This window comes from Vicugna pacos, chromosome 10, assembly GCF_048564905.1.
Source record: "Vicugna pacos chromosome 10, VicPac4, whole genome shotgun sequence".
Classification (NCBI taxonomy): domain Eukaryota; kingdom Metazoa; phylum Chordata; class Mammalia; order Artiodactyla; family Camelidae; genus Vicugna; species Vicugna pacos.
The window spans coordinates 67,964,318-68,093,286 of NC_132996.1; the positions used below are offsets into that span (position 1 = coordinate 67,964,318).

The 128,969-nt window shown below is 48.1% G+C and overlaps 1 protein-coding gene, 2 long non-coding RNA genes and 1 other non-coding gene across 4 annotated transcripts; 1 reads left to right on the forward strand and 3 right to left on the reverse strand.

Annotated features, from left to right (window-relative positions):
• Positions 1-61,385: 61,385 nt before the first annotated feature.
• On the reverse strand, positions 61,386-61,458 carry TRNAA-AGC (transfer RNA alanine (anticodon AGC)). The gene has a single exon. It is a non-coding gene; the product is annotated as a tRNA-Ala (tRNA).
• A 7,873-nt stretch (positions 61,459-69,331) lies between these two features.
• LOC140699075 (uncharacterized) lies at positions 69,332-70,450 on the reverse strand. Its single transcript, XR_012077093.1, has 3 exons — positions 70,198-70,450; positions 69,791-69,902; positions 69,332-69,548 (listed from the first exon to the last, which is right to left on the reverse strand). It is a non-coding gene; the product is annotated as an uncharacterized lncRNA (long non-coding RNA).
• A 17,836-nt stretch (positions 70,451-88,286) lies between these two features.
• Positions 88,287-91,966, reverse strand: LOC140699076 (uncharacterized). The gene is made up of 2 exons (XR_012077094.1): positions 91,862-91,966; positions 88,287-89,983 (listed from the first exon to the last, which is right to left on the reverse strand). It is a non-coding gene; the product is annotated as an uncharacterized lncRNA (long non-coding RNA).
• A 14,496-nt stretch (positions 91,967-106,462) lies between these two features.
• On the forward strand, positions 106,463-121,608 carry SLC22A11 (solute carrier family 22 member 11). Its single transcript, XM_006216736.4, has 10 exons — positions 106,463-106,855; positions 108,234-108,337; positions 110,588-110,742; positions 110,841-111,009; positions 112,395-112,518; positions 113,744-113,859; positions 116,063-116,277; positions 117,385-117,493; positions 118,471-118,674; positions 119,877-121,608. The coding sequence occupies exons 1-10, from the start codon at positions 106,463-106,465 to the stop codon at positions 119,938-119,940; spliced, it is 1,653 nt and encodes a 550-aa protein (XP_006216798.3). The 3' UTR covers positions 119,941-121,608.
• Positions 121,609-128,969: the final 7,361 nt, after the last annotated feature.

A 128,969-nucleotide genomic window follows, 5' to 3' on the forward strand; every position in this document is an offset into this window, starting at 1 on the left:
CACCTATGCCTGGTCTATAGAGACATTTTTTGGTGGGGGAGGGGCAGATGCTTATGTTTTAAAATGAGAAAATGCATATGAAAGCCTGGATATTTAACTATTATTGACAAATTAGAAGGGCTGGCAGCCCTTCCTGCATGGCCTAACCAGCTGGAGCAGAATCCTGTTGCCACATAGAGAAGGCCCCTGCTTTCTGGTTTGCCACAGTCCTCACCACTCCCTATTACACCAGCTCTGTCCCTCATTTATCTTCCTGACCCCTCTAGGGACCTGCATATTCAACTCTGATATCAGTAGTCTCCTTCCACATTCACTGCTGCACAAAAATGAGGTTTGTGAAATGTTAAAGATGCCCCTTAAATCCTTTTTGTTTCAAAAATTTAATTTGTATTTGTAAAAAGATATAAAATCATATAATGCAAAATTCAAAGGTTACAATAGATTACACAGTGAAAATAATTTTCATTCACATGTCCTGGCCCTTAGCCACCAACCTTTTGTCACCAGGTGCCAAAGTGACCAGTTGTTGTGTGAAGACTTCAGGAATATTTTCATGTACAATATAACAATAATATGTACACATGATTGAAAAAAATTCACCTTCGTTTAATGTTAGCTTTAGAAAAACAATCAGAAAATACAGAAGGGAAAAATGAAAACTCATTGGTGGCATTACTCTCCATAGATAATCTGTGTTAGTTAACATTTTGGTGCATTCACTTCCTGATTTTTCTTTATTAATAGAGGTTTTTCTTGGACAAGGTAGTAAAATAAGCTGTGAGAGTTTATAGCCTGTTTTAAACTCAGAAATAGATTGTGAATATCTATGTCAGTAATTACATGAAACTTTTTTTGGTAGTCACATAATATTCTGTTATATGGATATATTGTGATTTATTTACACTTCTCTATTTTTGACTACTTGGCCTTTTTTTTTTTAAATGAAGGTATTGGGGATCACATCCGGGCCACTTGCATGCTAAGCATGCACTCTACTGCTGAGCTATACCCTCTGCCCTGCTTGGCAGTCTTCAATTCCTTCCTGTTTTAAAGAGTGCTGCAATGAACATCCTTGTGCCTACATCTTTGCTCACCTGTCCAAATATTTCCTTAGGATACATTTCCTAGAAGTGGAAGCTCGGGCTAAAGGATGTGCCCGAGCATGCACATTTTAAAGCTTTTCCATGTATATGATCAAACTGCCCTTCACAAAGATCCTATCATTTTATATGACTTGCAGCAGCATGGGCACCATCCAAGACAGGCTGTCTCCTTGAAAATGAAACGACTCGTCTCACCAGCCGAGTGTGTCCTTGCCTGCCTGCCCATCGGCGTTTTTCTTGGCAGAGCTCCTGAAGGTCTCCAGGGGGCCCTTCTCTCCCCTACTTGAATTCCGGCTGGGCCTTGACTGTGGGGGGTGTGAGGCCCTTGAGCGGAATGGTGGGAAGCCGCTCGCTGTCTCCTGTCTATGCAGGGATGAGCCAGGGGGCGTCTGTGTGGAGGAGGTGGCAATGACCCCATGGAGTCCCAGGGAGTTGCTGTGTGCTGAGGGCAGGTGGGGCAGAGTTGGGAGCCCTGGAGCTGAGCCATGCAATTGTCCAGTCACTAGGGCCGGGTCTCCACCACCACTTGAGTGGAGCAGGTTAGAGCAGCACCCAGCTTGGAGAGCCACAGGATGTCCACCAGGGCCTCAGGCAAGGCACTGGGCACACTAAATACTCCACAAATGACAGCTTAACTGAAAAAAAATTAAGAGAACCAAGGGAAAATCAGGATTGGCTCAGGCATGCCCATGACAGGAACCCATGTCCTGGCAAGATAGTGGGGACGCTCCTCCCACCCTCCAGTCTCTATATCCCCTGCCTGGCCACCTGCAGGGTCCTCCTTCCAGCTTCTGCTGGAGCTGACAGTGTTCCCATCCCCCCGTGTTGTGTGGACCAGCAGGCATTCCTTCCCTGCTGCTCTCACCATTCAGTGTGAGTGTGAGTCCTTCACTCAGCCTTCCTGACTGACTGAGAACAAACTGCCCAGCTGGGAGCGGGTGGCGGTTGGGAACACACCCATGTGTGTGAGTACACACGTGCGCGTGCATGTGAGTGAACGTGTGTGTGTGTAAGGATGTGTGAGCACACGAGCGTGTGAGGGTGCATATATGTGACTGTGTGCATGTGAGGATGTGTGTGCCTGGAGAGCCTGTGAATGTGTGCAAGTGTGTCAACACAGGTGTATGAGTGTGAACAAAGCATGTGTGTTGGATGTGTGAGAGTGTGCACATATATGAGTGTGTGTGTGTGAGTGTGCTGTCACAGGCTCTTTGGGGAGGCACAGAGCTATCAAGATAGAAGCTTTGCAGCAAATACCTTATTCTTCTGGTTTGTTCCATCCGCCCCAGGTTCCCAGATGTGCTTTATTACCAACAAGGATGTCTGGGATTCAGATCCTGACCGAGATGGGTGGACTCATGGCCCTGGGCGGGGCCGGCCCGCCTCCAGGCTGCAGAGCTGAGCTGGAAGACATGACGGTCTCAGAGCTCAGCCTCTGGGAGCCTCACTGCCTGAGTGCAAAGCCTGGTCCCACCAATTCTTAGCTGGATCACCTTGGACCAATTACTGAACCTCTCTGTGTCTCAGGAACCATATCTGTGAAATGGGGACAATGATACTGGCTACCTTATGGGGTTATTGTGGATTAGATGGGGTGAAACATGCAAAGCACATGGAACACCTCCCAGGTGTCACTAAATGCTGGTGATTGGAGCAGAGCAGGGGTTCGGGAGGTGGCAGAGGGCAGAAGGGTCCCTGCAGCGGAGGCAGGGAGGTTGCTGCCATCCAAGCTGGCCCACCCAGGATGGCTCCCGCAGGACAGTATGTACCTGCCTGTGAGTGTGGGATTGCTTGAAAGAGTGTGATCTTCTTGAAAGACATCTTTTGCTTCCTTGCTTAAAGGGCACTTGCAGTCCAGACGGCTGTTCCTTTCAGATTTCTGAAAACCTCAAAGGTAAGGACTTTTCAGCAGGAAAGGCAAGGAGGCCAATTTCCATAAGGTGCATCTCCCATCAGCTGCCCTGCTGGTGCCAGGAAGGTGGGTAAGTGGTATCCAGCCAGGCTGTGCAGGTTCGGTGTGGGTAGTGTGTAGGCAGCTGCCGTCAGGTTGGGGCCTCTGGGACCCCCTGCCTTCCATCTGCTTCCCTCTGGGACCCTCCACTCCCTCTGACTCTCCCAGGAGACAGTCATGCTCATAGTGAGACTCTGGGATGCATGAAACTGCCAGTTGAGTGGCAGTCAGAGATGTCTCTGTCCCCTGGGAGGAGGCTGGGGTGGCTTCCTGGGTCCTCTGTATCCCATTGAACCTGAATTTCTGGGGTAGGGGTCTTGGAATCTGCTTTTGCAACAAGCTTCCCTGATGCATGTTCAGCATTTAGAGCCATGGATCTCCTCAGGTTCCTGAACTTTCCTGATGGGGAGACCCAGGCACACGGAAGGGAAGGGAGACAGCCACAGTCACGGGGCTGTAGAAGGGCAAAGCCAGGTCTCCTAATGCTCCCAGCTTGAGTTTTCCACCTCATTGGGCCATGTGTTCTGTAATGTGGAATTTTCCGTGGGGACACAGATCCAATTTTACGGCAGGAGTGCCCAGAAACAGGCATCCTCTGCCAGAAATTCAGGCCATCACGGCTCTACTGGAAGGAGAGTATTCTGTGGACTAGGGGGGTCTGCATGCCCCCTCCGTCCTCATCCCCAGATCCTCTCTGTGTTACTTTCCTGCCCAGCGGGGGGGCCAACAGGGCCTGCTGGTCAACAGATGTCCCCGAAAACCTGCCACAAGGCAAGCTTCTGAGAGAATGCTGGACACGGAAGGCAGTCAGAGGAGGGAAGCTGCCTGTGAGCCCGTGAACCCAGATGGGCCTGCCAGTCGGTGGGGAGGGAGTCTCAGACGCCAAGTGTACTCTGCAGCTCCGAGCCCTTCGTAAGGGGGCTTTTATGCTCTGCTTCTCCTCTGCCCGTGGAGGCTCACACTGGAAGGTTCTTGTTGGAGAGAACCAGATCCAGGGGCGGTGTCTGTCGCTGCCCGTGGAAAGAGGAAACCCTTTCTGGATAGCCCCTTCATCACCAGCAAGGATAATAATGATGTTGAACCCAGTTATCGAGTCTTACGTGCCAGGCCCTGTGCTCATACCTCCCGTGCCGCACAGAACAAGTCAGTACCTTAATTATCACTATTGCTCTTAGGCAAATAATAGTAACTGCTGATGTCTTTTGGGCATTTGCCCTTGAGGAGCCAGGCACTGAGCCAAATGCTACGCACAGATGATTTCATTTCATGAAGAGGTTCTACATTATTTTTATTCGTTATTGTTCCACTTCATGGATGAGGAAAATGAGGCTCAGAGAGGTAAACTGTCCAAGGTCACACGATCACATCCAGGGGTGCCGGACGTGGAACCTGGGTCTTTCTCCTCCTGACCCCTGAGCTCTTAATCACTATGTGAAGCTGTCTCCCAAAGATATCTCTTAACTTTAAGACATTCCTCCGTAACAGATGAGTGGTTGGTTATTTGCTCCCCGCTGCTGTAAGTTTTAGCTTTCTTTGCCCCTCGGGTCTGGTTCATGCCTTGACTTGCAGAGCCAGAATTGCCTTCAATGTCAGTTCTGGCTTTATTGGAGGTTGCTCACAAAGGCCAACATGTCAGCGCCCTTTTAAAAATAAATCATGCAGCCATCACGTGACCTGGTGGTGTCCCTCATCTTAGCTCAGCTTTCCATTCCCATCAGCAACTTGGTACCACAATGTGATGACTGTGGTCCGGAAAGACTAGAAAGAGTGTTCCAGAGTGAATTGTTTCGAGAAAAGCCAACGACACAGACAAAAGATGGATGAGGAAGAACAAATTCTGTGACAACTCAGGAAACAAAGACCCTGAGGTCCTAGTAGACCAGCAGCTGAGCATTAGTAAGTTAGCTGCTGTTTTAAATACCTACTTAAGCAGTGGAGTGTGACAGAGGAATTGTTAAGGTGAGCACCACAAAACTGTCCCATCTCAGGTTGGGCTGGAACACTTGACACTGCCTCTTTGTGATGCCAGAATCATTGCTGATGGGCTGGTATTATTCTCGTCTTGTGCCCTGCCCCTCCCAAGGAAACCAGGTGAGAAATTAGTTTGAAGCTCTATTCCTTTACTTTCATTTAGCTCTCCAGAAAGCATGTCCAAGGCTGCTATTTGCTTATCCAAAATCCACACCCCTGTCTTCCTTAGCAACAGAAAGCTTATAGTGTTGGGTCTGTCAATAGGGTCTTTATAATACATTTCCTAGCTTCTCAGAAAGAGGCCAATAAGATGTAAGCAAAAGTTATTGGGTGAGGTTTCTCGGAATGCTCTTCAAAGGAGGATGACTTAGTTGGGAGGCATGCCCTTTTGCTCTTGTCCCTTTCTACTCCCTGCTGCCTGGAATGTGGATGTGATGTCAGGAGCTACAGTAACTATTTTGGGATCAGGAGGTGACTTCCAGAGTGGGGAGCCTCATGTGAATGATGGCAGACAGCAAGATAGAGGAGCCTGGGTCATTGATGGCTATAGAGCTGCTGGACTGGCTGCCTCTAAACTTCTTTTTACATGAGAGAAAAATTTAACCTCTATCTTATTCTAGCCACTATTATTTTGGTTCTCTGTTACTTGTAGCCAGGTGCAATTCTTAACTGATAGCAATGGCTTTTGTGCACAATGAGTCACTTCCCACCTCTTCTCATGCATAAAAAGGAGTTTGATGGTCATGTAGAAGGGCGTCCCTCAGGTGTGTATCCTGGGAGGCAGAGCCTGCCATTTGCAGGCCTGGGGTCTTGTGTTGGCCTAGTCCTCTTTGTAGGAGCGGACACCCATGGTGGTTTCATCTCTTAGGACTGGAAGGGGAGAATGAGGGTGTTTGGTGCAGAAACGCCCAGGGAGAGGAGTGTGGGATGAGGAGGGGAGGGCATGGGGCTAGAGACCTGTGGAGATGTTTCTGTGAGATGTGGTGAGCCTCTGGGCCCAGGCAGTGTCCCCTCCAGGCCTGGGTGGCAAAGGACAGCACGGTTATGGCGAGGGCACGGAGCCTTGCCCTTCTGCCCCCACCCCAGCCTGACCTGACTCTCAGCAACCTTGAACACAGAAGTGGCGGAGGGCAGCCCTGATGGCCGGGAGTGGGAGGCTGCTTTCCTGGAGGGAGGGTCAGCAGAGGCAGGGGACGCAGAGTGGATGAGGCCAGGGAGGAAGAGGGGTTTGGGCTGGTACCTGGGTGCACGTGAAACACCTGAGAAGTTGCTAGGTGGGCCGTGGCCCAGTGGGAATGCAGCTGGGTGCTAAGATGCTTGGCCATTTAGACGTGGGTATGGACGAGACTTCATTTATAGCCTCAGGCAGCTGAGTGGGTTGTACAGGGAGTTGGAATCTGATGAACTTAATTAACATCATAAATCCTGCTGGGCTCCCAATGTGAGAGCTTTCTTATGACCTGGTGGAGACTTATCCCTTCGCAAAGCTGGTTTCAGCAACTGTTCCACAAGCATCCTTGAAGTTCACAGCCCTCTTTGCTGTCTTGGAGCTCACAGCAAATTTTCTCAGTTTGATCTATATTTGCGTATTGAATCAGCCATTCAACTGAATAGATTTAAAGGTACAGGCAACTTTTACAGCAAAAACTTCGACCTCAGTCTAAGCAGCTCTACCTGGCCTACCATTTGCCAAAGGACTCCATTCTCAGAAACATCCCTTGGCCAATTGATGCTCATAATAAGGTCTGCAACACGTAGCAAGGGTCAGAAGCGTAGCAGCCAACATCTCTGCAGTTTATCAAGCCTGGTCTCCTCTGAGTTATTTTATCCCTTGTTTTACAGATGGAGAATCTAAGGTGGAGTCTTGTTTGTGATGATGCAAGCAGTCATTTGTCTCCTCCAATTCAAAGAAATCCAGGGCTTAAAAAAATTTTTTTTATCATATTCTGCCACTCTCCAGACTATTAGCATCAAAGGAAGATAGGCTCACTGTTAGCCAACATATTTCTTTAAACAGAATACAAATGCTACTGATCTATGAGCATCAAACCTCAGTCGAGCCCAACACCAAATACCTTCGATACAAGATTTCATTTAACATTCAACACTTACTTAGCATCCTTCCCTTTCACTTCCACTTTCTTTAAAAAAAAATCCCAATTTTCTTGCAGGTGTCCCCTCTGTCCCTCCACTGCACAAGCACATTCTAGGTCACACCTTGGCCAAAGTCACCATGCGTGGAATACACACTCCCTTGTTTCCACCGGCTGTAGACAAGGAAGCACAGAGCCCCAGCGCTGTCTATAGCCCGTAGACAACGTTTTGTCAGTTAACAAGAAGTCCCACCTGGGCAGATGTGTGTAGCTGGCAGAGGGAGTGGCCAGAGGTTCCAAGGAAGCCTGGCCCAGCAGTGGGATGGGACGTGGGCACTGGCCAGCAGAGAGCTGATGGAGGGGAGGTGCTGTATTCCTTCCACTGTGCCCCGCCCATCCTCAGATGTGATGAGCAGGTCTCTGAAAGGTGGTGGGACTTCTGAAGGGGCTGAGGTTCTTCACTGACCAGCCTTCAGTGGGTGCTGCTGAGGGACTTTCCTGTGACCTGCAGGGGGCAGAGCAAGGATGGGAGAGAAAACTTGGCTGGGGGCAGGGGGAATGTGGGTGGGTGGTCATGGAGCCTGGGGCTCTGTGCCTCGGTGGCCTAGCTGGAGCTGAGGGGATGAAGGAGTGGGGCCCCTGGGGAGGAGGCCGAGGCCAGTTCACACCCCAGGTCTGCACTTCGGCTCAGCAGGCTCAGAAATTTCATGTCATGAAGTGAGTCCCACCGCAGGGACAGCAGGCTGACTCCCCACTGCTCCCAGCAGGAGGTGGGACCTCAGTGTCCTCAGCTGGAAAGTAATGGGGAACTGCCCTAAATGGGCGCTTTACACACTGTGTTCTTATAACGCCAGGTGTTTGTAAGAAATAATGGATACTCTGTAAAGCCTTTTGTGACCATCTGTCTACTTTGCCCTCTCTTGGAAAGTCATAAAGTTCATTAGTGTATTCAAGGCTCTGAGAAGTCCTGCATCACAATGCCTGTTGGACCCAGGGCTTCCCACCCCACACCGAGGAGCACCTGTGGAGCACCAGGGTTCCCTGGAATGTGGTTTGGGCAACTGAACTGGATGCTCAGGCCCCACTTCAGGCACCTGTGACGTATCCATCTGGGGTGGGAGTCAGGGAGGAGAGCCAGCCAGCGTCTTCATAAAGCTCTCGGACGACTGTAGCAGCTGGGATTGGGAACTGGGGCTTTTCAGGTGAGGTTTTTAACATAAAAACCCATCTTGGTTCAGAGGGGCTTCAAGATGGTGGAATAGAAGAGCGCGGAGCTCACCCTCTCCCACGAATACATCAGAAGTACACCTGCAGGTGGAACCAGTCTGGCACATGCCTGCTGAACTTGGGCGGAAGATCTTGTACAATCAGAACTACAAGGAAAATCTTCCATGAAACTGGATAAACACCAAGGTCCTACTGTATAACACAGGGAACTACATTCAATATCTTGTAATATCCTATAATGAAAAAGAATATGAAAAAGAATATATATATATATGTATAACTGAATCACTATGCTGTACATGAGAAACCAACACAGCGTTGTAAGCTGACTATATTTCAATAAAAAACAAAACAAAACAAAATAAAAAACCCATCTTGGTTCTTTCTTTTTCTTCTATACATGCTCTTACACTTTGGCTGTGTTATGTAGCCTTTCTATCTTTCTTTTTAAAAAAAAAGAAAAAAAATCTTTTATTACAGATCACTAGTTAAAGTAGGTCAAGGGATAAATGGAGTTTTGGCCCGAGTTACAATCTCGGTGGGCCCAGGGGGTTGGCGGGTTCTTCTCGTGGTTATTTCCCTGGCTCCCGAACATCCATTTAGCATAGATGTTCTTGGGGGCAGGCGGACTCTCCACCTTGGCCCTCTGACCTGTGATGGAAGAGCTGTGAGGATGGGGGGAGGAGTGGCGTGGCTATGTGGGCGTCTCTGGAGCCTCCCCTCCCTCTGGAATAGTAAATCAGATCAGTGCCAGAGCCCCGGGCAGCTTATCAAGATCAAAGGCTTGCTGGTCGCAGGGGAGGTGATTCGTAGCCCGTCCCCCTTTACCCTGTCTGCGCAGCACGTGGGTGGATCTTGGAGACTCACTGGTTGCGACAGTAAACTTCATCAGGTGGGGACCCCAACTGCAGTGGCTGTTCTAGACTCGGTCTCTTCACGGAACAAAACAGCACATACCTGGCACCTGGCATGCCCCCCTCCACCTGCCCAATGCATTTTTTTCTCTATACCGATTTCCAAGGCTCCCTCGGAGCAGTTTGCTCTTCCTTGTCCTTCTCCCTGTCTTGCTCCAGGGCCACACCAACCCTCTTGCTTTCTGCCACAGTGTGGTCAGCAGAGATCTCCATCTCTGACAACCTGCAGAACATCACACTGGTCTACTACCTGGGTGGCGGCATGCTGACTGAGCCTGGGGAGCGAGCCCTTTCCAGGTTAGTAAGATATATGCAAATGAGATGGCGACCAACCCTATAAAAATTCAGGGGCCAGCTGCCTCCATGAGGTTTCTGGGCATCCCAGGATCTGGAGCACGTCAAGATATCCCCTCCACGGGGAAAGACAAGTTGCTGTACCTGGTGCCACCTACCACAAAGAGGATGGAGATTCTCTTGGTTGAATCTGGAGGCAACATGTAACACATTTGAGTATTACTCCAATTCGTTTACCAAGTAAGCCAGAAGGTGCCAGTTTTGAGTGGTGACCAGATCAAGAGAAGACTCTGCGGCAAGTCTAGACTACACTGCAAGCTGCTCTCCCTCTGGGCCTTAAGACCCAGCCAACCAAGGGCGCTCGTAGTCGGGGGTGGGGGGATCAGGATGCAGCCTGGAGGGGCTGGCAGATGTAGGCGGGAGAGCCATGGGTGCAGACCTTGAGGACTTGGGAGCAAAGCCACACCCTCTTCTGCAACTCACTGTTCTCCTTTTGAGAAACACCCCCAGACTGACTGTGGGCCTGGCAGAGGCTGAGCACTGGGCTTCAAGTGACCATGTGGCCTGAGCTTCTGTCTCAGCCTGGGGGTCCCTGAAATCGACTCTGGAATGGAGATTTGTGGGCAAGAGGTTTCTTGGGGAGTACTCTTGGAAATAACACCTGTAAGAGAGTGAAGAAGAGGGAATTGGGTGCTATGAGGAAGCTGCACCAGAGGGCTCAGCCAGTCCCAGGGGAGCTCTGGAGCTGGGTTAGCCCTTCAGTGAGGTCCCATATTGATGCAGAGGAGCCGGGCCATTGTCCCCCCTCCCTTTGCCTGGCCATCAGTTGCAGGCTTCCTCCAAGGTGGTGTCACATCCTGGGGTGGAGGCAGCTCTCTGCTGCTAAGGGCCAGTCCCAGAGTGACTCAGCTGTGAGCCGCCAGCCAGCACTGTCCCTGTGGCTGGGGAGTGAAGGTATCAGTCCCGGGCGTGGGGACCTTGCTGCACAGCTCAGCATCCTCTAGTGCATCCGGTCAGAGACCGGGTGTCATTGGACCCCCTGAACCAGGAGGCAGCATGTGCAGTGGCACCTACCTGCCCTTGAGCAGGGATGTGCTCCGGCACAAGGCTCCTTCCACACTGACCCTGGATGCCATCTCCCAGGATCTGCACCTGCAGCCTTACGAACATTTGATGGGGGAGAAAACACTGTGGGCCTGGTTTACAGCTGATTCTTCTTACTAGCCTGGCATCTACCAGAAGTGGATGCCTGCAGCCTTGCTGCCCGCTCCGGGGTTGCCCTAAAGAGCATCATAAAGGAAAATCCTTCCAGGGAGCAGACTTCCAAAAAAAACATTGGGTTTTCCACTTTGGATGGATGGAAAACCAGAACTCCAAATCTCCACTAATTCACGGGCAGCTGCTCCTAATCTGGCCCGCATCTGATTTTGTAAATCAGGTTTTATTGGTGCGTAGCCACACCCGTTTGTTTGCTCACTGTCTTTGCTTTTACGTCACAACTTCACAGCTGAGTAGTGGTGACAGAGGACACATGGCCCACAAAGCTGGCAAGATTTATAACTTGGTAGAAAAAGCCCGCTGACCCCTGGCTCAGCTGAATGGTCAGAGGTTTGGAAGGAACAGAACTAGGAGACGGGTGATAAGGAGTTGAGGGTAAGAAATTAGTGGCGGGAGTTCTCAGCAAGGGCATGGATGCAAAAGGGTTTGATTGCGCCTTGACGACTCGCAAGGAACATCCCTGCTGCAGACGAGGCTCTTGGCAACCAGGGGGATGAAATGATGAGGGAGTGAAGGAAAGGAATTTCTCTGTGGATGTCAGCTGGCCTCTTTCCCCAGCCAGCCTGGTGCTTGCTCACAGAGTCCACGTTCACCATGGCCATGGCAGCAAAGGTGGCGGTGCTATAGGGGCTCACCAGCCGTGTTGTTCCTTCACCAAGGCGCACCTGGGATAGATAAGGCTGCTGCCAAGTGCCTGGCCTGCCAAGAGCAGAGACCAACTCTGAGCCCCTGATGCAGTGCCTCCAGGGATCAAGACACTTGGCAGCAGGTTGAAGGCTTGGACCCCTTTTATTACGGGAGATGGAGATCTGTTTTCACTGGAAGAGATACACAATCTAGAGATGGATTTGCTTTCCCTGGTCATCCTGCTTCTGCTGGCACTGCCATCCTTGGACTCTGCAGGAGCTTCATTCACTGCCGTGGCACAGGATTGCTTCTGATCAAGGAGTTCATTTCACAGCAAAAGAAGCACTTCTGGGAGTCTCTGGTCTTAGCAAATATGTCACCACCCAGAAGCAGCTGCCTAATGGGATGGTGCAATAGACTCAGACAACACCCTGAGAGGATGGAGTTCTTCCTCACAGGGTACAGTGTCTGCTTGAACCCGGAACTGATTTATGGGATTGCTTCTCCATGGCTGGAATACGTGGTCCAGGAACCAAAGGGTGGAGTGAGAGTGGCTTCCCTCATCACACCTAATATCCCACTCAGGGATTTTTTTGCTTCTCCTCCCAGCAACTTTGAACCCTGCTGGTTTGGAGGGTTTAGTTCCCAAGGAGGGACTGCTTCCTCCAGGGCACATGATTAGTTACTGAACTGAGCTGGCCCTATAGCGTTCTTCACCTGCTAACCAGCTGGCAAAGAAGGGGGTCACTACTCCTGGGGTTACTGATCCCAGTCACCAAGGGGAGACTGGCTTCCTGCTCTGTGATGCACGCCTTCTTCTTTCTTCTCTCTTCTCCTTTCTCCGATTTTATCATTATTTCATACAAGCTGGAGGTTAACTTTACAATTTAGGTAGCACAGTCTTCTGATGGGATGGTGAGTCCTCCAGGTGTAGTTAGCAGGTCCTAGACAGAGTGTGTGCTGGCCTCCCTGGGTGGGCACAGTGACTGCTGGGACTGTCATCTTCCCAATTTGGGGAGAGGGTGAGATTGTCTTTGTATGAAGGATCGTTTCATCTGGTTATGCAACCACAGAGTTATTTTTGTCGTGGTTCAACAACAAAATTTCAAATGTGTGCAGAGTGTGTACATGGATGACGAGGAAGCAGAGAGTGGACTTTGTCCATCATCCAGTTAGCATCTTTCAGCTGCAAATCCACCCTTCTGTAATCTTCTATCCTGTGACTCTTGAGCTGGGACTCTGCGAACTGGATTTCTGGTCCCGCTGGGCTCCAACAATAGGGGGTGTTAGAGGAAGCCACTGCGAGGCTGGAGGAGGATGAAGGGTCATGCTCCCTCCTGTGAACGTCACCCCCACAAAACTAGTTCACCCCAGCAGCAGCAGTTCCTTCCTGCAGTAGCTGCTGGCCCAAGTTTGTGGTTTTTCTACCAGGCAAAGCCCACTCTACCACCCGCCCTTGGAGATGCCAGCCCCAGCCTCAGTGTCTGCTCCCCAGAGGTCTGCTTCCCAGGCCCCTGGGCCCTTCCTCCAAGCTCCGGGTCTAATCATCCCTACCCTTACCTGTCCCCTAAGCCTAGTGTTGCGTCTGTTTCCTGAACTGCTAACTCCTATATACCTTAGACTTCTCCCTTCTGCCTTTTCAGTCCTCCAGTGCCTAGTTAGTAATTTCCACATTAAATTTCCTGTTAAAATCACATGTGGTTTCCATCTCCCAATGGAACTCTAACTGTTATAGACCTGGGACACTGTATATCCTGCCTTATGGAGTCCCCAGAATGAGAGAGATGAAATCACTGGTATCTGATATTCTCAAAAGTATCTGTTGTTTGGAGGGGAGGGTACACCTCAGTGGCAGAGCACGTGCTTAGCATTCACGAGGTCCTGGGTTCCATCCCCGTACCTCCATTGAAAAGAGTATCTGTTGTTTCGACATTTCCCCCCACCCCCACCCTGCCAGCCCAACACCTCCACTTTGTCCAAGGTCAAAGCCAGTGGGGAATCCATTCATTCCTGCCCTGCCTGCCTCTGGACTCCCAGCTCCAAGTACATTGCCCCAGGGCTCAGGCCACGCTGGTTTCCCCACCTGCAGACACAGGGTCACGGTGATCCTAAAGGGTCAGGTCCTGTTCTTTCTGGCCTCCTCTCACATTGTTTTCTGTAACCATTCCTGGGGCCTCCAGCTCCTTGCAGGGGCTCCCTGACTCCAGCGTCAGGAGGTGGAAACCTCTCCTTGGTCACCCGCTCTGGCCTCTCCTGGGTGGGCATCTCCAGCGGACTCTGGAGGTCATCCTAGTCACTGTCATGAGGCTTCTCATCTTGAAGTCACCTCCCCATGCAGTGACAATAAAAGAAGTGCCTCTTCTAGTCTCATCTGTTGGAGGACTTAGCAGCGCCCTTGGCATTGGCCTCCCCTGGCCTCTCAGGCCTCCACCGCTCACCTGAGGAAATCTTCTCTCCCTCCAGTCAGCTGGTGCCTTCCCTTAATTCCCTGTCACTTTCTCACCGTCCTGTTTTGGCCAGAAGACCTGTCCCACTTCTCCTTGAGTCTGGATGCAGAGCTGGCAGCTAGTGACAGAGTCCTGCAGGAGCTGCTCTTCCTTCTTAGCTTTTGGGTTGATCATAATCCCGTTCACTCGTCTCTCAAGAGGCAGTAATAGGTGGCGGTGAAGAGGCAGACCCCGGAGCCAGGCAGCCTGGGGTAAAACTCCCGCCCCTTCCACTGTCCAGCGTGGACTTTGGGCACATCCATGGTTCAAGCTCTCTGTGTCTCAGTTTCCCCATCTGCCAAGGCACGTATGACCCTATCTCAGAGGGACAGTGTGAGAATCAGGTGGACTGATACCTGAGAAGCAAAGAACCATTCTGAGCACAAAGTGAGCACCTGTGAAGTGCTAACTTGTTTTTATTTTTTATTTCACCCGAGGAAGCGGATTCACTCCTTGGAGGGGAGTTAAATCAAATGTGCACTTAGCTTGTGCAAATTATATTAAGTGTACTTGGCCAAAAGGGGAGAATGAATAATTCACACATTGCTGAGGTCCTGTGGGAGGTGGTTCCCCTCGGTGGGCACAAGAGGCCCCTCTGGGGGTGTGGTTCGGGGCTGATGTTGCACCAGCTGAGTGCAGTCTCGGGCTGCACGAGCTAGATGCAGCCCGGCTGTGCAGGATGCCCTGAAAGATGAGGTTCCAAGATAGCACCTTTCAGAAGGGTTTTCAAGGTAACAAATCATGTATGATTTTTGCCTCACTCTTTGGAATCTAACTCCATGTAATTCCACCAAGAAAGCAGGGACCCTGTGCAGTAAAGGCTGAACTCAGCAGAGAAGGGGGAAACGGGCTGCTCTAAGCCTGCTCAGGCCAAAGAGAAGACTGGCCTGGACCGGCTCCTGGGAGCTAACCTCCCAGCCCTTGGAACATCCTTCGTAATGGAGTGTCTTGCTTCCCCTGGGGCCTGGGGTCCCATCACTCGTTTATGGCAGCAGCGTGATTTTGCTGAATACCTGCTTTAGTTCACCTGGGGTCCTGGCCGCGCGTTATCAGTCTGACCTGTGGGGAGGCTGTGAATGAGGAGTTAAGATCAGCCACGTGGGTGCCATGTGCCTATAAGACTGACCCCCTGGAAAACTCCGGACACCGAGTCTTGGTGAGCTCCCCTGGTTGGCAGCACCTTAGGTGTCACACGTTGTTACTGGGAGAATTCCACACTGGCCCTTCCCAGTTCTTGGCCCATTAAACTGTCCCCTGGGAGCGGACGACCGGAAGCTCTTGCCTGGTCTCTCCTGGACTTTGCCCTACGTGCCTTTTTCCTTTGATGATTTTAATCTATTTCTCCACCTCACCTCCAGACCTTAGCGATCTGCTCACACTTCTGCCTTCTTTTTCTAAAGAATGCTCCCAGCCCCATATTGAATGAGGTTTGGGTACCACAAAATCTAGCACCACTGGAGCCCCTCCCTGGCCTTCAGAAGGGGCCGCTCAAGGAAGGGACCCGTTGGCTTCAGGGTGAATCCTGCCCCTGTTCCAGGCCAGAGTCGTCCCCCTGGGGTTGTGCAATTAACATTCCAGTTTTGCTGAGCTGGCTTAAAAATGAGTAAAGAGGGAAAAGAAACAGACAAACATGCAAGTGAAACTCTACTTTATTCCAGTGGCCTCCTGGGCCAAGTGCTCCATAAAACTTTGCCCCTTCGAGGTCAGCTGCTATTTGTCCAAGCCTGAGCTCCGCCTTAGCCCAGGGTCCTGTCTGTGCTTGTGGAATCCGTGGGCCAGTCTTGACCTGTCCTAAGATGAAACCCTTCCCCTAAGTGTGGTTTTTTCTCCGTCCTAAATCCTTCCTTGTACTGCCTGACTTTATCTGCTGTGGCACACCCTTCCACATCAGCAGTGGCCGTAATAAATGCCAGTCACATCCTGCGCAGTCTCAAGGGCTGCGGGTGGCCAGAAACACGGGTCCTTCCATGTGGTGCCCGTGCCTGGGATGCCAGTCTCGAGTGTCATTGTGCCGAGGTGGAGGTCGTAGGTGATCACTCATTTTCTCCTCCTCCCTGAGAACAGGTTCAGGGACCCAAGTGAGGGTTGTAGCTTGTTAATGGAAACTTGGTAGCTTCTGGACTGTGGGGTCTAGGACCCCTGCCAGCCCCTCTGAATTGAGCACTCCTGTCCACAGGCAAATGGGGCAGAGTGATTTCCTGGAGTTCAGGTGGGTCCAAGAGGGGTGAGAGCAGACCCCGGCCTTTCAGTGCTCAGTACTGGCCCTGGGGAACGAGGCCCTGAGCAGCCTGACTCGCCAGTTTGCCTGGTTGGGAAGCCAGGCCTTAGCGGTCCCTCAGAGACTTTGTGAGAGGGGAGGTGGGGAGTGGGTAGTTGAGACATCAACTTCCCCCACTGCTTCTCTCCTTCCCCACTGCTTACTCCCAGGGCTCTCCCTCTCTCACTGTTCCTTTGCACACCCAAGTCCTTCAGCCAAGAGGGCCCCTCCTCCAGTCCTTGGCCTGTTAAACTCCTGCTGAACCTTCAATAGTCCGCTGGGGATCCGCCTCCTCCAGGAAGCCTTCCCCTACTTCCAGGCTGGCTAGGTGTCTCCCTCTCTGTTCTTATGCCCCCTCCCCCTTCTCTGGTTCATGCCATGTAGTTCCCACTTATTTTCTTTTCTATCACTGCCTTTTCCAGTTGATGTTCTCTTGCTGCAGTTTATTTACCTTCATTAGCCACCTCAAATTCCACCTGGAACGAGGCAAGATGGGGCCAGATGTGGATGCTCTCTGACCGCTGAGCTTCATATAAGATGCCTGTAGCCCGTGTCTACGGACTGGCAGAGCTGACAATGAGCTCTCCAGGCTCCACACACGCCTGACCTCTGAAGGCTTGGTGGTAGGGGGAGAGGAGGACCAGCTGCCTGAGAAACGTGAGCTCCTCAGGTGGCTGCTGTGAAACATCTGTCCATAAAGACATCTTTTATGGGAAGTCGTGCTGTGGTTGAGAAATGAAACTGACACCTTAGTGTGACTCACAGGTATAGCCCCCTTGGGAACTGGCCAAAAGGAAGCTCTGGCCGTGGGGATAGGGCTGAGGCTAGGGTGGGCAGGTGAGGGGCCTGGGGCGGGGAGTTTAAGGAGGCGAGCCCTGCCCCCGCAGGGGGCCCCCTCCCATTCGTGTGACCTCACCCCAGATGAAGGCCCTCACCTCCTTGCCCGGCCCAAGCTCTGCTGGTCTCAGGATGACGATGAAAATATCTACTCCCTTCAAGGCAGCTGCTGTCAGCAAATGTGACGGGCATGGAACATTCCTGGAGTCTGAGTTATTTGCTCTTGAGTAACACGCTGTCTGGGATACTCCAAACCAATCAAGTTCCTTTACAGCCTCACCTCCTTGGTTGTAAATCTTCCCAGCTTTGTGTTCTTGGTTTCCTGCCAAGTTCCTACAGGCAACTGTTTGACACACACACACGCACACACACATTTCTGCAAAATGAATACAAATAGATGGGCTTAGATGAATTTGAATCCTTTCATTCATTTGATTTACTTATTTATTTATTGATGGAGGCACTGGGGATTGAACCCAGGACCTAGTGCATGCTAAGCATGCACTCTGCCACTTGAACTATACCCGCCCCTGCTCTTCATTCATTTGATAGATATCTATCAGATATGTGGGGCACAGTCCTACATGCTGAGCATGTACTAGGGAACGAAAAAGGAAAAAACTCTGTCTCGTGGAGCTTATGTTTTAGTGGAGGAGACAGACTGCAGATGAAGTTAAGAGGTAAATGCTGTAGTAGGTGAGACAATAGTAACGGGAGGAGATAAAACTGTCAGGGAAGGCGGTGGGGTGCTGGGCGGCACTGGCGCGTTAGGAAGGGACTGCTGAGGAAGGAAGTGAGGGGTGAGCCGCGCAGACAGGCGGGGAGGAGCGTTCTGTGGAGAGGCCAGCGTGGCTGCTGAGAGCTGGGGAGGGAAGTGGCCGGCACGTGGCAGGGGCAGCAGGAGGCTGGCGTGGCTGGGATAATGGAGATGAGGGGGGACGGGCATGGGAAGCTACGTCTGCCTTTGGTCCTGGCAGGGAGTGTGAGGCTTGCCTCCGGAGGGTTTACAGCAGAGGAAGGACATGAATGGACTTGGGTTTTAACAGGATCCCCTGCTGCTGTGAGGAGTACAGGCCAAAGCTGGGCAAGGAAGGAAGCCCAGAGACCCATTTGGAGGGTCCTGGCAGATGAGAGGTGACAGTGGCTAGGACGGGGGGTGGTGGCAGCAAAGGGTGGCAGGTGATAGATTTTGATGGCAGTTGGATGTGGAGTGCAGGAGGAGGTAAGGAGTGGAGCTTTATTTGTTTATTGAGGCAAAATTCAGACACTATAAAATGTATCATTTTATAGCTGGTGTACAATTCAGTGGCCTTTGGTGCATTCACAATGCTGTGCCATCAGCACCTAGATCTATCTGGTTCCAAGTCACTTCCAACACCCCAAAAGGAAAACCCTGTGGGCATTAAGCAACTACTCTCCATTCTCCCTTCCCTCAGCCCCTGACAACCACTAACCTACTGTCTGTCTCTATGGATTGACCTATTCTGGGTGTTTCAGGTAAATGGAATGAGTATGCTGGCCTTTGCATGTGGCTTATTTCACTTAGTGCAATGTCTTCAAGGTTCATCCATGTTGTAGCATGTGTCGCAATGTCCTTCCTTCTTAAGGCTGAAGAACACGCCATTGTACAGTTATACCATCTTTTGTTTATCCATTCATCTGCTGATGGACATTAGAGTTTCTTCCATCTTTTGGCTACTGTGAATAATGCTGCTATGGACATTTAGGTACAAATTTTGGCGGGTGTATGCCAAGAAATGGGATTGCTAGGTAACATGGTAATTCTATGTTCAATTTTTTGAGGAACTGCCAAATTTTTCCATGGTGGCTGCATCATTTTACATTCCCACCAGCAATGGATGAGGGTTTCACTTTTTCCTTATCCTTGCCAACACTTGTTATTGTCTGTTTTTTGTTTAAATTATAGCCACCCTAGTGGGTATGAAGGAGCATCTCATTGTGATCTTGATTTGCATTTCCCTGATAACTAGTGATATTTGAGCATCTTTCCTTGTGCTTCTTGGCCATTTATGGAGCTGAGGTGATGGCCTGAGCAACCAGAGGATGAAGTGGTCAATAAATGAGATGGGGAAGATGGTGGGAGGGGAGCTCAGTTTGACCTGTTAAGTTTTTTTTACCTGTTTGACCCCCAATGGAGACATGAAACTGGCAGTTGACTGTAAGTCAGGGGTGCAGGAGAATGCCTGGTCTTGTTACCAGGGCTGTTGCCCCATAATCATTCCCCTGCCCCTCCCTCAAATGGAAACCAATTACTCTTATCTAAGTCTCAGAAGGAAGTTGCAAAGGGGAAAAATAAGAACTTGTTAGAACCAACTAGATCCAAGATGGCAGAGGATCTGACTTCCAGTGGACCTTGAGCCTCATACGCTCATTGTCATGCACTAGCATGCGAAATGACACACCCACCAGCACCATGACAGTTGATGACTGCCATGACAACAACTGGAAAAGCCCATCCAAGGAGAGTTACGTTGGTTCTGGGTCCAAATCATACACCTGTTCTTGGATAACTCATGAATATTCCTCCCAGTCTTTCCAATTCCCTCCCTTTTACCTCAACCCTCCTATATACTCAGTGTCTCCACCTGAATTGGGTTCAGAAGTAGATTTGCAAACTAGGTTCCTGCTGCTCCATTTATTGGCCATTGAAGAAAGCCTGCGCTGTTCCAGTCTTAGCTCAGGTTTCATCATTGGCTGCGCGAGTCCAACTGGAAAAAAGAACCTCCCCAGCCATGACAGGGGATCTTGGCCCTGGCTAGGACCTGACCAGTTTGGTAACAGTCTGAGGTGTAAACTTGGATTTGATCAGCACATGGTGGCATTTAAGCCCACAGGGTGTACTGGACACATTCACGGCAGAGGCAAGCATTGAGGAAGGAGGAAAACCAGGTGAGCAGAGACCTGGAGGCCCTGTGGAAGGAGGCCCCTGGGATGGAGAATGAGCACCTGGTCCAATACTGCTGCAGGTGAAGGATGACAGGGCTGACGATCGACTAGCTAATGTGGGATTGTGGGACCCTGACAAGAGTGGCTTTGCTTGTAAGCCTCCCTCGAGTGGGTTCACAAGAGGGTGGGAGCCAAGAGGACAGAGACCATTCTTAAGAAGAGCTTTGAGGGGAAGGAAGGAGAAAATAAGTTGGCATTTGAAGAGGGAGTGAGATCAAGAGGGGTTTTTAAAATTTAAGGCTGGAGAAGGAGTTGCTGATGGGCATGCTTGAACAGAGAAGAAAAACATTATGATGCAGGAGGAGCGGGGAGGCTTACCTGAAGGATGTCTTTGAGCCTGAGAGAGGGGATGGGCTCTGGTGCTCACTGGAGGTAACAGCCAGCACAGATCCTCCAAGGATCAGGAGAGAAGGCTGAGGGTGGATGTGCCAGTGGGGGCTCAGGAAATTCTCAGTGAAAAAGGAAGCCAGGACACAGGCTAAGACGGAGGCAGAGAAGGATGAAGTAGACACTGGAGAGAGTGGGGGATACCCCCGGCAAGGGGGTGAGGGCTGATGACCAGGCAGCATCAACGGCCCCCTTGAGGTTAGCCCAGGAATTCAGAGTTTAAAAAGACAGTTGTTTTAGGCAAGCATAATCTTCAGAGACACAGCTCTGCCCACTATAAATTGTTTACATTTGTAAACAGAACCCTTTAACTCCTTAGAAAAGCCGCTGTAAACCTTTCCATTCCAGAGGGCTCTTGGACTACATCCAGCTAATTCATGTTTTCTAACGTGGGGTCCTGGACATATTTTCAAGATTCATGAGTTCTTTACAAGAATTCTTAATTTAGGGTTTCATGTGAATAATAAAAACACTTTTTGAAAAAGTATGTCAGTTCTACTATTTTATTTTATTGAAGTACCATCAGTTACAATGTGTCAATTTCTGGTATATAGCACAATGTCCCAGTCATGCGTATACATTCATATATTCATTTTCATATTCTTTTTCATTAAAGGTTATTACAAGATATTGAAAATAGTTCCCAATAATAGAAACACTTGATTTTGTCCCACCTGCGCGATCACATGTGAATGTACATTGCCACGTGGTTTCATGCTTACTGTGTGTGCTTGTGACATGCTGGAGTATTAAATGTCTCAGCTAATGGGAACAGAAAAGAGGCAGACTAATGTGGGACAGATGTATTTGTACAGCTCCGATGGAGAACCATGGTGGTTCGACTGATGGAAACTGCTGTGCTACTGCTGAGCAACGGGGATTTCGTTTCAGCAAAATAACATCATCCTTTAAGTTAATTTCATGCTGTTTGAATTTTAGTGGTCATTTGTTTTGTTTGTGTTTAATTTATATGTTCATTTTGGCTTATAGTTCTGTAAGAACTATAAACATAGCTTTTGGGTTTGTATAAACATAATTTATTCAACAAATGGTGCTGGGAAAACTGGATAGCCATATGCAAAAAAATGAAGTTGGACCCTTACCTTATACCATATACAAAAATTAACTCACAGTGGATCAAAGATGTAAACTTAAGAGTTAAAACTATAAAACTCTTAAAAGGAAGCATAGGGGAAAATCTTCAGGACACTGGATTTGGCAATAACTAATGGAAGTGACACCAAAATCACAGGAAACAAAAGAAAAACTAGATAAGTTGGGCTGCATCAGAGGTAAAAACTTTTCTGCATCAAAATACACTATCAACAGAACGAAAAGGCAACTCATCGGATGGGAGAAATATTTGCAAACCATGTATCTGAAAAGAGGTTAGTATCCAGAGTATATAAAGAACCCCTACAACTGAACAACAAAGAAACAAGCAAACAAATTAAAAAATGGGCAAAGAACTTAGACGTTTCTCCAAAGACAATACGTAAAAGGCTGATAAGCATGTGGAAAGATGTTCAATATCACTAATCATTAGGAAAACGTGAATAGAAAACACAATGAGATACCATTTCACACCCGCTAAGATGCCTATTATTAAAAAAAAAAAGAAAGAAAATAAGGAGGAAGTGGAGAAATTGGAACTCTTGTGCACTGCTGATGCGAACATAAAACGATGCAGCCACTGTGGAAAACGGTTTTGTGGTTCTTCAAAAAATTAAACATAGAATTACCATATGATCCAGAAATTCCACTTCTGGGTATGTACCCAAAAGAGCTGAAAGCAGGGCCCTGAAGAGATATTTGTGCACCAAGTCTGGCTACTAACAATAGCAAAAATGTGAAGCAACGTAGGCTCCATCAACAGATGAATGGATACACAAAGTGTGGTCTATGCGTGCAATGGAATATTATTCATCATTAAAAAGGAAGGACATTCTGAAACACACTACAATGTGCATGAACCCTGAAGACTAAGTAAAATTATAGCAATAATAATAGTAAGTGTAATAAGCCAGTCACACAAAAAGACAAATAATGTATGACTCTGCTTCTAGGAGGCACTTAGAGTAGTCAGATTCATAGAGACAGAGAGGGGAGGGCTGGCTGCCAGGCGATGGGGTGGAGGGGTAAATGGGAAACCAGTGTTTAATGAGTACAGAGTTTCAATTTGGGAAAATGGAAAAACTCTGGAGGTGGATGGTGGTGATGGTTACACAACAATGTGAATGTACTTAACGACACTGAACAATACACTTCAAAAATAGTTAAAATGGTAAATTTAATGTTATCTATATTTTATCATAATAAAAAACTTAAAAAAATTAAATCAACCCTGTGAGGGAGTTCAACAAGGCTTCCAAAATCCCGGGGTGGCTCTGGTTTGGCTGTGGTCACCTGACTGAGCACATGGCTGGACCCCAGCAGCCCCTCCCAGCTCTGTCTGTGCGCAAGCACAGCGCTGCCCCGCGCCTCACCTCTCCTGGAGGGACGTGAAACCCCTGTCCGTCCCTGGAGGGAAGGGGGTGAAAGGACACCAGGGGGCATCTGCCCCTCCTCAGGTTAGGAGGAGACAGGACTTAGAGGATCGCTGAGGTTGGCAGAAGAGTCGGGAGCAGGGGGTCACCAGCCTCTAATCTCTGTGTCTCTTGAGCCTCAGTGAGCAGGCAGCACCTGTCTCCTCTCCCCCAGGGGGACCCTTGTCGGGGGCCTGCTTTTGGCCAGCTCTTCTGCCTGGGCCTTGACTGGCAAGCTCAGTTCAAGGGGATGAGCGTTCTCCAGTTTGGCTTTCCCAGCATCAAACCCAGCATTGACATCAGACCTGGTTCCGTATGTACGTCCGGGTTGTTTCAGGCCCCTGGATCTCAGTGGGCAGTCCTGAGAGCCCCAGGCTGCCCGAGCCCAGGTGAGGCAGTGCTGGGGTCTCGGGGGGAGAACAACCAGGGGGCAGCCTGTTCAAGGAAGAATCTGGATGAGATGGGGATGATTTTCCTGGGTTCCCTTCCCAATGGTTCTTCCTGCTTTACTCATAAATAACCCCAAGGTCAAATCAGCACTAGGAGCTGCCGTTCATAGAACACATACTACATGCTGGTTTGCATCCTTACTGACAGGCTTGCGACTTTAGCAAATTACTAACCTGAGCCTCAGTTCCCTTTCCTGTAAAATAGGCACATCAGTGCTGCTCCTGCAGAGCAGTGGTGAGTTGGGTCGGGCCAGCACCGTCTGGCATTCAGCCACCTGTTGTTTCCTTCCTTGTTTCTGCCTCAGTGTCTAGCATGTCCAGTTAGCTCCACTTTGCACCTTTGAATCTGCTGTGGACTTGGCAACCACATCACCAAGCTCGTTAGGTTGTAGGTTAAGATGTTGAATTAGGCTCTGAGGAGGTTAGAAGGCTGTCCTGAGGGTCAAGTTCCCAAGCCTCAGAGTGTGGACTCATGACGTCTTTTCGGTCCCCAGAGACATTCTTTTCCATCTATGTGGGAGGTTTCTGTGTTCCAGACTGTGAGGTTGCCAGCGAGCAGCGTCTCCCAAGTTTCAGGAAGCTGTGGTGGTACTGTGTGACACCCGGATCTGGGAGGGGCGAGGCCACTGCTCAGACTCCATCGTGTGGAGCCTTGGGAGCCACATTCCGAGGAAGAGTGATGAACCAGAGAGCAGCCTGAGGAGGAGAGCCAGGAGAGGGGGCTCAGCAAACAGCTCCCACAAGGCGGGTGCAGTGTGACTGTATTATCAGCTTCTACTGGGTGACACTGAGTGATAAACCACCACCAAAACTTTGTGGTTTGTTTTTGTTAACAGTTTTGCCTGTGGGGACTGCAGACTTTCTCTATGTCCTCTTCATTCCAGGATCCAGGCCGAAGGATCAGAGAGGAAAGTGCTGTTTTTGAGACAGAGGGAAAAGAGCGATGGTAGAACCATGAAATGGTTCTAAAGCCTCTGCCCAGAGCAGCGTATATCAATTCAGTTCACACTTTCCTGGTCCAAGCAAGTCATATGACCAAGGCTGTCACCGGTAGCAGTGGAGAGATACAAGCTCCCATGTAGAGGGGTGTTGACTGTTTGGCACCCAGTAGATTCTCAATAATTGTTTGTTGAATGAATAAATGAATTCTCTGATCCTGGAAGGGCTTAAGCAAAGGATGAATGCTCATTTGTAGTTACCTGTTATAGCCTAACAAAGTACAAACTTGCCGGCTTAACACAATAAATATTTATTATTTCAGGGAGTTTCTGTTGGTCAGGATTTGGGGAGGGGCTTAGCTGGATGGTTTAGATGGGAGGTTTCTCATTAAAATGTAGCCAAGATGTTGGTGAAGGCTGCCGCCAACTGTTGGCTGGACCGAGTTGGAGGCTCTGCTTCTAAGACGGGTCAGTAACATAGACAGTGAATTGGAGCTGGCTGTTGGTTGGAGGCCTCATTTCCTTGTCATGTGGGTTTATTCCCAGGGCCACTTGAGTGTCCTGACAACATGGTGGGTGGATTCCTGCAGAGTGGGAGGAGTGATCCAGGAAAGAGCAAGAAGAAGCCACGATGATTTCTATGACATAGACTCAGAAGTCACACACTGTCATTTCTACAATACCTCATTGGTTATACAGGGGACCAATCTGGGAGAAAGTCACCATGTGAACACCAAGAGGGGAGATCATATGAGACCATCTTCCATAGTCTGCCTTCTGATCCCCAATAAGTCATATGCCTTCTTCATGTGACTTCTCTTACTTCCTCTCAAGGTTCCGAAAGTCTCATATTATATATAGCTAAAAGTCCAGGATCACATCATCTAAATGAAGTACAGATGAAGCTTCTTAGGTAAGGTTCCTCAAGTATTGCTTTTTGAGAACAGTTCTTCTTGATCTAAGATGTGTGAACTAAAGGGACAGAAATGACCCCTACCCTCCCACGCATGAAACATACATTGCTGTGAGAAGCATAAGGTAATTACTATAGACACTCTTAATTCAAAAATGGGGGCATACAGGGGTCACTGATCAAAGCAATTCTGAAGTATACCAGAGCCTCTAATGTTGGGAGTTCCTTCATTAGGACTTAAGGGCTGGAAGTAATTCCGCATGGCTCTGGGTTGATTGATTTTCTCAGCCTTCTTTCTGCTTGTAGAAATTTGTGAGTCCAAAGACTTCTTTTCATGTTGTAATGTGTCTGTCTCTATCAGTTCATGGTGGCAGTGTTTCTTTCAATACAATTCTCCTAAAACTTTTTTGGATTTCCTATAAATCTTACTGGGGTTTGCTCCCAACTAGATAAATCTCTTTGAGATAAATCCCTCTCTACTTTGCGATTATGCTAAGACTGCTGAGGGATAACAACTTTAAGTTTTTAAAGAAGCTTTATTAAGTGAATGGTTCTCTGAAGCACCTGCTTACATTCTCTGAGAACTTAATAGCAGATTTTATAGTCACACCCTCAGCTTCGTCTTTGGATCATATCTTCCTGATCTTTCCCCAGGGATTTGATTTGATTTTTTTCCCCTCAGAAACTACTTCTTAATTTTAGTGTCACTTGCCAGCTAGAGAAGCTAGGGATTTTCAAAGCCAGGAAGTCCTTGTGTGACAGTACTTCTTTTAGCTTCTTACCCTCCTATCTCCTTTTTCTAAAACAGGCAAGAAAAAATGAGGTAGAATCCACAATACTCCGCTTGGGAATCTTTTTAGCTAGATCACCTATCTCATTAAGTACACTTTCTACTTTTCACGTTACCAAAGGTGACAGTGCTGCTAAGCTTTCTTACATTACACAACAAGACTCTTCTTTCTTCCAGTTTCCAATCCCATTTCCCTACGTTTCCTTTAAGTCCTCACCCCTGGCATCCTTCAAGGCCACTAGGCTTTAATTAACAGTTGAAGCTCCTGGATAAATATCCGAATTGCTACTGGTCGGTGACTCCTTTGTGCCCCAATTTTTCTGCCTTCCTTGAATATGCAAGCCCACTCCCTGCTGGGGGCTTCAAATTTGCTTTTCTCTCTGTCTACACTGCTCTTCCCCTAGGTAGCCTTTTGGCTTGCTCTCTCACTTAATTCAGATTTCCACTTAAAAGTTACCACTTTATAGAGGCTGTCTGTGACCACTCTATCTAAAATAGCACCCACATTGTCTCTATGCCCTTATCCTGTCTCATTTTTCTTCACAGCACATTTCACCACCTAACTGCACATGTATTTGTTTATTATCTGTCACCCCCATTACCATGTAGGCTCAAGTGGAAAGGGACCTTGTTTATTTTATTCACTGTTAAAACCCTAGTGCCTGAGATAGTGACTGGCCTGTAGTAGGTACTGAAGGAATAAATTAAGTGGCCTCTGCAGAGGACCTAGCATATAGGTAGACGAGTCTTATACTGAGATTCAGAAGCCAGTTCTCTTAAGGCCAGTCTGAGAAAGAGGGTCATTGGAGTAACAGGCAACAGGGAGCCACAGCAAGTTCTGGAGCAGGGATGCTGATGGCTAGTCTCAGATTCAAAATAAGGTCAGCTCTGCCAAAGCTGGCCTTCTGCTTTTCAAGAGGAGGGGAAACATTGAGTGGGTCAGGGGATTGCAGCCTTTTTCCAGAGGTGGGGGGCAAGGGGGCATTTTCTTTTTAAAAATATCACGCTGGTACCCATTTGGTCCACAGCTCAGCCTAAACAGGGTTTGTATGCACAAAGAGCTTTCCAAGGCAGGGGTTGATCAGAAAGTTAGGGATGGACTCCAAGCACCAAACTTCAGTCCCCCAGGGCTGGACACATACAGAATATGGCAAAGACAGACTTCTTCTGTACGGACAGTTGGAAAAGGGAAATGGATGTGGCTGAGGTTTTCAGAGCAGGTGTAGGGAGGGCTCATGGGAGGGGGTGAGGGCAGAGGCTTCAAAGCAGATGGACCTGGTTAGAGACTCGAATCTGCAAAATGTGATCTGAGCTGAGGAAAGACTATTTATAGTTTTGATTTATTCCACTTGGCGTGAATATTCATACATCTTCCTGTGGAAATATTAATATGTTTGATTACAGGGCACTGCCCCAGCTCCCCTGGGGGTGTTTCATAACACACAGCTTATGTATTATGTTACCTTTCTAGAATTTGAAGAAATCTGATTTCTGCAACATACAAAAAGATCTGTGGATCTATAGAAACACTAACCTCCCAGGCTTACTGTAGGAGTCCACAAGGAAGTAGATACCAGGTGCCAAGAACAGGCACAGGGAAAGACTACACAGGGAGGTGGCCAGGCTTAGAGGTGACAGAAGGAAAAAGGTGATCAATTTCAGGAAGAGGCTGTGAGGTTAATGGCCTCAGAAGCAAGGAGTTATTTCTCAATGGATGGATGCTCTCCTCTGGAAGCCGAGGAGTAAATTCTTGAGATGGCCCATCTCTTCCCAGCCGCAGCTCTAAGTCAGTCCTAGATCCCCGGCCTTTGAGGGCTTAGGGGGGGCGGTGAGGCTGTGTCTTGGAATCTGGGTACTCGGTAGGGTGGTGTTTCCTTCTGAAAGGAAGCTGATTAGTGTGGACATATACTTCCATTTTTCTTGGGTCTACCTAGCAGTATCATTGCTGGATTATATGGCAACTCCATGTTTAACCTTTTGAGGATCTTCCAGACTTTCTTGAAGAAGCTGCACCATTTTCCGTTTCTGTAAATAGGAGTTGAAGGTTCCAATTTCTCCACATCTTTGCCAACACTGTTATTGTTTGTCTTTTTGATGACGGCCATTCTACTGGGTGTGAAGTGGTATCTCATGGTGATTGGTAGCATTTGCTTAATGGGTAATGATGTTGAGAGTATCTTTTCATATGTTTATTGGCCATTTGTGTAATTCTTTGGAGAAATGTACATTGAGACCCTTTGCCCATTTTTCAGTTGTGTTACTTGTCTTGCTGTTATTAAGTTGTGAGAGTTCTTTATATGTTCCGGATACCAGCTCTTTATGAAATACACGATCTGCAAACATTTTCATCCATCATGTGGACAGTCTTTTTATTTTCTTGATGGTGCTCTTTGAAGCTCAAAAGTTTTTAGTTTTGATAATGTCTAATGTATCTACTTTTCTCTTTTGTAACTTATATTTTTGTATCAAATCAAGAAATCATTGCCTAATCCAAGGTCATGAAGATTAATGCCTATATTTTCTTCTAAGAGCTTAATAGTTTTAGCTCTTATGTTTAGGTCTTTGGTTCATTTTGAGTAAATACTTGCATATCGTGTGAGACGGGGTCCAGCTTAATCTTTTTGCATGTGGATATCCAGTTGTCCCAGCACCATTTTTGAAAAGACTTTTTTCTTTCTTTTTTTCTTTTTTTCAAAATTGAAGTATAGTCAACTTACAATGTTGTATTAATTTCTGGTGTATAGCATAGTGATTCATTTATACATACATATACATATTTATGTTCTTTTTTGTTATAGGCCATTACAAGGAATTGAATATAGTTCCCTGTGCTCTACGTAGGACACAGGGACCTTGCTGTTTATCTATTATATATATAGTAGTTAGTAGCTACAAATCCCAAACTCCCAATGTATCTGTCCCCACTCACTTTTTCCCCTAGTAACCATAAGTTTGTTTTCTATGTCTGTGAGTCTTTCTCTGTTTTTAAAAATGAGTTCATTTGTGTCCTTTTTACCCCCTTTTTTGGATTCCACTCATAAGTGATCTCATATGGTATTTTCCTTTCTCTTTCTGGCTTACTTCACCGAGCGTGACCATCTCCAGTTCCATCCATGTTGCTGCATAGTACGAAGATTCTAGCTTTTTTGAATTTCCCCCTAGCTATACTGTCTACCTGGTTATGTGACATAATGTGTTTAGTGCCATTTTAGTGCCGGTCTGTGAATGGGCCATCCCTTCCTGCCTGATGAGAGGGGTAGAGAACTGCCCAGTGTCTGTGGGACGGTCCTAAGATGGGCTTAGTCAGGTGAGGGTGGGGCGGGGCACCTGGTTTGTCTGCAGATGGGACCTATAAAAAGTCATCCTCTTTCCGCTGAGCTCTACGTGTACCTCTGTGTGTGTGCACAAGTGTGTTTCCGTGTCATCATCCAGCTGGAAGGCAGACAGGGATAGTAGGGACTCCAGAGCTTTGTTAACTATGGGAAAGAGTAAAACTTGGGTTAATTTTGGTATAGTCATTTGGGTTGAATTCTTTGATTAAGTAATGATTCTGAAGAGTCTTTCTGGGCCTGAGAGCTCCCCAGACTGGGCGTGTGGCTTTCCTTTGGTTGAACATATACACCACTGGCCCCTCGTTGCTGTTACTCCTTGTGCCTTCTTTGTAAAGCTCTGTCTCTCGTGTGCTCAGGTAAGACCCAGGGCTCAGATGACGTCCCCCAGGGGACACCCTAGCCTGGCCTGGGTTCTCCATGGAAAGGCAGCCAATATGAGACTCAGACCTGCCTGTGAGAAATCCAACGCACTCACAATTGCTGTGCACTGCCACACGCCAAACAAGCCATCAGCCTCGGTCTGGCGAGCAGGTACTCAGTAATTTACTCCCCACCCTTTTATAGTGACAGAGTCTCAGAGGTCAGGGCCTTGGCCCAGGGTCAGGCCCGGCTCCTGGCTCACGGAAGAGGCCCAGAGAAGTGGTAACCCTCCCAGGGGTGCTCAGCTGGGATGGGGCCTGGGCCGCCTGATGTCCAGGCCAGCAACCTTCTCTCCACACCCCTCTCCTTCCCAGGAGGTTTGAAGCAGCCCATCTGAGCCCCATGGGGGCCACATACTCAGGCCCTGGAGCACCCCAAGTGCTGATCTGAGGACCATGACCTGGAAATTAGCAGGAAATTTAAAGACCAGGCAGAGTCCAAACCCACAGAAGAAACATCACTTGGGGGTGGGCCAGGAGGGTGGCCCCTCTTTTTACAGAGGAAGAAGCATCATCCGGCCTGAAGGAGGCCTGGCCATAGCCAATCTCCCCATTGAGTGTCCCTCCTTCCCTCCATCTCTCTCTCTGTCTATTTCTCTCCCCTTCTTGTGTGTTCTTGCACATGTGGGCTCGTACACGCAAAGTATTGGACCTTCTTCCCTGATGCAGCATGTGGCCGGCAGGATCCATTTGATGCCATTGTCACTCCCCCTCAGTGGGGACAGAATGCTGGGGATGAGCCATCCTTGGGGTGGGGGGGCTGCTGTTTCTCAGGAGCTCAAACTTGCCGTCTGGCCGAGCAGAGCCCCTACCAAACAATAGGAGGTGTGGAAGGTGACAGCTTAGAAACTCAGCCTCTGGCTCTGCGAAAGGTGACTTTGAAAGGCTGGCTTGTTCCTGAGGAGGCCTGGGCAGCTGAGCTTTGCTGTGACAAATGATTCCAGTGTGAGGCCTCGCTGTCAGGAGCAGTGGGGATAAAAGGCTCCCCTCTCAATGGCTCCCCTTTAAATTTTTCCTTTTTTATTAGGCACTATTTCCAACATACACACACACACAGAAAGAACAGTACAAAAAAGCCCCAGATGCCCATCACCCAGCTTGATTTGATCATTAGCAAGATATTGCCACATTTCTTTAACCTATGTTCTCCCCTCTCTCTCTCCTTCTGTTGAAGCATTTAAAATAAAATCTCAATCATAATGTGACTTCACTTCTATATATTTTTCTAAACAGATACACACATTTTCTTACATAACCCCAAAGTCATGATCACATCTAACAAAATAAATAACCCTTTGAGAACATCCAATACCCAGTCCGTAATCAAAGTTCCTTGTTTGTCTCCAAAGCGTCTTTTTATATTACAGTTGGTTTGTGTGGGTCTGGATCCAGAAAAGACTTGTGTGCGGGGTTTTGTCTCTAAGGCTCTGAAGGTCTTTCCAACCTAGGGCTTGTCCCCTCCCTTCTCTTTTTAAATTTAATGCTATCGACTTGTTGTAGAAGCCACCTCATCCCCTCTGAGGATCGTTCCACATCCTGGACTCCCTGTTGGCTTCCTTCCTCATATTATTGCTACCTTTCCCCCCTGTACTTCTGGGAAATGATGTCTCAATTAAAATTAGATTCAACCAATGCGCCATAGTGGTGCTGGGACTTCCCACAGCCCCACGTCAGGAGGTACACGCATCAGCTTGTCCCTCTTTCTGATGCTAAAAACGATCTGTGGGTTCTGATGGTGACATCTGCCCCCTCCATGGTGAGGCTTCTCGTTTGATTTCTAGTCCCCATGGATGGTCCCCCAACGAGCCATGTCTTCCAGTATTCACGCCCTTTTGCGTCCCCGCCCTGGGATCTGGCTGGCTCCAAGCCTTGCCTTCCACCCTGGAAGGTGCTGAAACTGATGCTGTGATTTTTGAGGGAGTCTCGTAGCTTCCCCCTTGGTCTTTCAGAACACTCACTCTGGGGGAAGCCGGCTGCCACGCAAGAAGCCTGGCTGTCCTCAGTCTTCTCTGCTGGGAGGAAGCCCAAGCTAGGCACGTGGAGAGGTCACATGATGAGAGATGCCCTGCCAGTCCCCTCTGTTCCTGTCATCTCAGCCAAGGCATCAGACATGAGAATGATGGATGGAGATGAAGACTGATGGCTCCAGTCCCAGCCGCCACCTGACCCCGATGTCTGAGAGACCCCGAGTGAGACCTGCCCAGTCGAGCCGGGTCCACACTGACTGAGACAGTCTATGCAACAGTTGTCGTCAGCCACTGTGCTATGGGTGGCTTGTTACTGACCAAAATACCTGTCTGCTTTTCCTCTAAGTGTTTCAACTATTGGTGATCATGACTCTAGTTTTGTGTTAGAAGTTATGAAATTCTAATTCTACCTTTCTTCCTACATAAAGTCACAGGAATTCTTTTCTTTGGCAACTAGGGTTCCTTGGTGACCCTGAAGTATGGACCCTACATGGAAGACAGGGAGATTATGGGGTTCTTTCCTCTTCCTTGGTGGAAGGTCACCCTTTTACAGTGGTGACCCGGCCCTTCTCGGATTCATGGCCCAGATCAAGGTGGGACAAGGAGCAGAAGAAGCCTGGGGAAGGTGAGCAGGAGACTGTGGTTTCCAAGGAAACCACAAGGTAGTCACCAGGTCCTCTGAGGATCCTTATTTCTTTGTCCTGTTAAAAGCCAGGTGCTGTCACCTTCAGCCAGCTCAGACACGTGTGCAGGCACCAAAATGGGTCCCCAGGGGAGGAGACAGGCTTGGAGAGGCTTTGGGTGGCTGCTCCCTCCCCTGGGTCCAAGCTGCTTTTCACAGGCCTCCTTTTCCTCTCAAAACACACCCCTTACCCCAGTTCTCCTTAGGCCACTTAGGGTGAGGGTACGTTGTTTTCCCTGAGCTCAGAAGGACAAGAGTGTCTTGCTCAAAGTCTGTCCTGGGCCTTCATCTGTGAGGATTTGACATGGAGGACCATACCTGGTCCCAGGGTGGAAGGCGGGCAGGCCCAAGGCATCCAGAGCTCCATGGGTGGCACTGGTCGGGGCAACCCTGGGTGGACCAAGGGCTTCTAAGGGTGGTGGGAGGAGCTGGGTGTGAAGCATCACACTAGGTGCAGCTTCCTTGAGGCTGGAGATGGCACAGCCTGGAGATTATGGACTTGGGCAAGGGCCTGCCCTGTGTATGGCCTTGCATGAGTTACTTGTTCCTATGAGTGTCACTCTGTCATCTGTCAAATGGGCACAAAGATTCTTCCCTAAGAGGATGGGGTGCCCCTGGTAACAGGAAGAATCTGATTTCCCAAACTGCAGTTGGTGTCAGGGCTTTACTTAATCCAATTCAGTCTGACCAGGGTGGGAGGGACCGTGGGCTCAGTCATCGATGGCTTCTCCTCTCCAAACCCTGCCACAGGGATTTGAGACCAGTCTCCGGTCTACAAAATCACCATGGAGACGCCCTTTGCCATGTCCCATGGTCTCTGGGTGTCCTGTGGTTTCCGTAGCCTCTTGGGGTCAGGGCTCAGGTTCTCTATGGACAGCACGGCCACCCCCTTCCTTGGGTCCTGTGAGCCAGGGCCGCCGGGAGCCCACTCCCCAGAAGACCTGCGGGTGCTGCCCTTCGCCAGTTCTGGGGACCTTTGCTTTCCTCTCCCTACCCCTCCAGGACTCCCAGATCATCTCTCTGTGTCCGGACTTTTACAGAAAGAGATCGTTTGGGGGAAACTTCAGCTTTGGTCCGATGATAATGGCCTCCCAGAGGTAAGAGAGCTGATGTCTGGCTTCCTTCCTGGACTTGGGAGCCAGAAATACAGAACAAAATCCAGCCGACCTCCATCCAGCAACCCTGCCCTCGGTAAGTGGTGTGGAGGCTGCCCTCCTCTCCTTCACGGGCTCTTCCTGTCCCCAGATACCTACCCAGTTCACACACCCCAGGGGCAGGGAGCTTCCCGATCGCCTCCCGCGAACCAGGAACAATTCTGGGTGCTTTTGCCTGGGGTATCTTATCTCAGCCCCCAAGCAAACTTGAGAGGGAGGGACATTCTCACACCTGTTTCCCAGGTAAGGAAGCTGAGTCTTGGGGCACCTGCTCATTCAAGGTGACACAACTTGTTTGTTAAATTGAGCCAGAATTTACATTCTGGTCTTGGAACCCCCAGTTCTCTCCCTCCGCAGACAAGGGAAACCTTAGCAGCATCGCTGATTAGTTAAGACCTTAGATTATAGTTGGTCTGATCACAAAGGCAATACCTACTTAAATATAGAGATTTTAGGAAACACAAAGAAAAAATCACTGTCCCCCCATCCAGAGATAAAACATGCTGGAGCGTGCATTAGCATCTCCTGGAGGGCGAGGAGAAACAGATCTCCTGAGCCCGCCCCAGAGTGTTTGATTCAGTAGGTCTGGGATGGGGCAAGAATCTGTACTTCTAACGGGTTCCCAGGTGACCCTGCCCATCTGAGGGCCCCACTTTGAGAACCTCTGCCCCAGATCAGGCTCCTTCAACCTCGGCACTATCAATATCCCTGTTGTGGCCTGTCCTGTGCACAGCAGGATATTTAGCAGAATCCCTGGGCTCCACCCCCTAGATGCCGTAGCGCCTCCCTCACCCCACCCCCCAGTATGACAACCCAAATGTCTCCAAACATTGTCAAATGTCCCTTAGGGGACAAAATTGACCTCAGTGAGAACCCCTGCTCTGTGCTTGTTTCCCATGTCCATTTATATTTGCACAGATACCCCTCCAACATGCACAGACACCCCTCCAACACACACAGACACACATACGTTCTCGCAGACACACCCATATTTCCTTTTCCTCAAGAATAATGTCAAACTATAAATACAGTTTTATAACTTGCTCTTTTCCACCTAACAACACATTGCCAATTAACTCAGCAATTAGCTCTGCTGGCAGCAAAGACAGGTTTCTGCACAGATGATGCAGGAAGGATCACTTCCAGCCCACCAGGCAGCTCTGGGCCAGGAAGCGGGCAGTGTACGGGGCTTCCAGGTCCTCAGTCTCAGCCCAGAGCAGGTGCCTGAACCTCCAACTTGGGGGGCCATGTCGGGGCCGGGGTGTCAATGTCTCACAAAGCTGTCTGTCAGGCTTCCCAAAGCCTTGGGCACAGCTTGAAAGAAAAATGAGCCGCCTGGACAACATGATCGTGCACCTCGACAGAGGCGGCTGAGATGTGCGCCTTGAACCTCCTTCCTCCTGCAGCAGGTTTCAGAGATGGTCCAGAGACCCAGAGCTAGCAGACCGGGAGTGTTTATCCAACAGGCAGACGGCCTCCAGGCAGGTGTGTGAAGGTTGGCACTGTGGTTCCTGGGACCTTTCATGGGATGTCAGCTTTTGCTGCCCTTGGTTATCCCTGAAGTCCTTTGGTCTGCCAGTCTCATGGCTTCATTGTCCCCCAAACCAGGAGTCAGCTACAGCCCACCAGCACCCTGGGTAGGGCCTGCTCCGGGGTCTGCTGGAAGCTGCAAGATGCTGGCTGGGCCGGAATGTTGGGAAGGGCCTCCTGGGAAGAAGGTGAGAGGTGTTCTTCACAGCCCCACCTCCCGCCCCCACCACCGTGCAGCTGCCAAACTATCTGGGTGGAGGGGACGTGCTCCCAGCCAGGGGTGGGCCCTGATTGGTCTAAATGAATCCGTGTTATCCCATCCTCTGTTCTATGGGGATTTTCTTTAATCTAGGGAAGGATGCGTCTCTGCCCCCAGATGTGTGCTGGAGCAGGTAAGGGCTGGTTTTTGAGAATCTATTGTAGGCAACTCTTTCCAACTGGTTGTCAAGTTGGTAGCTTACAATCCACTGTGGTAAGAGTATTTACACCACAAGTCAGAGCTCTGCCAAACCCTGTCAATGCTTCAAGTCAGAGCTCTGCCAAACCCTGTCCGCTAACCAGCACACCACTGACCCCCTCCCACTAAGGGTGAGCAGGGAGCCCGGAAGCCCCAGCTGCTGCTGATGGCCATGCTTGGATCATCAGAGGGGCTGATGGTGGGTCGAAGGTGATGCCTTGAAGACAGAGCAGAGAAATAGAACATGGTTTTGGATGATACTGTGTGAGCATGACTCACCTCTGGATTTTACACAATGGGAGTTAATATTTCTCCATTTTTTTCAGAAAATCCCAAATGATACAGCTTGGCAGCTGGGGTGGGGTATTACCAGGGCAGGACCTCCAGCCCCCAGGCCACTCGCTTTGAAGCAATGAGACCTCATTTTTCTTAAAGAGTGAAATTTTCCAACCTATGAGTGTTGCTAAATGGTTGTTCCCCACTCCTTCCTGCCTCCCGAGGGGACCTCGTAGCTGGGACACCTTCTCTGTTCCTGGCCTTCGAGATGAAACTGGTCCCTGTCAGCTCAGGTCCTGGACTTCTCAATGCAAAATTGGGAGGATGGGAGAGAATGCTGAGAGAGTGGGAGCTGCTTTGGCGGGTTTGGGGGATTTTTAGTGAGGAGGAAGGGGGAGGAGAGAGAAAGAGAGGAAGAGAGAGACGGGGAGAGAGAGAGAGAGGTGTCTGGGACACCGACAGCCCATAACAGAACAGCAGAGATTTCATGCAGTGTCATTTTCTGAGAATTGTCAGTTTGACGACTTCTGGAATACGAGCCTGGCCCTGCGCAGAGGCTGGGCTGGACTGTGTGTCTTGTCTGACCTTTGGCTCCACATATGCCCCTGCCTGAGACGGGCTCAGACATCTGGGGCAGAGGTGGGGTTGGACGAGTCTGGGTAGCATTTTGGCTGGTTCTCCTGGGATCTGTCTAGAAAAGAAATGATGGACCCAGGTATTTAGGCAGCAGCGATTCCACCGCTATGGAAACCAAAGTGTTTATTTATTTTTTTTCTGGGAAATCTCCCAGCCCTCGCCATGTATATTAGTTTCTTTTATACCAAAGAATGTGGAGCAGAGCAGAACGTGGTGGCCTGGGCAAAAGCGGGGGAAACAACCCAGTTTCAGGAACATTCCTGGAAGGAACAGAAAACCTGTTTTCGACACCGTATCTCCCGGTGCACACGAGTCAGCGCATGGACAAAGCCGGGAGCGTGTCCGGGCAGCCTTCATGCAGCTGGTTTGCAGTCCTCAGGAGCTGTTTCCGGTCTTAAACGAAACAAAACAAAACAAAAACCCCCTTAGCGGCTTGGCTCCTCACCGATTGTGCTGCAGTGGAAACAGTTTTCTCAGAGGTCACGGTCCCCCTCCTGCGGCCTGATGCGCGGTCTTTGCCCGGCTTTCCTCCCCTCGCCCCCCAGCAGCATCAGCCGGAAGCCCTCCCTCTGGAGACCAGGCTTCTCTTGGCCTCTGGCTCTTTCTGTCTCTCTCCCAGGGGCGGGGAGCTTCACTTCCTTCCCTTGGAGTCCCCTCCATCCGCCACTGGCGGTCTTGTCGCCCACAGGTGGCTGTCAGCCTTTGCACCTCCTCCAAGGTCTCAGCTGTTGCCTCTCTCCGCAGAGAGGTGGCCCCCAAAAGTTGTGAGTTCTCAGCACGCGAACAGTCCCTGCCCCCAAAAGACAGACTGCTTGGGGCAGCTGAGCTCCAGTGGCCTGCTGTCCTGTGGGGAAAAAGCTCAGCGTCACCAGAATAACGGCACTGACCCTGCAGGGACGGCGTGAGGGTCAGGGAGAGACAGCACACAGGACCAGACACACAGCAGGCCACTGATGTACGGGGCCACCATCTCTGGGAAGCTTCTCGATTTTTCTTCCATGTTGATCTCACCCTCCTCTGTGGCTGCAGCAGCTGCTATGCCCTCCCGTGGTCCTGATCACAGAGTCCTTGAGGGACAGGATGTATTGGTCAGCTATGGCCACCAAAGGGTCACGAAACAAATCATCCCCAAACTCAGTCGCTTAGAACAATGACTTATTCTCTTGACTTCATGGATTGGCTGGGCTGTGGCCGCCTCTTGCTGCTCAGCCCCACATGTCTCTCATCCTCTTTGGGCTGGTGGGCTGGCCAAGGCACAGGTCTCCACAACGGAGGCATCCGAGTGTGGGTGGAACATGGGAGGCCTCTTGGGACCCGGCCGACTGTCACTTCTGCCATTGGCCAAAACACATCACATGGACAGCCTCAAAGTCAAGGAGCAGGAAAGTGCACCCACCCACGACAAGGCCCCAGCAAGGGTGAGACAATGCACAAGAGATGGGGTTGGTGCCGACACTTTGGTCTACAGGATGGAACAGGCGGTCTGGTTTGGGTCAGTGCCTCATTGCAGTGGCTGATTGCAGTGGCTGATTCCTTGGGGCACAATCCTTCCTGCGTGTCCCTGGGACCCCACTGGGAGCCATCACTGAGACAGGGGTTCAAGCAGCCCAGGCGAAGTGCATGAGCAAGTGCTTAGATCCAGATTTTCTGTGCCGAGGGATGGGGAGGGCAGGGAATGAGACACCTGGGTGGTGTGCTGTATAGAGTAGGCGCCTATTCGGTATTCAACCAAAGAACTTAAGTCTAAGTTCAGAAGTCCTGTCTTCTGTCCAGGAGTGCAGGGAGTAGATTTTCTCTTGGGTAGAGGTGAGAAGCAGCCCAGAACGGAGGCCTGGGGGACTTTGATGCCCCTACTTAGGGGCTTGCCAATTCCACACCCAAGAAGAACCACTGTGCAACAGAGCAGCACAAAGGGAGTCCAGGTCTGGTCTCGAAATGTATTTCTTAGGGTTTTCTTTTTTTCCTCAAGCAAGTTAGCTTCTTTTCATTTTGTTTTAGATATATTTTCTTTCTAAATAGTATGACTGACTCTAACCATTTATTGAGGTATAAAAAACATCTAGTATCAAGTGCCAAGCGCCCTAATCTTAAATAGCGACCCACCCACATTTAACGCAGATCTATACCCGAGCAACCAGCTCCCAGATGGAGACATAGAACATTTCCCCACCCCCACCCCGACCCTGGAGGCTCCCTCCTGACCCTCCCAGGGGTAACCGCTGTTCTGGCTTCTGTTTCTCTTGTATGTTCTATAGTCTCTTCTTGAACTTCGTATAAATTGAATCCCACAATACATGCTCTTCTGTGTCTGGCTTTTTTCTCCTAATATTATGCTTGAGATGTTTGTCCATACTGTGGGGTGTAGCAGTAGTTTGCACTTTCTCCTTTGCTCTGCAGTAGTCCACTGCATGAATATACTGTTATTTAACCATTCTTTTGTTGATGGACATCTGGGTTGTTGCTAGTTTATACAGTTGAGTAATGCTGCTGTGAACTCCCCTTTTGGTGGAAAGACGTGTGCATTTCTCTTGGATATTTATGCAGGAGTGGAGCTGCTGGACCATGTGTGTGCAGGCGCATTTAGCTTTAGTAGACAGACAGGGCTAAGTGATTTTCCAATGTGGTTGCATATAATGGGATTGGGGATTTTCTCTATTTCTCCTTTCCTCTCTCCCTCCTCCCCAACTCCCCTTCTTCTCTCTCTCTCTTTCCTTCTTTCTTCTGCAATTCGAACTTCAAAGTTCATAGGGGAACTTAGCCCATTCACATTTATTGTGACAATTGACATATTTGTTTTTTATCGTTTCCATCTTATTTTATATTTACATTTGTATTAGTCACAGTTCAGTTGCAAGTAACAGAAATCACCCAGCTTAAGCAGAGAGAGATTTATACAAGGACCCAGGTGCTTACCAAATTGTTGGAATAGCTGGAAGAGTGAGTTTGGGGCTAAGCTTTCAGGAGTGATTGAGTGGCGCCACAGAACCCACCTGAGAGGGAGTAGCTAGTTTCTGTGTGACCAGGAAGCCGGGGACTCAGCCCACTACCACCCCAGAGGCTGGCCCAGGACCACACCACTGCCACTGGACACAGGGATCACGATGCGCCGCCACGACTGTGGGCTCTGGGTTGGCGCCAACTGGCCACGACTCACCCCAGTAAATCAGGTTCTACACTGCCTCTGCCCTGGGGTACCTTGTCTTCCTCCAACCACCATCCCCTGAAGCAGAAGCGGAGCCTGGCTTCACTTTTGCCCTCAGATTTCGAACCACGTGTGGCTGCTTGGTGAAAGCAAGGTCCAGGGCAGAACCGAGCTGCGAAGGAGGCTGGGAAACACATTTTATTGTACTTTCCAGCAAACAGCATGGTGCTCTGCAAGGGGTCGGAATGCTGCGGCTTTTCCTATTATTTGACTTGTTTTCTTTGTTTCCTTTCTTCCCTTTTACTGACTTGAACAACATCATTTTTATTTCTGCTCCACCCCTAACCTCTCTGCTCCCAATTTAGAAGTTCCACTGGGCTCCTGGGTTCTACTAGTGGTTAACCTTCCATCCTAAATAACCTTATTTAAACCTCAAACTCCCTCCGACCGTATCCAAGCTCAGCAGTAAAAATGCCCTACCCCGTCTTGTTCCACTTGCTCACTCTGCACCCCACCCCGACCCCCAAGAGGACTCTGGAACCCTTCCCTTCCCCTCTCTCGCTCGCTTGCTGCTGCCCTCAACCCAACTCCTGCATTTTGCTGATGTCATTTAGAGATTTTAGTTCCAATCTCAGGCTATTTGTTAGTAAGTTTTCTCTTAGACTTTGTTTCCTGGCTTTCAATAGTTCCGCCTTTAACAATTGCACTCTATTTCTCAGGCACATCATTGTCCACTGAAATGTCACTTGAAGCAAGCATCGCTCACCGCTCTTCCTTGTCTTGTTCCTTGTCTGTCTTCTACTCTTTGAAGACTTTTGTTCCGATTTGATTTTCAGCTTGTCAGAGCGTGCCCTGGTCTGTTTCCCTTGTTCGGGGTGAAGGAGCCTTTCTTTTCCTGGTCTGCTGCCTTCTCTCACCAGTTTGTGGATGATCCTCCCTGCACGCTTCCTGGGATGCACAAGGGAAGCCCGCCCCTCCATCTGCCAGGAGCCTTTCTGTCTGGAAGCTCCAGTGACTTTGTCTTTCTCTGCAGAGTTCAGATGTCTCACCGGGCTGCATCTAGGTGTATGTTTTTTATTTATCACTCCTGCCTGCAGCCTTTTCAAATCTCAAGATTTCTGTCTCTATTCTATTTGACTACTTCTTAAATTACCATATCTCCCTTTGTATTTTTTCCTTCTAGAAGCCCCATTACCCACGATTTGGGGTCTTAGGTCTGATTATCTTATTTGCACTTTTGTTTCTTTTTTTTTCTGTATTTTTTTTTTCATTTTTAAATTAAAGTATAGTTGATTTACAATGTTTTGGGTGTACAGCAAAGTGATTCGGTTATACATAAATATATAAATCTATTCTTTAATCAAATTCTTTTCCATTGGTTATTACAAGATATTGAATGTATTTCTCTGTGCTATACAGTAGGCCCTTGCTGGTTATCTATTTTATATACATATGTTAATCCCAAACTCCTAATTTACCCCTCCTGCCTCTTTCCCCTTCATGCTTTCTTTTCTTTGTGTCTTGGTTCTGTGCTGGGTACTAGCCCTTCTATCGTGTCTTCTGGAATGCAGCTTCTGCTCTCAGGGAAAGTTTCCTTTTTTCACTTCCTCTATTAAATTTTAATTGAGGAAATCATGTGTGTGTCTGTCCTGAGTTCTCAAAAGTCTCCTTTCTGTGTGCTGTGTGCACCCCCCTGGCGGTTCTCATCCGTGTCATTAAGGCGTCTCCTCATGGTGCTGAGAGCAGAGGAAGCCCTGGTCCAGCTGGGGCTGGTGCTTTTCTCTGCCCGCCCAGAGCAGCGGCGGGAGTCTTGCAGGTATAACCAGGGCTGGGGGCCACCCGCCCAGCCAGACTGGGACCCCTCACCGAGCTGTACTGAGGGAGGGCACTATGTACTCTCAGGTTTTGACAGAGGATGCAAAGAGCCAGGGGCAAAGCTGTATGGAACCCAAGGCGCGCGTGACCTCCAACTCAACTTCAGTCCTGGGCAAGGAGGTTAATGCCGAAGGATCCTGGGGCCATGGGGAGTAATGGAAAGGGAGCTTTGCTGAGATAAGAGGGTTTAGGCACAACCCAGGAGTGTCCTTTTATGTGGGAGGAAGGGCCAGAGGGATACATGGTGACCAGAGAGGGGATTGTGGCAAGAACAGTGCTCAGGGTTCACAAAAGCTGGCTCCTTTTGTCGTGGCACGGAGTAAACTACAATTCCCAGCATCCCCTGCAGCTAGGCTAGTCCATGTGACCATGTGATCTCCTCTGACCAATAGAATGTGAACAGAAGGCACAAGTGCAGTAACCTGGGAGTGTAGCTTGAGGATGGCAGAACCACACAGTGGAAGGACCTTAGGTTTCTCAGTCACTCCCTGAGACCTGCACAGGCAGAGCAACCAACCAAGAAGGCCTGTGTTGGACTTTGCACGAGTGAGAGATGAACTTCAGTTGTGTCAGCTGTAGAGACGTGGCGCTTGCTTGTTACAGCAGCGAGCCTGTGCTGACTAACTCAGAGACCTTCCCCGGAAGTCTCCGGCAGACCTCCCTGCACAGCTCGTTGACCAGAACTGCATCGCACGCACTCCCTGGAGTTGTTTACAGGTGGGGTTGGTATCCAAACAACGCCCGGGTTTTGTCAGCAAGGAAGAAGGTGGGAATTGATCTGGCGTAGGCAGCCACCAATGGCCGCTGCGTTAGTGAGGCTAAACAGCTTTTTATATACTTACTGCCTAATTTCACTTTTTGCCAGTTGCCTCTTTGTGCTGCTTTGCCTAGTTGTCCATCACGTTTTCATCTGTTACATAAAGGACTGTAAGGCCTGCTGAAGTACTGGGGCTTGCAGTCCCGCCTGCATCTGACCCCTCTTCCTCCCTGGGGAGTGCCCGAGTTCTGAGGGGGGAGCTGGAGAGTCGGGGCTTGTTTTCCAGCCTCCCTCGTAGCAGAGGGCACAGCCTGTGATTGAGACTGCAACTCAGATGCAGTCTCAGATGCAGTCTCAGATGCAGTCTCAGAAATGCAACTGGAAGCTGATGATAGGAGGGAGCGGGAACTGCGCAGACTTCACTCTGGAGAGGGTGGAAGCAATGCAGCCAACCTGTGGCCGTCCAACGCCCAGCACAGGGACAGCAGTGGGGTCTTTACCTGACTGACTATAGCACAACTGCCATTCCTGTCTGGGAGGACGGCCATTCCAGACCGCCTGTGCCAGACTCAATATCCATCCCTTTTCTGCTTAAATCAGCTAAGGTCCATTTCTGTTGCTCAGAAAAACAGCAACAACAAAATCCAACTGTGATATCAACCCTTTATATTATCGGTTGCAAATCTTTTTTCCAGTTGTCTTGCAACCTTATACATACCCTAGCTTTTCCCATAAAGCAATTTTAGATTCTGATGCAAACAGATCAACCATTTCCATAGTTGTTTTTGATTTTCAAGTCATGTTTAGAAAGGCTTTCTATAATCCAAGATTATAGAAACATTCACCTGCATGTTAAATTCTTTAAATTTCCAACTTATTATTTCATTCAAATATTTATATTTAAATATTTTATGTTTAAACATGTGTATACTTCAAGTCAAATACTAGCACTAGACTTTAAAAGAAAATTAGTTCTCTGCTTCATTTCTCTGATTCCTGAAACCCCTCTCCAGAGGCAACCATGTACAGCTTTTTAATAGATGTTTCCTCTTTTTTTTAAATCATGACGTCTCAATGAAGTGGTTTAGCTTTAATTCCTGGTTTTCAGTTTTAGATACATCTCTTTACTTACTACCATGGAAAAGGATGTCTTACTTTCTTACCTTCCACACCTCTATTATCTGTCCCTGCTAAGCCTTTTTTAAATCTATGGATCCCCTCCCCTCCATTTTTGTTGTTATTGCAAGACGGTAAATATTTTCTGCTCTGTGGGTCAGTGGGCTCCTCAAGTCTGCGTTATAGCATGAAAGCAGTGTAGACAATATATAAACAGCAAGCAGAGCTGTGTTCCAGTCAAACTGGATTTGAAGCCCTGGTTTGCAGACTCCTGATCTAAGGCTTGGTCAGGGTCAGCTTCATTTGGTACCTCTTTGGTTCTGCTGTGTTAAGGAGACACTTCATATCCCGTTGTTTTCAACTGCCTTTTCTTTCTTTTTTCTTCTTGTGGTAAAATAGACGTAACATAAAATGTACCCTCTTAACCATTTTTAAGTGTCCAGTTCAGTGGTTATTAAATACATCCACCCTGTTGTGCAGCCGTTACCACCATCCAGCTCCATAACTCTTTTCATCTTATAAAATGGAAACCGTCCCCCTCAGAGACTAACTCCCCATTCCCCCCGCCCCCCAGCCCCTGGCAACTACCATGACACTTTCTGTCTTTATGATCCAATTGCTTTTTAACTTGAAAAGTACAAAATGAGGTCAAAACTGAAAGTGGAGCACACCCATGATCCCGCCACATTTTGGAGGAAGTGTGTAAACTGAGAAGTGAAAGCTGTCTTCTGCCCCATCATCTCCCTCCCCTCCCCACCCCTCCAACCCCTCCACCCCAGGGCTTCTACCAAGAGCTGGGTGCTTTCTTCCAGACCTTTTCATGTACTTGGAAGAACATACATCTTGCAGTCGTGTTGGAGGCTGCCTCCTTCCTGCCCCGCAGCGCTGTCTGGAGGGGAAGGTTGGAGGACTGACCTTCCATCTCCACCACTGGGTGGCCCTTGGCTCACTCATCCTCCTGCTGCTGAGGAGATGGCCAGTGCCCCCCAGGCCACTATGGAGGGGGAACACCCTCTCTCCTTATCTCCTGAATTTTTCCTTGTCCCTTTTCTTGGAATAAACCAAACACCAGACCCAGATTATTTGATTGTAAATTTCTCTTTCTTGGAATGTTCAGGAAGTTTTCCCAGGAGTCAAGGGATGGCCCTGGGTGGGCCAATTTGCTCTGTTCTATGAGCAGAGGGAGGCTGCAGCAAGGCTCGCGGCGTTCCGTGGAAGCGCCTTGGTTCCTCCACATCCAGTTCTTTCCCTTTGCGTCCTTTACCGTCCAGCCCTCGGCCTCACCCCCCACTCCCTCCCCTGGGAGACCGCCCTGCCGTCTAACAAGTCCCTCAGCCGCTTGCAGATTCCACCTCCCCAGACGTCCACTAGGTGGCGCTCTCCTCCGCTGCGTTCCTCCTGGCTTCCCTCTGGAGGGTGGTGGAGGCGGGACAGAGCTTTGGCCTCTGTTTCTGCTGATTTGGGGGGTGGGGGTGAGCCCTGGAGCGGAGGATAAGGGGTGGGGAGTGGAAAGCTGGAGTCAGATGCATCTCACACGCTAAGATAACAGGGTGTTAATGTCAGATTTTCTAGCTCCCTTTGGCGAAGGCTGTAGGAAAACAGGCCAGTAAATCTCCCGTCCCTGCAAGGTGGTCATGGAAAACTGGCTTGGAAGCTCCTAGATGACCACTCCATCCAGCTTATCAGAGGCTGGAGAGGCCATAAATGGCGTGGGAATTGGGATTTTTCTTCAGAGAGAGTGGGGGTGGCCTGTGGTGCTCCCACCCGCCTTAACCTCGGGCTGATACAGAGAGGCACCCACAGAGCTGCTTGGAGGTGGGTGATGCGTGTCCCCTGCAGCCTCGGAGACATGCTGAGTGGGTGACTGACTCTCACCACAGACCATGAAATGACTGACTAGTGATTCAGCCTGAGGCAGCAGAGGAGAGGGCTGCGGTTCTGCGGATGCTGGTGGTGTCCTGACCAGATCCTTTTTCCCCCAGGCCAGTGTACCCTGCCCCCTCCCCTGGAGAAGTGCCCTCAGCTGACAGCGCCGCAATGCCTGGGAGGTTCCGGGGATGGCCCACAGCCAGTGGCTAACAGGATGTGAGAAGCTGTCCCCTTGCCTCCAGACGGGGATGAGACTGTGGTACAATGTGTGCATCAGGCCAGGGCTGGGCTCAGCCTTTCCTCTTCCCTATCCTCCTTCCCTCACTCCCTGAGCGGCTGTGCTGACGAGCTCCCCCAGTAAACCCCTGCTCCTGAAACCCTGTCTCAGTCTCTGCTTCCAGCCAACTGCAGGCAAGTAGTACTGGAGTGGTCCTAAGAGGCCGACTCCAAGGATGGGATTCTGCCTTGGGTGCCACCTGTCACTGGTGGGGGGTGGAGAGCTGATGGTTCCAGCTACTCAGCTTGGTCACACCTGGGACAGGACCCAGGTGGACAGGGATGCACTGGCTTGTGCAGTATCCCTGGTGTTTGAGAGACAGCGGGGAAAAATAGCAGTCCTGAGGCCTGTGGGCTGGGGAGGCTGTTGCTGGTACCCTTGATGCTTTGAAGAAAAAACCCAACAGTTCAACTGGCCATGGATCACCTGTTTAAAGCAAAATCAGGAGGATTCCTTGGCCACACTTAAAGAAACCTCTTCTACAGCCAGAGGGCAGACGGCTGGAGGCTTGCTCGGGACTCAGCTGAAACAGAACTTCCGAGAAGGCTGAATTCCCAGCCTGGGGAAGCCTTCCCTCCAAAGCCAGGACCCCGTGGGGAGGGGTGGGGCCCCTGAGGTCCGAAATGGACCTACTGGGAGATGCTTTTGAGAACCTTGAATCCTTAGACCCTCCTGTACTCTCTGGCCTGTAGAAGTGGCCCAGAGATGCTTGAAAGTGATGCAGAAACCTTAATTAAGGGGCACTGTCCTACAAGACAAGGCTGCCCTTTTTCAGGGTCTGCTCCACCTCCCCTCTTGACCACCAGACCCCAAAGTGCAGTAACACCTCAGCATGGCCTGACCAGGGGAGTGTTCTGCCTGCTCAGGGGCAGGAGGAATTAATCACCAAAGGAGCTGCGGGAGCAAGCCAGCCAGGCCGGGCAGGGCCTGGGGGATATTTCTAGGAGTGGACTCTGAAGGTTCCCTATCAAGGGTGGCTGAAGGCAAGCTGGATATTGAAGAGTTTAGCAGTATTGAAAGACTCTCTAAGGTCTGACTCTTGGAAAGGCCCTTGGGAGATGGTTCTCCCACCCTTTGAAGAAATAATAAAGCACATTCAATGAGGTAGATGCTGGAACAGTGTGGCAGACCAGGTGCCAAAGTATGCAAAGGCCCAGAAAAGCTAGAATGGGTCTTCTACTGTAGATTGGAAAACCCGCTGGCTGACTAAGTTCCTGGGTGGGCCCACCTCTACCCAGGTGACAAGGAATGGACTGGGGAAGAGGCACCAGCATGGCTGAGACAGTGGGTAGCAGTGGGGTAGCAGTGGGCTGGGCCTGACAGTGGGCGATGTTGCTCCAGAACTGAGCTCCCCAGCAGCAACAGGGATGGAAGAACAGAGACCAGAGGCCAGCACTTTACTGCAGGCAAACAAGCTGGGTGCAATTACCAAAAAGGACAGTATGGTTGGGATGGCAGCCAAGGGCCCTGACCTGCAGGAGGGGAGGTCAGGAGATGACTAATTGGACCTGACATTTCCAGGGGCAAGATATTTGGCAGCCAGCATGGATGTTGTTTAATGTATATATTTGAAAGTGATCAAGAACGTATTAGCAGGAGGCTGAGATCAGATGCCCAATGGAAAGCAGTGATCCCTCACCCAAGCTTGAGCCAGTGGAGAATCCATCAGCTGGAAGAGGGAAGGACCTCGAGATACTACAACAAGCATATAGAGTAGTGATTTCTCCAGTCTTTCCCCAGAACGGCTGTATCAGTCCACTAGGCACGCTGTAACAAAACAGCACAGACTGGGTGGCTTAAACGATAGAAATTAATTTTCTTACAGCTCTGGAGGCCAGAAGTCAGAAATCAAAAGTCTGGCAGGGCTGTTTCCTTCTGAAGGCTACGAGGGTTCTTAGGTACTGGGGGTTAGGAATTCAGCATGTTTTGCAGGGTGGGACCCAACTCAACTGGTAACAGGAAACTTCAGCCATTTATTCTAGTAACCAGACTTGGGGAAAGAGTGTGTGTCCATTCAGTGTGTGTCCTCTGGGAGCGGGCAGCTAGAATTAGAAGTGCCAGAGATGTTCGGGAGCATCGCCTGTGAAAGCCCGCAGGAGCGGGCTGGGACAGCTCTCAGTGTCCGCCAATCTTTGCCTCAGTCTTAATGGGTCCAAAGCTTTCTTTTAAGTAATGGAAAAGTTTTGGAGCTAGATAGAGGTGGTGGTTGCATGACGTTGTGAATGCATTAAGTGCCATGGAAAGCTAGGCTTTAGAGCTGTGAATTTTATGTTATGTGAATTTCACCTTAATTTAAAAAAATGATATAGGAAAAATAAGAACCTCCTCTCCCCTGTCATACACACACACACACGGGGACACACAAATGGACACACTCATAGACACACAGATACAAGCAAACACACACAGATACCGCCTCCCCCCCCGACCCCCGGTTCCTGTGAGCTTCCTGAGGGCCAAGCCTCAGCCTTAAACGAGGGGGAGAGTGGGATTACTACCTGGTCTGGGCATAATGATTGCTGCACCAAGACTGTTCTAGAAGTGGGGAGATGATGTGTTATCTAAGGGGCAGGGCTGCACTCCTGGGTCCTGCTCTTCCTTCCTGAAATCCTCCGTGCAGAGTCCTCGACAGCCTCCCCCCTTTATCAACATAGCGTTTACTTTCTTCCCGGTGAACGCTAACCCCGGCTAAGTGAGTCACCTCTTTTTAACCCCTTGGGTTCCTTTTTGTAAAGCTGTCCCTCATTAACGATCAAGTAGGCCATCCAGAGAGGATTCACCTCCCCGGATACCAATCTAGGGCTTTCTCTCGGCTCCTGGAGGAGGGGGAGCTGAGTCTGAGAGTGTAGGAAGGTGAGAAGCGAGGGGGAGGTTTCTGTAAATGTCATCGCTGCTCAGGCCTCGGTCAGATGCCACCTTCTCAATGAGCTCCCAGCCGCCTCTCCACCTCATGCTCCCTTTCCAGCACGTGCCCCTGATGCATTTTCCCTGTAACACTTACAACTGGAAATTATGTCTGTGTGTGTCCACTTATTTATTCTCTGTTTCTTCCACTGGAAGTCGGCCCAGTATTTACTGAGCAAACGAGCAACTCTCTCCAGCTCAATCTGTGTTATCTGCCCTTTGCCTTAAAAAATGGTAGTAAAATATATGTGGCATAAAATCTACCATTTTAACCTTTTTTTTTTTTACTGGGGGTGGGGTAGATAACTAGGTTTATTTATTTAATGGAGGTGCTGGGGATTGAACCCAGGACCTTGTGCATGCTAAGCACATGCTCTATCACTAGACTATACTCCCCCCACCAGAATAGTTTTCATTTATTTAAACATTCTGTACTGGGAGACATTTAGGTTTCCTTTTTAATTTTTCTATTTACTAACAATGCAGGAAAACATGGCCTTTAATATATTTTTATATACTCATTCTATTATTTCTGGAGGATACATTTCTCAGAGTGGGTTGGCTGGGTCACAGGGTGTAAGCCTTTCAAATGTTAGGAGATTTCACCAAATTGTTCTCCCAAAAGGTAATGCCGAGGCCTGTTTGCAGCAAGTGTTGAAGCATGTCCTTCCCCCAGCACTACTTTTCCATCTTCTAAAACTTTGCCAATCTTATAGATAAAATATGATTATCTCACTGCTATAATTTGCATCTCCTTACACATTATTGAGATAGAACATATTTTAATGTCTCTTGGTTACTTATAGTTTTTATTTTGTGGATTTCCTACTTCTATCTTTAGTTCCTTTTCCCATTTTAGTCTTATTTTTATTCTTTCTAGGATGTTCATATGTATCCTGGCCGTGATCCTTTAGTGAGATTCAAATATCTTTTCCTAATCGGTAGTTTGTTTTCTCACTTTGTTTACAGTGTCTTTTGTTGAAACAGAAATACTGCGTTAGAATGTTGTCATATTATCAGTCTTTTCCTTTATGATGTGCTTTTTTGCATCGTGTTTAAGAAATCCTTCACTTACATAGAGGTCATAAACAGGTTCTTCTATATAGTTTCCTTGTAAATTCTTTAAAGCTTTGCTTTCATTTTTTTATGTTTGGGGTGCTGAGGTCCCTGGTTTATTTTTTTGGTTTGCTGCAATCTTAGGTTTGGTTCCTCCAGAAGCTGACCTGAGACAAAGATTTGAGTGCAAATGATGAGAAGGGGAAGGGAGGAAGCTAAGGGAGGGCGTGCCGAAGAACAGGCACCCCCTGGGGACCTCGGGGAGATGGTGTAGAACCTGCCTCACAAGTGTTTTGCTTGAGGGGGCGAGGAAGTGTGGGTATTTATCCTTCAGCTCTGCACCATTCCTGCGGCACTACTCTGCTTGCACTCACAGACTGCTGTTCCTGCAGGGTGCATGGAAGTCTGTGGGTCTCAGAGGTGTTTCTAGGTGGACCTGTTTGTGTGTCTGCATTGAGAGTATGAAGGGACAGTGGGCAGCGCACCCTGTGGCCATTGCGGTGTGAGGTTGGAATCTATGTTTATTTTGTTCCAAGTGGACAATCAGCTGAACCCAAGTACAATTTATTACATAGTTCATCTATTTTCTTATTGCTTTTATTATATCAAATTTCTGGGTTCACATTCTGACTGTATTTGTCTACCCCTGGGTTACTATCACATTGTCTAAAAAATTTTTTTTAATTGAAGTATAGTTGATTTATAATGTTGTGTTAGTTTCAGATGTACAGCAAAGTGATTTAGTTATACATGTACAGATATATTCTACTGTTTTTCAGAATCTTTTCCATTATAAGTTATTACAAGATAATGAATGCAGTTGGCTGTGCGCTACAGTAGGACTGTCACATTGTTTTAGTTATCACATCTTTGTAAGTCTTACTACCCAGTAGGGAAAATCCTTCCTTTACCTACTTCTCCTTCAAAATTGTTTTGGCTGTTCTTGATCCTTTATTATTACATTTGCATTTTAGGATTATATTGTCAGGTTTCCCAAAAGAGTCCCTTCAGAATTTGGTTGGAATTGCATTCACTTTAAAGATTAATTTAGGAGGAATTTTTATGTTTATGACGTCTTTCTATCCATGAACATGCTACATCTCTTTCTTTGTTCATGTCAGTATTTTGTAATTTCCTCCATAGGGTTTTATACATCACTCTTTTTTTTTATACATCACTCTCTTTAATCTCAGTTCCTAATGGTTTTGCTATTGTAAGTGATGCTTTCTTACATTACCTTTTTTTTAAACATTTTTTATTGATTTATAATCATTTTACAATGTTGTGTCAAATTCCAGTGTTCAGCACAATTTTTCAGTCATTCATGGACATATACACACTCATTGTCACATTTTTTTCTACATTACCTTTTCTAATTGGTTATTGCTGGGCCTAAGGTATTACTGATCTTTTATGTTGCTCTGGTATCCAGCAACCCTGCTGGACCCTTACTACTTTTCAAAGTTTGTTGAAGCTCTTGGATTTTCTACATAGACAATTATATTAACAGCAAAGAACTACAGTGTTTTGGCTCTTTGTTTCCTATTATTCTACTATTTTTTTTCCTTGTCTTACTGAATTGGCTAGGATCTCTAGTACAATGTCGAATAGAGGAGTGATTACTGGCATCCTTATTTTATTCCTGAATTTTAATGGTAATGTTTTTCATGTTTTTACATTAAGTATGATAATTTGCTATGAGTTCTTGGTAGATAGCTTTAATTGAACTAAGAGAATTCCTTTCTACTTTTAGTTTATATCATGAATGTGTTAGATTTTATTAAATGTTTTTCTACATCTACTGAAATGGTGATATTTTCTTTAATGTGTTAATGTGGCAAATTCTATTTAAATATTTTTCTAAAATTGACTATTTCATACCTAGGATAATCCCAATTTGTTCGTGATGTATATATTTTAAAAATACACCATGGATTTGTTTTGCTTGTATTTTATTTAGGATTTTTACATATATGTTTAAAAATGAAATTGATTTATAATTTTCTTTTCTTGTGCAGTCTTTGTTCAACTAGTCTATCAGTTATGCTATCTTCCTAGGATAAGTGAGGTCTGGCTTTTATATTATTTCAAAACTTTGTGTACGGTTTCATCTCAGATTCAATATTTATTGCTATAAAGTTGTTCATCATCTTCTCGAATGGTTTTAAAAATCCCTACTGTATTAATAGTTATGGTCTCTTTTTTGTTCCACATCTTTATGACTTCACCTTTTGAGCTGATTGGACTTGCTAGAAGTTTGTTTATTTTACTGGTCTTTTCAAGGTATCAGCTCTTGGTGCTGTTGATTGAGAGGGTTTTAGGGAACCAACAAATAGCATCCGTCCTTCTTACAGAATTCATGGCTCACTTGAGAAGTAAGACAAAAAGGAAAGCACCAAATTAGCATCTTTATTATTGATGAGGTTGACGTAGAAGGAAACTTACACATGGAGGCAAAGGCACTTCCAGGACTGAACCGCGGAGTGAGGCAGCCTCAGTGCTCTTATGCTCAGCCTACTCTGTGGCCAAGAACAGTAGTGAACACATTCTTGGCTGGAGTGGGGAGAAAGAGAAAGAGAGCGAGAGACAGAGATGGAGAGAGAAGAGGGAAGGGGAGAGGCAGTCTCGCATATGCTGAGTGTCTGTGTCCAGCCAGGGGACCCACTCTGATCCCCCAGGGAGTATGAGGCAGAAGTGAGAGGAGAGAGGGCTGTCATATTCCTCCCTCCACGTGGAGGGAAGCTCCGAAGCAGGGAATAAACAGTCTCCCTGACTAATTATCTCCGATATTTAAAAGTTCCTGTTCATTATGTTTTTCTTTTACCATTTTTATTGCAGTCTTTCTAACTTCTTTGGTTTTTTTCCTTTAATATTTTTCTAGCTTCTTGAGTTGAATGCTTTTAGTCATTGTTTTCAATCTTCAAGGGCATAAATTTAAAACTAAGCACCCATGCGCTTTAACCGCGTCCCACAAGCTTTGAAGAGGATCACTTCTGTTGACACGCAGTTCTCAACGTTTTGTCATTTATCTGTGGGCTCCTTTAGAGTCTGTAGTAATCCAAGGTTAATTTCTTGTTTCTAAATGAGTGGGATTCAAAGATTGAAAAAAATAGTGGCTCTCCAGTTTAACTGCCTTGTACCCAAAGATTATTGTCTGTAAGTTATAGATTCTTTGGCATTTCTTAAGATTTCCTCTGTGACCTCATAAATGGTCAATTTTTATATAAGGTCAGTGTGTGCTTGAAAATAATAAATATTATCTATTTGTTGGGGCCAAATATATAATGTAGATTAAGTTTGTGGATTATGCTGTTTACACAATGTAAGTTATTATATTTTTTAATCTGGCTAATCTATTAGTTTTTGATGGATGAGTATCAAAGTCTTCCTCCATGCCTGTGGCTTTACAGTTTCTCATAAATGAGTCAGTTTTTGCTTTGTGTGTATTGAAGTTATATTGTTACGTGCATGCAAATTCATGACTTGGATGATACTACACTTTGTCATTATGCTGATATTTTTGTATGCCTAATAATGCTTTCTGCCATAATTCTTATTTTAATATTGCCAGACCAGCTTTTGTTGGTTACTATTTATCTAATGTGGCAGAGATTTCTAGTTGCCATCCAGTATTAATTTTCCCACTGTTTTTAAGTAGCAGACCCAATTGTATTTGTGGTGAAAATGCACCTTGCTAAAAGACTATATTAAATAGCCTTTCTTGCATCAGGGTGTGGCCTATGAGGTGTTGGCAGAACAGAGAGGCTTGAAGAGAGACAATCTGGTTAGGAGGACACTCTTTTGTTCTGTCTCTCTTTCCCCTTTCTGTTACCTGGAATGCTGATTGGATGGCTGGAACTCTGGTAACCATCTTGGAATATGAGGTTGGTTTGAGGATGGCACCAATAGTGGAACAGAGGGAAGGAGGAATGCTAGGTCCCTATTGACAGTGGAACTATTGTACTATTTCTGGATGACTTTCCTCTGCATCTTTTTATGTGAGAGAGAAATATACATTTACTGTGTTTAAGCCATTGCTTTTTTAACTTTTTATATGTAGCCAAGACTCTGATATATCTCTTTTGTGTATGTGCCTTCATTTTCAATGTATGTTGTTTTATTTTTATTTATTTATTTTTACTTTGCTGTTTATTTTCAATGTTGCTTTATTTTGGGTGTATCAGTTTATATATTTTGGACATTAAACCCTTTATTAGTCACACATATATTAAAATTTGAATTAAAAATGCAGTTTTGTGAATATTTTCTAAATAATTTTATGAGCAACTAGCAGTGTGTCTGGGACATAATAGATGCTCACTAAATATTTGTTGAATGATAAATGAACAAATATGCTACAAATATTTTCTCCCATCTGCCACTTATCTTTTAATTGTAATTATAATATCTTTTGCTGCATTGAAATTAAAATTTTTATGTAATCAAATATGCAAGACTTTGCTTTTTTGGCATCTGGGTTTGTGTGTTATGTTTAGAGAGAGGCCCTGCTCACCCCAAACTTATAAATACACCCGCCTATGTTTCATATCACTGTTTTATATAATATATATGTGTGTGTGTATATATATATACATATGGATATACATATATATAAATATTGAATTGATTAGGAATTTTTGTGTGTGTGGTATGAGGTAGACATCCAACTTTGTTTCTTTCCAAATAGATTACATCAAAGTTTTCATTGAATAATACATCCTGTTACCAGTGAATTGGGATTTTATTATAAATTAGACCAGCTGGCTAAACCAGCTGGAGTTGCTTGGAAGAATCGGTAGCCATATTTATGCAGATAAATTCCCTGCTCAGCAACCCTTGGAGTGTGCTATAAAATTCACCCATGTGAGAAACAACTTACTTGGCTGCAAATTTTCTTGGCTGCAGACTTTGGTTTGGAGTGCTTTCCCACCTCATTCCTGACAGCCTGCACGGCACTGAATGCCCTTTGGTGAATGTTTGCATGAATCACAGCAGCCTCAGTCTGTGTCCATTCCAAGAGATTCTGTCCCACCCCATGTACTCTTTCCCCAGATGTCCTTAACACCAATGCCCTATTCTTATTCCTTCCTGTCCCCCAACTGTGGCATAACAAAAAATATATATATTTGATCTTTATTCCAAGTTCCTGACACAGAGCTCCTAAATCACTTGAAATTTCCTAAATGATTGGAGCATCTTGACTAATGGTCGAGGGCAAAAGGTGGGGGACCTGACACTGAACACTGTTATTCTGCCCTGTTCTAAGTGTTCGATCTCAGAACCAGGTTGCTCCAAATTCAGGCATGTGTCACCAAAGGTGCTGGATCTTGTTCAGATTAGGGAGCATAGACTTACCAATTCTCAAGGAATAGTATTTTTCTTTTAATCAAGGTCTAAAAATTTCCTTAGATCACAAATTCATGTAGGCCATAGGAAAATAACATTCATTTTTGAGAAAATATAAAGGCTGTATTTAATACATCAGATAAAACATGGCTGATTTGAATAATAAGTCCTGTTTTTCCTGAACTAATAGGACCAACAGGAAATGAAAAGAGAATTCCAAATTCTGAAATACACCCCCAGTATCATTCTCAAACTTAGTTCAAAATAAGATTTGCTGGGATAGAGAGATGGGAGTGGGCAGGTTGCTTCCCCCTCTTCCAAATAAATGATTTTTATTACATTTCCATGATATTACTAAAAACACATGCTTCTTGTAAAGATACCAAACATTAAAGAAAAATATAAAGAAGAAAGGAAAAAAAATCATGAAATCTTACCACCCTGGTATTACCACCATTGATGTTTTGGAGTACAGCCTTTCATACATTTTTCTATGCATCTATTTACCCCGAAAACATTACTTTGCATATGGTGGATCATAGTAAACATATTTTAAAAAAATTGTTGCCCCCTTTTACATTTAAATTTTTTGACACTTTTCCCCCATATCCCTCCTCCCCCTTCCCCAGGTACTCAGCAGTAACACGTTTGCTCCATACTCATTTGATCATGCACAAAGTCCTTATGTATAGACCCTAGAGGGGCTTTCAACAGAATCAGTGCTTAACATTTTGACACTGGGACCAAATCATATATCCTTCTCTGCATCTTGTTTTCCTCACTTCATACATCACAGGAATCCTCTAGGCCATCAGTATAAACTGCTTGCTCTTTCACAGTTGCTCAGAAGTCCATGATGTGGCTGTACTGCCCTTCACTCATCCTGTGTGATGGCCTTTCCCCCTGTCCCAGGCAGTCTCACTGTCCACACTCACATCCACGTGCTCCTATACAGTGCTGCCTTTGTTTCTATGGGATGTATTTCCAAGAACACTATTGCAAAACTGGTGTGCATAGTAAAGTTTTAATACATCCTGCTGAATTACTTCCCCAAAAGATTATATCACATTACACCCCTACCAGCAATTTGTGAGAGGATCCTTTGTCCCACACCTTCCCCAGCCTTCCATGCAATCAGTCTTTTTAATTTCTGCCAAAACCATCCTGTTATTACATCTAAAACACTTTCATTTAACCATGAGACTTATTTTCTGGACTCTTAAGTGCCATTTATTTATTTCAAAGTGCTGGTTATTACCTTTTTTAAAACAACAAAGTGATACTTGTTCAATGCAGAAAAATTGAGGAACACAGACAAACTTAAGAAAAGTCTATCCCCAAATCCATAATCACCTGTCCACTGTTAGCATTTTGATGTATTTTCTATTTTTTCTTTATGTATATATTCACAAAGATACAGGTGGAGTTTTACAAAAGTAGTTGGTTCTGTGGTCAGGTGCTTTCTTTTTTCTTTTTTTAAATGGAGGTTCTGAGGATTGAACTCAGGACCTTGCTCGTGCTAAGCATGTGCTCTACCACTGAGCTATACTCACCCTCTGTCTTTTTCTGATAGCAATTTATTATCAACATCTTTCAATGCTGAGAATTTTCCCCTTCTGCGTGGTTTTTAACAGATGCAAATTATTCTGTCCTGTGATTTTTTCCTTAACTGATTCCACGCTGGATTTTTGGGAAGAATATCTTTCTTCTTTTATGTCAGTCCTCTTGTCTGCTTCTCTCCTAGAGGTGGAATTTTTGAGACCAAGGCAATACACATTTGCAGGGCTTTTGTACAAATTAGTCTCTGAAAGCCCAGCGCTGGCTTTAGGAGCTCATTTCAAGCCAGAGACAGATGTTTTGTGAATGTCTGACCCCCACTTTCCCCTGGCCCCGGCCTTGGACATGGTGCCTGTGGGCACATACCCTCTAGTCTCCTGGGCATTTGGTACTTTGTATCTTACAAAGGGCTTTTGTGTCCACAGCCTCAACATTGACCTTGTGAAGTGGAGCAGGCAGGAACCCATCCCTACAGCAGATCGGAAACCTGGGCCATGGAGGTCAAATGACTTGGAAAGTGAGTGTATCAGCCAGGGCCACAGTAACGAAATACCATAGACTGGGTGGCTTAAACAGCAGATCTTTATTTTCTCACAGTTCTGGAGGCTAGAAGTGCAAGATCAAGGTGTTGGCTGGTTGGATTTCTCCTGTCCCCTCCCCTTGGCTTGCAGATGGCCACCTTTGTGCTGTGTCCCCACATGGTCTTTCTCTGTACATGGGCACCCCTGGTGCCCCAATTTTTTCTTCTTATAAGGACATCAGATAGATTAAACCAGGACCAACCCTAATGGCCTCATTTTACCTTAATCACCTCTTTAAAAGTCCTGTCTCCAAATAAAGTCACATTTTGAGGTGCTGGGGGTTAGGGCTTTGACATGTGAATTTGGCGGGGTGCACAGTGCAGCCCATGAAAGCAAGTGAAGATTCTCTATCTCTCCTGAGAGCCAGGACTCCTGCAGGGACTGAGGAACTGAGTGTAAATGCAGTGTTCTGTGCAGTCCACACCGGGAAGCCTCCAGGAGCTGGCAAGTCACAAATACAGGGTGTGCTTCTGTCAATTTGGTTTGGGAGAAGTGACAGATGTCACCCGGGGATTCTCCTGCCAGCGTCCCACTCCTTTGGGAGGATGAAGGAATTCTCCTTGGATCGTTTTATCAGCCTTTGATGCAAGGAGCCTTCCGATTCATAGATTCTGACGTTTCCCAGAGTATTTCCAACAAGTAGGCTCTCGAGGTCCTTTTACTGCAAATTTTCATTTATTCACTTTAGGAGAAAGCAACACAGGGGGCAAAGCATTGAATTGAAGAGGAGAGCCTAGAGGTTTGTAAAAGTTTTTCTTCCTAATCAGTAGCTCCTCTGGCCTCATCTGCAAAATAAGGATGGCCCCGCTGTCTGGGAAAGCTGTTTGTGAACCTTAAACAGAAGGCATTATTAACATTAGTAATAAAAATAAAATAAAAAGAGAAAGAAATAAACATGGAATCTGAATCATTGAGATCTGTAAAGGGAATAGAGTTAGGACAGACTGAAATAGAAAAAGTATGACCTTCTAACTTAGCTGTGAAAGTCAACTCCATTTTCATTTGCTCTGGGCACTAATCACTTGATTGAAAGACAGACTCTGACTTGGGAAGACCGTGCATAATGCCGACCAGCAGCCACGCTGCAGACCCTAATGGGCTAGGCTGCTGGTAGCACATCCTCGCGGTGGGCGTTAGTGATCTGGCCTTCGCTGGCTTTGGTGAGCTGCAGTCAATGTTTTTTGGGGGAAATCTGAGTCCAAATGGGTATTTGGAAGGGTCTCCCGGGGGCTGATTACCTAGGGCAAACTGAATCTGGAGTTCAAAACACATGGAAAAGCAGCACAAACAAATTGGGGGAAAAGAAGCTGGAGACACATTGACCACTGAGATGAGAAAGAACGCGGTCTTAGGCAAGCATTTCCCGGGAATCCTGGTAGCTTTGTGGCTGGCGACATTTTAATTAGATTCAAGGGCTCTTGTTTAAGCTTTGGCATCTTAAATTTATACCAATCTATGAACTGAATCCAAATGTGGAGAGTACCACAGGACACTTGGGACTGGCCCTTAGGAGAGGAACAGAGGTTGGCAGGCTGATAAGGAGCCGCTGGGAGGCCCTGGGTTGTATAGAAAAACAACACTGCACGTTTCGGTTTTGCACTTGGCAGGCCTGATTCGGACTTCAGAGTTTGGGAACTAAACTCCAAGTCCTCCTATGTTGTGTGGGCCCAGCAAGGCCTTGGAGGTTTCAAAGATGAAAAACAAGCCTGTAGTTGGCTATTTTGCTGACCTAGTCAGCCGATAGGCATCAGAGAGCATCTCTCTTTGTCCCCAACTGCCTCACTGAAATTTACTTAGTGGTCGTATCAGTTTCCGAGGGCTGCTGTAACAAAAAGCCACCAACAGGGTGGCTTAAAACAATGCTGTCACAGTTCTGGAGGCTGGAAGTCTGAAATTAAAGTGTCGGCAAGGCAATGCTCTCCCCAAAGGCTCTGGGGGAGTCCTTCCTCACCTCTTCCAGCTCCTGGTGGTTATGGTGATCTTGGGGTTCCTTGGCTTATAGACACATCACTCCAATATCTGCCTCCATCATCACGTGGCCTTTTTCCCCATGTCTCTGTCTTCATATGCCTTCCCTCTGTGTGTGTCTGTGTCCACATTCTCTTCTCGTATAGGGACAGCACTAATCCAGTGTGACTGTATCTCAGTTTTTCCTCTGTCGAGATCTATTTCCAAATAAGCTCATATTCTGAGGTTCTGGGTGGACGTGAACTTTGGGGAGACACTGTTCAGCCCGTACAGTGGGAGATGAAAATGTGTGTGGTCTTACGAGTTTTCTGATCACCCTCAGGGGAGAAATGTCCTATAGTCACTTCAAGTCCAAAAGAAGGTCTCATTTCGGAAATTCAGGGTTTCCGGTCCAGTATACTAGTCCACATGTGCTTTCTGAGTCAAGGCACGTTGAGCTGGCCTCTGGCTGATGGCCGGCCGCAGGGGAGGAGGCCTGGACAGTGTCTTCCTCGTCTCTGGCCTGCTCTCCCCTCCTGCGCAGGAAGGAGCTGTGTAGGGGTGGCGGGGTGGGGGCAGGAAAGGTCTGGCCCAGACACATCCGAAGACAGCTCTGCGGTCTGAGGTCTGTGAGATTTAACGCTGACATTTCTTCTCCTAGGGGCTGAGGGGACGAGGCGGAGACACTCCAGGGCAGGGGTCCCTCCCCGGCAGTCCCCTCGCTCCCGGAGGACGTCCTTTAGTCCCGTGCTCACTGACTCCCTTCTCAGATCCTAGGAACTAACCAGCTCACCTCAGCCGAGGCCTGCGTGCCCTGCTGGGTGACTTGTTAGCATCCGCAGCTCCCTCACGTGTGTGGCCCTCGTCCTCCTCTGCCTGGACGAACTCTGGGATGCGGCTGGTCCCTGCTTGTAAGATGGGCCGTGGGGACACCCGGGTCTCTCACCCCATCACTGTGCCCCTAACCATGGAGTCTCCCATCAAGCCCTTTGGGGGCCCCAGTCTCTCCAGGCTTGAGGTGGGAGGCAGACCTCCCTCACTCCACCTGGGGGAGGTGGGATTCCAGCTCTTGCTGAAGAAATCCTTTCGCAAATACCTTGCCCATCTGGATCCTTTTAAGTTCTAGGGTCGGTAAGCTGTGGAACGTCATGGGCACCCTGCCCTCGTGGGGCGTACGGCCTGACGGGATGGGAGAGGCCGACCCCCAAGGGCTCTGCTGGTGGAGGCTGCATGAGGTGATGGGAGACCTTGTGGGGTCACCGAGGGGAGCTGCAGAGAGGACTCAGAGACTGAACGGCCTGAGGGTCCCCTGGGGTTTGAGCAGGGGAGGTGACTGTGACACTGGGGCAAGTAGGACCAGGCAGCCTGGGTAGGGCGGAGTGCCCAGTGGCCCTGAAGGCAGAACCAAGGCTGTCAGGCTTTATCCTGCAGGGAATTAGGGGCACGGGAAGGTGTGAGAGCCAAGGACGGACACGGGGGATTCAGGGCTTTGAGGGAGAGGAGCCCCAGAGATTAAGAGCCACACTCTACTTTCTTTAAAAATGTTGCTCCTTAGACCTCTGCTTCCTCTTGGTTCTTTCCCGTGCTCCTCTGAGTGCCTTTCCTGAGGTCAGATTCCCAGGAATGGAGCCCAAGATGGGGCTTCCTGAGTAAGTGGGTCACTGAGGGAAGGAGGTGGAGGAAGCAAGGGGGAAGGTGGTTTCCGCAGCAGTCTCCTAGCCTCAGCCGGATCCTGCGGGGCCCTCTGGGGGGTGAGGGGCACCACAGGGCTGTCCCACATTAAGCAGGGAGGTCAGAGCATCACTGGGTGCAGGCTGCCCCGGGAGGAGGGGTGGCATAAACTTCCAGGTGTGTCCTGGAGAGGTGGCTCCCCTCGGCTGAGTGCCGGTCTCTCCAGGCAGGAGGATCTGGGTGGGGCACCGCTTGCTTCTCTGCCTCCTGGCTCCCCGGCTCTTCTTGCCCTGCCAGTGAGGGGCGCAGGGTCTCACCATCAGATCTCTCCTCTCTTTACTCAGCTCACTCATCTCTTGAGTCAATGATGCTCCAAGCCAACCTCTTCCACAAGGTTTGTTCACTAACACCAGTTCTTCCCTTAACAAGTCTCGGACCAGTTATTCATGGTCACTTCTAGGGAACATGGTTCCTGATGATATGTCATTCCCTTGTTCATTATTTCCCATTTGTAAAAACCAATTGTCACTAACATTTGCATCTTTATGTTACCATTTCTAAGGCCCTTTGACGTTTCATATCTTGATCTCATTTCACCATTAAGTGAGTTTTTCTCAATTCTTATGTTAGAGCTGATGAATGTGAGCATCAGATAGCCCCGTATCTCAGCTTATTTTCAAAGAACATTCTAGATATTGGATTTTATAAAATCAACTTTATGAGATGTCACCTGCACATGATAAAATGCACCTTTAAAAAAATTATTTTTAGTGTTTTTTTTTTTTGTGGGAGGGATAGGTAATTAAGTTTACTTATTTATTTTTTAATGGAGGTACTGGGGATTGAACCCAGGCCCTCGTGCATGCTAAGCACATGCTCTACCACTGAGCTATACCCTCCCCGCCAAAATGCACCTGTTTGAAGTTTGCAGGTCCATAGGTTTGGATGTATGCATAAGGGTAAGCTCCAGACTCATCCAGAGAGTCATTCCACACATAGAAGGGCCCAGGTGTGGTTTAATGCTCTTGAAGTTCTTACTAATTTAGAACTGGGGCCCTGCGTTTTCATTTTGCAGTGGATTCCACAAATTATGTAGCCTGTCTGGCTTGGAGGAGTTAACTAAGGAGGGCGTCAGGTGCTGTTTAGAAGAAGCTCTGGGAGGGGAGGGGCGGGCACATGGGGACAGAGGCTTGGCTGGTCTGTCCTCTGCTCGGGATCAGGGAGCAAAGGCCCCCACATGATTGGGGGCCTATGTCCCTGGTCTCTTTCTTGAACATGGATGAACACAGGCCTCAGAGGTGAACTCTGATCTCTTTTTATTGCTTTTCTCATTAGATAGAAAATCGAAGAGTGAAAACCTAGGATTGAAGATCACCCAGATGTAGAAACATTCCTCAGGCTGTCGCGGGGTGGGGAAGCTCCCCCCATCCCTCTTGAGTTCTCTCGGCTGTTCTGATAATTAATTTGACAAAAGACATATCAGCAGGAGAAAAAAAAATTTTAATTCTTATTTACAAAGGTCACATAGAAATGGGACCACTGAAGTGACCAAAACAGGCTATTTATATATCATTTTTAGATGAAGAAACAATATTTGTGAAGATTAAAAACAGGAGGGGCCTTGTACTTGGGGTAGCAGGCTAATGAAGTAACAAAGTTTGTCTGTACAGCTTTCTTAGCCTTGAATTCCCTAACTCTGGTCATAAGGATGCCTTCAGCCCTCCAAGTACAGGGATGGTACCTTCACATGGGAGAGTTATTTCCTACTTCTAGGGGAAAACAGGAGGGTCAGAGTGGTTTTTTAAAATACCATTTTCCCTCACCAGCTGTTTCTCAAGTAACTTTAATTCAAAATAATCAATAAGCCATTGTGGCATATCTTGGGGCAGCCTGTTCTGAGCCCCAATAAGAGAAAAGGAAAATCAAGCTCTTGCTAATCCATTATGGCTTTGCAAAGGTTGATGTGAGCCTGGGGCAGGCCAGCTCCTGAGTGAGCCCCAAGAGAAGCTGTCTCCAAGGGCCCCAGCCCAGGCAACACCCCCACCTCATATGCAAAGCTCTAAAACGCTCAGTGCTCCAAACAGGTGATGGCTGATGGAGGCATGGGGAACCCAAGTTGCAGATACAGTTGACCCTCATTATTCGTGGATTCTGTATTTGCAAGTCCAGCTTCTTGCTAAGATTGACAGATCAATACTCACAGCTCTTTCACAGTCATTTATGGCCATGCTCAGAGTAGCTACAAGGTTGGAGCTGCCTCAAATGCACATTCCCAGCTGAGGCTGAACAAGATGACTTCTACCTTCCTCGCTTCAGTCTGCATGCTGCAAACAGGTGTCCTTTTCAAAGTCTATTTACTGCCACTTCTTTTTTAGTTGCAATTTTGTGCTTTTTCTCGGTGATTTTATTGTTTAACATGGCCCCCAAGGGTAGTGCTGAAATGCTGTCTGCTGTTCCCAAGCACGAAAAAGGCTGGGATGTGACTTAGGGAGAAAACATTTGTGTTAGGGAAGCTTCAAGCATAAGCTGTGGGCTGTGAGTTCAATACTAATGAGTCAACGATGTATATTAAATAAGGCGTTTTTCAACAGAAACACACATAAAACAAGGTTAGGTAGTGATGTGTGGATAGATGATGTGACCAGAGGTAGGCGGGATTTCCTAAGCTTGTATTTCTCCTCCAGGTGTCTGTGGTGACTTTATAGATGAGTTTCAACTATGACCTGAAATTCCTAAGCGGTTCAGGCATGTGTTTAAGATTTCTTTGCCTTGAGGAAAACAGATACAATCTCCATTTTATAGATAAGCCCACAGGCTCAGAGAGATTAAGCAGCTCACCCAGGGCCACATGGCTGGTTATAGGCTGAGCAGAGACCAGAACTCAGATCTTTCTGATTCTAAAGCCTGTGCCTCACTTTTAAAACGTTCCCACAGAAGCATCTTCAACTTGGAAGAGTAATGCGCATCCCTGGGAACACGGAGAAGGAGCTGGAAATGACCCGACCAAGCATAAAATTACTTGAAAGTCTCCTGTTTTACCTGAAAAATTCTTGTTCATTGATCGTGCTACAAGGTGCCACAAACTCCCTGCTTTTGTTTTACTATAAAAATGTGAGATGACTACTTGAATGTTTCCTCCCAAGGAACTAGACGCGGGTGTCATATACTTTCCCCGAGGGCAGGGGCTGGATGAGTCTTGCTTCCCCGCCCCCACCCCGCCCCCACCCCGCCCCCATCTTCCTCCCCACCCCCCAGGGGTCCTCTGGGCCCAGTGAGTAGAGGCTGAACGAACAAAGACAGAGAATGACTCATTACCAGATGCCAGGGTGGGGCAGGGAGGCAGGCGGCCTGCAGTGTGGCAAACTCACTTCCCCATGGCGGCGGCGTGCTCCGGAAAAGCCCAGCTTTGGCCACTTTTCTGCAATCCCTCAGTCTTGGCCTCCTGGACACTCATGTGCCTCTGCCACAATTGACCACTTGGGGGCGCCCCGACACAAGCGGGATCCACACTCCCGTTGGGAGGTCTGCATCCTCCTCTGTGGTCCACCATGGTTGCCATGGAGACTCGTGGCCATCAGCCAGAGCAGGGGCTCATGGCTGAAGGGCCTTGCTGGTTTTAGGCCTTCAGTTCAGCGTCAGCCGTTTAGGAGACTTCCATTCATGAGCACAACCCGGGAAGGAACCACCGGATGTCGAGGGGGAGGGATGGATGGAGCTCTTTCCCGACACGACCTCAGTGAGATGGCCGGACAACCTCTAGGGGTTCCCTGGGTTAGTCGCCCTTACTCCCCACCCCAGGGCTTCTCCCAAGCAGGAGGGGCCAACGCCCTATCCGCAGTGGCTCAGAGCGAGCCTGTGGCCCTGCAAGTTTTAGAGTCACAGAGAGGTCTCTTCTATCCCTCATCCTTTCCTGTCATTGCACCTTGGCCTTGGATGCTGGGGACCTCCTTTGCCCTCACACTGACCAGCACTGGACACTGTGGAGATCTGATATACACATCCAGAGAACCGTGCTTTTTTTCATAAATGGTGGTTACCTTTCTGCTTAATATTCAAGGCCCATAATGGGAGCTGCATTCTTGGATCATCTTCTGGAAACTATACACACACACACACACACACACACACACACACACACTGTCACCGACATGCATGAACACACATGCACTCACGCACGCTCTCACACACTCGTATTTCTCAGATGGGTCCCCCGGCCTCAGTTCCTGTGATTCCTCTGGCTGGTCTGCTCTGTGTTCTATAACCATCTGTATTCTGATCAGTAACAGCTGCGCAACCTTTGTGGTTCCGAGAGAATCATGTGGGAGATCTTGTTGAAGAATACAAGTTCAAGATCCCACCTGAGTCCTCCTGAATCCAGTCCTCTGGGCGTCCTCCTGGCATCCCCTCCCCACCACCACCGTGTGATCTGACTTGCTTGGACCACTCAGCACCTTTAGGTGTCCCTATCCACCCCAACCCCTCGCCCCTTGCATCCACCGTCCGCCCTGCAGCCGGAGCCATTTTTTAAGGAAATAACTTCTGACCACATCACCTTGTTCAATGGCTTCTCTGTGCCCCAAGGATCGAGGCAAATATCTGGAATGTTCTCCAGTCCTGCACTGAATGGTCTCCCCGCTCCTCCCTCCATCAGTGACATTTTTCATCTTTTTAAATTTCCTCTCTTTTCAGTAGTTGTGTTCTCCTGTCCTAATTCATTATGCTGAATATTTGAATACAAGATATTGACTCTCTTACTCTTTCTCTTTCTACTCTAATAGCAAAAGTATTTAGAGTAATTAATTTTCCTGTGTCCTTTTTTTTTTTGAGGGTTCATATAGATTTGGGGATGAAATGTCCTCTTTTGCTTTGTTTTCAAGATAGTATGTCATTGATTTTTTTTATATTACTTTGAGCTAAGTGTAAGCTAGGAAACATGTCTCAGTTTCAAAGTCATCAACATCTTGGGGTCATCTCTCTATTTAAACTTCTTAATGATTTTGGATCGTGTTTACAGAACGTAATCTTAAAGCCTCTACTTTTGTTTTTAGTTAGTTAGTTTGTTTGTTTGTTTATTTATTTATAATTGAAGTACAGTCCGTTACAATGTGTCAGTTTCTGGTGTACAGCACAATGTCCCAGTTATGCATATACATAATATATTCTTTTTCATATACTTTTTCATTAAAGGTTATTATAAGATATTGAACATATTCCCTGTGCTATACAGGAGAAACTTTAAAAAAATCTGTTTTTATATATAGTGGCTAACATTTGTAAATCTCAAACACCCAAATTTATCCCTTCTGACCCCCTTTCCCTGGTAACCACAAGATTGTTTACTATGTCTGCGAGTCTATCTGTTTTGTAGATGAGTTCATAGTGTCCTTTTTTTTTTTCTTTTTTTTTAGATTCCACATGTGAGTGATATCATATGGTATTTTTCTTTCTCTTTTTGGCTTATTTCATATAGAATGACAATCTCTAGGTCCATCCATGTTGCTGCAAATGCCATTACTTTATCTTTTTTTATGGCTGAGTAGTATTAAAGCCTTTTTTAAAGTATTAAAGTATTTAAAACAGTCTCAAGGTTTTCTTGGTGGACAACACCAGAAACATGTTCCATGGATGTGAAAAAATGAATTTCTCCATTTAGGTAATATAAAGTTCTATATATATTTCTCTTAAATGAAGATTTTTATTGTATTTATTGTATATATTAAAGTTGCCCACTATACCTGTAGATATATTAATATGTGGGTGTGCGTATACAGAGACATACATCTCTCTCTCTCTCTCTCAAGGTCCCCTACCATTTCTAACAGTTTTCATTTATATTTAGCTGCTATGCTCTTTTATGGACATAGGTTTACAACTATTTTATTTTCTTCATAAATGATAACTTTATCATTACATAGTATAGCTTTTTTTTTTCTAGTTAGCGTTTCTAACCTAAATCCCGCCTCTCATATAATAGCTCCACTTGTGTTTCCTTTTGGTTTCCATCTGCCTGGATTCATTGTATGCAGCTTATTTCGGGTTTTCTATGGTCTTACGTCCCTCTTCCTCCTCTTTCTTGCCTCCTTTTGCATTAATTTTTGCTTTCCCCCCCCTTTTTTCATTATTTATTCTTTTTTGTGGTAGCCATAGCTTTTTTTTCATATGTGTTCTTAAGTTCATAAAGTCTAACAAATATCCAATTTCTTAATAATAAAGGGCCTCAGAATGCTTTAATTCCTATCATAACCCATCCAATTATATACTATTGCTGTCTGGCCTTTTAACCTATTTTTTTAACCCCTAAAATCAGACATTATTATAACTGTTTCATAGTCAATATTTGGATTTGTCCACATAATTACCAATTTCTTCACTTATCATTCCTTCTGATTTGTTCATGCTAATGATAATTTTAAGTTTGAAATGATTTCATACTCATAGAGAATTGTAAGAAGAGACCAAACAGCTTTCTTCCCCACTCTGAACCATTTGAGAAGACATTGCCAATCGGATGCCCCATTATCTCAAATAGTTTTAGTGTATTTCCTACAAACAAGGATAGTCTCGTGCGTAACCGCAAGGCACCATCAGAATCAGGACATTACAGCTTACACGATATCGCCATGTAATCAGTGGAATCCCCCCAATCAAGTTTCAGCAGTTTCTCAATAAGTCCTTTACAGTTATAGAATCCAATCCAGGATCACGAGTTGCATCTAGTTGTTTTATCTCTTTAGTCTTCAGTCTGTGATAGTTTCTCAGACCTTCCTTGAAGTCCTTGACGTAATGATACTTCTGAAGAGCAGAGGTCAGCTATTTTGTAGAATGTGCCTCCAGGGTGGGCTGTTTAATGTTTCCTTTTGATTAGATTCAGGGCATGCATTTTTTGGCAGGCATATCACTGAGCTTGTGTTATGTTGTCCTCTTTGCCTCTGATCAGAGAGAACACAACGTGAATTTGTCCCGTGACTGGTAATGTGATGCTGGGACTTTGATCACTTGGTTAAGGTGTTATCCACCAGGCTTCTCCACTGTAGAGTACTCTTTTTCTCTTTGTAATTGTAAGTGTTTCGTGGGGAAGTACTCAGACGCTATGTAAGTATCCCTGCCTCTGCAAACTTTCATCCACGATCTTAGCATCTGTTGATACTTTTTGGCTAAATTATCAGTAAGTATGATGGTTGTCAAATGACAGTTTTTCTAATTCCATCATTCCTGCTACATTTATTAATTGGCATTTTAGTGTAAAAAGTTTTTTCTTCTCCTCATTTATGTATTCATTCATTTTTTTATCTGTATATTTTTCCATTGCATTCCATGGGTTCTAATCTGTTATTTTCCCTTTTTTTTTCCTGGGGGGAGATAATTAGATTTATTTTTTATCTTTAGAGGAGATACTGGGGATTGAACCAAGGACCTTGCGCATGCTAAGCATATGCTTTACCACTTGAGCTATATCCTCCCTGCTTGTTATTTTCATTATTTATTTTGGTGTTCAAATTATCTCAGTGCCAGTGGAAGCCCCCAAGAGCTGGCTTCTCTGTCCCTTTGATTTGTCCCCATCAATTTCTGGGCACATCCTTATGCTCCAGCACAAAAGATGCTATAGGCTCATCTTGTACTTTTCCTGCCTCTCTCCTGAAATTGACCATTTCCCCAAGAAACCCTGGTTCTTGTTTGGGAAGAAACCAAGCTCTGAGTGCTGGGCGGGCTGATGGCTATTTCTCCCGGACCTTGTCAGTGGATAAAGCTGGGGACTATGTGCATGTTTACACATATTTGTATCTCTTGTTTGTTTCTGTGCCTGTCTGTAAGTATTGCAAACCAGGAGTTCACCTCTCCAATTATAATCTTACACACCAGGTTCATGCCAGTTTTCTCTCTTTCAATATCTGGAACTCTCTTCCTCTGACAGTGGGAAATGGGGCTTCCATTATTCCATATTTTACTTATTTGATCAATCTCTTCCAGGTAAATTATCTGCCACTGTGTTGCCGCCTGCCCCTCAGAGGCCAGCACTGTGGCTCTGTGACACATGCTGACTGACCCAGGTGTGCTGTATTGGTGATGCAAATATCAATAGTGGTGTCACTGCTGCTGCTGACATGGGCTCCCAAACCAGTGACCACCTCTCAGTAAAAATCAGAACAGGACAACAGGCAATCTCCCCACATTTCACATAATAGTTGCAGTCCTGAAAAATTGAGTGTTTAGTTAAAAAAATCCATTTAAAATGATGTTAGGTTTTAGGTGCTGAATGATTGATTATAAGCAGGGTCTTATGATAATAATTTTGAAATTATAATTCTGTAACATTTTAAAACCACGGTACATTTACAATGATTTAAAATGACTGACAATCCAATCCAGGGACATTTGAAAGTCTTGAAGGAGGGGGAGTGACTCTTGCCCATTGCAGGCCCCCACCTGTCACTGTGACACCCACAGAGTGCCTCTGTGAGCCCCCAGCTGTCCGCCCTTCCGGTTCTGTGCACGTAGAACTGGGTTCAGTGCATGAGCAGGGCTAGCTCTCCTGACTGCCTGTGGGCCTTGTGCCTCTATGGGGCTTTTTATAAAGCCGTGGCTTATGTTGCATGGCAAAGTGGGTCACAGCCTTGGAAAGAACAGTCCTCGTTGGCTTTCTCTGCAAACAGGACCCCTGGGATGGCTTTGGCAGCCCTGGCGACAGGGAATCTCAGCCTGAATGTTACTGAGTCCAAGCTCATACTGCTCATCACACGACAGGCCAATAAACTGAGAGACAAGTTTTGGGGGCAAGGAACGGCAACTTTATTTGGAAAGCCAGCGGACTGAGAAGACTGTGGACTAGTGTCCCAAAGAACCATCTCCCCTGAGTTAGAATTCAGGCTCCTTTTATACTAAGAGGGGAGGGAGTAAAGTCCTGGTTCCGACCAGACCCCAGAGGGGATGTGCTCATTTCTTCCTTCCTGCAGCCACTCACAGATGGGCCTGGTCAGGAGGTTTCCTGTGAACTAAAAAAAGATATTTTAGCTTAATGCTCATTACCTGGGAGGCAGGGTTCCCAGAGATGGGCTATTATGTATAATTTAAGCTTATAGGCAATGTCCCTTCAGCGATTAACTTGGAATAGAATACAGAAGTTCTTTCCTATTACATGCGTAGGGCCAGAGCTCTCCCTAGACCACTAGAGAAGCCTGTGGAGCAGGAAGGGCTGGGAAGGGCCTGGCTGAAGGCAGAAGAGGTGCTTCCTCACCTTTCCCAGGGAGAGATGATGCCCGCGAGCACTCGTTCATAAAACACACCCGTCTGGAGCAGTGCCTGCCATGGCCTGGAGGGTGGGGTGTCCTGCCCCCAGGGTGGGCAGCCTGGGTGTGTAGGGGGTGGGGAAGGAGACAGTAGACAAGAAAACAAATAAACACGAGCATATTGGTGGTTATGGGAAAGAACAGGTGCCAGGTCCTGAGAGAATAAGACAGAAGGATTCAGGGAACATTTAGAGCTGAGGAGGGAAGGCTGGGGAGGCGGCAGCAGGAAGGTCTCCTTGTCTCCGCAGGGTTACTTCTCAGGGGTGGGCAGAGCCAAGGGCATTGTGGGGCCCAAGCCGCCCTGTCCCTGAGACTGCGGGTCTCCTGCCAACGCTGGCACTGATGCAATACTCACTGGGAGCCAGTGCTGCGAAGTCTGCACAAAGAGGAAAGGGTTGGGACTGTAACAGGAATGGGTGGAGATCTGGGCTGGGGAGGCTCATAATGCAGAGCAAAGGAAGTACAGGTTGGTTAATTATCAGAAGTATTTTGAAACTCCAGCAAAATACAGCATTTTTGGAGGGAATCACCCCCCCCACCAGGGTCTCCCCTTTGGTGACATACCACCATGGAGATGCACCAGAGAAGATATGAAAAATTTAAAGAGCTTTCCGACTTTTAAGACAGACCCAGAGGCAGGTTATTTGTTTATTCAAATAAACACCCAATTCCACCCAATCCTGACGTCCCGCCCCTCCCCCACCCCAGCCGTTAAGGCGTGAATCACAAAATGGCGCCAGAGCCAAGCTCTCTGATTGGTGGATTCGGGTCACGTGGCCCCGGATGCCGGATCCCGCCGGTGGGGGAAGGGAGAGCAGGAGCCGCGGAATCTGGGAGGCTGCACCACGTCATCCTAACGCCCCAGTGTCCCAGATGGTTGATTCTGGAAAGGGCTAGAGGGAAGATGTCTGAGGATGGTGTAAATTTTGCTCCTTCCTTCGCCTTGACTCTAGAGCTTTCCCTTATTGTAAAAGGATTTCCTTTTCTCAGCTTTCTCAACTTTTGAAATGCATGATTTAAAATGCCCATTAAAGAAATTTGGAAAATATACAAAAAGGAAAAAAGTTAATTATGCATTTGTTTCCGTTGTATCTTCTGTGGCTCGCCCTGGAGTATAGACTGTCATCGCATCTCCTACCCGTCCTGGCGGCTTCATTACCTCCTCCCCGTCTCCTTGTGCTCCATCAACTGCGTCTCCTACTCCAGGATCTCAGCGCTACTCTCCCCTCTGCCTCGAATGCATTTCCCAAACCTCTGCGTGCTTTACTCCCTCACCTCTGAGTCTTTGCTCATACACCACTTTTTCCTGATGCTGGCCCTGCCCACCCTACTTAAAACTGCGTTCTGACCATCCCAGTCCCCCGGCCCTGCTCTGTTTGTCTTCTGTAGCGCCCCTCACCCTCAGCGTTCTAGGTCACTCCTTTATTTACTGTATTTATTGTTTATTGCTTGTCTCTCCCTGCTGGACTGTCCGCTTTGGGAGGGCAGGGATTTTTACTGTTTCCTTCATGGGTGCATCCCAAGTATCTAAAACAGTGCCTGTCACATAGCAGGCACTCAATACAGTTTTTTTCTGGATGAATTGAATGAATGAAAACTGGCTAATATTTATTGAGTACTTCCTCTGTGCCAAGCTCCGTGCCAAGTACCTTACATTCTAACAACAATTCTTTAAAAAAATTTTTTTTGAAGTGTAGCTGATTTACAATGTTATTTTCCGGTGTACAGCAGTGATTCAGTAACACATATACATACTTCTTTTTCTTCAGATTCTTTTCCATTATAGCTTATTACAAGAAAGTGAATATAGTTCCCTGTGCTATCTATACAGTAGGTCCTTGTTGTTTATCTATTTTATATATAGTAGTATCTGTTAATCTCATAGTCCTAATTTATCCCTTACCACCCTCCTTCCCCTTTGATAACCATAAGTTTGTTTTCTATATTCATGAGTCTATTTCTGGTTTGTAAATAAAATTTGTACCTTTTTTTAAGATTCTATATGTAAGTGATATCATACGATATTTATCTTTCTCTGTCTGACTTACTTCACTTAATATGGTAATTTCTAGGTCCATACATGTTGCTGCAAATGGCATTATTTCATTCTTTTTTCTGATTGAGTAGTATTCCATTGTATACATATACCACATCTTCTTTATCCAGTCATCTGTTGATGGACATTTAGGTTGCTTCCATGTCTTGGCTATTGTAAATAATGCTGCTATGAACACTGGGGTGCATGTATCTTTTCAAATTATAGTTTTCTCTGGATATATGCCCAGGAGTAGGATTGCTAGATCATATGGTAACTCTATTTTTAGTTTTTAAAGGAACCTCCATATGGTCCTCAATAGTTCCAACAACTCTTGGAGAAAGTTTTAATAAACCCATTTTACAAATGAGGCAAAGAGAAGCTAAGTAACTTGCCTGAGATCACAGCTACTAAATGCCAGTGCCAGGGCAATTCATCCCTGCCCTGGCAGGGGGTGGGGGTGGGGTGGTACCAGAGGAGCCCTAGCAGACCATCCTGGCTGATCTGAGAGGAGACTGATAGCTTTCCTCGGGTAGTGACATGATTTGGGTGGAGAATGTGGAGGGGAGAGGGAGGCAAGAGAGAACTCAGGGAGATGGATGGGGGGCCACTGTACTTGCTTAGTTGAGAGCAGATGGCTCTCTGGTTTAGGGGATGGCCTGGGAGAGGGGGATACCTGTTGGAGGCGGACCATAGGATTTGGTAATAGATTTGATGAGAGGTGTTTAGATCAGGTTCTCACAGATGCAGATTGTGAGATGGGGCTGATGTGCAAAGGACTGATTAAGGCATCACCACCAGGAAAGGCTGGAAGGAGAGTGGGGGAAGCAGGAGAAGGAAGATGAAAGTGCAATCGCAAGAGTATTCAGTTAAAGAGGCTCCAGGAACGGGACAAGACGGCAGGTGCCAGCCCTGGAAGGAAGCCTGAAGTGGCAGGGGGAGGGGCACACACCCAGTGAAGGGGTCCTAGGGGCTTGGGTGAGCGTGGACAGCGTTCGCTGCAAGTGGGGAGAGGAAGAGGAGGACTCAGGATGGCCCCCAGGTTACCTGCATCCAAATGGGTGATGCTGCCGTCATCACCAGGGAAGGACCAAGGATGGGAACTGTTATGTTTGAGAGGCCTGTTAGACAGCCAGTGCCAATGTCAAGTAGACAGTTGGTGTGAGTTTGGTGCCTGGGTTGGAGGTAAATATTTAGGAGCCAACAGGGTGTAGCTGGTGTCCGAAGTCACGGGACCATCCCAAGGTGACTGGTCAGATAAATGACGGTGCATCTTTTATTGAAGGAGCCCGCTTACCTCTCTGCCCTTCCCCTCATTCTGCTCCGGCCGCACTCCTCCCAGAATGCCCCCCTCTCTGTCCTGCCACAGGGCCTTGGTATATGCTGCACCTTCTGCTGGGAGCGTATTGCCTCTCCTCCTTGCTTAGTTGATTTCTACTCACATTGAAACCCTTGACTTGTGCATGGCTTCCCCGGGGGCTGTCTCTGACCTCCGTGTCCACACCAAAGCCCCCTGTATACCCTGTCCTGTGAACGTGTACCCTTTTGGGAACAGCGGCCACAGTTATCAGTTTCATCTGTTTGTGTGATTTGGTGGGAGTTTTGCCCACCATTGGCCCCTCTGCCCCCTTCCTCCATGCCTGGTGGGGAAATGAGCTCCCCGGCCCCACTCTGACCGTGCCGTTCCTGCCACAGAGACTGGTGTGTAGATCCCCAAGGACCCCAGTGAAGCCTAGGGATTGGGTCCTCCTGCCTGGAGCCTGCCATTTGTCCAGCTTCATCCTTCACTGAGATATTCTCTGCCCTGTGCAGATCTAACTGCTCGCCCTCCCTGAGCAGACTGCCTGCCTTTCTGCCCAGATGCTGTGTGACCCAGTTAGCGGACCTCCCTGTCACCCTTGCGGAGTGCTGGCACCAACATCCCTATCTCTCAGGAGTCCTTCCAAGTGCCTTCCCCTCCCCGCTCTCCCAAGCCTTCCCGCCTGGAAGTACTGTATTTCTCCTCTGTATTCCCTCTGCGCTCTGTGTCTGTGCCCCTCGGGCGCTTAGCACAACCGGCCCTGCTGGAATACTTCTCCCACAGGTCTACCTTGTGTCCTTTGTTCTCCGAGGGCAGCAGCCAGGCCTGATCTACCTCACTCTTCCCTGCAACAGAACCCAGCTGGCTGGGGTGCACGGAACGGACTCAAGCTGATGCTGCTGTGCGGGTGCGCTCCCCGGAGCAGAAAATGTAGCAGCAGAGTCTTCCCTGGTGTCCAGAAGATCCCCTTGTTAAGGAAAAGATATAAAATCTCAGCCAGGATCCGGGATTAGATGGGTCATCCTGCCCTTCAGGAACAAGCCCTGCGACCCATTGTGGTGGTGTTTTGTTTTTTGGAGTATATTCTGAAAACTTTAGTAATCTCAGAAAATACCCCAGTTGTGTGGAAAGAGTCAGCTGAGAGTAAGCGAGAAGAATCAGATTCATTTACGGATGTGAAGAGGTCTTTTCACATTGTTTTTTCTTATTAAAGGCATTAAATACAGACATATTATTGTATAGCCATCACCACCATCCACGCCCAGAGCTTCCTCATCTTCCCCAACAGGAACTCTGTCCCCATTAAACAGTAGCTGCCCCTTCTCCCTGCCCCTACTCCCATAACCACTATTCTACTTTCTGTCTCTATGCATTAGACTCCAGGGACCTCATATGGGTGGACTCCTACATATTTGTCCTTTTGTAACTGCCTTATCACTAGGCATGATGTCTTCATGGTCCATCAATGAGTAGCATTTATTAGGATTTCCCTTTTTTTTTTTTTAAAGGCTGAGTGATGGTCCATTGTGTGTTTGTATTACTGCATTGACTTGTTTTTCATATTTTCTGTATCCTTGATCCTCTGGCATTGGGGGCCTTGATCCTGGAAAGCCTGCTTCTCCCAGAGTCTGCTAATTCCTAGAGAGAGCAAATGACACTGCTGTGAGCGCACCTTGATGTACAAACCACCAAGCTGGGACCCCCACCCCAACCATCCTCTTCTTCAAACTCTCACACCAAGCCAAAACTCTCCCTGCCTTAAATCACCCCAGGGCTAGGTGCAGGTCGACTAAGGACCACCCCATAGCCCAGGGCCTGCTGAGATTATTCAGACTATCCAATCCTAAACATATTCAAGCACCTACCCTCCATTCTCTCCCTCTCACAAAACCCCAGTCAAGGCTCGGGGCCACACTTTCCTCTTTCTTCTGTCTTCTGCTTTCTGACCGATGCTGGTGCTTCCCTGCATGGTCTTGTCTGGAGTTTCATGCCTCCTGTTTCAAAACACCTGTGTGTATAAACTTCCCTTAAGACAATCATTTCTTTCTTTTTTTTTTAAAAAAAAACAACCTCTCTTTTTAATGGAAGTACAGTCAGTTATGATGTGTCAATTTCTGGTATACAGCACAGTGTCCCAGTCATGCATATATATACATATGTTCATTTTCATATTCTTTTTCATTAAATATTATTACAAGATATTGAATATAGTTCTATGTGCTATACAGAAAAATGCTTTTTTAAAATCTATTTTTAGATATAGTGGTTAACATTTACAAATCTCAAACTCCCAAATTTATCCCTTCCCACCCCCTTTCCCCTGGTAGCCATAAGATTACTTACTATGTCTGTGAGTCTGTTTTGTAGATGAGTTCATTAGTGTCCTCTTTTTTCTTTTTTTTCAGATTCCACATAAAAGTGATATCATATGGTAGTTTTGTTTCTCTTTCTGGCTTACTTCACTTAGAATGATGATCTCCAGTTCCATCCGTGTTGCTGCAAATTGGCATTACTTTATTCTTTTTATGGCTGAGTAGTATTCCATTGTGTAAATACACACAGCTTCTTTATCCAGCCCTCTGTCCATGGACATTTAGGTTGCTTCCAATGACAATCATTTCTGAGTCTGTGTCTTACCATATCTGATTAAAACAAATCTTGGGTACGGTTTCATAAAATCACATTTTTATTTCTCCATGAATCTGTCAATGGACATTTGGGCTGTTTCTGCCTTCTGGCTGTGTTGTTGTTTTTCTAATAAAATATTTCAAGCATGTGAAAGGAAGTAGCAAGAATCATATAATGAACATCCATGTACAGCCACCTGACCTGAGACACCACGCGTAACGACATGTGTCCCGACCTGCTGTCCTACTGGGTGTTTCTCTCTCCTCCGTTAGTATTTTCCATCCCAGCAGCGCTGCAGTTTCTCCACAGGCACGTCCTCGTAAATGGTATATGGTATAGTCTTGTATGTTTTTTGAGTTTTCTAGAAATAACATTACACAGTATATTCAGCATCGAGCCTTTTCCACTCAGCATGATGCGTTTGAGGTTTACCCATGCTGAGGGACACTGCTGTGGTTCATTCATCTTACCTGGCCATTTGGTATCCTGTTTGAATTTACCTTAACTTCCATATTACTGTCCAATTGATGGCCATTCCAGATGTTTCCAAGTGTTTTACTAAAACTTGAACATCCTTGTCTGTGTGTGTGTCCTTCTCTAGGGGACAGACCCAGATGGGACCTGGGGGACTGGGATATGTGCATCTTCATTTTATCAGGTATGGCCAAGCTGTTCGCCAAACTGAGATACCAGTTTGCACCCTGAGCAGCAAATGTAAGCGTTCTTGTTGCGACAGAGAAACAGACCCCCAGCCCTCAAATTTGCGCCTGCACCAGACACCCTGTTGGCCACAGCTGACCTCTCAGAAATGGGCATCCTCTGAGGCTGGTTTTGGTGTCAGTGGGAGAGCGGTTTCCCAAAGCTCCTGTCAGCCAGGGAGGCATCTCTTGGCCAGGATGTTTCTGGAGGGAACCCCTTGTTTCTGCTGCAGGAACCCCCTGTTGTGTATAAAGGCAGCAGAAGGAGCCTGGCTGACAGCAAATTGTGCCTGCCTGTGAGAGCATCCCCAAGGCCCATGCAGTGCCCAGGCTGTCCTGTCTGTGGATGCACACGCCGGCCCCTACCTGCCCCTGGGAGCCAGGCTTGGATCAGCTGCGCCCCAGCTGGGCTGCAATCTGGGGTTTGTGCCCTGCCCATCCCGGGTGAGAATGGCTGTCAATTTGCTGGCGGGCAGCATAGCAGCTTTACAGGCATCAAACAAGAAGCGACTTGTTTAAGAACATGCTTGATGTGAAGAGTCTGCTTGTGTGGTCTGCCAATGCTAAGTGTTTTAGCAAAGAGGAGGCAAATTTCTTTGAAATTAGGATATTCAGAGTAATGACTCAACTCAGGCCTTTCGATATTGCTTTAAGAAATCTATTTTGCCCATAAAATCATGGCTCTGCTGTTTGTGCTGTTTTGTTGACATGAATTCCAATTTTCTAAGAGCAGCCTCTTCCACTTTACCTTCTGTAATTCAAAATTGGAATCTTTACGTCCTTGGGAAAATTGTTTTTGTAATGTTCTAAAGTGAAAATACTTGCAAATGTCTACTTTTTAGAAGTAGTGTAAATTTTAAATTCAGGACTAAAGTAACCTTTTATGTGCAATCTCGTCTGTACTGTAAATCACAAAGTGTTTTATTCGCTATTCTTTGAGCAGGTCTCGGTTGCCCTGTGTTTCCATGAGACTGGAATTGCTGGTTTGATGGACTTGAAAGCTGTTCTCTGTGCTGTCTGTGCTGGAAGCATCTGCTTGCAGAGCTGGTCCTCCCCTCTGGCCTCCCCAGCTGTGGGCACGAAGGGTGCTTGGGAGTGGCTGGTGTCACAGGCCTGCTAAAACCTGTGTTGGGCTCTGGCTCACCCTTGTTCGGGGTCTCAGCCCGCTGCAGAGTCTCTCTATGTGCACCCTAAGTATTCCTCGGCTGCCCACTGGGTTCTTGCCCAGGCAGCCACCACTGGCTTCTACTGGGCCGCAACATCACTTAACACACCAGCGCCTGCCTCCGCTGGGCCAAGTTTTCGCCCTCCCAGCTCTCCAGGTAGCAGGTGGGGGAAAAGGCCCCTCTTCCCAGTCTGCAGAAAGGACTGGGCCCTGTCCTCAAGCCCTCTGTGCCCAGAAGATTTCAAGAACAGTTGTTTCAAGTTTTCCCTCTAGGACCCAGTTGTGCCAGGCTGGGCAGGGGACCAGGCTGAGCAGTAGACACCCGGCCCTGACCTTGGGCTCCATCCTGTGGGGCACTCCACTGGTTAAAGGGTCAGCCCCTCCTTTCTGCTCCTACTCCCTGTTCCTCAAGGAAACAGGCCTCTGAGGCTGTGTCTCCATTTGCCAGGAACATCTCCATCCCAGCCTGAGTTCACTGTACTTGGAATACAAAGTCTCCTCGAGGCTGGCAATGCCTACGGCCTGGTTAACTATGATCCTGAATGTTGCATATCTCAGAGCATCATTCTGATGCTGTTTTCCGCTGGGTGCAGGTGAGCACAGGCTGTGCCATGGGGACACCTTCGGAGGGCCCATGATGAACGTAGGAGAAGTTGGGGACATCAGCACTGACCACCCCCAAACTTCCTCAGGCCTTACTTCTTCAACTGGGAGTGACCTCTTAGTTGACCTTTAAGGACTCTTAAAGATCTTTAAAAACTACTTGGGAATAGAATCAAAAGTTTCTTTCTTTATTATTATTTTTAAAACAATGGTTAATGTGCAGATTTGACAGACAACTGAGATTCCGCTCTCTTCCGTGACCTCATTTGACATGTTCATTCATTTTCTGCCTTTGTTTTTTGTTAATAAATGCATTTACGGTTCTGAAGTTTCCTCCAAGAACTACTTTAGTTGCATCCCACACATTTTAATAGTATTCACTACTATTCGGTTCTATTTATTTTTAGATTTCCATTATGATTTCTCAATTGACTCAAGAATGATGTAGAGGCATAGAGTTAAAATTTTTTTACTTCTTTTGGTTGGGAGATAGACAATGCATTCAAAAGTTTCAAAATGCAAAGAGCCTAAAAGGTCTGCATGGAGAATTACACCTTCTACCCCGGTCCCCCAGCCAGACGCCCATAGGCAACTAATATTAGTTATTAACTGAGTTTATGTCTCAGATATAGTTCATTACAACAAATAACAGAAATACAGAATATCATACGAGAATATTATGAAAAACTATATGGAACCAAAATGGATAACCTAGAGGAGATGGACAAGTTTCTGAAACATACAGTCCACCAAGACTGAATCAAGAAGAAACTGATTACTTGAACAAACCAATAACTAGAAATGAAATCGAATTAGCAATGAAAAACTTCCCTACAAATAAAAGTCCAGGACTGACAACTTCACTGGGGAATTCTGTCAAACATACAAAGAAGAACTCATACCAGTTCTTCTCAAACTCTTCCAGGAGATTGAAAAGGAGGGAATACTCCCAAACTCATTCTGTGAAGCCACCATCACCCTGATACCAAAACCAGGCAAAGACACCACCAAAAAAGAGAATTACAGACCAATATCACTGTTGAACATAGATGCAAAAATCCTTAGCAAAATATTAGCAAATAGAATCCATCAGCACATAAAAAAGATTATACATCATGACCAAGTGGGTTTCACCCCAGGGACACAATGGTGGTTCAACATACACAAATCAATCAATATAATACATCACATCACATCAACAAGAGAAAGGACAAAAACCACATGATCATCTCAATAGATGCAGAAAAAGCATTTGATAAAATTCAACACCCATTTATGATAAAAACTCTCACCAGGTGGGTATAGAGGGAACATATCTCAACATAATAAAAGCTATATATGACAAACCTACAGCCAGGATAGTACTCAACGGTGAAAAACTCAAAAGCTTCCCACTAAAATCTGGGACAAGACAAGGCTGCCCACTATCACCACTCCTATTCAACATAGTCTTGGAAGTCCTAGCCACAGTAATCAGGCAAGAGAGAGAAATAAAAGGCATCCAAATTGGAAAAGAAGAGGTAAAAGTGTTACTCTGTGCAGATGACATGATACTATATATAGAAAACCCTAAAAGGCCCACACAAAAACTACTAGAAATAATCGAAGAATTCAGCAAGGTAGCAGGTTACAAGATTAATGTTGAAACATCAGTCACGTTTCTTTACACTAATGATGAATCAATAGAAAAAGAAAGTAAAGAAACAATCCCCTTTAAAATAGAACCCAGAGTAATAAAATACCTAGGAATAAATCTAACCAAGGCGGTGAAAGACTTATTCACTGAAAACTATAAAACACTGATGAAGGAAATTAAAGAAGACTTAAAAAAATGGAAAGATATCCCATGCTCCTGGATTGGAAGAATCAATATTGTTAAAATGGTCACACTGCCCAAGGCAATCTACAGATTTAATGCAGTCCCTATCCAATTACCCAGGACATATTTCACAGAACTAGAACAAATCATAATAAAATTTATATGGAACCATAGAAGACCTAGAATTGCCACAACATTACTGAAGAAAAAGAAAGAGGCTGGAGGAATAACTCTCCTAGACTTCAGACGATACTATAGAGCTACAGTAATCAAAACAGCATGGTATTGGTACAAAAACAGACATATAGACCAATGGAACAGAATAGAGAGCCCAGAAATGAACCCACAAACTTTTGGTCAACTAATCTTCGATAAAGGAGGCAAGAATGTACAATGGAATAAAGACAGTCTCTTCAGCAAGTGGTGTTGGGAAAACTGGACAGCAGCATGTAAAGCAATGAATATAGAACACTCCCTTACACCACACACAAAAATCAACTCAAAATGGATCAAAGACTTAAACATAAGACAAGATACAATAAACCTCCTAGAAGAAAATATAGGCAAAACATTGTCTGACATACATCTCAAAAATGTTCTCCTAGGACAGTCTACCCAAGCAATAGAAATAAAAGCAAGAATAAACAAATGGAATCTAATGAAACTTACAAGCTTCTGCACAGCAAAGGAAACCATAATTAAAACAAAACGACAACCTACAGAATGGGAGAAAAATTTTACAAATGAAACCGACAAAGGTTTGATCTCCAGAATATATAAGCAGCTCATATGACTTAATAAGAAAAAAACAAACAACCCAATCCAAAAATGGGCAAAAGACCTAAACTAGGAATTCTACAAGGAAGACATACAAATGATCAATAGGCACATGAAAAAATGCTCAATATCACTAATTATCAGAGAAATGCAAATCAAAACTACAATGAAGTATCATCTCACACCGGTCAGAATGGCCATCATTCAAAAGTCCACAAATGACAAATGCTGGAGAGGCTGTGGAGAAAATGGAAGCCTCCTACACTGCTGGTGGGAATGCAGTTTGGTGCAGCCACTGTGGAAAACAGTATGGAGAGTCCTCAAAAGACTAGGAATAAACTTACCAAAAGACCCAGGAATCCTGCTCCTGGGCATGTATCCAGAAGGAATCTTACTTCAGAATGACACTTGCACCCCAATGTTCATAGCAGCACTATTTCCAATAGCCAAGACATGGAAACAGCCTAAAGGTCCATCAACAGATGACTGGATAAAGAAGAGGTGGTATATTTATACAATGGAATGCTGTTCAGCCATAAAAACCGACAACATAACGCCGTTTGCAGCAACATGGATGTTCCTGGAGAATGTCATTCTAAGTGAAGTAAGCCAGAAAGAGAAAGAAAAATACCACATGAGATCACTCATATGTGGAATCTTAAAAACAAACAAACAAACAAATAAACAAACAGAAATACAAAACAGAAACAGACTCATAGACACAGAATACAAACTTGTGGTTGCCAAGGAGGTGGGGGGTGGGAAGGGACAGACTGGGATTTCAAAATGTAGAATAGATAGACAAGATTATACTGTATAGCACAAGGAAATATATGCAAGATCTTGTGGTAGCTCACAGAGAAAAAAAATGTGACAGTGAAGATATGCATGTTCATGTATAGCTGAAAAATTGTGCTCTACACCAGAATTTGACACAATATTGTAAAATGACTATAACTCAGTAAAAAAATGTTAAAAAAAGATATGGTTCAAAATGTGTATAGATGAGCATGTATTATGTGTATATGTAAATATGCATATATTCCTTTCCCGCTTCTTAGACAAATCCTATACCTTCAGTTCTGAAATGTGTTTTCGTTTGTACTTAACAATTTATTTCTGAGATTATTCTAAGTCAATATGTAAAGAGCTTCTTCATTGTGTTTACAGCTGTGTTATATTCCATCAGTTAAACATACCATTTTCTAAATACCCAATTTAGTTCTCTATTGATGTCCATTTATGTTGTCTACAGTTTTTCAAATTTATAAACAATGTTACCATAAAAAGGATTTTTTGGCCAGTTCATAGTGGGCATGCATATCACTAGAAATGGAATTGCTAGGTCAAATGTGTGTGTGTTTGAATTTCGTCGAATGTCTTTCATTGAGGCTGTTCCAATTTATACATCCAGCAGGATAGCATGAGGTTCTGTTCAACCCTCAGCTTTCCCAACTATATCCTATCAAATTTTGGTTCTTTGTTGATCTGTTAGTGAATAATGGTATATTTTAGCTTTAATTTAAATATCTCATTATGAGTGAAATAGAGCATCTTTTATATGTTCTAACGTCATTTATACAGACCTTGGTTTCTCAATGCTATTCTCCAATAAAAGGAATTAGGACTCCTTGGAGAAATGGCTGATTCCCGGGGGCAGGGAAAATGCAAGATAAGCCTGAAGCATCTTGTAGTGTCAGAATTAAAGAAGTGCTGGAAAAAAACCCCACAAACCAAAACAACCTACAATAAACGGTCACTGGAGCCAATTAAAAAAGCTCCCAGTGGCCAAATCTGGAACAATTTGGCAGCAAAATGAATGCAGTATTAGACTATCTTTGCAACTTTTCTGTACATCTGAAATCATTCCTAGATAAAAAGTTTATTTTAAAAAAGTTATTGTATTTCTTTTTTTATGAATAGTTCAGTTATCTCCCCTTGCCAATTTTTTCTTTCGGTTGCTTGCTAATTTTTCTTATTTATTTGTAGAACTTCCTTATATATTAGAATTTGACTATGATGTGAATTATATATGTTCTCCCCACTTTGATGTTGTCTTTTAATTTTTACTTAGTCATTTTTTCCCCACTCAGAAATGTTTGAATTTATATAGTCAAATCCCTCCTCCCCCCGCTTGGGTGTACTTCATGGATTTTAGGTTTGTGTTCTAGTTGGAAGTTCTTCCCCTCTCCAACATTATAAAGTCATTCTCTCATGGTTTACCCAAGTGCTTTTACTTAAGCAATGTGTTTTTTACATTTCCAACATTATAGGATACAATCTTTTAATTTCTGAAACCACATCAGTTAGAGCAGTCAGGAGACAGAAACCACTCCAGTTATTTGAACAGAGAGGATTTAATCTAAGGGATTCTTAACTAGGGATACAATTGTTAACTTCATAACAGAAAACCTAAAGAGAGAACTCTAAGGTGTTGGGGGTTGGCAACTACAAGAAGCAGCTACCACCCCCAGGGCTGAAGGAACAAAGAGAAGAGGCTGAAATTATTAAAGCTTAGAAACTCAGAGGAAGTCTTCCTCTAGGCCTGGGACCACCCCTCTGAGGGGCACCTCTGTAAGAGACACCAGTGTCTCTGAGGGGTAGACCAAGGGCGTGATGAAGTTGGTTTGCAAGTGTTGGAAAAACTGTGTTGACCTAACACAGTCAAACAGCCAGTTACTTTACCAGCAAAATGGATTTATTCAGGAACAGCAAAGAATTGCAACTCAGGACATGCAATCTATGGCCAATCATAGGCAAGGCCAAGAACAAAGGACAGGAGTATTCTTTTATAGAGGAGAAGGGGAAGCTGGGAGAAGCTGTTATAAATAAAGAGTCAATTGGAGGAAACTGCAAGCTCAAAGTGTAGCGACTTCTCATTGGCTGAGTTGTGACAGTGTCTCATTGGTTGGGCTGTTGCCCGGCAGGGAGAAATTCTTCCTTTCTCCTGCTGGGTAGTAAGTAGTAACTTTCTTCCCATTAGAGATGCAAGGTTCCTCTCTTTCTGTTGGGTCTATATTTGAGGTCTGGTGGTAGGGCATGAGAGCTCCCGCTTCTGGCCTCCTGTCTATTGTAAATGAGGTTACTGTTTATTAATTTTCACAACTGCAAATGGGATCCAACCACTGCTGTGAGCAGGAACTGCTGTTGCTGGACTGAAGAAGCTTTGCTGGGATAAAGTTCACCAGAACAGGAAGCAGATAGGAAGGGGTTAGTCCCCTCTTCTTCTGCTAGCTTTGCAGTCTCTCTCTAGTGCCCTCTATTGGCAGAACGAAACAGGGACCCTATTGACAAAGCAGAAGTATTTGCAGAATTCCAGCCCTGGGAACACAAAGCCAAACAGAGGAGGGTGGTATGGAGCAGAGACAACAATTTAATACCTGACCTGTTTGCTTCAGTAACTTTTGCACACTTCAGTCCATTTTCTTCCATCTTATGCTGGGTCAGCAAATTACAGTGTCTACATAAAATTGCTGTAGCTTTAATTTTTTTTTAATCTTTCAAAATAAACAGTATCATTACTATTTTAACCAATCTGTATTGGTGTGGGCTTACCCGCATTACATGTTTACCAATTCATTTGGCCACTGTTTCTCCTTCCATCTCAGACCTTTTCTCATGGGATTGTTTTTCTTCTTCCTGAATCACATCCTTTAGAACCTCCTTTGGTCGGCATCTATTGATGGCAAACTCTCTGTTTTTATTTGTTGGTAGTATCTTTAGTTCACAAAAATGGCACTTTGAAAACATTATTACACCACCTTCTGGCTTCCATGATTGCTGGTGATAAGTCTGTTTTCAGCCTAGTTGTCATTCTTTTCCTGATAATCTATCTTTTCAGACAACTTGGTATATAAGTGGGAAGACAATAAGGTATAGGAAAAAGGAATTGATTTGGAAAGAAACACATGGCAGTCAAACTCTTGTCCCATCTGTGAGACCTTAGGCAAATTTCTTAACCTCTGAGTCCCTCAGCTTCGTGTGAGGAAGGAATGTGTTCTCTGCATGATGGTTGTGGAGATCAGAGAAGCCACATGCCTTGCCTGGACACTCCACTGACATGGGAACGGTTATTCCCATGAATCCCAACTCTTTTCACATTTTTATGACACTTAAAGGTTAAATGCGAGTCTGTCAACAACGATGCTTAATGTTTATTTCAAAATGTCAAAACATAATTCCGACTATGGCTCATTTATTATTTCCTGTTATACAGACTTTTCTTTTCAATTAACTTAATAAGGAAAACTACAAACCTCTGCTAATTAACTTCTCAGCACAGACTACAGCAGCTCAAACTCAGAAAATTATTATGTCAAAATGGGACGGAAGAAGAAAGGGAGTTTTAGGTCGTCCTTTGGGCAAGAGACTGGCTATTGCCCTGTGTCTATCCACAGGGTACTGAGCTGATCCTGTTCCTGTACACAGCTGTGGTCAGAACAAGGAAACTAATGATTCTTGGGCCTGACAGCTTTTTGTACCATTTTTGTAAATCACAAATTTGGATTGAGAAGTTTTCCTAAAATTATGATCATATTTGTATGTACATTGGACATCTTGACATTTAAAGCAGGCAGCTTCCCTTTGAATTAAAAGTAGAATATTCATTTGGGAAATTATTTACCTTCAGCAGAGTCTGCTGTTTGCTCATCTGGGCCTTTTAACAGCCCAGATAGCCACTGACTCATCTGTGCTCCTCTGCCAAGAACACCCTTCTCACCCTCACCCCCGCCACTCAAAAGTTGTGCTCATTTCAAAATCACACCTTTCTCTTCTATTTTAATGGATTGAAGTTGTGCAAGGACAAAAGACAAGAATACACTGAGAAATCTGCTTAAGCCACGCCCCCACAGAGAGAAGGTAGAGGGCGCTGCGGTTGCCTAGGAGAGGCCAGATGGGCAGGGCAGAGTACTGGGGTCGCGTAGAGAAGGACAGTCCTCACCCATTGATGCAGACCCTCTGCTTCTGTTACCCTGGTGTATGGATGAGTTTCTTAGTTCTGCTGGAACAAATTGCTCCAAATTTAGTAGCTTAAAAGCAACACAAATGTATTGTCTCACATTTCTGGAGGTCAAAAGTCTGAAATGAGTCTCATTAGGTTAAAATCAAGATGCCGATAGGGCTGGTTCCTCCTGGAGGCTCCCAGGGAGAATCTGTTCCTAACCTCTAATAGCTTCTAGAAGCTGCCCTACTCCCCACCCCAACTTCAAAGTCAGCAGTGTAGCACCTTCAAATGTCTCTGCTTCTGTCTTCATGTCATCTGATTACATCAGGCCCACCAGGATAATCTCCCCATCTCAAGGTCCTTAATTTAGTCATATCTGCAAAGTCTCTGGCCTATAAGGTATCATTTACAGGTTCTGGAGATTAGGACCAAGTGCTACTCTTTGTTGTCCCAGGGGACGGGCAGCAGCTGATTCTCCTCGTCGGGGAGGGAGGTTGAAAGGGATCTGGGGGCAGGGCAGAGCTGGGAACTTTCCAGAAAGGCCACAGCTCACTGAACCTGAGGCATGGCTGCCAGCTCAGCTCTGCTGTGAACTGGGTCTGGAGGGTCCTTCCTCAGCCTGGTTCCTGTTGTTAGACCTCTCCCCTCCATGCTACTCCACCTGGCTCCCCTCCCTCCCAACTGCCTCTTGGCGGGTCTCCGGCCTCCATCTGGCCAGAGTAAGCTTTCCAAGGTGAAAATCTGAGCAATCGTTCATCTTAAATCCTGCAACAACTCTGGGTTACCATTTAGGAGGAAATCCCACATCCCCAGCCCCACAGCCCCACCCTCCAGGACCTGGTGCTTATTCTCACTTCATTTCCCAGGATGTGGAGAGAATTGCATTTCCCCCATTGTTCTAGGTTGATTCTCGCCTCTTCGCCTTTGCAGGTGTGGTTCCTTCTGCCTGACACTTTTCCTCCCATCCCTCACCTGCCAACTCCTCTTCATCCCTCAAGACCCAGTTTGGCTGTCACCTCCTGAAGAGACTTCAGGATCAGCCAGGATCCTGTGGATGCAATAGAAATGGATTCAGGCCGGTCCACATGAATAGGGGAGGGGTGGTCTCCAAGAAGCTGACGTTAGCACAAGGGGAAAGGGCACTGGATGCTTCGGGACACTGCCCAAATTGATGCTGCCGTCTCTGACACACAGGTGTGGGCCTGGTGACCCTGGGGGCGTGTATGTCAGACCTGGCATTGACCACAGTACGCCCTTTGTGGCTGATGGCTTGCTTGCTTGCCTCGGCGCCTGTGAGCTCTTGATTAGGACCTTACCTGGCTCAGTGGGGCCTCTGGGTCAGCATGGTGCCCAGCACACAGCCACTTGGAGGTTGTGGATGTGACAGGAGTATGAGGGGCAGTCACAAACTTGGAACTCAGAATCTAGGAGCTGTGGGAGGGCACGGACGCAAGGCAGATAGGGGGTAAATAGGCTGGGAAGCTGAGTCCTTTCTGCCCAGGGCTTTCCTTCTCAAGATTGGGGAGATTGGTGGCGCACACCTTGGAAAAGCATTTGGCAGTGTCCAGGAAAGCCCAACAGATGCTCACGCTCTGCCCAGCAGGTCCACCCTTGGTGCAGACCCAACAGAAATGAGTGTGCATCCTACCAAGACATCACATGAGCCCCGGCGGTGCGGGGACAGGTAGATATAGCTCAGTGGTAGAGCACTTGCTTAGTATGCACGAGGTCCCAAGTTCAAGCCCAATACCTCCACTGAAAAAAAAAAGGAAAGAAAACAGAGAGCCCCAAACTGGAAACAACCTGAATGTCCTCCTCGGCAGACTAGAGAGGTAGTGTGGACTAGTCACAATATGGAAAGAAAGTTCATGTCAGAATTGACTCGTCCTGCACCAGTTGTGTGTTGAACCCTCATCTAACTGAGAACGATGCACTTGAGAAGGAAATCCCAAATCTGCTTGGGAACGCTTTTAACTCAAGGAAATTTAGAATTGAGTCTAATGACGATGAAATAAATCAAAACTATAGCATTGATCCTTTTGTGTTAAGCTCAGAAATCTACTTTGTAGCATTGGCATTTTAAGAACTTAGAAAGTTTAAGCACATTGGGAGTATTTGAGTGTTAACCTCCAACTTGTGGTTCTAATTTTTAAAAAAATGTTCCCTGTTTTTGTCAATGGAGGTACTGAAGATTAAACCCAGGACCTTATGTGTGTGAGCTCCACCACTGAGCTCTGCCCCCTAGCCGCTGATTCTAACTTTAAACGTGTTCTTGAGGCGCTGGTTTTGACCTGTGACTATAAGTTGAAATCTCACTAAGTTGGTAAACAGTTTTTGAATATTTAAAAATCACTGTAATTATAAGTTTAATATATTTGATTGATAAGGATCACTTAAGGACTTGGGAAGATTCATTAGTCAGATAATTGAAAAACTTAGAAAATGGAATATAATACACTTTGATTGCAGCTTAAAATGTTTAAAGGAGTTTAATTAACTAAGTACGTAGATGATACAAACATTAATCAAAGTTCGTCTTTAAAATGATTGTTAAAATTGGCTGGATCTATTCATAGAATAAGACTTGTAAATTGCATTTAAAAGCTCAGCAAAGAATTAGGCCCTAAAAACTGGAAACAACCTGAAAAGTCTTTTCTCTGTCCCAAAGCTGCCCTCAGAAATGCCAGAAAAAAAATCCTTGGATTGGGACCAGAAGGAGGCTGGAGGGAGAATGACTCAGCAGCCACCTGTCCAGCCAACGCCCTGGACAAATGGGACAAGAGACCTGGCAGGTGGTGCCCATGGCGGGGGTGATGTGAGCCCTGGACCCAGGCTCCTGTCTGTCTTCCTCTTCCCGTCCCCAGCTGGGAGGCACTCCCCCAAAGCAGTCACTGGGCTACAGCAGGGACCTGGGGGTCATTGGAGGTCTCAGCCCCTGCGCCTCGCAGCCTCTGGGAGAAATGAGCCTGGACGTCCCCTGACACCCCCTGGTCTCTGGAGCCCTTTGTCTGCTTGGCGTTGTCCTCTGTGGTGCACAGCACAATGCCCCCCAGAGACTCAGTTCCTAATCTCTGGAACCTGCGAATGTTAGGGCAAAAGAGATTTTGCAGATGTGATTAAATTCAGGGTTTTGTGATTAAGGAAGATTATCCCGGATTATCCAGGTGGGCCCTGGATGTCACCCCAAAGGTCGTTGTAAGAGAGAAGCAGAGGGAGATTGGATGCAAGGAGGTGGCAACACGAGCACTGAAGCAGGAAGCTACGCTCCCGAGCACGAGGAATACAGCTCTGGAAACTGGGAGAGGTGAGGAAACAGATTCTCCCCATGAGCCCCTGGAAGGAGCAAGTCCCTGCTGTCACCCTGATTTCTACCCAGGGAGACACTAAATGTGGACCTTTGGACTCCAGACTGTCAGAGAAGAAGTGTGTGATTTTAAGCCACCACCTTGGTGGTCACTGTCACAGCAGCAAGAGGATGCTGGCACAGCTGCGTGGAGTATGTCCTTGCTCTTGGCTCCCCAGTTGCTACAACTCTGCTCCGGGGCCCCATGGCCCTCCTGACCCTTTGAACCAAGTAGGGGGCCCTGGGGAGATTTCAGTCCATCATCTTCCCTAGTAAGCTGCTGATATCTCACCATTTAGTGGAGAACATCTCAGCATCTGCTCCAGGCATCAGTGTAGGGTTCCCAAACTTGACAATGGCACCATTGTCAGTGGGTGTGGCTAGTGTGATAACGAACTCCCAGCCTCTCTGTAAGTCTGCAGGCAGCACAACCCGGGGGCCTGGCTGTGGGTCTCTTTCTTGCCCACTTGTCCCTAAAGCAGCCCTCCCCTGCCGGCTTCCTTGTGGCAGCGGAGTGGATTGCAAACTGGGCATGAACCATAGTGGTGGCCGTCACCACCTGTCACTACCGGTGGGCATCATACTATGGGGTCCCCTGGGCCACTGTACCCCAGACTGGCACCTCCCACACCTCACCACCTCCACTCCCCTTCCTGTACTCTTGGCAGCTGTGGTCTGGTTCCTGTGACAGCTCAGAAATGCTTGGTGTTAGACTAGGGGTGACAAGCCAGACTTCATGTCACAGTTAAGCTGAAGTTCACTGGAAATGCGGTGATCCAGAGGTCTCCAGAGGGGAGTTGTCTGCTTCTAGGGGAGGTGCAAGGTAACCTGTTGAGGTAAGGGAAGAAATGTCAGAACTCCCCCACTTATATTTATTTGTAGCTTATTTCTTTAAAAGTTATCTTTGTATTAGCTTTGCTATCTTGGACTGGGAGTCTAAGTACATATTTACAACTAAATAAACATGAAATGGTGGGAATCATGCTTTACAATTTTTATTTCATGAAGATGATGAGTGAAGAAAGGTTTTACACCACTAATGTAATCGACAAGAAATTATTGATTACCTACCATGGGCAAAGAACTGTGTGAGATGCTGTGGGAATATTTTTAAAAGAAAGAGTGGGTATACTCAGTGGTAGAGTGCCTGCTTAGCATGCACAGGGTCCTGGGTTCAATCCCTAGTACCTCCATAAAAAAAAAAGTTAGAAAAAAAAGAGAGAGAGCATAAGGTATGGTCTTTAGCAGAGGTTTGAAGTGCTGTTCTGAATGACAGACTGGGGAGAAAATCTGTAACTCACATAACAGACAAGGGCTAATTTCCCTAGAATATAAAGAGCATTTACAAATCAATGAGAAAATGACAGCCTAATTGGGGGAGAGGAATGAATTGCAGAAATGAATTGCAAATGACTGTTGAACACGTGAAAGATGCTCACTCATCATAAGCGGGGCGCGTGTTAAAAGAACACTGAAATACCATATTTCCCCTGTTGTGTTGGCCAAGACCACAAGTGTGAAAACCTGCCACACTGATCGTGAGGGAGGCAGATAATCTATTCCAATAGCAACAGCTTCAGAATTACATACACACACGCCCTCCAAGTTGGCCACTCATCTTCTGGGAGTCTCCTACCAATATACTCGCTTACGGGAAATAAATTGCATACATCCATACAGTGGGATAGTGTTTGAGCTTAAAGAAGAATCAGGAAGCTCTATATGTACTGATGTAGAATGAGTTCCAAGAATTATTGGTAGTGGAATGGGACAGGGGCTACAATTTGTATAAAAAGGAAGAAAAAATATATAATACATACACACATAGACAAATCCATGGAAGGCTGAGTGCAGGCAGAAGAGGCAGAAGCAGAGCCTTTTCTGGGGGGCTGCTACCCAGAACAGGACAGACCCCTGGACAGGTTGGGAGGTGAGCTGGAAAAAGACTCACAGAGCCCTGCTCCAGGTCTCCATGGGGCCACATTAAGCTCTCAAGCCTCAGTTTCCTCATTGGGAACAAACTCTGCCCACCTCTTAAACCCCTGGACTTGCTGGATGCCAGTAGTGTTCACTGTCAGTTACTGGGGGTTTTCCAGCACCAGGCTCTATGCTCCGGGCCCTGTGAAAACTTCTCAACAGCCCCGTAAGAGGTTTTTGCATCCCAGTTTCCAGGGGCTAAATGTGAGGCTTAGTAAAAAGATTAAATCATTGACCTCATGTCACATGGAGACTAAGCGAGATTCCACCTAGTTCTCTTTCCAAAGCTGAGCCATATTCCTTTTCTTATGGACAGTAAGACAGCAAACACACATTAGAGCTGATATTTTGCAGTGTTTCGTATCACCCCTGCTCACAGTCCTGAACCAACCATGGGGTCCCCCAAAGCATCTGGTTCCTGATAGGGCTGCAGCCTCACGCACTCTCCTTGTCCCCATGGGTTGATGCCAGCTGACCGTCTATCTTTCCTGTGCTTCAGGAACCAAGTGCATGGCTGATGGGGGCTCTGAGGCAATGCCAGTGCTGTGCTGGACAGTGGCAAGGAAAGGCTGCCAGCTCTAGGGGAGGGGAGAGGGGCTGCCGCACAGCTACAGAGGGGTAAAGCCCCCTAGTTCTCCCGAGTTACCCGAAACCAAGAGGAAGAAAGCCATAGCTACCCCTCAGATAGGCTTTCCCACACCACTTGAGTTAGAGGAATTCCCTGCCCACCTCAATCCTCTTCTGCTGTATCATCCTCTGCCCCCCATTCTGTATTTTCATGTTGGCTGTCTCTTCCTCTGTTGGAGTGGAGGTTCCGTGAGGCAGGGGTTTAGGAGCATATTCTCAGGCTGTTACACAACAGGTGCCCAGGAAATGTTCATTGAATGAATGAATGGGTATAGAGTTCATTCCAAACATTCTGCTTGCTCCCAAGGGGTGAGGACCGTGGGGGGACCTCAGGGCCCTACCCAGGGCACAGATCTGGGGGCTTGTGAGCCCTTGTGGCTCCCTGAGTCTCACACCACCTGCTTCCCTCCACAGGTGCTTTGCAGTAGAAAATCGGGAGGTGTCAGGTATGCCTGGATTGGAGTTTGTCAGCATGGGGAAGCTGGAGGTGGGCTAATCAGAAAGGGGGTGATTGGTCAAGGGGAGCAGATTTGGCTTTCTCTGGTTAGTCCTAAATTGGAGTGGAGAAAAATTAGGGCTGCTGGCAGTTACTGATCAGTCCTGGCCATTTGATGCTGATGCTGCAGAGGCTGCTGTGTGGCTGCCGGGGCTAGTTTGCTGCAGCTCTCACAGAGTTCTGTATTTATATGCGGTCTGGCCTTGGTCGGTTTGTACATTCAGCCTCTCACGATCCACCGTGCCCCGGGCTGGCCTGGTGCGTGCTCCTCCCTTTCTGTGTGGTTTGTGGTGCTGGGGCGCCCGGAGGCCGTCTCACCCCAGGCAGATTCTCTGCACCGGCCCGCAGGTTTGGCCGCCTCCAGGGCCCTGCAGGCAGTGGGAAGCGACACACAAGCCGGCAAAGCAGCCGCGGTGTCGCCAGGGCGCTGGACCTGCTCCCGGGCGGAGCCAGCGCGCTCCTCACTGCCTGGGCGCCCAGGTGAGTGCGCAGGGCAGGTGGGGCCGCCACCGCCCAGAGCAGCAACTGCTGTTTCAGGGTCTCAGCCCCTCCCTCCTCTCCGAGGTGGCTAACGGGTAGCAGTTCACGTCTGGTTGTCCTACTTGGTGGAGAAGGATGGCTTGTGATGCCCAGGGGTAGAGCCAGGTTGACGTGTGTTGCGAGCAGCGAGGAGTCTGGGCGTCGCGGGTCTGCTCCGTGCTGGCCGTGGCCACGAAGCGACTGGAGTGGCCTTGGGCGCTCAATGACTTCTTATCCTGGAGTGTTAAGCAGGTCCCAAGAGGGAGCCCAGCTGTTTTATCAAGTCCTCCACGGAGACCCTGAGCTCCTGTGTTCCTCTTGCCCAAAGGCAGCAGGAGGCTGGGTCTGCAGCCGCCAAAGGGCCCCAAGTTAGACAAACCCAGCCCTGAGGTGAGGCCGCCCCACCTCCTCCCGGCTCCCCTCGTCTGGGCCACCGCCCGCGTGCATCTGGCTGCGGCGCCTATGAAAGCCCCGCCCCTAAGCCCCCCTCTCCTCTGCGCCCGGCTGAGCGCCCCACGAGGCGGGCCCCGCCCCGCGGGGCAGGCTCATTCTAGGAGGCGTCCCAAGGGCTTAAATCCCTGCCTTCGCGAGTTAAGTAGTTGGTTCCCAGGTCATTTCTCTTTTAGCCCCTTGATGGGCGCACGGGAGAATCTTCTTAACCCTTGCTGATGTTTTTATCCCTAAAAACCAAGAGAAAGCTCAGAGCCCTTGGCAGGCGAAGGGATCCAGCAAAAACATCCTACTATTTGTTTTGTTTCCACAGGATGTGTTTTTACAGTTTCCTTCTATTTTATGACAAGTGACACTGGTTTTCCAGTTATGGCCGTTGACAAACACCCCACAGAAGATAAATTATTTAGAGGTCGGTTGAGTGAAAGAAAAGCATGAATAAATAATAGTACAAGTGAACTGAGGATGCGACAGAAGTCAGGAAGACATAAATGATGGAGGTTTGAAAAAACAGCGCTCCGAGGCAAGATGATGGTGGCCTGCTGGGTCAGAAGCTCATCATTTTCTTTCCGTGTCTTCTTCTCGGGCTTTTCTGATGCCTTGAGCCTCGCCCTGGGGGATTCGGAAACCTGAAACAAGTATTTCTTTATTAAATATGTACATGGCTTTTCTGTGTGGCTAGGTTCTAAGGGCTTTGTTAATATTTATATTTACTCTATACATTTATGTTTATATATTTACTTTATATTTGTATTTAATACTTACTTTATTTTTCTAAGTGCTTTGCTAATATGATCTCATTTCATCCTTACACACTAGGAGATCAGTACTATTGTCCCCATTTTACAGATGAGGAAACTGAGGCACAGGGAGGTTCACTAACTGCCCACAGGTCAGAGCTGGGGTTTGAACCCAGGTTGGTTGGCTCCATAGTCTGTGCTGTGAACTTTCATGGGGTCCTGGCTTCCTAGCCCTCATACTCAGCGGCTCAGTGTCTACACAGCAGTTTGGTTCCCAGGCATTTCTGGGCAGAAGGTGCTCTGCAGAATCTCAGACCTTTAGCCAGGCCTTGCTGTGGCTAGCTGCCTCGTGGCCCCACAGAGCTGCATCTTCGCTTACCGCAGAGGGGCACTGGGGCCGCAGCATCAAGGGGACCTGCGTTTTGGGGACTGAGGGAGACATGAAGTCTTTGGGGTGGAAGTTCTTTCTTTAGACTACAGTCACTTCTCCTTGATTGGTGTCCCCTGGTTGGAGAAAGCTGACAGCACTGAGAGTGGCAGTCCTTTTCCTTCCAGGGCAGACTTAGGGGAGTGCCAGTCACTGCAGCATGAAACAGGCACTGGCAGGCTCCCCTCCGGGAGGTGGTGTTGGAGAATGTTCCTCTTTCCCACTGTGGGGAGTGGACCAGATGTCCCCTGGCCTGGGGAGCAGCCTGGCCTGAGTCCTGAAGGTCCCAGGAGACACTTTACCTCCGTCCCGCACATCATCTCCCACGTCCTTCCTGGTATGGCCCCCGCCAAGGGCCTTTTCTCCTTCTTGAAATTGCTTCCACTGCCAGACAACACCCAGGACCTGGAGGACAGTGAGTGAGACCCTAGGGGGGAGAAAAGGAGGAGGTCCTGGTGACAAAATCACAGAGTGGGGGAGCTCCCAGGGGGCCACAGAGAGTCCCTGTGGATTGGGAAATCCTGCCCTCAGTCTCTGTACAGCCCCTGGGGGGTCTAGCTCTTTCCCTAGGCTCAGGTCATGGTCTGCCTGGCATTTTAAGCCTTGAGGGGCTACAATCATGACCCAGGGCACTGGGGGATTGCTAACAGGGGGCCTGGGATCATCCATCCATCATGAGACTCACCTGTCCCTGGGTTAGCCCAGAGCCTCAGAGCCTGGGCTGCAGGCCCCTGACCACAAGTCTGGCCCCTCAGGAATCACATTGGCCTGTATCCATTGTTCCAGAAGCAGGAAGCGGAACCCTTCCAGAAAAGAAGAGAATTGTCAAGTCAGCCTGTGTTTATCCTTCTCCTGGGACCTCACAGAGATCCAGATTTAAGCCTCACCACCTCCCCGAGATCTTGCCCAGAGATGGCACTTCCCCACCACCCCCGATCCTGTGGCCCTGAGGACAGGCCCTGCTGGGAGAACTTGGCCTAGGGCCCCTTCTCCTGGCTGCCTGTGCCTGGATACTCTGCCTCCCTTTATGTTTCTGCTGAGAGTCCGAGAGGCAGGCCATCTCACGGCCACCTCCCTTGCCATGATTCCAGATGAATCTAACAGCCCACCTCTCCCACTCGCTTCATCTGTCAGGACCCTCCTTACCCATAGATTGGCCCTGGCCCTTGGCCTTGGGGCTGAGTTGTGATGCGTTGAAAAGAAATCAGGCTGTGGATGAGCAGAAATAGCTAATGAGATGTGAAGCAGAGAGCCAGGGCTGCTTCCTCCGGGCACTGGTGCCACTGCCATCCTCGTCAGCATCACCCAGACAGGATGTGACAAGCCCAGGGCCCCGGGAAGCAGACTGATGTCTTTACATGAGTGAGGTGGACCGCGAGGACCTGGTCTCCAGGAGGAGGCGCCAGCGCTTGCTTAAGTGAACCTGGGCCTGAAACCTCCTTCGAGCAAGACTGTGCCCGGGCCTGGCCTGGCAACTCCCACTCACCTTCAGGGCCCCTGGATCCCACAAGGAGGGTCAGCCACCTCCTTTATGATTCCATACCTCTGATCTTTAGCATTTATCACTGCCTTTCTGTCTTTGTCAAATACGCGTATGGTGTTCACTTTTACTGCATGCAAGTTGCTGTTCTAAGTGCTTTACCTGTGGCCTCAACACAGCCTGTGAGATAGAAACTGTTAATGTAATTCCCATTTTGCAGGGAAGGAAACTGAGGCACAGAGAGATTAAGTCACTTGCCAGCGTCTCTGAGCTGGCAGGGCTGGATTCAGATTGCAGAGCCTCCCTGTTCTTAACCGCTGTGGTATGCTACCTATTCTTGTCTGTTCCCCCTGGACTGGAAGCTTTGTGAGATTGAGTTGTGCCTGAGTTTTCACCTTTACATCCATAGTACAGGTTTCCCCCGCTATGCGAAAGTAGAGCGTTCCTACGAATCTGTGAGATTCTGGGTGTGGTTCCGGGGAAGGAACTTGGCGGTGCCACGCTCGCTGCCGGGGGTGCGGTGCTGCCTCTATCTGGGCTTGCTGCAAAACAAACAAACAAAAACAGCTCATCACCATTTTCACTTTTTTCCCTAAAAGCGAAAAATCCTCTTCGGATTTCTTTCAGTTAATGAAAGCAGGGGCTAACGTAGGTCTTTATAAAAGTCAAATGGTATAAAGCTAACTTTTGAAAAGCAGGGACACCTGTAATTGGCATAGTGCTCAGATCTTCGATAAAGGTTTGCCACTGAAATAATAAACGAAGGCCAAGTCACCTATATATTGCAAGAGTCAGGGTGGGAACTTAATGTGTACACCCATCTCTGTTCTTGGAGTTTAGACATTTCACCAAGTGTGTGTCATTTTTTTCATTATTCTTACTCAGCAGTCCAAAGCATTCAGCTCAGAGATATTTTCTCCTCTAATTTTTTCCTATTATTTCAGCTGCTACATTCAGCGTTTCCTCCAGCATCTGTTAGATGTTGAAAACCCTAACTTCCACATCTTGTAACTGTTTGTTCATATTTTTCATCTTTTTGCCCTTCTGCACTATATTCTGGGAAATTCCCTTAGCTCGAGCCTCCGGGTCACTGCATCCACTTCCCTGTTCAACTTGTTCGTTGATGGTTTCAGAATTAGTCAGTCATATTTGCAATTTCCAAGATGCTGAGTATGTTTCCTTTTCAGAGCAGCCTGTTTTTAAAAAACAGATGTCCTCTCACTCCAAAAATATCAACTATAGTTACTTTAATTTTTTTCTTCTGCTTACTTTATTCCCTCACTCACCTCCTGAGTGGGTTCTTTTGTTTGCTGACCTGGTGCCTCTCATTCAGTGCACTAGAATTCCTTAGTGTTGGCATATCTTGGTTGTCTATTCGTATTTGTAGATGAAGGGGGTCTGGACAAAATCATTGGTTGCTGGAAATCCTTCCTCAAGCCAAGTGGGACTCCCTGCCAGCTAGCCGTGAGTGAAATCTCCGATTGTAAGAGCCCTGGCCGTGGTCACTGTGAGGTGGGGGCCAGCAGTCCAGGCCTGTGGCCAAGTGGAGTCAGCAGATGTGAATTTCTTAGCAAAGGGCTCCGTTCTGATGTGGGGCCCTCACCGTGCTGGGGTACTGCCCTTGCTTTCTGGGTCTAGCACCCCGTTTCAGAGCACCCTTTACCTGTACTTGAGCCTTTGGCCCTGGGGGAACACTGGAGTCGGTGGCTAAGGGGATGGGGACTGACATGACTGATGCCCCGTCCGTTAATTACCCACATGCCCTTGGTCTGCTCCTTCCCTCCCCCACAGCCTCCCACCTGGTGCTATTCCACTCCTGCAAAGCCCCTTGTTTTCCTCCTGTGTGGGGTGCTGCGTCTTTCTTTCTGGGGGGTTTCCTTTTCTGTCTGCCCCATGATCTTTGTATCTTCAGTGTGTTCCTGTCTTCCTTTGCCTATTCTCAGCTCTCTGAATCCACTTGGACTTGGGGAGGGAAGATAAAGGAGTACTCTGCCAGTCACCTTGAACCCTACACCCACCTTCATCCCCGGGGAACCAGATACAAGGATCAGGAGACCCGTGTGACCCTTGCATCCCCTGGGTGATGTCACCCAGCAAGTTCCTTAATGGCAGGCTCCGTGGCCGAGGAGGTTGTGACTGAGTGAGGTCCCTCTGTAGCTGGGTTGAAACCAGCGCAAAGGAGAGTTTGAGCTCTGCCTGCTGCCAAGGGCAGAATGGGAGAGGGGGTGGGGAACGCAAGTCCCCAGGTGTCTGTCTCTTTGGCTCTCTGTGCAAAGAGCACATTCTAGCCCTGCGCTGGCAGGGGCAGCACGTTGCATTGTCTTCACGTGCTGCCCAGTCTCCTGCGCCATTGCCTGATGAGGCAGAGAATAAAAGTTGACGGGGCGGCACTCTGCAAGCGCACTTCCTGACAACACTCTTTCCTTCATGCAGCAAACACCCAGCAGGCGCCTCCAGTGCACAAGCAGGCTGGGGAGTTTAAGGATGAGGCAAGATTCCCATTCCAAAGGAGCTTATGCTTTGATGAGGACGCAATGGTGTAAATAACAAAGCCTCTCTTAGAGATTCCCTTCAAGGTGGTGGAAGGGTTGGACCCATCGGGGCTTCGGGGGCCCCTTTCAAGGCAGAAGATGTGCACGTGGGGAGGGCTGCAGATTCTCGGTTAATAGGTTTAAATGTTAATCCAGCATGTGGCCAAGACAGACTCAGTCTGCGGGGGTTGGAGGGCAGGATGCTGCCCCATTTCCGAAAAGAGACGCTTCAGAATCCTGACGCTCTGTGCCTGCCGTCAAGACCTTCAGAAGGGTTGTGCCTGATAATATTTATCTGGGCAGAAGTTGTAAGTCATCCTGTGGGTGGTTCGTGTTGTTACCTCTTTGATGTTTATGGAAACTACACTCACCATCCTCAGCCCAGGCCTGGTATGGGGCCTGGCAAAAGCCTCTTGCTGCTTTCCCTCTTTTTAGCCCCTTTTTGTCTAAATCCATCTCCACACTGGCCAAGAAGATCTCTTAAAACTGTGAACATAATTGATGCTCCTTTGCTCAAACCTTCTCATCACCGTTGGGGGTAGGGCCAGCAGATAGGCTCTGTGCTCAGGGCCCCCACCTACTCCAGTCCTGTTACCTTCTACCCCTACATGTTCTCCTGGGGCCCAGACTCTCTCTTTCTACCTCTCCTCCCCCAGCCTCAGGACCTTTGCACGTGCCATTCTCCTTCCTTAAATACCCACCCGCCTCCCCTCCCTACCTCAGACCTGTGCCCTCTCTCAGTTCCTCCTGAGCCCCCATTCTCCACACACACACACAGACATACACACACACACACACACACACACACACACACACACACAGAGTTAATGTCTTCTGCTTTGTCCCGCTGTGTATGGTGTCAGGTCCCACTGACACTGTGTGACCAGACTATGTCATGATGACTTTACCTCTGTCTCCCCACTGGACGTACCTTCTTGCTGACTCACCTTGGGGCCCAGGGCCCAGTGTGGAGCCTGACGTCTGGTAGGTGTTTAATATGTATTTGTGGAGCTAAAGCAATGATGGATTCTCTCACAGCCTTTGGGATCTGAGTCTTGGTAGGTGGAGGGAAAGTGCTTGAAAACAATTTGAAGAACCAAGTGGAATAAATAAATGTGTGTGTATTTCCTGGGGCTTCAGGAACCAAGTACCACAAACCAGGTGGTTAACAGCAGTAGACATTTATTCTCTCATAGCTCTGGAGGCCAGAAGCCCAAAATCAGGGGGTCTGCAGAGCCACGCCCTCCACAGGCTCTAGGGGACTGTCTCTCCGTGTGTCTTCCTTTCTGGGGCTCCAGGCCCTCCTGGGCTTGTGGCTGCATCGTTCCGATCTCTGCCTCTGTCTTCCCGGGACCTGCCTCTCTTCTCCCTGTGCATCTCTTAAAATGTCACTTGTCATTGGATTTAGGACCCTGGGTAACCCAGGATGTTGGATGTTCTCATCTTTAGATCCTTAACTTCATCACATCTGCAAAGACCCTTTTGCCAAATAAGGTCACATTCACAGGCCTGGAGCGTAGGATGGGCACATCATTTAGGGCCACCATCCAGCCCACTATGATGTACAGTGAGACGAATCTCAGCCCCGCTGGAACAAATGCAGGAGTGAGTCTGGTAACAGCTGGGAGTGGGTCAGTCCAGGCAGGAAGCGCTCAGGTGACCCATAACTGCACGGTCACTCTCCAGTGGCCCCCAGCAGTGTGGAGGGAACAGAGTGGGGACAACTGGATTCTGGACCCCGCTCCATCACCCCTCCACCCAGGGCCAGCTCCGCACATCTCTGAACCTTTTCTCCTCTGTGGCAAGAGAGGCATCTCAGGCTCCTTCTGTCTCTGTCTCCGTCCTGGGGTCCCTTCCATCTATATATACTGGCAAATGCTTAGAGGGGGACCCACAGCAGCAGGAACTGGGAGTGAGGCTCTGGGTCGGATGCCTGGGTTTTGCTCACCTCCCCGTGACATTCCTGTGAGGCCTGAGGGAATCATCAAACAGCTCTGAGCCGTCTCTGTTTATTGGTCCCCCACCTCCGCAGTTATCTGGAGCGTGACCGAGGGATCAGCCCGGTGCCCACACGCCATCCCAGGGGCCCTGTTAGCCACAGTCACACCTCACAAAAGAGGGTTGGGACCCCCTGCTTGAGGTTGGGTTCCTCCAAAGGTCTATGTGTAGATGTTTATCTGGAGGTGATCTCAGGAGGGGAAGTGAGACAGGAAAGAAAAGGAGGAGGGTATCAAGCTGGCCACCATTGTGGCACTGGGGCCCCGGGGGCTGGGGGTGGACCCACTGGCTTCCGCAGGTCAGCCATGGGCTGGAGGCTGCTCTGGGGGATGTTATGCCTCTGAAGCTTCTGAATTTCTCCACGCGGCCAGAGAAAGCCCTCTGGTACCTGCAGCAGATGCCATCAGAAGCTATCAGAAAAGAAGGCTGTGGACCCCTTCCCCACAAAACCCAAGGAAATCAACAGAAGGCAAAGAGCAAGGGGCTGAGGGAAAATTCAGCACTGGGCCACCTGCTTTGACAAGGCTGAGGGTTACAGGACAATTGCATCAGTTTCCCGACACCATGGTCCTTGCATCCGGTCGAAGCACAAGTGGGGACGCAGTGACGAGGGTCCGCTGGAGAGGAAACAACCTCTGACCACGGGCACTTGGCAGCCCGGGCCCAGCTGAGGAAATGAGGCTCAAACGTGGGACCGTCAGGACAAATCCTCCCTCCTGGGAACTGCTGGCTCAGCCCACACCCTCCTCCTCTGTCTCTCCTCCCTGGTCCCAGAGCCTCTTCTTTCCTAGCCTTCCTGCAGATCAAGGACCAGGCGGGCTAAACCATCACAGGTTCAGACCTGCAGAGGGTGGAAGAAAAGACCTCCAATGTGTAAACTGAGGCAGGGTGTGGGACAGTGAGGCCAGAGCATTTTCAGTGAAGTGACTAGCGCATTGATACCAAAATCTAACAAGGATTGTAGGAAGGGAGGGAGGGAGGAGACCACAGCCAAGTCCCACATATGCAAATTCATGGAAAACTAACTAAAACATGAATAAGCAGAATGTAGCAGCGCATTGAAGGAATAATACACCTTGTCTAAGCAGGTCGACTCCTAGAATGAAAGGATAGTTCAGCATGCTTTGGAAAACTCCTTCATATAATTCAGGAAGTTTATTAATATAATTCATCCTATTCATCAATTTAACAAGAAAAGTCAGACGTCAGCCCCACAGATGCTGCTAAGGCATGTGACAAACTCAGCCGCCTTGTTGACTTACGGAGGCAAACCGGGAAAGGCTTCCTGTGCCGCCATGCAGTGGAGGAGGCCTTTCTGATTATGATGCAAAAATCCAAAAGTCAAAGAAGAAAAGATTACCAAAAAAAAAAAAAAAAAAAAAAAAAAAAACCTCTACGTGCTACAAGATCAATAACAACAGCATGGTGAAAGTCACCGGAAAAAATATTCACAGCTTTTATCACAGGCAAAGAGCCAACTCCCTAACATAGAAGGAGCTTGTACAAATTGGTCAGGGAGCCACAGACCGCAGCCAAAAAATAGACTAAGGCTATAAGGAAACAGTTCATAGGAAAGAAATACTAATACATCTTAAATATATTAAAAGATGCTCAAACTCACTCATAAGAAAAGAAACACAAAATAAAGCTGCATTGACATGCTATTCGTCACCCATGATGTTGGCAAAACCCTACAAGTGTAGTCACAGCGCAGTGTATTAAGGAGCAGGGGGCAGTGTGAATGAGTATGTCCCTGGGGAGCGCAACGGGGCTGCTTCTCAAGGCCACCAGCTCATTGACACTTCAATTCCACCATCCCACTTCAGGAATTTTATCCTACAAATACAGTAGCACACATTCAAAAGCATATATGTGCAATGTTATTCATTTCAACATTTTTTGAAACATCAAAATATTGCCATCCAACTGCCCATCAATAGGAAGCCAGTTAGGTAAATTGTGGAAATCCACACAGTGGAATAGAATACTATGCAACTGTAAAAATGAAGGACTATGCTAATGGATGCACAAGGTATAATACTAGGGGGAAATAAACCCAGAGAGCAAAATTACCTTCTGCATAAAAGGGAGCAAAATAAGAATGCACATTTGCTTGTTTATGTTTTTAGGAAGAAAATCTGAAAGGATGCATGAGAAATTAAAAGCGGTCACCTGGGAATGGAGGTGACAAGTGAGAGCTCAGTGGAGGCGGTGGGAAGGGGGGATAGGAGAAGGAAGCTTTTTTTGTAAACCTTTTTCACATTTTCTGCTTTGAACCATGTGAATTCACTACCTATTCAACAAATTAAGGGGGGAGGGTACAAAACAAGTGGTAGAGTGCATGCTTAGCATGTATGAGGTCCTGGGTTCAATCCCCAGTACCTCCTCTAAAAGTAAAAAAATAAACCTAATTGCCTCCCCCACCAAAAAAAAAAAAAAAGGAAAGAATCTAAAAAAAAATTTTAATCTTAGTGCACGTATTTGAAGATGCTCTAAGATTTTTCTGGAAGAATACACATGGTTGGTGGCAGGTGCCTCCAGGCAAGTGGGGGGGGGGCAGAGGACCTTTGCATGTCAATTTGTGTACTTCTGGGCCATTGAGTTGTTTGCCACGTGTGCATACAACGTCTCAATTAAAGACAACTAGTTATTAATGTTGATGTGTTTCTGAAATACATAGAAAAAAAGCATTTTTGTGGGTTCCTCGGGGGTGTGAAACTGTGGGAGTCATGCTGTAGGGAAGGACAAGGTGGAGTTAAGAGTTCCTGTCATCTGCCCTCCTCCCAAAGAGGCACATGGGTGAACTGAGGAGCCTTTACAAAGATGCTCTTTTATAGTGTGTAAGACCTGGGAGATCTCAGCTGCTGCTGGGCAGTGGCTTGAAGAGGAATTCCAACGGTAACAAAGAAGTGACTCAAGCTTGCAGTGTTATTTGGGGAAAAATCTCCCAAGTGCTGCCCTCAAGGAGGAAGTAAGGAACTCCGGAGGTGAGAGCTGGTTTTCTTCCTGTTGTCCCTCGTCCCCAAGGTGGTGAGCTTGTTCTCTAGACAGGAAGATAATTGGACATTTATGAGGACATTTTACTGTCTGACTTTCTGTTTTATCATCAACCTCTTTGAATGGGTGGGTTGCAAAAGCATTGAAACTGGACTGAGGACCTGAGGCCCTGCCCTGTCCTGCCCTGAGCGCAGGAAAGACCCTCACCTTCTCCTGACCTCAGGTTCTTCCAGCTGTGCAGGGAGGGGCCAAATCCAGTGAGCCCAGCTGGATCTGAAATGCTGTGACTTCAACTGGAAAAGAAAAAAAAGGAAGAAAAAGGGTTCAAGCATGGTGCCGGTGATGTTGACGGTGGCTAAGATCCTTCATCAGGGCCACTCGTCATCTCATTTAATGTCACTACTTTAAGTGGAAGGCGTCCACCTTAGAGATTCAGAGAAGGGACCTTGGAGTTCAGAGAAGGGACGTGAACTGCCTAAGGTCATTTGGCAGACAAATTTGGCCTTGGCTTTAAGCAGTGGAGCCCTTGGCTAGAAAAGTCAACTCCAATGGCCATTCTGATTCCATAAGAACCAGAGGTTCACTTTACAGGAATTAATTTAATGAGCCGCTCTGGAGGGCGTAGTGGCTATAATCTGAGGCTGCCTGCATCCCACCCCAATGTCCCTGTCTTCCCACTTCTGCTGGGGAACTCTTGGGGGATGGGCGCCATGCTGAAAATACTGCAGTTCTGGGTGTGACCACCAGGTGGCGGAGCAGCTGCACCCAGCCCTGCCCCCTAGCAGCGCCAGAAAAACAGAAAATACAAATTAAAAATTCCTTGGCCTGGAAGCGTTGTCAGTTGGAGATTCCGGGAGCCTTCTGGCAAATCCAGGTTTGACCTTCTGCTGTAAGCAAAACCTAGGGGCGTCCATGACAAACAAAGGGCAGGGAAGAAGCGAACATTTTTTAAAGCATATGGAAGAAGGAGATAGAAAGAGAAAAGAATTGTCTCACAGATGCTGGGATTTCAGCAGCCACCTCTAGCCCAGCCATTATTCAAGCGAGGCCTGGGTCCCAGTGCAGCAGAATCACCTGGGGGCTTATTTTTAAATGCAAATTCCTGGGCCCAGAAGGGAACTGCATTTTCACCAGCACTTCTGTAGTGTCTGAGCTGAAGTCTGAAACACCGACAATGGTGATGCTTCCTTTCACAGGTCAGGAGCCCAGGGTTGGAGAGGGGAGGTCAGTCCTCGAGGCTGCAGTCCCCAGGTCCACGCCTTCCTCTCTAAGGATGGTGTTTGCACAAAGACAGGCAATGAAACACAATTTTTTCCATGTAAAATTTGGCCTCTCTCCTGGCCTCCTGGGCTTTAGTTTGGGCTGGTTGTCTCCCCATCTCTCTCTATTTGCTATTTTGAAATTCATAATGAGTGCCTACCCCAGAGACAGCGGTCCTGGCTTTGAAATCCAGGCCCAGAACCCTGACTCCGAGCTTCCTGGCTGGACGCCATCTTGGCTGAGTTCCCCAAGCCTCTGGGGAGGTTCTGGGGAGGTTCTGGGAAGTTCAGGGTCCAGACACCCACCCACACCACACCCGCACTTCCAGCATTCTTCAGACTTTTCTCCGGAACTGACTCAGCCAGTTCTTCTTGCATCCTGGGAGATGCCCTAACTCTGACCCAGATCCTGAATTCCAGCCTTTAGCTGGGATTTGGTCCATGACAGGCTGGAGGCCAAACAGCAGCTAGCAAGGTGCATCGGAGAAAATTCAGGCTTCGGTGTCTGGTTCGAATCTTTACTATATGCTGTGTGGCTTTGGGCAAGCTGCCTGCCCTCTCTGGGCCTCTGTTTCCTTGTATGGGGGAATCAGCACGGATTCTCTCCCAGGGCTGTTATGAGGAATGAATGAGAAAGTGCAGGTGGCATGGTCAGCGTGGAGCTGAACACACAACAAGCTTTTGGTGCCAGGAGCAGCTGTTATAAGAGGCCCAGCGCAGGGTGAGGCGTTGAGGCTGGGGCTTCCTGCCTCCTCACACCAAGCTGGGCTGGCATCAGACACTGAGTCAGGGAGGTGTGACTTTACTCACTTCCCCCATCTGCACACCTGCTCAGCTCCAAGGCCCACGAGGGCCTTCTAAGGGATGCCAGGAAATTGTAGCCATGGTTTCCACCCTGGGGGAGCTTACCATCTAATAAAGGCAACCAGGAACCTCGAAATAGAAACTTCCCGAAATAGTGTGTCTGCGAGCTGGTCTTTCCCATGCTGCCTAGGAGAAAGTGCACGGGAAGGGGGTACCAAACAGGCCTGGGCCCTCCTGCTAGCTCTGCACGTGCCCTGGTACCCATCTCCGGCCTCCCCCAGCCTCCCTGCAGCCTCGCAGTGGAGCCCAGCTCAGGACCCTGCCCAATCCTCACCTCTGTGCTTCAGCAAAATGGACCAAGATGGGCCAGGCTGGGTGGCGATTAGACCTACAGTTTTCTGATTTAAAGGGGCTCATGTAGAGGGTTCTGACAGTTAAGACTGAAGGATGCCATCCGCGGGCCGGCGGGGGGCTGCTGAGGCCTTTCCTGGTAGCTGGCCCTGCCTCTCTCCCGCAGGAGCCCGAGCTGGGAGTGAACTTTAACCGAGGCGACGAGTCCATGGCCCGGTTGATGTTTCTTCTACAGCTGTCATTCAGTAACATCACAGCATTGGGTCTTTTTTTTTTTTTTTTCCCAATCTTCTTGATCTTTCACTCTTGGTGTTGAAGAACCAGAGCTCCCCAGATGCCCCAGGCAGCCTGGGCACAGTGGGCTCTGTCCTCGGATGGCCCCCCTCCAGAGCAGCAGGCCGTCCTAGTGGTCACTCCTGGAAGCAGGGGAAGGAGGAGTTTGGAGCTTCTTCAGAGCCTCTCGGGCACCTTAGGACAGACTCGACTGGCTGCTGGGCGGCTGCCCCACCCGCACCGGGCCAGGCGGCGAGGGGGGCTGGGGGCGAGGGCAGAAGGTCCAGCGCTCCTGCTAGTGGTTCTGGGCAGCAGGCCGGAGACTCACCAGCTCCCTGACCCCCAGGAAGCCTGCTCTGGGTGCCGGCAGCCCTGTCCATGGCCTTCACCGAGCTCTTGGAGCAAGCTGGGGGCGTGGGCCTCTTCCAGGCCCTACAGGCCCTCACCCTCCTCCTCCTTTCTGTCTGGGTCCCCTTCCAATTTCTTGTGGAGAACTTTTCGGCCGCCGTCCCAGGCCACCGCTGCTGGGCTCACGTGCTGGACAATGGCTCTGAGGCCCCCGCCAACCTCACCCCCGAGGCCCTCCTGGCCGTCTCCATCCCACTGGGCCCCAACCGTGAGCCCCACCAGTGCCTGCGCTTCCGCCAACCGCAGTGGCAGCTCCTGGACCCCAACGCCACGGCCACCAACTGGAGTGAGGCTGCCACAGAGCCGTGCGTGGACGGTTGGGTCTACAACCGCAGCATCTTCACATCCACCATCGTGACGGAGGTAAGGGCCTCCCCAGGCCAACCCCATCGCTTCCTCCCTTCCCAGCCTCCCAGGGACTGGGAGGGTTAGGTCGCTTCCACTACTTCAAATATATGCTATTCCCTCAACACATTTTCTGATTGCTTAGGAAGGCCCGGTTTCTGATCCGGGGCTAGGGTTACAGGATGTACAGGCAGACTTGGAGGAACTTACGTTCTGTGGGCGAATTCAGAATCAGTCAATATTTAAACCAGTAGTAACTGTAGTAACAGCAGAGTAAATCCTCACCTCGCACCCTTTAAGTGAAGGCCGCTGTTCACATGCTTTCCCTGTAGTCACAACTGCACAACAATCTCATGAGTGGGTCTTATTATTGATCCATTTGATAAGTGACAGGAGCACAGAAAGGTTAGGTAACTCACCCCAGGACACACAGCTAAAGTGTATGTCAGTCTGATTCAACCCAGACAACCAGGAGCCAGAACTTCTCCGTCACTCTCCTGCCCTTCCTTGAGGACTCGAGGCTCGAGGCCCCTGCGTCGTAAGTCAGCCTGAAGGAGAAAGCAGTTCCTGCAAGGGGAAGGGAGAGGCAGGCAGGGAAGGCCTCTCTGAAGGGGTTAACTTTGAGATGAGCCTTGGATTATGAGAGAAGGAATCAGTCACATGAAGTTTGGGAGGGATCCCAGTCCAGACAAAGTTCTGAGTAGGAGCATGTCTGGGTGTTTAGGACACAGAACCAGGCCCTGTATGTCCCCACACAGAAGGTGAGGGGTCAGGGCTGGTGGCCGGGCCGAGTGGGGAAGTAAAAAGGAACGTCATTGCAGGCTTTGGGGCAAGGAGGTGTTGTAATCTGATTTGCATTCTCAGGAGGTGACTTTGCAGGGTAGAGAATTCGAGGCGAGGTGGGGGACTGGGGATGTGAGGGGCCAGGAGTGGTGTTCAGGCGATGGCTGCCGATCTGGGCAGAAGGCACTGAGAAAGTCACAGTGACAGGTGCTCAGCCTTCTCTGCTCATCTCCACGGCCCTGTGAGGGAAGCAGCGTACAGCCTCATTTTTGGCTGGTGCAGGAACGCACCCGGGTCCACACAGCCGGCCATCAGCAGAGTTGGAATTCGAACCTTGTGGTTTAACTACCACCCACAGCTGTCCACTCAGAGTGGCCGTCACGCCGTCAGACACACAGCCGTGTCACATGTGTGTTGTGCTGCTGGCCACCAGTGCAGGGTTGAGGCCAGCTGCCCACACACCCTGTCCACCTGGGTCACCTGGCTCTAGGAATCTGGGGAACCCATAGGGGGTGGCTGGATCCCCTCTGGTGGTCTGGACCTTCCTCTGCCACTCTGGCCCCGCTACTCCATGTTCCTTGAGCCAGGCTAACATGCCCTCCTTCTTTACCAGTGGGGCCTGGTGTGTGACCACCAGGGCCTGAAGCCCCTAGGCCAGTCCATCTACATGGCCGGGACCATGTTGGGGTCCATCGCCTGGGGCCTCCTCTCCCACCGGTGAGTATCTCCTCGCCTCCTGGCTCCTTCAAAACAGAATGAGCATCCTGGGGACAAAGGTAAGGAAAAGTCCAGGGAACATCCGTGTTCTCTGAGAGAGGGCCTCCCTTAGTCTGGGGGCTGCATCTCAGGTTCCCAGGGAACCTCGATGCCGGGTCAAGCTGTGCAGTGGAAAGTCACCCTGAGCACTTGCTCTGTCCGCAGCACTGTCTTCTTCAGCTATTGCACCAAACTTTGCGGAGCACCTGCTGTACACCAAGTGCTGCACAGCCCTGCCCTCGGGGAGCTGAGGGTCTTCCAGGGAGAGACAGACCCTTCTCTCTTTCAGCTTCAAGTACATGAAGTGCTAAGAAGTAGAAACACTCTTTCTCCTCCTCTTCCTCCCCTCCCCCCTACCCCTCCTGCGGTGCAGCCCCCAGGATCCGTCCAGCACTTCTCGGTCTGTGCGCCCTCCGCTGTCCAGCGCTGAAAACACCCACGTCGCACCCCCTCAGCTTGTAAACCCAACTGCAGGCTTGGTGTCTCCACTTGGAGGCACCTCACAATCACTGTGGGGAAGCTGAACTGCTGACTCCCAAGCCCAGCCCAGCCCCCTCCCCACCAGACTCCATCCTGGAAAACAGCCCTCCTAGGAACCAACCCCGTGTTCCTTCCCTCACCCTCTACGCACACACGGCTCATCCTCCAAAGCGCAGCCCCCAGCCCAAAGCCCACTCCTCTACTCCGTCCCCTTGCCCGAGCCACCGCCCTCTCTGGCCTGGACAGGCCTCAGCCTCCTCTCCAGTCTCCTGACTCCACTCGACCGCCCGTTCTGCTGCAGCCAGAGCTCAGAGTGACCCTGCGAAGACTTTATGGATTGGTCACCGCCCAGCCTGAGGTCCTCTGGGCACCCACACTGAGGACAGTCCCTGCCCACGCCGTCAGACACACAGCCGTGTCACATGTGTGACCCCACCCCAACTCAGCCTAAAAGCCTCTGCCCACGGCTGCTTGGTGCCCAGCACACAGGCCTCAGCTCCAGGCTGCTTCTCAAAGAGGCCTTTCCATCTTCGGGCACAAAGGTCCCAGGGCCCTGCCCACTTTCCCCATCACAGCTCCTTGCTCTGCTGGTGCCTGGCTTTCATTGTTGTCTAGTTTACTGTGTGTGTAGCTCCAAGAAGGCAGGGACAGTGGTGCCGTGCCCTCGGTACCCAGCAAGTGGCCTGAATCATCACACCGTGAATGCATGAATGGCTTCCCCAAGCTCTCCAGGCAGTGCAGGCTCTGGGGTCTGATGTGTCCCAGCTTCTTAGAAGGCGGGTTTGCTGCTTCTCTGTGCCTCGGCTTCCTCCTGTGAGTGGGGACCCTGCCACCTCCCCACGGAGTTGTTGTGATGACTGAGTCAATCCTGTGCAGAGCTTGGGTCAGCCTGGCACAGTGGTCACACTTCGTGGGCCTTATATCATCTTGAGCATGGCGGACGGCCGGAGTAGCAGGGAAGGATGTGGTCCAGTCTGCACTTTCAGAGGACCGGCTGCCATGTGGCCATCACTGGTTCTTCGTGGCCTCCCACCGAGAGCCAAATGGCAGTTGGTCTGGTGAGCCTGGGATCAGTGCCAGGCGTCAGCCTCCAGACCTCACCCCAGCTTCTAGGGTGCATGTCCCTGCTCCTGGACATTGTTCAGACAGGTTGGCCCACATCTCTCCAGTCCAACCAACATACACTTGAGGTAAATGCAGGCAGTGGATGGGGCTAGGCTGACCTGGGGGCAGTGGCAGGCACAGGGCCGAGGGCCCTCCTGTTGACACGCAGACGGGTGAGGAGCTGGCTGGCTCGCCCGAGACCACGTGCAATCAAGCCTCCTGCTACGCTGCCGCCTTGTTCAGAATCGTGATTTTCACATCTGTGAAGCGTGTCATCTTGAACACCCGCATTTTACAGCTGGGGAAACCGCAACCCAGAGACACCGAGTCACGTGCCTAAGGTCACCTGGGAAGGGCAGAGCTGGACTCAAACCCAGACATCGGATGCCAAAGCCTATTCTTGCCGACGAGGCTAAGCTGCTGCCCCCCGAGAGCAAGGCATCTGCCATTTCCTTAACAAGCGCGCTCTGAGCGTGGTCCTAGCAGTTCTGAGGGGGTGCTGCCTGCCCTGGGAGACCCCAGCAGGTGCCCCAGCTTTCTTCGGCCCTCCGGCAGCAAGCACCTGCCTCTATGCCCAAGTCACAGGGCCCCTCTCCGGGCCCTCACTGTTCTCGTTTCCCGAAACAGGCTTGGGCGGAAGCCAATACTGAGCTGGTGCTGCCTGCAGGTGGCCGTGGCCAACATCAGCACCGTTGCTGCCCCCAGCTTCCTTGTCTACTGTGGCCTCCGATTTTTGAATGCTTTGGGTTTGGCTGGCATCATCTTGACCTCAATGACGCTCAGTGAGTCCCCGATTGTCTGCCCCGGCCATGGCGGGGTAAGGGGTGGGCTCAGGGCCACTGTATGTGGCCCTCACCCACACATCTGCACTGCTTTTCAGTGGTGGAGTGGACCACGACCTGCAAGAGGGCCATCACCATGACAATGCTGGGATGCAGCTACAGCATAGGCCAGACGGCCCTAGGCGGCGTGGCCTTCGCCCTGCGGGACTGGCGAGCCCTCCAGCTGGCCATGTCCGTGCCCTTCTTTGTCATCTTCCTGATGTCCTGGTCGGTACAGTGTGGGGCCTTTTTCCTTGGGGAGGGGAGCTGGGGTGAGCAGGCAGGCCCCCCTGGGGAGCTGTGTCTTGGGGATTCAGAGTTTCGGGGTGGGCCTTTCAACCAGAGGCCTAAGGTTCCTTCCAGCCCACTGGCCTCTGGGCCTGAGGCCGAGGGGTCTGCCCCTTCCTCGCATTGACACCAGCTCCCCGACACCCACCAGCTTTCCTCCTTCACATCACCTGCCCGGCCTGTGGGCATCCAAGGCAGGCATCAGGCATGGGAAGTTATCAGTGTCACTGTTATTTCTGTGCTACAAAAATCCCTGAGGTCTGCAAATACCTGCTTGCACAGGGACCAGAGGAAGAGATACAGGAAACAAACACAAATTCTTACCCCCGTAAGCTTCCTCGTGCCTGTGCGCCCAGTTGAGCAGCCCCGGGTGCAGGTGGGTGTGCCGTGGGGTATAGAAAAGAATAAGGACTCATTTATTCATTCTCAAATATTTATTACACTCCTGCCCCATGCAAGACATGGCTTTAGGCACTGGGGACACATTAGCAAACAGAATAGACCAAAAGTCACCAGCTGCGTGGAGTTTTATGGTGTCAACAGGATCAGTAAGCAAAGAGGAAGACCCTCCCATAGTTACACAGACTGGGAGAGTCTCAGGTGCTGTTAGTAACATCAGAAGTATTAACACTGCTTCTAATGAGCAAGGTGATGTTATTGCTGCCACCTTCAGATGAGGGACTGAGGCTCGGAGAGGTTCAGTGACTTGCCCAAGGCCACAGGTCGTTGTATGCCAGAGGCAGGAGTTGACTCCAGGGGGGCAGCTCTTCCAACCACCATGTGAAAGAGTCTTCCCTGCAAACAAGGCTGAGCTCCCGCGAGCCAGGAAAACTCTGTCCCTTTCACCAGGGAGGTGCTTCTGCCTGCCCATCCGCCCCTGGGGCTGGGAAGCAGATGACTTTTATAAAACCACTGGACTCTGGGGATTTTTTTAAACTTTTTTTTTTAATCAGCATGATGCAAGCTTTCTGCCAGAGAAATGGCCCCAGAATCAGCCCATGTGCAGGCAGCCTGTGCGCTGGCTGAATATGAGGCTTGGGTGGACAGGCTCCTGGCAGCAGGGACGCCAGATGGGGTGGCGTAGAGTGAGAAATGGTGAAGAGGGCGGCTGGGCGTTGGGACTCATCTGTATTCTGAGACCATCAGGGGCTTCCAGTCTCCCAGTCTGGCATTATCGGTGCAGAGGGGGAAGCGGCTGCCTTCTCTCCACTCCTGTGGCAGCTGGAGGGTCTGCTGCCCACCACCCCCTCCCCACCTAACCTGGGGGGATGCCCAGTCTGCACAAAGAAAGCAAAGACCCAGCCAAGCACCTGCTTCTTTAACAGGTGGCTGCCAGAATCTGCACGATGGCTGATTATCATGGGCAAACCAGATCAAGCCCTTCAGGAACTCAAAAAGGTGGCCAGAATTAATGGCCACAAGGAAGCCCAAAAGACACTGACCATAGAGGTGAGATGCTGATGTTTGTGACCCAGAGTGTGGGACAAGACCCAGGAAGGGACGTCCACTGATACAGTATCACCAACATCACCAGTCTCTGTTCCACCACCGTCTCCATAACATCAACATCTCAACAAACATCAGCATCACCACCACTGCTATCATCTTCACCATCTCTATCAACATCACCACCGTCTCTATCATCATCACCACCACCACCATACAAACCACCACCAGCATCATCACACCACCAATACCATCATCACCACCACCACCATCATCACACCATTACCACCATCACATCTCCATCATCACCACCACCATCACCATCTCCACCACCATCACCTCCACCAGCAGTACCACCACAATCAACTTCATCCTATTACCACCAGCACCACCAATACCATAATTGACATCCACATCAACATCTCCACAAAACATCATCAACCCCACCGTCACCCTCACGTTTACCACCGTCATTGCCATCATCACCACCACCCCCAACTCCACCACAGTCACCATCAACACCGTCAGTAACAACAGTACAACCATTATTGACAACAGTCACACACCCACATCACCACTTCTATTATTCACCACTTTAATTCATATATATTGCACACTTATCTTGCGGGGCTTCTCAGTGTATTTGGGTAAACAGGATGTGCTTATTTGAAAGTAGATCTTTCAAGGAAATAGGTATGGGAGGATGTGCAGACAGAGACTGGAGCACACAGAGCTCCCTGGAGGCGGGAGGATCAGGGAAGGCTTCTAGGAAGAGGTGAGTTAGCTATGATCAACACTGAGCTGAGCACTGGGCATGTAGGGCCCCGGGTGTAGGCAGAGACTGGATGGGCACTTGGGATGCAGTGAGGAGCCAATGTGGCTGGAGCAGGTGGGCCGATGCCAGCCAAAAGGAATGAGGAGGGATGGTAAGGCTTTGTGTGGTAACTGCCAAGAGCTTCCTGCAGCCTGCAGCTCAGCGGCCAGAGCTGGGGCACAAGACCTGCTCCTTGGCTCTGAGTAGAGGGGTGGGGTCTGGAGAAGGGAGCTCAGCCAGGGGCCAGAGAGAACCCTTCCTGCCCTCAGCCCTAACCTCATCCCCAGGGTTCTCCAGTCTCCAGAAGCCAAGGCCAGGCTCTCCCCATCACTCTGCCCATCTGGACACAATTTGTGGCATGGGATTGGAGAAGAGCTATTGGCCCAACATTCACTGCCCCCGTTCTCCCTGGAGGTACTGATGTCCAGAATGGAGGAGGAGCTGGCCTCCACCAAGTCCCACCAGTCAGTGCTGGACCTGTTCCGAGTGCCCGCGCTCCGCTGGAGAAGCTGCAGCCTGCTGGTGGTGAAGTATGCCTTCCCGATCTTTCCTCCTGGTGACTGGGCCGAGGAGGGAGGGGGAGCCTGGGGGGAAACAGCCCCTGCAGGCTAATGGAGTACATTTCTGGCTGCAACAGGCAGCTCCCCCGGGAAGCGGGAGTCCTGGCGGGCAGCGGAGACAGGGTTTGTACAGATGTGGTCAGGAAATCGGCTTAAGCTGGCATGGCTGGGATGTGGTCTTGGGCAGGGTGCCAGGGTCAGGCTGAAGCCCAGGGCAGAGGAGGCAGAGCCAAGAGACCAGCAACAGCTGGAAAGGACCACATGCTGGTTAGCATTGGACTCACTCTGACAGCCAGACTCCTCGAGCGTAGAAAGAACCATGGGCCGGCCGCCCCCATGAGATAAGTTCATCTACACCCCACTTTACAGACGAGGAAAGAGGGGCCCAGAGAGAGGCAAGTAACAATGGAGCAGGCATTTGAACCCAGGCCACGCTGCCTCCTCGCCTGGCTCTGTGACCCTCCAGCCCCACACTGATCGTGGACTCCGTCTGCCCCAGGAGGCCCTGTCTCATGTGACCCAAGGGTTCCTGGGACCAGGAAAAGACTCGTTCAAACAAATTCAATTTAAGTGACTTCCAGAAGAGCAGATTGAAATTGAGGGTCAGGTTTGACTAGGATTTAGTCTTGAAATAAAACTCAAGATCAGGACAAGGTTTATTTTATGCTATATTGAATCACGTGTGGCTGATAACAGCAAATGCATGTTACATCTTAGAACAAAGACTGCAGCAAATGCTTCTCTCTCTCTTTTTATTTATTTATTTTGGCTTAAGTTCTTTTTTTTCTGATAAATTAGAAGGAGTGCCCTGTGCCATGAATGTCCAGGGTCATTCTTTCAAAAACCATCCAGGCTTCCTCAGTTCTCCCAGGGGCTGCTCTGCATCCTTTGTTATTCAAATCATGGGCTGTGAGGATGCAACCCTCTTGGGCTTACCCTGTCTTCTGCTGTTAACCCAGTTGCTACCCAGTTGTTACAGTGGAGGCTCTGGGTGCTCATGTGTCAGCCGCTTTCAGTGCCAGCCCAGCCCTCTCCCACGTCACTTTCACAAACTTCAGGAAACACAGCGTTTCTGCAGGAATGGCAGCTCTTCCGGGAGGTCATGGAGAGGACTCTCGGGATCACTTTTGTGGAAGGGGAGGGGAGGGAGGGAAGCGGCAGGGACAGGGGAGAAGGCACCGCGATACCCACCACCATAGCAAGGTCCCAGCCAACTCACGGGGACCTGGGAGCGGGGGTGGCCTTTCTGAGTCTTCCTTCTGGCCCGAGTACACCAGCCAAGGGATGCTCTCCCCAGCTGTGGGGGCAACACTTCTAGGGGCTGGGAAATAAGACTCTTCATCCTGAGGGGAACAGCCCAGCATCCTCCGCTAAGATTACATTTATTATTATTATTATTATTATTATTATTATTATTATTATTATTATTATTATTTTAAATGGAGGTCTATTTTTTTTAATGGAGGATTGAACTCAGGACTTTGTGCATGCTAAGCATGCACTCATGCCCTCAGTCACTGAGCTATACCCCATCCTTCTCCCATTCTGTTATTTTTTTTAATTTACTAAAAATTTTATTTTTGTTTTTTTTTCTGGGGGGCAGGAGGTCATTAGGTCTGTTTATTTATTTATTATTAGGTACTGGTGACTGAATCTAGGACCTCATGCATGCTAAGCATGCTCTCTACCACTTGAGCTATGCCCTCCCCTCCAGCCCCATTCTGTTATAATCCCATGTTTCAAGACAAAGAAACTGGTGTCCAAAGAGGGGCAGGCAGAGACTTGCCCAGGTTCACGGCTGGTAGAACAGAGCCCAGATGGCGGTTCCTGGACGGGACTGGGACCAGGAAACAAAGCCAGAGGGCGCTAAATCCTGATGAAGGGGCAGCTCAGCTGGACCCACTGCCCCATCTGCCCAGAGAGGGTCAAGTCTTCCCGCTGGTTGGTGGACAGGTAGCCTGAGAGGTGATGCCCAGCTGGCCACGGCCCATACTGAAGGCCCACACGGAGAATGGATGGGACCACTGCCTTCAGCACCCTTTCTTGGGCCAGCCTGACCCTGGGGAGATGCAATCAGTCTGGCAGAGCTCTCCTGGGGCTGCCAGGGTGGGTGATGCTGCCAGGGTGGCCTCCCCTCCGCGGGGCGGCACTGATGTCTGGGTTTGCCCCGCAGCTTCTCCCTCTCCTTCTCCTACTACGGGCTGTTCCTCGACCTGCAGAACCTGGGGAGTGACATCTTCCTCCTCCAGGTCCTCTTCGGAGCCGTGGACTTCCTGGCCCGGACCACCACCATCTTCCTGCTCAGGTTCTTCGGCCGCCGCACGACCCTGGCCGGCTTCCTGGCCATGGCTGGCCTCGCCATCCTGGCCAACATGCTTGTCCCACAAGGTGCGACCGGGGCAGCAGGAGAGCTTCCCTGTCCACCCCACTTCCCTCACCACTGGCCTCCTCTCCTCCCCTGGCCCCGAGGATGGGCATGGGCCACTGTGCCCCAGCTCTGCCCAAGTCTGTGACAGCCACAACCCAACCAGCCCTTCCCCCATCTTCCTGAGGAAACAGGTTCAGCAAGGGGAAGCCAGCTGCCCAAGTTCCCTCAGCCGCAAGGAATAGATTTGAGCCTGGACCAGACTTCAAGCCAGAGGCTGAACTCTGCAGTGGGAGGAAGGGTCTGGGAGGCTGGGAGGGGGTCCGAGTGAGGCAGGAAAGGCCCCACAGCGAGGCAAGCTGCTGTGGTGTTTTCTTCTCGCTTGTTACAGAGGCATGCAGAGCCCTGGGGAGGCTGGGGAGGGCCCTGGTCTCACTCTCCTTTCTGACTGAGGCTGTGATGCCCCAGATACCCTCCCCATGTCTCATTTTATTGCTCAAGGTGGGTACCTGGGGGAGGGGCAGAGCAGGTGTCCTGCTGCAGCGGGAAAACCTGGAGGAAGGTGAGGGGCAACCAGTAGCCGCGAGGGGCTGAGTGACGACGGCGGGCCGGTTGCGAGCCCAAATTCTGAGCAAGACACAGGGCTCTGAGAAAAACTCCAAAGACAGCACGTGACAGTTTATAAGATGCTTCTGATGACCTGTGGGAAGGGGAGGTTGAGGCCGATGCCCACCACTGGAGTGTGACCCTGAGGCTCCCCAGGGCGGTGGGAGGGCTTCCGGGGAGCTGGGTGCCCCAGGGGCCCTTGCTATGGACCTGGGCTTGGCACGACCCTCTCCTTCATGGGAAGAACCACCCCCAGGGCCCCAAGGAGCCTTGGCACTGTCACACCTTGAGTGCCACCTTCAGCTGCGCCCATGCTCACCCAGCCCAGACCTGGCTGGCTTCTTGCTCTGTACCCCACCCCTGGCCCACCTACCACGATGTCACCTTGTGCTGCATCCCACTTGGCCCAGGCAGCCTGGCATCGAGTCACACTGCCGGAGACCTGCTCTCAGCCCAGCCACTCCGCTCCGGGCTGCCGAACACCTTTCCAGGCAGGCCTCACCCTCACCCTTTTCTCTGCCTAGATTTGCAGACCCTGCGTGTGGTCTTTGCTGTGCTGGGAAAAGGATGTTTTGGCATAAGCTTAACCTGCCTCATGGTCTACAAGCCGGAACTCTTCCCAACTTCACTGCGGTAGGCTGGGCCGCAGGCTGCGCCAGGAGGGGCTGCCAGCCCCGGGGGTGGGCGAGAAAGGAGCATCAGGGTTGGGGTCAGTGGGAAGGGCAGGGAGGGGCTGGGCACCCAGGAATACATAGCAGAGGGCGAGGGGGACCCAGCGCCGACATGGAACTGCGGAGATGCCCCAGAGTCCCTCCCCCAAAGGTAAATGCTCAGCCGGCCTCCCCAGACAGTCCCTCCCCAAGGGTCCAGGCTCAGAGGCAGCCGCACAGGAGGGCCCTCGACAGGCCTCTGGGCTGGAAACTGCTTTGAGACACAAGGCCTTCTGTTCAGGTGACATCTAAGAGCCCTGGTGAGGCAGCCAAGAGCTGTCCTGGGGGAGTAGAGACTCCACTTGCTTTCCACTGTCCCCTCCCTGCCCCCAGAGACCCCCAGGTCCCCTCAGAACTCAAGGGCTCCATGGGACACATATGGGAAACCAGTGGTGTAGAGTTCAACCCCACCCCACTGGATACATGGGGAGACGGTGGCTCAAAGCGGCCAAGGACTGACTCAGGAGGAGCGTAGGGCTGGACCCCAGCCCCCAGGGGCCTGGCCCGGCCTCACTCACTTGTCCATTCTTTTATTTATTTATTTTTGGACAAATGTTTATTGATTTTGCTGATATGCTGTAGAAAACCTGAACAGGGAGCTCAGAGGCCTAGCAAGAGCCCTGAGGAGAGGCTCCAAATGACCTGGGACCAGGGGGAATGGGGTGGGCAATAGATGGTTTCCAGGAAGGACTCTGGAGGTTCCCAGGAAGCAGAGGCAGCCGTGGGTGGGAAAATCTAAGTGGCCTCCATGGAGGAGGTGGTGTTAGAAGAGACCTTGAGACGACTCCTTCCGCCCAGCTTTCCCTCCCCTGGCATTCCCTGGCCCAGCCAAATAGCCCCTCCTCGTAAAGTACCCACCCAAAAGTGGCATCTGTGATAAGGCCTCCTCTCCAACCACAGGATGACAGCAGAAGGCTTCCTGCATTCAGCAACTCGGCTGGGGTCTGTGATGGGCCCCCTGATCAGGATGACCCGCCAGGTCCTGCCCCTGCTGCCTGCGATTTCCTACGGTGTCCTCCCCACTGCTTCCAGCCTCATTGTCCTCTTCCTCCCGGAGACCCGGGGACTTCCACTCCCGGACACCATCCAGGACCTGGAGAGACAGTGAGTGACAAACCTCCCCCCCTCCCCCTGCCACCCTGGGAGCAACGTAGCTAGGCGGGGTTGCAGATGTGGTGGCAGATCCACCCATAGCCCCAAGGCAGGAAGCCCAAGGGTCAAGGAGACGTCCTGGGCAGAGAGGGTGGAAACAGGGCCGGGCAGGTCAACGCAGTATGCTCAAAGCTTGAGACTGTTCAGTGCTCACAAGTTCCAAACACCATGCTCAGGGCAGTATGCTTCTGAAACCACTTCATCTTCACAACAACCCTGCCAGGAAGACACTGTTGCCATCTCCATTTACAAGAAGCTCAGAGATGAAGTGACGTTTGAGGCCTCAAGGTAGAAGGTGATTGTACCTTAGGCAGGAAACGGTACTCATCGAGGGCCCGGCTCCGCAGCCAGACAGCCAGGGACTGAATCCCCGCCTGCTCAGGCAAGTTACCTGCCTCTTACCAGACATGAGAAAGAGAGCCTCAACCATCCACCTTAGATCTTCCCGCAGAGCCGCCCAGACAAATTCTCAGGTGCGTTCCCTCGTTCCTCTAGGGGGAGATCCTGCTATTCTCACATACGTTCTTGGAGAGAATAAGAATGAAGGAACATTCCTCGGCTTTCCTTCATAGCCAGAATTGCCTCTACATTTCCACTTCTTCATTGGTAAAATGGGTGTTAAAAAAAAGTCTTGCTCAAAGAGTTGTTTTCGGGTTTAAGTGAGTAATTACATGAAAGCACCAAGGACGGCGGCTGGCCCACAGCTCCTGCCCCTCAAGGGTGGCTGCTGTGTCTCAGGTGACGGTGTTCACGGGGGCCCTGCAGCTGAACGGGAGCCAAGATCAGGATAATAGTAATAAAAGGGGGTGCTTAGTGAGCCCCAATGGTTTTAATAGTGCTTGTGATTTGATCCACACGACAACCCCACAAGGTTGGGGTCCAATTTCACTATCAAGGAAATGGAGACACAGAGAGGTTATGCAACTTAGCTAAGAAGCAGGAAAGCAAGGACGTAATTTACTCTTTCACTTAATTCATTTTTCTTGTGTATCTACTATGATGGGGGCACTGTCCTCTGCTTTGGGTAACAGCGGTAAGTAAAATTCTGATCTCCTAGAACTTGCACTCCTTTAAGTCTTGACCCCTGTTTCTGCCTTCCAAGCCCCAGTCGTGTAGTAATCACACTTCATCGCTCTCTCTTTTGATTACTCTAGGAGATCGGCGGCAGCCCCGGGCGGCCAGCGAGAGGAAGTCATTGCAGAAAGCACCAGGTTCTAGAAATTCTGCCTGCGGGAGCCCTTTTGGCCAACGGGCGTCTTCTGTGATCAGAAGGTGGAAGCACTCTGGGCGGCCTTGAGGGTCTGGTGGGGCCCAGCGGCCGCTGTGGCTGCTCCACCACTCACTTCTGCTCTCCCTGCCCCGTGAGACCCTCCACCCGCCTCCACCCCCCACAGACAGCCATGCCCCTCCAGGCTGCCCCCAAGGCCTCTCCCTTCCCTGCCAGACGCAGTCTTTATACTCAGCCACCCTCTCCTCACTTCTCAGAACCTGGCACATCGGGTGTCTCACCTCCCAGTTTCCAGAGTGAATTGTGGGACAGAAGTGGCAGGTCCCAGACAGACCTGGTTCCAGTCTCTCCCCTGACTTTCACAGAGTCCTCCTCAGTACTCTGTGAAATGGGACTCACCATGCAATCTACCTCCCCGAGTGGGTGACGGGTTAGCAGATTGTAGCACAGATCAGAGTCCAACCAATACGAGCTGCTACCAGAGCTGCAGGGGGCGACATCTGGGTGGTGTCCCGTCCTCGGGCACAGCCCAGGAGGCATGTGGAGCTGAAACCCAGCCCAGGCTCCACCCCAACAGGGTTGTTTTCACACAAAGTAAAGAGCTATTTTAATTTCCTCCTGTTTACACTGTTGGTGAGGGAGGCCTCCCACCCTGTGACTATGTGATTACGGGGAAGGCCTAACACGTAACACCTAACACTGTACAGGGGAGGCGGACTGCAGTTTATTAATCTCATATACTCACAGCCCAGGGAGGTGGACACTGCACACCACGCAGGGTCACATGAGTTGCTCTCAGGAACAGAGAGAACCAGCAAAGGCAGCAGAAGGCGGGCTTTGTAGAATTAGGAGAGTGAGGAGGGGATCCCTGGTTCCACAGGAGCATGTGGTTGGCTTGAGTCACTCCACAGGTTGGTAGGGAGCTGACTCCTACTGTTCAGGGATGACAGGACCTGTGCTGTCCCTTGATGAGAAGTGTTCCTGCCTGGGGGGCCTTACCCTCAGGAGCAGAGTGCAGAGGGGGACCTATAGTTAGGCCACTAGACACCCTTTTGGTTTCACCAGATGTCAAGGCAACACAGAATATTGGGCCTTAATTTTAGGCCTTATGCTGCAAGGCATCCTTTTGGTTTGTCTGTCTCCTGGGGTCACCTTTTCCCAATGCAGGCAGCCCCTCCCTTTTTGAGCAGCAGCCCAGGGCATTAGAACAATGGCATCACTGAGGTGGATCACCTGTTTCAGAGGTGAGGAAACTAAAGCCCAGGGGGTGGAGTGGCATGATCAGAGTCACATAGTTGGACGCTGGCCCGACTCCCAGTCCGGAGCTCTTTCCAGCACACCGGGCTCCTTGTGCTTACCCGCACCCCTCCATGCTCTGATATCTGCAGCCCTGTCACAAAGCTGTACCTTTCCCCAGAGATCTAAACCCTTTAGGCAACAGCCCACTCTCCTTGGATGACTCAGAGATACCTCAAGCCCCAGGTTCTCCATCCCAAGCATACCGATTTCCCTCTCTCACATCTGATGCACACCAGACCAATCAAGCACAATTCTAGTTAAATTCCCAGTCTGCTTAATGGTGACTCATGATAAAGATCATACTTCCCCTGCCAACAGGCCCTGTGGGGCCCCAGCCTTACTTCACATGTAATAAATTTAAAAGGATTCAAATCACACAAAGTAGTTCTTGAATCATCATGGAATTAAATTAGAAATCAGTACCAGAGAGATAGCTAGAAAATGTTTTCAAACGAAATAACATACTTCTAAATAACCCATGAGTCAAAGAAGAAATCACAAAGGAAATTAGAAAATATTTTGAACTGGGCAGAAAATAAATGCTAAATGACATATCAAAATTGGTGGGATGAAGCCAAAGTAGTGATTGCAGGGAAATTTATATCATTAAATGTTTACATTAGAAAGGAACAAAGTCTCAAATCAAATGCCTCAGCTTAAGAAACTAGAAGAAGAAGAACTAATTAAACCTAAGGTAAGTAGAAGAAAGGAAATGATAAACAGCAGAAATTAGAGAACTAGAAAATGATCAAGACAATCAAAGGAACCTGAAGCTGGTTCTTTGAGAAGGTCAATAAAATGTGTAAACCTCTGGCCATACTGACCAGGAAAAAGAAGAGAAGAGGCACACATCACCAACATCAGGAATGAAAAAGGAAGCATCACTACAAATCCTACAGACAGTAAAATGATAAGGGAATATTATGAGGAATATTTTACCAATAAATCTGACAATTTAGATGAAACTAACAAATTTCTTGAAGAATATAAATTACCAAAACTTACTCAATAAGAAATAGATAACATTATTAGCCCTGTAATCTATTAAAGAAATTGAATTATAAGGTTTAAAACTTTCCCATAGAGAAAACTCCAGGCCTAGATGGCTTCACTGGTTAAGTCTGCCAAAGATTTAAGCAAGAAATAATAGTAATTCTACACAAAATATTCTGTAAAACTGAAAAAGAGAACACCTTCCAACTCATTCTATGAGCCCAGCATTATCCTGATACCAAAATCAGAAAAAGACATTACAAGAATAGAAAATTATAAGTCAATATCTCTTACAAACATAGACACAAAAATTCTTAACAAACATTAAGAAAATTGAACCCAACAGAATATTAATATGTTAATATTAACATGTTACTATATCATGAGCAAGTTGTGTTTCTCCCAGGAATGCAAAGTTGGTTTAACACTCAAAAATCAAAGTGAACAAGCTAAACTGTTAACAAACTATAGAAGAAAAACCACATGATCATCTCAATTGATAAAGAAACTGCATTTGACAAAATTCAACGTCCATTCCTGGTAAACAACATTCAGCAAGGTAGGAATACAAAGAAATTCCTCAACCTGATAAGGGCGTTTATGAAAAACCTAGAGGTAACACCATACTTAATTGTGAAAGACTGAAAGCTTTCCTGTTAAAATTAGGAATGAGACAGGGATGTCTACTCTCTCCACTTTTAATCAACATTGTTTCTTGTCAGTGCAATAAGGCAAGAAAAAATAAAAAGCATACAGATTAGAAAGGAAGATATACAACTGCCTTTAATTTGCAGATGATATAATTGTAGAAAATCCTAAGAAATTCCCCAAGATGATACTAGAAGTAATAAATCAGTTTAGCCAGATTGCAGGATACAAGATCAATACACAAAAATCTGTTGTATTTTTGTGTGCTAGTAGCAATCAGAAATTGAGCATTTCAACACAATACCATTTAACAACAGCATGGAAGAAATGTGATACCTGAGGATAAATTCAAATAAAGGGAGGTGAGGTGCTATAAACTGAAAACTACAAAACATTGCTGAGAGGAATAAAGAAGAATACATCAAGGGAGGGATGTAACACGTTCATGGATTGGGAGGCTCATGAGTATCAAGATGTCACTTCTCCACAAATTAATCCATAGATTCAATGCCGCCCCAGTCAAACGCCAGCAGATTTGGGGATATAAACTGACAAGCCCATTCTAAAGTTTATATAAAAATACAAAGGATCTGAATCAGCCAAATCAATATTGAAAAAGAGAACAAAGCTGGATAATTTTGTTTGATATAATAGAATCAAAAGTTCAGATAGAGCAAAGCATGTACAGTTAATTGGTTCTCAGCCAAGGTGCCAAATTAATTAAATGGGGAAAGGATAATCTTTTTAGCAAATGATGCTGGAACAATTAGATAGCCATGTAAAAGAGAAAGAAAGAAAGAAGGAAAGAAAGAAAGAGAGAGAGAAAGAGAGAAAGAAGGAAAGAAAGAAAGAAAGAGAAAAAGAAAGAAAAGAAAAGAAAAAAGAAAAGAAAGAAGAAAAGAAAGAAAAGAAAAGAAAGAAAGAAAGAAAGAAAGAAAGAGAGAAAGAAAGGAAGAAAGAGAGAACGGAGGGAGGGTGATGGAAAAGAAATTTAACCCAAATTCACACCATATGCAAAAATTAACTTTAAATGTATTACATCTAAAAACGAGAGACACAAATGAACTTATTTACAAAACAGAGACAGATTCACAGACACAGCAAACAAACTTACGGTTACGGTGGGGAAGAGGGTGGGAAGGCATAAATTGGGAGTTCGAGATTTGCAGATCCTAACTACTGTATATAAAATTGATAACCAGTAAGTTTCTACTGTCTAGCACAGGGAACTATATTCAATATCTTAAAGCAACCTATAATGAAAAAGAAAATGAAAAGGAATGTATGTATGTATATGTACTGAAACATTATGCTGTGCACCAGAAATGGACACAACATCGTAAACAGACTATACTTCATAAAAATTTTTTTTAAAAAAGAAAGAAGCCACCAAGGAGACCCCACAGCCTTGTTATGTGGGCTGTTCTGTTTGTTTGTCCCACTTGTTATGTTTGTCCCACTTCTATGACAATAAAAACCAACACTAACAATAAAATAAAGATGATCTTTTTGAAGCCTTAAAAAAAAAAGATATTATAGACCTAAACATAAGAGCTAAAATTTTTAAAAGTTTAGAAACAGGAGGAAATCTTAGCCACCTTAGGTTTGGCAACGATATCTCAGATAGAGCACCAAAAAAAAAAAAAAAGAGCTATAGAAGAAAAAATGATCTATTGGACTTCATAAAACAAACATTTGCTCTCCAAAAGAGATTGTTACAAAAACAAAAAGGCAAGCCACAGACTCTGGAGAAAATATTTGAAAAATCCATATCTGACGAAGGACTTCTATCTAGGAAACACAGAGAACACTTACAACTCAACAATTTAAAAAGATCACAGAATTTTAAAACAGGTAAAAGGTTTGAACAGATGCTTCACAAAAGAGGATGTACAGATGACGAATAAGCAGGTGAAAAGATGATCAACATCGCTAGGAAGATGCCAATTAAAACCACGGCGGGATGCTACCACTCACCCACGAGAAGGGCAAAAACCCAAAGCCCACATGTTGGTGGGACTGTGAGGCAACTGTGGGAAGATAAAATCCACCACTTAGGAGAAATGCGTGGCCGTTTCTCCAAAAGTTACACGTATGCTGACTGTATGACCCGGCCGTTCCACTTTTTAAATGTGCCAACAGAAATGAGAGACTGCCCATGCAAAGATGTTCATCTGAATGTTCACAGCAGCTTGATTTGCAACTGCCAAAAGCCGGAAGCAACCCAATGTCCATTCACAGATGAATAGGTAACAAATTTTGGTATATCTATGCAATGAAATACACATTATATAACATTTACGTATTTTTAGAAAATGCTAGAAAATGCGAACAAATCTTTGGCAATAGGAAGCAGATCAATGGTTGCCCAAGGCAGGGGAAGGGAGAAAAAGAGGGATTTCAAAGGTGCAACAGGGAACCTTGGGGGTGATGGATACGTTCATTATCTTGTTTATGGAGATGGTTTCACGCATACATAGGTATGTCAAAACCCACTTTTGGTACACTTAAATATGTGCAGTCAATTATCCTCACAAAAACTAATCAAAACTTAAAGTCATAATCTAACACCCATGTAATTAAGAAATAGGGTCTTGCAAGTACTCGGCATCCCCCTGTGCAGCCCCCTCCTTCCACCCAAGGTAACTGTGATCCTATGTTCTCGTGTTTTCCTCCTAAATGTGCCACCGACTCACACATCCCTCAACAATACGCTGTTTGGTGACGCCAGCGTGGACTTCTGAGGTTTTCAGCCACTTCTTTCAACTCAGCATTGCGTGTTTGAGACAAAGCCTTGTCATGATTGTGGCTGTGGTTTGCTCCTTTTCTCTCCTTTATAGGCTTATTCAGCTTAAAAGCCATGAACCCGCAGCGGGACAGCTCCCAGCTCTGGCCCAGGGCTGAGTGCGGGGGACAGGATGGGCTCTGGGGTCACGCAGATGGCACAGCTGGGCCCCCGGGGACATGTCTGTGAGGAGGCATGTTGACTCTAACTGGGTGAGAAGGGGCCATGCAAGGTTTTGAGTGGAAGGCTGATGGGGTCTGACCTGATTCTGAAGGTTAGCTCTGGCTGGGAGCGGGGAATGGGCACTGCGCAGCGGGACTGGGGCAGGGGGACCCATTTGGAGGCTACTGCGTCCTGGCAGGAGGTGATTGGCTTGGCCAAGGTGCCAGCGGTACCCATGAGAAGAAGTGGTCAGAGGGAGGGCATGATTTGGACGAAGAGTCCCTTGGATTTGCTGAAAGTTTAGGAGGGAGGAGACTTTGTACGGTTTATCTGAACGACTGTCCCGGGTAGGGGTGCAGTCATCAAGACAGGTGACACCTTTTCCCCACGGGGAGAATAAGGGTTGTGAACTCAAACATCTGCAGAGACCAGGCAGGTGGAGAACCCAAGGCAGGTTCGAGGCAGTGAACACTCAGACTGTGTGAGTAACAGTGGAGCTACACTGTCTCTTGTTTTGAGAGAATTCATGGGTTTGTTCAAACCACAGCCAGCCCTGGCTGCTCTGATCTCAGGCTGTGCACGTCTCATGCACAGAAGCGGAAAAGAAAACTTCTGGTCGCACAGTATGTTTGCCCACTGCCGGCCAAATCCTGCCACTGTGTTTTCCGGTGAAATGAGATGGATTTTGCCAAAATCCATGTCGTGCCTTCCCTTACACTCCCCCCAGCTTTCCCCTGCATCCACCTCAAATTGCTTCTCTTAACAATAGGCTGCAACTCACAAAATCACAAAGGGACAGCTCTCTGCTAGAGGATCAGGAGTCCCTAAGACTGCAGCTAAACCAGCATATGACTTGTTCAGGAAAGCTGCTGGAAACTTGAAGGCCGAGAGCCGGGGGAAGGGGGGCGGCAGCTGGGCCCTGACCCCTGGAACAGGGGGCCCGTGGCACCGGCTCCCAGGAAATGGCGCAGGGGCTGCGGGGGCAGTGTCGGCATCCAGCCTTGTGAAAATGTGCCAGCTGGTCGCTGCCAGCTGTGGGCAAGACCCTCCACAGAGCAGGGCAAAGTTCAGCTGGTTTGAGCTGCTCATGGTCTGACGAGCCTTATTCCAACGGCTAGTTAACATCTCTACGTTGAATTTTAACATGAAATATCTTTTTGACATGGCAAGGAGAGCGAAGTCCCTTTGGTAAAGGCAGGCCAGGCTGGCAGGAGCCGCCAGGCACATGAAAGGGAAGGAGCGCGGAGCCACGGCTGCCCAGCGCTCTCCTTGACCTACTTAGAGCCGATGTGTTCAATGGGCTGGAGGAGCCGGGCCTGGGGCTCCTGGGAGGCTGAAACAAACGGGGCTGTGGCCCGGGCCACGGCAGCTCGCACAAGGGGGCCAATTAAAGCCACGATCTACTCACCCCCAAGCCTTGGCCAGCTGCCCAAGATGGTGCCACGCCAGCCACCCACAGCCACCCCACTCGTCACCATGCCGCCTCCACGTGGGTGGTGGGTCTATGCAGGTGGCCCGGCCGTGCCTGCTCTCCCAGTCAACAACCCTGAAGCCAGAGGAAAATGCGTTTAAACACAGCCAATGCCTGTGACTGCTCTGGAGTCATGCCAGGGGCAGGAAGCAGGGTTCTGTTGATGAATGCCCACGGGGTTCCAGGCAGGTGCCCACGTGGTGCACAAAGGTGGGAACGGGTGACTCCAGAAGTTAGCTTGTGGGGAAGGCTGCTTTTCTGTCTGGCAAAACCTTTTATTGGGTTACCCAAAGGTAGGGCTAGAAAATTCTGGATGGAAAGGAGGCCAAGCTGACAGCATCGGGAAGTACAGGATCTCTTCCCTGGGCCCTGAACGACTATGAGAGGGATTGATTGAGGGCTCCATTTAGGGAGGTTCCGAGCTAGGGAAACGGGGCCCTGGGCTCAAGGAAGAGAGGATGTGAGAGAAGGGGCTGCTGATCTGAGGGACAGGATCCCAAGGAGAGGGGCAAGGGTCTTGAGGCACAAATGTCTCCTGGCGTCTTTCTTTGCTACACAAAAGTCTTCAGCCAATCTCAGAAGTTAAAAACATAAACACCGGAGCTGGTCAGACCTGGGTTGGAGTCCTGATTCTGCCACAGAGTAGCTATGTGACCCAGATTCACCTCTCCGAGCCTCAGTTTCCATGTCTGTAAAATGGGTATAAAAATGATACATCAAATGACAAGGGTTGTCAGAAGGATTAAATGCATTAATCCAGAAAGAGGACTTAGAATGGTGCCCAACACATGTAAAGAGTCAATATATCACTTATATGAAGAGTCTAAAAAAGACAAACTTAGAGAAACAAAGTAGAGTGGTGGTTACCAGGGGCTGGGTGAGTGGGGGAAATGGAAGCTGTTGGTTAAAGGTGCAAACTTCCAGTTATAAGATTAACAAGTTCGGGGATCTAACGTACAGCATGGTGATTATAGCTAATAATGCTGTGTTGTATACTTTGTTGCTATAAGAATAGAAATCTTTTTTTCAATGAACATTTATTTGTTGACTATTTGTAATCACTTTCCTTCCTGTTTGAAGACATTTGCAGAACTGATACTGCTTATAACATGAAAAATACTAAATTGCCTAAGTACTTCTAAAATTCAGTCTTTCTATATCTGTATCAGCACTTCAAAAATGAAAACCAAAATTTTAGAGTAAATACCTGATTTAAACAGCTTTCATAAAATTTGTTCTTTGATTTTTTTCCTTTTGTTATTTGGCTAATCTTTGTTTGCACTACTTTCCACCTACATAGCTATTATTAGGACGTTTCGGTTACAACTCCTGGTACATTACTTTTTCATTCTAATTTCTCCTCAATGCCAAGAGATTACTCTATCATCTGAAAAAATTAAAAGTATTTAGACTACTCCCAAAACTATGTTTGTACATAGGTTCTAGCAAGCTATCAGACACATTTCAAAAGAACGTGTCTTTTGCCTTTTAGGACCTCATAGAATGAAGACAAAAAGATACTAATAACATGGAATTTGGAACCAGACAAGCCTGGAGTCAAGTCTCTACTATGTAAGTCATGAGTTATATCATCCTGGCACTATTTCTTATTCTAGGAGCTCCAGGCTCCCCATCTATAAAATGAGTATAATATTGTCTTT

Excerpts from the sequence above, each read along its gene's own strand:
- SLC22A11 (XM_006216736.4), top strand. The coding sequence starts at position 106,463 with ATGGCCTTCACCGAGCTCTTGGAGCAAGCTGGGGGCGTGGGCCTCTTC. Across the intron at positions 116,278-117,384 it reads CAACATGCTTGTCCCACAAG|ATTTGCAGACCCTGCGTGTG; the intron begins GTGCGACCGGGG and ends TTCTCTGCCTAG. Across the intron at positions 117,494-118,470 it reads CTCTTCCCAACTTCACTGCG|GATGACAGCAGAAGGCTTCC; the intron begins GTAGGCTGGGCC and ends CTCCAACCACAG.